At 43.0% G+C, this 104,837-nt stretch overlaps 1 protein-coding gene and 1 pseudogene across 1 annotated transcript; both read right to left on the bottom strand.

Annotated features, from left to right (window-relative positions):
- Window positions 1–14,332: 14,332 nt before the first annotated feature.
- On the bottom strand, window positions 14,333–90,464 carry LOC120059780 (annotated as a pseudogene).
- Window positions 90,465–94,686: 4,222 nt separating this feature from the next.
- On the bottom strand, window positions 94,687–99,462 carry LOC120060211 (cytochrome c oxidase subunit 7A2, mitochondrial-like). The gene is made up of 4 exons (XM_039009362.1): window positions 99,318–99,462; window positions 96,655–96,744; window positions 95,256–95,340; window positions 94,687–94,917 (listed from the first exon to the last, which is right to left on the bottom strand). Exons 1-4 carry the CDS (start codon window positions 99,333–99,335, stop codon window positions 94,862–94,864), a joined length of 249 nt encoding a protein of 82 aa, XP_038865290.1. The 5' UTR covers window positions 99,336–99,462; the 3' UTR covers window positions 94,687–94,861.
- Window positions 99,463–104,837: the final 5,375 nt, after the last annotated feature.

Genomic DNA, 104,837 nt, shown 5'->3' with positions numbered 1-104,837 from the left:
GCGGTCGGAGGCCGAGCAGTTGCCATACCAGGCAGTGATGCAACCAGTCAGGATGCTCTCGATGGTGCAGCTGTAAAACCTTTTGAGAATCTGAGGACCAATGCCTAATCTTTTCAGTCTCCTGAGGGGGAATAGGTTTTGTCATGCCCTCTTCACGACTGTCATGGTGTGCTTCAACCATGTTAGTTTGTTGGTGATGTGGACACCAAGGAACTTGAAGCTCTCAACCTGCTCCACTGCAGCCCCGTCGATGAGAATGGGGGTGTGCTCGGTCCTCTTTTTCCTGTGGTCCACAATCATCTCCTTTGTCTGGATCACCTTGAGGGAGAGGTTCTTGTCCTGGCACCACACGGCCAGGTCTCTGACCTCCTCCCTATAGGCTGTCTCGTTGTTGTCGGTGATCATGCTGTTATGTCATCGACAAATTCAATGATGGTGTTGGAGTCGTGCCTGGCCGTGCAGTCATGAGTGAACAGGGAGTACAGGAGGGGGCTGAGCATGCACCTCTGAGGGGCCCTGTGTTGAGGATCAGCGTGGCGGAAGTGTTGCTACCTACCCTTACCACCTGGGGGCGGCCCGTCAGGAACTCCAGGATCTAGTTGCAGAGGGAGGTATTTAGTATCAGGGTCCTTAGCTTATTGATGAGCTTTGAGGGCACTATGCTGTTGAACGCTGAGTTGTAGTCAATGAATAGCATTCTCACATAGGTGTTCCTTTTGTCCAGGTGGGAAAGGGCAGTGTGGAGTGCAATAGACTGCATCATCTGTGGATCTGTTGGGGCGGTATTCAAATTGGAGTTGGTCTAGGGTTTCTGGGATGATGGTGTTGATGTGAGCCATGACCAGCCTTTCAAAGCACTTCATGGCTACAGACGTGAGTGCTATGGGTCGGTAGTCATTTAGGTAGGTTACCTTAGTGTTCTTGGGCACAGACACTATGGTGGTGTGCTTAAAACCAGTTGGTATTACATACTCGGACAGGGAGAGGTTGAAAATGTCAGTGAAGACACTTGCTAGTTGGTCAGCGCATGCTCGCAGTACACGTCCTGGTAATCCGTCTGGCCCTGCGGCCTTGTGAATGTTGCCCTGTTTAAAGGTCTTACTCACATCGGCTGCGGAGAGCGTGATGCTCCCATGCAGCTGGTGCTCTCATGCATGTTTCAGTGTTATCGAAGCGAGCATAGAAGTAGTTTAGCTCGTCCGGTAGGCTCGTGTCACTGGGCAGCTCTCGGTTGTGCTTCCCTATGTAGTCTGTAATGGTTTGCAGGCCCTGCAACATCCGATGAGCGTCAGAGCCGGTGTAGTACGACTGGATCTTAGTCCTGTATTGATGCTTTGCCTGTTTGATGGTTCGTCGGAGGGGATAGCGGGATTTCTTATAAGCTCCGAGTTAGAGTCCCGCTCCTTGCAAGCGGCAGCTCTAGCCTTTAGCACAGTGCGGATATAGCCTGTAATCCATGGCTTCTGGTTGGGGTTTGTACGTACGGTCACTGTGGGGACGACGTCATCGATGCACTTATTGATGAAGCCAATGACAGATATGGTGTACTCCTCAATGCCATTGGAGGAATCCCGGAACATATTCCAGTCTGTGCTTGCAAAACAGTCCTGTAGCTTAGCATCTGCTTCATCTGACCACTTTTTTATTGATCTAGTCAATGGTGCTTTTAATTCTTGCTTGTAAGCAGGCATCAGGAGGATGGAATTATGGTCAGATTTCCCAAATGAAGGGCGAGGGAGAGCTTTGTATGCATCTCTGTGTGTGGAGTATATGTGATGCAGAGTTCTTTCCCTCTGGTTGCACATTTAACATGCTGATAGAAATTTGGTAAAACTGATTTAAGTTTCCTTGAATTAAAGTCCCCGGCTACTAGGAGTGCTACCTCTGGGTGAGGGTTTTCTTGTTTGCTTATGGGGGAATACAGCTCATTCAATGCTATGTTAGTGCCAGCCTCTGACTGTGGTGGTATGTAAACAGCTACAAAGAATATAGATGAAAACTCTCTCGGTAGGGAATGTGGTCTGCAGCTTATCATGAGATACTCTACCTCAGGCGAGCAATAGCTCGAGACTTCCTTAGATATAATGTACCAGCTGTTGTTTACAAAAATACATAGACCGCCGCCCCTTGTCTTACCAGACGCCGCTGTTCTATCCTGCCGGTACATCGTATAACCAGCCAGCTGTATGTTGACATTGTCGTCGTTCAGTCACGACTCCGTGAAGCATAAAATGTTACAGTTTTTAATATAATGGCTACTTCATGAACTAAATCCAACTCAGTTTTGGTAACGTCCTGGTACTGGTCACTATGTTTTGTTACCGTCTGTTGGTCTGTCAGAGTCCGCCATAACCCAGTGTGCATCTGTGATTACTTTGTGGCAAGTGTTTGAAGTGGGCTATGTTCCAGAGACTGTCTCCCTACTTCTAATTGTTCCCCTCATTGTCAAACAATGTACTAACTTCATGTGGCTGAGACCTGCAATTATGTCTCATTTTCTCTATCGACAACACAGCTTTCATTGATGATACTCTGTATACTGTATTTGGTCTGGGATGGTAATCTACAGTATGGAAACCAGTCATCTTGCGTACTTTCTAATGACATGGACTGTATTATGTTCAGAAAATAGAGCTTCTTGAAATTAAATCTCTTGTCCTAGTTGTATTTATCAATTTCATTCAACAAGCTTTATTGTCCAACAAAATGTACATATGATGGAACATTACATTTTTATTTGACTGATAACACACAAAATAAATTGACACTTGACTCACAAAGATCTTACTGGGTAGAGACATACAGCAGGACCGCTATCATTATCTTGCCATATGAGCACTGATAGGTACAGTATGTGGTTAGATTAACTTTCTATTGAATAAGTATTTTATTAAATTGTATTCAAAACAGTATACCACACTGCTTTGATGTACCCTCTTACAAGAATAATATCACTAAGATGCCTAGTACCTGAGCATGTTTCAAAAGGCTTTTCTCCCTGGTGTAATATGACGATACTGAATTCACATTGACCCCATGAGGACTGCTCCAAGTGGAGACAATGTCAGACACATTGGCAAGTCAAAACAGTGTCTGTCTGTATGGAGGTTCAGAGAGAGGGAAACCTAACCACAGGGATTCCCACAAGTTTCAAATTTATTATGGAACGACACAATTGAATAAACGTTCAAAGAAAGTTTGAAAAGTTGTCTTTGTGTCTTTGTAAACAATTTACATTTCATTGTAAGCTATTAATCAAATTGTCTGATTTATAGTGAGTCGTTGCATAAAGCACCACACATAATTTAATGCCAAAATGGGCAAAAATAATTGGACCATGCAAGGACATTAGACAGCCCTTGAGCAAAATGTACCCAGCATTGAAAAATGCATTTAAAGTGATTGAGAAGTAAACTTTTATTGGGCCTATGATTTTAAAGAGGGCTATGAAAACCCACTGGCCACAGATGTCATTTCAACGTCTAGTTTTGATTTACATTTGGTTGAGTTGTCAACTAACATGAATTAAAAGTTAAATCCTCTGGCAAAAATGTCACAATGTCATTGAATTTAGGTTAAAAGTTGGGTCTAAAAAAGACAACATTTCCTTACGTTGATTACATTTTGCAAATCCAATCAGTTTTCCAATCTTGATTCAATGTCATCACATTGAATTGTTTTGTTCAAAGGACGTGGAAACAACATTGATTTTCTTTTTTTAGTGGGAACAATAGTATGAGGAAATGACCAGATAAGGAAATTTCATGTAAAAACTAACATGAGAACATACATGTGGAAAATCTTTATATTTTCCTGAAACTGTGTTAATGGTCAGTGCTTTTTGAGGATGCAATATGTTAACGGTTTTGTGGGGTAAAGATGCACAAACGTGTGGTCATTTCAATAATTCAATAAATGTGAATAACCTCAACTGATTTGGAGTGGAGAACTGTGGATGAAACATGTGACTTTACTTTTGGGTGAGTTTTATGGTAAATTGAAAAATTATGAACACATTTTACTTTTGGTTCCTTGGGCCTAAACATTTCTGCTCTTGTCATATACACTGTGAGGTTCTAAATTAACCACATTAATATCAACATTACTAAACGATTATTTGACTATTTTAAGCAGTCTGTCTATTTGTAGCACCGATATTAAGTTATATTCCTCAGTCAACTCTGCTTTTCTGCTTTTGGTCTTGGTCCTTTTCTGTTTGCTTATTATGTTATCACACAGACAGCAGCTCCAAGTATTGGACAATCTATCTTTGTATTTCGCTATGGGAAAGACAGACAGTCTCCACATTGATGCTGGTTTTATATCAAGTCTTTGTATTGAATCATGCCGTTTAGAATTTAGAATTTCATTGTCCCATAACACTGTGAACTACAACTCTCATCTTAGTTTTCCTTAACAATTTAGATAGTAAATACATCAGTTTTAATACAAGAATTAGGCTTTTCATTTAGGAAACAAATATATTTATCTTTGGGGAGTTTTGAGACTGGAAATTTGAAAAAAGGAAATTGAAATCCCAATAATGTGTCAACATTGGATATTAAAAGGAGAAAGTATTTGTACTATTGTTTTATGTGGAGGTATTACAAAACAATATTTTTCCAGAGGAGGACAAAGAGGGGACTTATTAAATGCAAATGATACCTCTGGAACGGAGGCACCAGAATGGAGTTCTTGAACTGGAATTCCACATCCATTTATACTGAGGATACCGCTTTGTGTAAAATCGCCTTACAATTGCATTCTTTATGCGGGGCAGCAGGTATACTGGTTACGTGTCGCTAGGCAGATTATGAATTAAAGACTTTCTGTACCATTTTCAGTTGAGTCAAGCAATGTGTGGGTTTTTGGTGGTTCTGACCATTTTGTTTTACATCAGAACTGCCCAGAAACTCTATTTGTGTAGTGATGAACAGTAAACATGGAAAAGGTTATTACATCAGGAATGACTGATATGTAATGCCGCATTTTTAACTAGGCAAGCCAGTTAAGAACAAATTCTTATTTACAGTGACAGCCTACCAGGGAACAGTGGGTTAACTGCCTTGTTCAGGGGCAGAACAACATATTTTTACCTTGTCAGCTCAGGGATTCAATCCAGCAAACCTTTCGGTTGTGGCCCAATGCTCTAAGAAAGTAATAAAGCACTCCTTTAGATAAAGAAAGAGATTCTCCTCAAAGGTCAAGCATTCAGCGTTCAGACAGTAGGTTTCCACAGTTTCCAAAACCAGACCAGCAACTGATTATAAGGAGGAAGGATGCAGGCAAAGAGCTCTCTAACTGTGGAGCAGTCGAGTTCTCAATCATGAATTAAAGCCTGTCCTCGTCTCAAACCTGTCCCTCCCATGTCACACACATTTCCCAGACAATGGAAAAGAAAGACGTGTGAGAATAGTGTAGAGTTCATAAGGTAGTACAATATGCAGAGAACATCAGGTCAGAGCAATTCCATTACCATTCTCTACTTTTAGTTTCCCACGTGTATAGTTACTATAATCCAGTGATAAAATCTGAGTTTCAGAATATAGATAATCTGTGATGTCAAGTCTTGTTAGCTGTGCTGGGAGGCTAAGCAGCACAGCTGCCACTTACAGGAAGCCCCTGAACAGAAAACTGATTTTAATTGACCTCATAAAAGTGTCATCTGATCTAATCTCATTAGTCTAGTCTGTAATTTCTCTCAGTCTGAAGTCATTCAAGTGTTTTATGCTGTTGTTTACACTCTGTGTGCTCCTGCAGAGAGAGGAGGAGAGGAGGATAGGAGGAGAGGAGTCTCCCTGTGTCCTCCATCTTGGCTCAAACAGCTTGTCTCAGCTGGAGTCTGAGACACAGCTGTGCAGATGGCTGTTACTCAGGCCGCCGCTGTTTAGATTCCTCACTCCCAAAGAAGAACTGTTTATATTTGTGAAACAAACGTCTGATCTTGTCTAAGTGTGAGCTCTGATCACATGTTTTCCCTGAAGTGAAAATCTTCCCAGATGTTTCGCTATCTTGTCCAATGGTGTGTGTAGAGGGCTTGTGAGATGAATTGTCTTAGATATTTGACTGTTGCCATCAGCGGGTATTGTTAGTAGAGATCATTATTGTTCATAAATCAGATTTTTCACGAAATGGACATACACTTTAAGAACTGTAAATATGATTTAATTTCATATACTGTCACATATTTTAGCGTAAACGGTCAGGGCATGGCATTTTAAGTTATTTTCCAAAACCTGTAAAAGTCAAATCCCATCCATTTCAATAGTTCTCCTAGGACTTGTTATCCAAAATGTTAACAAGCTTACATGTTTATTATGCCTTTGTTGGAGTCTCCAAATACCATCAGGCAGTTGTGAGATATTTTATTACAAGTCATCTCCAATGTTTGGCATGGTCCATCAGCTTCCATTAAAACATGCTCATTTCATCCCAACCTCTTACTTCCCTAAACCCATTGGATTTCACAGCAATACCAGCCAAATGACGCAGGAATTTGCTGGAATTTATATTATGTGTTTTTGCCTTCCGAGAATGATAGAACTCCACATGCTGCATCATGAGTCCAAACTGTGATGACACTGGGAACACCAGACATCTACATCTCTGTAGAGACAATTTTGTGTCATTCGGTCTTGATTGAATATAAACTATTTTCAAAAATAGAGAAACACAACAGTGATTTGATTACATTGGTTGAAAAAATAGGAATATTTGTGTCTTGCGCCCTTTGCTTCAAAATAATATCAGAATTTGTGTGACATTTTAACCAGACCCGAATACTGAGGTCTGGTGTGGAAACTACAGGAGTCATGCAATCCCTTGAGTGAAATACGATATTGAGTGGAAGAATTAGCGGGTATGACACACTGGAACATGAATTGAGTTCTGAGGTCAGGGAAAACCACCATATGACTTATGACAGAAGTTGTGTCTCCAATGTAAGATGGCGCCGGAGCAGAAGGCAGACGTTTTATGTGCCCCCAACCCATTGTGTTTTTTTTGTTCATTTATCTGAGTTGTTTGTAACTTATTTTTTTACTATTTATTTACATAATGTTGCCGCTACCGTCTCTTATGACCAAAAAAAACTTCTAGACATAAAGACTGCGATTGCTCACCACGGACTAGCAGAATCCTTTTTCTTCTCTCTTGACTCTGACAAGCCCGAGGCGGATGATATACGGCTCCCTCGGGAACAGGCCCCGACCCCAGTGATCTGCATGAAGAGGAGGCGGAGAAAGAGAGGCCAGAGGGCGGCTGCCTTCTGAAAGAGTCGGAGGCGATCGAATAAGCCCCCACTCCCCTCAATTCTGCTAGCAAACATGCAATCTTTGGACAATAAAATGGACGAGTTTTTGGCAAGATTAAACTACCAACGGAACATTAACTCTTAGGGCACGGATCCCGCCAACGGGATCAAAATCGACAGCGTCCTGTGAAGCTGGAGCGCGCCAAAATCAAATGACAAAATCGTAATATTAAACATTCATGAAAATATAAGTGTCTTACATCGTTTAAAAGCTTAACTTCTTGTTAATCCAACCGCGTTGTCAGATTTCAAAAAGGCTTTACGGGGAAAGCATACCATGCGATTATCTGAGGACAGCGCCCCACACCAAAATACTTTTCCAAACCAGCACAGGCATCACAAAATCCCAAATAGCGATAAAATAAATCACTTACCTTTGAAGATCTTCCTCTGTTTGCAATCCCAAGGGTCCCAGCTACACAATTAATGGTCGTTTTGTTCAATAAAGTCCTTCTTTATATCCCAAAGATGTCCATTTAGTTGGTGCACTTGATTCAGTAATCCACTCTTTCAACATGCATACAAACGAATCCAAAAAGTTACAAGTAAAGTTTGTCCAAACAAGTCAAACGATGTTTCTAATTAATCCTCAGGTACTCTAATATCTAAATAAACTATACAATTTAAGACAGAGAATAGTTTGTTCAATAGGGAAGATAAATAACGAAGAGCGCGCACCTCGTTCATGCGCGCAACAAGACTACATTTCTAATGAGAGACACCTTGGAAAAACTACAACTACTCGGTCATTTTTCCAAAAACAAGCCTGAAACCCTTTCTAAAGATTGTTGACATCTAATGGAAGCCATAGGAACTGCAATCTGGCAGCTATTTATTTGTATATTCCATAGACAAGCATTGAAATGGACTGTGACCTAAAAAAAAACATTTTCCGGATGGATTTCCCTCTGGTTTTCGCCAGCCATATCAGTTCTGTTATACTCACAGACATTATTTTAACAGAGTGTTTAAAAGAGTGTTTTCTATCCAATGCCATCAATTATATGCATATCCTAGCTTCTGGGCCTGAGTAACAGGCAGTTTACTTTGGGCATGTCATTCATCCAAAATTCTAAACACTGCCCCCTAGCCCTCAGAGGTTTTAAGGCTACAAAAAGTCATAATTCAGACATGTTGAGGGGGTCAGGTTTTGATTAGCATGGAATGTGGTGTTTTTTGTTGATTTTTTACTTATTTCCTTCTTATACTTGCTTCATAATCAGACCAATAGCCCATATCGACTTCAAAGAACAGTTGGTTTTGACACAAATCTGTATGTTTATGCTGCGGTTAACATCTTAAAAATAGAGGATTGGTTTTAGTGCATTTAACAATATCTTATAAACAAAGGTTCTTCAGACTCACTACTCTGATGCTCATATTTCTTTTGATGGTTAAGGATCAAAACCCCTATAGCGTCAGGCTACATACAGTTGTGGGTACTGTATTTGGATTTCAAACCTCTGTGGGTTTTCTCTGCTTTTTAATGGCTAACACATATCATCTGGTCACAAAAACACTACCTGCAGGCAGTTGAGCATGCTTTTATAAGCGGGGCTTTAACAAATACAAAGCGTGTATCAAATTTATTTGATCATCCAAGAAGCAAATAAAATGTTTTTAATAAGCCGTTTTATAGCCGTTAATGTTTGCATCCGGGCGCAGTGTGAAAATACTTGGATCCTTTGACTGCTGAGAATCCAGTGCTTTCAACAGTTTCCCATGTCTGCCAGTGGTAGCAGTCTTGGCCTCCAAATGCCTCTTCTCCCACTCTTTCTCTAGGGGATTTCTTCTATAGAACTCCCCCTGTAAGGGGCTTTTCCATTCATAATGATGAATTGAAATAAACTCAGTTGTTCCTTAGTTCACAGTTCTGATCGTTTTCCTAAGTGCTTGTTTTCTCTTTGGATGGAGATCTGCAGAATTTTTTTGTTATTTGAGCCAAAAATGCATAAGAGTAACAACCTGAACACTATCACATAGTTATTATTAGGCTACATGTAAATACATTTCTGATCATTAAAAAGCTGATAAAATGAAATTAATCAGCCACTAAATGTATGTTAAATCAAGTGGTTCTGATAGAGCTTTGTTTTTTTAATGTAATCTTGCATTCTGAACTATTAGCCTCAACTCTTCAGATAGTCCTCTTTGTGGGACTCCCATTTTGTATTCCTCAAAGTGTTCTTCTTCAGATAGTGTGCCGTGTTTGAAGCTCTTAACCTGAACCTTGTGGTCATGCCGATATAATAAAGTATTTTAAACTTTCCACAGTTTGAAGAGTGACTGGGAAAGTAAGCTTGAATCCCTCCAAAGAGCACCTTAGACTTTTATGGGGTTAAAGACATACGCAAGCACGGCTTATAACTTACCTTTTTAATTGTATGTCTTTGATGAGTACTTCCCTGCTCCAAGGCTGCATATTAGCAGGGACTTCAAAAGGAGTTTCCCATGGATGACTCATCTGAGAGGAACCACAGTGTTTTGTCTAGCAAGGTCACACACTACATCCTTCTGACTGAAATACCAAAGGCTGAGTGAATACTTCAAAATCAAATCAAATTTGATTTGTCACATGTGCCCTGAATATAACAAATACAACAGGTGTAGTTACCATGAAATGCTTACTTACAACCCCTTAACCAACAATGCACAATAACGAGGCTATATACAGGGGGTAACGGTACCGAGTCAATGTGTGGGGCTACAGGTTAGTCGAGGTAATTTGTACATGTAGGTAGGGGTAAAGTGACTATGCAGAGAAAATATACAACGAGTAGAGCCGTGTAAAAACAAAGGGGGGGGGGGGGGGGGGGGGGCAATGTAAATAGTCTGTGTGGCCCTTTGATTAATTGTTCAGCAGTCTTATGGTTTCGGGGTAGAAGTCGTTAAGGAGCCTTTTGGACCTAGACTTGGTGCTCCGGTACCGCTTGCTGTTTGGTAGCAGAGAGAAAAGTCTATGACTTGGGTGACTGGAGCCTAACAATTGTTTGGGGCTTCCTCTGATGCTGCTTGGGAAATAGGTCCTGGATGGCAGGAAGCATGGCTCCAGTGATGTACTGGGCTGTACGCACTACCCTCTGTAGCGCCTTATGGTCAGATGCCGAGCAGTTGCCATACCAGGTTGGTGATGCAACTGGTCAGGATGCTCTCGATGGTGCAGCTGTAGAACTTTTTGAGGATCTGGGGACCCACGCCAAATCTTTTCAGTCTCTTGAGGGGGAAAAGGCGTTGTTGAGCCCTCTTCACAACTTTCTTGGTGTGTTTGGACCATGATAGTTTGTTGGTGATGTGGACACCAAGATACTTGAAACTCTCGACCTTCTCCATTACAGCCTTGTCGATGTGAATGGGGGTGTGTTCGGCCCTCCTTTTACTGTAGTCCACGATCATCTCCTTTGTCTTGATAATGTTGAGGGAGAGGTTGTTGTCCTGGCACAACACTGCCAGTTCTCTGACTTCCTCCCTATAGGCTGTCTCATCATTGTCGGTGATCAGGCCTACCACCATTGTGTCGTCAGCAAACTTAATGATCTGGTATGGAGTCATGCTTGGCCACAGTCACTGGAGTGGGTCTACTTCCTGCCTTAAGTTGTTGGTGACCAGTGAGAAATGTGGTTTCTGTCTGATGATGTCTCAATGAAAAGAGTTCAATAGGATGATTTTAAATTGTTTAGACCAAACTGAAATGTTAAAAATTAAGCCAGCAACCATTCTATACATTTTAGCCAAAAACCTGGTTGCCTCTGCTAGGAGGCTGTGGCGGCAAGTGGATCTTCCAGCATGACAATAACCCCAAATCTAATCAAAATCCACAAAGAAATGTTTAATTGACTATAAATCTACATTTTGCAATGGCCATCTCAGTCTCAATACTTTAACCACATTGAAAACCTGTGGTTTGAAATGAAGAGGGCGGTCCATAAGAGCAGACGGGATATCAAGGATAGCAGGCTATCAAGGATCCGGAAAAGTTCTGTTCAGAGGAATGGTCTAGGATCCCTCCCCCACATAAAACATTTAAGAATAAGGCTCAGTGTCATTATCCTCAGAAGGGGAGGATGCTAGAGTACTGACAACAGGTTGTCAATAATTTTTACCCCTATCTATTTTTTATTTATTTTATTGCTTCTTAAACAAAATCTCTTTCTCTGAGCATTTCCCAATTTTATTATTTATTTTATACAGCCTTTTTTGCTCATCTTTATCAAGGGTGCCCATAATTACAGACCTGACTGTATATTATATACCCATTGATTCTTGAATATTATAACGTATATTATTTAACTTATAATTCCTCACGAGTTTAGTTCAACTGTCGTACCCAATCAGAACCCAAAATATAAACATGTTTCAGTCCATTGTTTGCAAACAATGTAATTGTAAAAAAATCACTGTATAGCCTCAAAACATGGTTAAAACTATAATTTTGACGTCATGGATGGTCAGTCCTTGCATCCATAGCTCTGTCTATGAACTTGACAGTGGCTACATTTCTCCAGCCCCATCTCTCATCTTTATACCAAAATAGTGGCAGGGTGGCTGCTTGGTTATAGTTTGAACTGCAGATTGCCCCTTTGAAGCTGTACTCACTCTAGTAAAGACCGTTTTTTGGGATTGGCATCTGACATGTGATATACTATATCCAGTGTTTGCAGCTACAGTGCATTTATCAAATAACTGGGACATAGACTGAGACACCAGACATGAGACTGAAACAAAAGGTACAATTTTCAGTAGTTTTATTGAAAAATGCCTCTTCTGTTTCAGAAATAAATAAGAAAATAAGGCTGTGGAATTCACAATGTGCAGTTAAAACATGAAAAAGCAATTCTATGTCCATAGTCTTGCAAACAAATTCCAACTGCATTTGGTATTGATACAAAACAATAACTATATTCTGATTTGTTTTTGTTTTGTTGAAATCTTAAATATACAACACAGACATGCAACTCCACCTTTGGGAAAAATCAGCTGTGAGTTGGTATTATAAAAAAAGATACACATTTGGTCTAAAGTAACTCATTGAAAGCCTGATTTGATAATAGCTGGGAATCTTTGGGAACTTTTAATGGAGCTGGAACCAGTAACCCTCTTTCTGATGAAGAGGGTGGCAAACTACATGATTTCAAAAGAACAACAGACAGCTTGACATTGTGAAATTTGCAATGAACTGTGAGGTACAGGGCTAATGTGGAGGGGTACAGAGACATACATATACCTTCCCCAACGTATTTGATGACTTTCCAATGATTAGTGCATTAAACATTGGACTCTAACACTTAATGCAGTTATGTTACAAGCAGAAACACTTAAGGAAACAGTTAGCAAGCACACAGGTTTGTAATGAAATAATGTCGATATTCATTATATTTCCACTTAATCTTGCTGAACTTAATTTGTTGATGCGTAAAGATATGTTCAATAAAGCCAAGGGTATCAGACCCATATATTTTATTCTCTGAATTTCACTTAATACTCGCACATGTAATAATGGAGATAAATTCAATATAACAATCCTTTGTTTTGTTTTTGTTTATGGTGCTATCCTCTCGGTATCGTCTCTTGATAGTGACCTCTTTCCTCTCTGGTTTCGTGAGTAACCAGGCGACTGTATTGCCTCAGATTCATCTTCCGGTTCTTCCTCAGGTATAGGGACTAGGTAGGTTTCAGGGTCGGGCTCGTAGCCGGTGGCTAGAAACATTAGTTTGGCCAATCAAACAGGACTTTAGTCAACAGGCTGAGACTTAACATGCACAATGTACAACCTAAATGTTTGACTATGTCCTAAACATGAAAAATCAACCAAGGTATTGAATGTATGGACCAAAGAACTGTAATTTATCTTGTTTCTATGTTAGAGTGATTACATGCACTGCTGAACTTAATGTTATTGAGAAATATTAACCATATTGAACACATACCGCATATAAAGATAAATATCAATACAAGTAATAAAGCTGGGATTGAATTTGTAACAAAACACTAATACAACACTGCCACTTGTCTCTAGCTCTATCCTATCCTTTTGCTACTCCTAAAACCCATTGTGGTGTTATACAACAAATGTTCCTCAGCAAATTAACTAATATATATATATCTATACACTTGTTTTTGAAAGAAAAGCAAATTTTTTGTCCATTAAAATAACATCAAATTGATCAGAAATACAGTGTAGACATTATTCATGTTGTAAATGACTATTGTAGATGGAAACGTCTGATTTTTTATGGAATATCTACCTAGGTGTACAGAGACCCATTATCAGCAACCATCACTCCTGTGTTCCAATGGCACATTGTGATAGCTAATCCAAGTTTATAATTTTAAAAGGCTAATTGATCATTAGAAACCCTTTTGCAAGTATGTTAGCACAGCTGAAAACTGTTGTACTGATTAAAGAAGCAATAAAACTGGCCTTCTTTAGACTAGTTGAGTATCTGGAGCACCAGCATTTGTGGGTTCGATTACAGGCTCAAAATGGCCAGAAACAAAGACTTTCTTCTGAAACCAGTCAGTCTATTCTTGTTCTGAGAAATGAAGGCTATTCCATGCGAGAAATTGCCAAGAAACTGAAGATCTCGTACAATGCTGTGTACTACTCCCTTCACAGAACAGCGCAAACTGTCTCTAACCAGAATAGAAAGAGGAGTGGGAGGCCCCGGTGCACAACTGAGCAAGAGGACAAGTACATTAGAGTGTCTAGTTTGAGAAACAGACGCCTCACAAGTCCTCAACTGGCAGCTTCATTGAATAATACCCGCAAAACACCAGTCTCAACTTCAACAGTGAAGAGGCGACTCCAGGATGCTGGCCTTCTAGGCAGAGTTGTGAAGAAAAAGCCATATCTCAGACTGGCCAATAAAAAGAAAAGATTAAGATGGGCAAAAGAACACAGACACTGGACAGAGGAACTCTGCCTAGAAGGCCAGCATCCCGGAGTCGCTTTGTCATTATGGGGTATTGTGTGTAGATTGATGAGGGAAAAAAACAATTGAATCCATTTTAGAATAAGGCTGTAACATAGCAAAATGTGGAAAAAGTCAAGGTGTCTGAATACTAAATATATATAAACATAAGAAAATGGTAGGAAAAGAACGCTTAGCATAGATTAGGCAAACATACAAAGAACATCATGATTAAATGTACAAATGTCACATGCTTCGGTTTGGACCGGAGCACAAGCTGTGTAAATCACAGGCCTCATACTGTAATAAAACAGAGGTTATGCTGGCAGTAAGTCAGTAAGAAGCAGGTTATAAGGCACAAGCTCAATACAGATGTTAAATGATTTTAGTGGATTGTGTGGTTCAAACATCATTTACAAGGCACAATTAGTTTATTTACAGATATCACCTCTACGTCAACATGTTAACACTTGTTCTTTTGCTATGAGATCCACTTTGTTAGTAGTTTTTGTTTTTTTACATGCTCCTTCCCGCGTAGAGAAGCATTCTCTCTCTGTTTGCTGGGGTTTTGGTTCAAGATACAAACAGGCCAGTAGGGTTGCCATCTCTGCAGCTTGTCTGATAGTAGCTGTGAAGTGGTGTTAGTGCGAGTCCACTCCTTTCTGTCTCGTTTTTTGTTTTTTAACGTTGTTCATTAATTATGTCCCCGGTGGTTATCCTTAAGGGCTCATTAGCCAGTGAGCTAACATCTCAGAAACAGGACTGTAAGCAGCACAGGCAGCATAGAGAGTTTACTAGGACCGACCTGAAAACAGTTCAAACAGGGGGTTAGATCTCTCTGTTGCAGAAAGTTATTTGCCATTTCTATTTCTACTTGGCAGTGTTTAACATGCAATTATGAATATCCACTCTATTACAAACATATTGAGACCTTGGAAGTAAAGGGTTCATAATGTTGCCAAAAGGGGGTTGTCGAGACAAAAATACGTCCACTGTCCCATTTGAATAAAGTTTTGTTAACTTCTTGACGCTAGGGGTCAGATTTTTTATATTTTTTAAATAACGTTCCCAAGGTAAATGGACTATTTCTCAGGTCCAGATCGTAGAATATGCATATAATTTACAGATTAGGATAGAAAACACTCCAAAGTTTCCAAAACTGTCAAAATATTGTCTGTGAGTATAACAAAACTGATTCTGCAGGCGAAAACCTGAGAAAATATAACCCGGAAGTTATATATTTTTTTTAATCTGTGTTTCCTGGCCAGTCTTCCTTCCATTTAAAGGGATATCAACCAGATTCCTTTTCCAATGGCTTCCTCAGGCTGTGACCAGGCTTTAGACATAGTTTCAGGCTTTTATTTTGAAAAATGAATGAGATTTTTCAAAAGTAGTCAGGTGTCCTCTGAATAGTGCCTGCGCGCGAGAGGGGAGCTCTCCATTTTCCTTTTCTCTCTTATTGAATAGGTTACGGTCCAGTTGAAATATTATCGATTATGTTTGTTAAAAACAACCTGAGGATTGATTATAAAAAACATTTGACATGTTTCTACGACCATTACGGATACTTTTTGGAATTTTCGTCGAACGGAACGAGGCTGTAGTTTTCTCAACATAACGCGCAACCCAAATGGCGTTTTTTTGTTATAAAAGTAATATTTATCGAACAAAAATAACATTTATTGTGTAACTGGGAGTCTCGTGAGTGCAAACATCCGAAGATTATCAAAGGTAAGCGATTAATTTTATTGCTTTTCTGACTTTCGTGACCATGCTAATTTGGGGCTAGCTGTTGTAGCATTGATTGATACACTCACAAAAGCTTGGATTTCTTTCTCTGTAAAGCATATTTTCAAAATCTGACACGATAGGTGTGTTTTGGTATATTTCACTTGTGATTGCATGATTATAAATATTTTTTGTAATATTTTTGAATTTGGCGCCCTGCAATTCAGCGGTTGTTTAGGGAAATGATCCCGTAATCGGGATCTGTGCGCAGAAATGTTAACAACTGCATTTTGTTTAGAACCCTTGAAACCCATGGCCTCCGTGCATTGAACCAGAGCAGAGAGTTAGCTGTTGAGTATAAAGTTGTAAATAAATTAGTGTGCATACGTTACATTCACTATGTATTCAGCTACCCTGCCATGCAGATTGGGATTCAGTCAGTTGTGGACATACCTGGGTAACCTTGTCCATTGTAAGGAATGCCAACACACTGGGAGGAGTCGCAGTAGCCAGGGGGTCCAGGTGGTCCCCTCACTCCTGAGGTTCCCTGGCGACCAGGAGGGCCCCGAGGCCCAGCAGAGCCCGTAGTACCTGTGGCGCCAGTTCGAGCCTCGCCTGGTGGCCCTGGGAGTAGGGAGAGGGAGATGGGTTGTGGAAAATAATTAAAGAATAGTCTGAACGAAACCTCCCTGACATCACCCTTAAATCTCAACTGGAAGTGGAGGGGGGGACTATTGGTCTCTACCACTGTAATTTCAATATTTAGACGGCTCAATTAAAAGTCTGATTAAAAGTGAGCCAGTCAGGGCTCTGGTGAGTTACCCCCTGCCCCAGTCTGTCTAGACAGTACAAACAAAGGATGGAATTTCCTCCGCTCTCTCTTGCTCTTTGATCTCTTAAGTGAGCACATGTGTTGTCAATGAAGGAGCCACCAAAGCAACGCTCATTGTACAACAATCTGATTCTCCCACTCAACAATGAGTCATCATTGCTAGCTAACTAGCTTCCTCCTACAGGAGTTTAGTAGTGTCTTACTTCATTCACAGAAACAGACTTGGCAGTGTTCGACAGGAGGGGGAAGAAGACATCATATATAGGCTGATATTTCCACTAGCTCCCCTACTCCTTGTGATAGGAAAGCTTCTGGGGACTCAGGGCCTTCACATGCTGAATATCAATTAAAGGTGGATGTTATGTTGCCTCCATGAAGACAGCATAATATCAACAGTGAATAAGACGGCTATTAGAGACTAATCCTCAGCCATTTCTAGAATGGGTTTGGGATCACTGATGAATGAGAGGTCGGGGTAACATTGTTTTGATAAGAGAGATAGCAGCTATAATGCATAATGTTAAATCCTTCATCCAGCAATAGACCTTGGCTCTCAATTCCTTTGATGTATCGTATGTTGATCAAGACGTGTGAACACATCTGTGCGGACCAATCCGGTGAAGAAGAAGCATAAATTCTCTCTCGAAAAGAGAAGTGTTTTTCTGGGAATACGTTTGACCGTTCACTGAGAATTTATGAAACACAGCTGCCCAAACGAAGGTTCATGAGACACATCTAGGTAAATCTTGGCCTGCCCCTTGGGTCTGTCATTTATATTGCATTGGGAGGAGTTCTAAAAGTCACAAAGAGAGGTCCAGGGATAGGATTTAGAACAAAATGGCTACCATGGTGAAATAAGTTAAGAACTGTAGATCAGGAAGTAGTGAATAGGAACCTCCTGTCTCCAGTTGTTGAGCACAACCATTTCCAGTTAGTATGCGGGAAGATTCTTATGTTCCATACCTTGTTGTTAAGGTACAGTTGAAGTCGGAAGTTTACATACACCTTAGCCAAATACATTTAAACTCAGTTTTTCACAATTCCTGACATTTAAGCCTAGTAAAAATGCTCTGTCTTAGGTCAGTTAGGATCACCACTTTATTTGAAGATTGTGAAATGTCCGAAAGTAGTAGAGGAAATGATTTATTTCAGCTTTTATTTCTTTCATCACATTCCCAGTGGGTCAGACGTTTACATACACTCAATTAGTATTTGGTAGCATTGCCTTTAAATTGTTTAACTTGGGTCATACATTTCGGGTAGCCTTCCACAAGCTTCCCACAATAAGTTGGGTGAATTTTGGCCCATTCCTCCTGACAAAGCTGGTGTAACTGAGTCAGGTTTGTAGGCCTCCTTGCTCGCACACGCTTTTTCAGTTCTGCCCACAAATGTTCAATAGGATTGAGGTCAGGGCTTTGAGATGGCCACTCCAATACCTTGACTTTGTTGTCCTTAAGCCATTTTGCCACAACATGGGAAGTATGCTTGGGGTCATTGTCCATTTGGAAGACCCATTTGCGTCCAAGATTTAACTTCCTGACTGATGTCTTGAGATGTTGCTTCAATATATCCACATAATTTTTCGTCCTCATGATGCCATCTATTTTGTGAAGTGCACCAGTCCCTCCTGCAGCCAAGCACCCCCACAACATGATGATGCCACCCCCATGCTTCACGGTTGGGATGGTGTTCTTCGGCTTGCAAGCCTCCCCATTTTTCCTCCAAACATAACGATGGTCATTATGGCCAAACAGTTCTATTTTTGTTTCATCAGACCAGAGGACATTTCTCAAAAAAGTACGATCTTTGTCCCCATGTGCAGTTGCAAACCGTAGTCTGGCTTCTTTATGGCGGTTTTGAGCAGTGGCTTCTTCCTTGCTGAACGGCCTTTCAGGTTATGTCGATATAGGACTCGTTTTACTGTGGATACACATACTGTTGTACCTATTTCCTCCAGTATCTTCACAAGGTCCTTTGCACTTTTCGCACCAAAGTACGTTCATCTCTAGGAGACAGAACGCGTCTCCTTCCTGAGCCGTATGACGGCTGCATGGTCCCATGGTGTTTATACTTGCATACTATTGTTTGTACAGATGAACTTGGTACCTTCAGGCGTTTGGAAATTGCTCACAAGGATGAACCAGACTTGTGGAGGTCTACACATTTTTTTCTGAGGTCTTGGCTGATTTCTTTTGATTTTCCCAGGATGTCAAGCAAAGAGGCCCTGAGTTTGAAGGTAGGCCTTGAAATACATCCACAGGTACACCTCCAATTGACTCAAATGGTGTCAATTAGCCTATCATAAGCTTCTGAAGCCATGACATAATTTTCTGGAATTTTCCAAGCTGTTTAAAGGCACAGTCAAGTTAGTGTATGTAAACTTCTGACCCACTGGAATTGTGACACAGTGAATTATAAGTGAAATAATCTGTCCGTAAACAATTGTTGGAAAAAGTACTTGTGTCATGCACAAAGTAGATGTCCTAACCGACTTGCCAAACTACAGTTTGTTAACAAGAAATTTGTGGAGTGGTTGAAAAGCAAGTTTTAATGACTCCAACCTAAGAGTATGTGAACTTCCGACTTCAGCTGTATATGAGGCAAATTACGGAGTCAGGGGCTTCCGTTAATGGTCTGTTTTCTTGTGAGACGGGAGACCTTGGCAGAGGCATAGCTGTGAAATGGGTTATTGTACATGAGAAGTGAGTGATGGCCGAGGTCTTACCAGGGGGACCACTGAGTCCTCTCTGTCCTCTCTGTCCTGTTCCAGGGGATCCTCTCTCTCCCTTCTCTCCTGGCATCCCTGCAGCAACACAATCAGATACACACGCAACAGGTTATTAGCAATGACAAAAGGTCCTATTGCACAGCACCATGTATTTGTAAAAACCACAAATGAGCATGTCTGAGGATGGAGGAAATTGTAGCATGGATCAGATTTACTATAGGAAGTGAAGCATGATGGCAGATGACCATCAATTATTTACATGATGTCATGAACTCTATATTTTTAGAATAGATGTGTTTTGCACAATTGCTTGCAATCAAAACTTCCATTTGATCTTTGTGCTCCAGTCATTATTTAATTGTACCATTGTTGTAAAAGTTGCAATGTTACTCCAGGCTCAAAGAGCAGACCAACCGTTATCCTAGGATGTTACATAGGTTAAAGAAGAGGACCGTGTCCTGTCATAACTTAAAGTTTTGCATCTCTGATAGGTTGGAATTTACTTTCTAGCCATACAAAAACAGGAAGTAATAAAAACAGGCAAAAAATACATAAACAGCACATTATCACTCACCTCTCTCTCCTTGGTTTCCAGGTAAGCCGGGGTTTCCAGGGAAACCATTTCGGCCAGTCTGTCCAGGTTCTCCACGAGGACCCGTGTTGCCGGCGGTACCAGGGGGGCCTGCGGGGCCTGGGTTGTTGCTAGAGTAACCGGTGGGGATCTGGTTGATCATATTATTAATTCTGCTCATTTGACCTGAGAGGAATGAATGAAGATATGATTAAGGCAGATAGCAAAATCACATAGATAGTTTATTTGTATACATTGTATGTGTGTGTAGGTGTACCCAACCAATGCTGGTTTTTGAAGGTCTAAATAAGAACTCACTATTCACAAGCTGTTCGCAAACTTGTCTGGCAATGGAACGCATCAGATTCTGAGATGCAAAGTCCCCCTGGAAAACAAACACATTTTGGTGAGACAAGGTTATGCTACTCTGAGAATCAGGGGTTGACAACAGGCGTCTGGCGGGCAAATAAAAAAGCACCTCCCAAAGTTCTGAGGATTTTTGTTTTTGGTCAAAAAAGGACTAAATTCACCAGTGATTCAGATAAAAATTAGTTTCATTTAGGAAATCTGCTCACCAAGTATTCCCATGAATAAAGAAAAAGAGACGTGATCGTGTCTCCATGTAATTAAGGTATGAAATGGTTGTTCTTTTCCAATACAACCTCTTTTGTGCCTTACTTGTGGTCAATTTGCAGTGTACAAATGATTATAATTATGTTCCGGCACCATTGACCATCGGCTCCGACAAAAAATCAGCCCACGGCTGAATCTAGTTGTCTAGCCCTGGACTAAAGGATACAGTAGTTGCCTAGTCCTGGACTAAAGGATACAGTAGTTGCCTAGTCCTGGACTAAAGGATACAGTAGTTGCCTAGCCCTGGACTAAAGGATACAGTAGTTGCCTAGCCCTGGACTAAAGGATACAGTAGTTGCCTAGCCCTGGACTAAAGGATACAGTAGTTGCCTAGTCCTGGACTAAAGGATACCGTAGTTGCCTAGTCCTGGACTAAAGGATACCGTAGTTGCCTTGTCCTGGACTAAAGGATACAGTAGTTGCCTAGCCCTGGACTAAAGGATACAGTAGTTGCCTAGTCCTGGACTAAAGGATACAGTAGTTGCCTAGCCCTGGACTAAAGGATACAGTAGTTGCCTAGTCCTGGACTAAAGGATACAGTAGTTGCCTAGTCCTGGACTAAAGGATACAGTAGTTGCCTAGCCCTGGACTAAAGGATACAGCACATACCCTCTCTCCCTTTTCTCCTTTTACTCCAGACAGTCCCTGTGAAAAAGAGGAAACATGGATGTTCTCAATACAAGGAAAGCCATTCATTTGCATGAGATTTGCAACAAAACACCACAAATACGCTTTTTTTTCCAATTTAATCAAATGCAGTGGGATGATTCAAGACAGTCTTTGAAGAGGTAGGATTTCAGATGTTTTTGGAAGATGGCTAGGGACTCTGCTGTCCTCGATGAAACATACATCATCACCATATGACCACTTGTATTTCTACATACTGGGTTTCCTGTGTCTCCTGGTTTTCCTGGGCTTCCTGTGTTTCCTGGTGAACCCGGAGATCCTGGACTTCCCTGGATGATGAGAAGATGGACAGCGTTATTGCTACATCCACTTACCAAAGTTACCAAACGGTAAACATAAGGACAACAACCACTCCTGAAGGACTGAGTTTGTCTGTGTTTTGACCACGTCTTCTGGCTGCAGTACTCACCATCGGTCCCGTTGGACCTCTAGGTCCCGATGGTCCTTCCTTCCCTGGGGGTCCCTGGGAAGAGAAGATAGACACTCACAACAGGCAGCAATAAAAGTTGGCATTACGTTGTTGTTGTGTTGTCAATGTTAACTTTATTTCTGTATATATGTACTGTATGTTTTATGGTGCTGTTAAACTGGTGGTGCTTCCAAGAGATGGGACTATAAAAACTCAGTGAAATAAACCAGGACCTCGCTAATCTCCCTAGCGACCAATCTCTGTAGTGTGTTCTACTGCGCCAGTTTAATGGAGCCCAATGACGTCATCTGACATGCACCAGAATACTAGGAGCACACAACAGTTTAACTGCGCACGTTGAGTGATCACATGCACACGTTGAGTTAAGTAGGTGCTGGCTAGATTCATGGCCTTTCAACAGTGCCTGTACACTGAGCAGCTCTGTGTAGAGGTACAGAGATGCTGATCTTACCCGCACTCCTCCTGGTCCAACAGAACCCATAGGACCAGCAGCACCAGCAGGACCCTGCATGAACACAACACACTCAATCAAACTCTGATAACCAGTAATAACACACAATTCTGACAAAATGGCTCAAATGGCACAAAATTGCCTTTTCATTTGGCCAGAAATGATAACTACTAGCTGTACTGTGTAATAACTGCTCTCTAGTTTCCTTGTGAGAACTCTCTTGTTTTTTAGTGAGAACGTGATAGACTTTTCTGATGCAATTTAGGATACTTGATTTGGTTGTTGAAATGCATGTTGTTAGCAGAACCATTCGACAGCCAAGGCTGCTATAGTCATAAACATCTTAATGTGATTATTCTCAAGTATTACTAACATCACAGGGTAATTGTTAGGATTCAGGTGTGACTCATATTTCCAAAGTAAAGTCGTCCTTGATGGGGGTGAGTGATTCTCAACTAAATTATGCTCATTATTGGCGTCACAGGATAATGCCTCCAATCTTTGAAATCCAGGGGCCGATCATTCAGCACTGGAGTTGTCAGTGATACAGTCTGGTCAAGCTGTAGGTTATCAGTGATACAGTCTGGTCAAGCTGTAGGTTATCAGTGATACAGTCTGGTCAAGCTGTAGGTTATCAGTGATACAGTCTGGTCAAGCTGTAGGTTATCAGTGATACAGTCTGGTCAAGCTGTAGGTTGTCAGTGATACAGTCTGGTCAAGCTGTAGGTTGTCAGTGATACAGTCTGGACAAGCTGTAGGTTATCAGTGATACAGTCTGGTCAAGCTGTAGGTTGTCAGTGATACAGTCTGGACAAGCTGTAGGTTATCAGTGATACAGTCTGGTCAAGCTGTAGGTTATCAGTGATACAGTCTGGTCAAGCTGTAGGTTATCAGTGATACAGTCTGGTCAAGCTGTAGGTTGTCAGTGATACAGTCTGGTCAAGCTGTAGGTTGTCAGTGATACAGTCTGGACAAGCTGTAGGTTGTCAGTGATACAGTCTGGTCAAGCTGTAGGTTGTCAGTGATACAGTCTGGTCAAGCTGTAGGTTATCAGTGATACAGTCTGGTCAAGCTGTAGGTTATCAGTGATACAGTCTGGTCAAGCTGTAGGTTGTCAGTGATACAGTCTGGTCGAGCTGTAGGTTGTCAGTGATACAGTCTGGTCGAGCTGTAGGTTATCAGTGATACAGTCTGGTCAAGCTGTAGGTTGTCAGTGATACAGTCTGGTCAAGCTGTAGGTTATCAGTGATACAGTCTGGTCAAGCTGTAGGTTATCAGTGATACAGTCTGGTCAAGCTGTAGGTTATCAGTGATACAGTCTGGTCAAGCTGTAGGTTGTCAGTGATACAGTCTGGTCAAGCTGTAGGTTATCAGTGATACAGTCTGGTCAAGCTGTAGGTTATCAGTGATACAGTCTGGACAAGCTGTAGGTTGTCAGTGGTACAGTCTGGTCAAGCTGTAGGTTGTCAGTGATACAGTCTGGTCAAGCTGTAGGTTATCAGTGATACAGTCTGGTCAAGCTGTAGGTTGTCAGTGATACAGTCTGGTCAAGCTGTAGGTTGTCAGTGATACAGTCTGGTCAAGCTGTAGGTTATCAGTGATACAGTCTGGTCAAGCTGTAGGTTATCAGTGATACAGTCTGGTCAAGCTGTAGGTTTTCAGTGATACAGTCTGGTCAAGCTGTAGGTTGTCAGTGATACAGTCTGGTCAAGCTGTAGGTTGTCAGTGATACAGTCTGGTCAAGCTGTAGGTTATCAGTGATACAGTCTGGTCAAGCTGTAGGTTGTCAGTGATACAGTCTGGTCAAGCTGTAGGTTGTCAGTGATACAGTCTGGTCAAGCTGTAGGTTATCAGTGATACAGTCTGGTCAAGCTGTAGGTTATCAGTGATACAGTCTGGTCAAGCTGTAGGTTGTCAGTGATACAGTCTGGTCAAGCTGTAGGTTGTCAGTGATACAGTCTGGTCAAGCTGTAGGTTATCAGTGATACAGTTTGGTCATGGTGGAGGTTGCGTGGTTGACCAGTTCCAAAACCCTAAACAATTCTTTGTAACCCCCTTCAGGTTGTTTCCTCTTTACAAGAGGGGCAAGGAATCCATCTAACGTAAGAAGGATATCCTCCAAGAAATTACCAGGCCAGGGTACGTTTGACTTCTGATATGCAGTCCCATTGTCTCCTGCCATCGTTCTTTGGGCTTTTGATGCAATTTAGGATCCAAATATTCCCAGACACTTTGATGGTCATTGGCAACCTTGAGGGATGTAGTCTTATAATCCTGAGGTTGCTTATCTTCACATCCCTTATTTTCTCAGCTATTTAAATCCAATTAGTGGCACCTAAGTAAAATGAAGAATACACTCTTAGACAAAAAGGGTTCCAAAAGGGTACTTCGGCTGTCCCCATAGGTGAACCCTTTTTGGTTCCAAGTAGACCTCTTTTGGGTTTCATGTAGAACCCTCTGGGGAAAGGGTTCTACATGGAACCCAATAGTGTTGTACCTGAAACCAAAAAGGGTTCTTCAAATGGTTCTCCTATGGGACAGCCGAATAACCATTTGAGGTTCTACATAGCACATTTTTTCTAGGAGTGTAGTCTACAATTCACTCTTTTTGGCCATGACTATAGGGTTTACACTATAGGGTTTACAGTATCGGTTTTACAGTATAGGGTTTACAGTATAAGTTTTACACTATAGGGTTTACACTATAGTGTTTACAGTATAGGTTTTACAGTATAGGTTTTACAGTATAGGGTTTACACTATAGGGTTTACAGTATAGGGTTGACAGTATAGAATATGTACAGTTCATATTAATCCTCTATTCCCATTAGCAAGACTCTTCTGTGCTCCATGATAGCTTAACTGCACCACTGGCCTTCCACTGTAAATCAGCAGGTTGCTTGGAGTGTATACCCCACTCTGGGGACTGCATGGTCTACCTCCCACTTTGAATGTGGTTTCAGCTTTGCCATGTGGACAGATTCCAGACTCCAGTAGCGCTGTTTCTCTCTGTGGATCGTCTCTGGTTTCTTGTTGAAAACCACAGCTAATGAAAAAGAAAGCTGTACTCACTTGCAGCCCAGTCAGGCCTGAGTCTCCGGGATCTCCCTTTGGTCCGGGACGGCCCTGAGAAGACAAAGGGAAGGAGAGGTTTAGAGCTGGAGTACAAAGGGAACTCCAACCCTGAACAACTACAGATCTGCTCTTTCTCTTGACCACGTAGTCTGTCATTGAGAGTGAATTTACATCCCAGCTTCAGGAGGATGTCTAACAATAAATAAGGTCTTCTTAACACAGAGTGACTGTGTGTGTAAATCATACGTCAGGGAGGACATCCTACAGTCCCCCACACTGTAAATCCCTAAGAACACTGCAGATGACTTACAGGTTCTCCGGGCAGAGACAAGCCATTAGGGCCTTGTGGACCTGGAGGTCCGGATGGTCCTGGAAGTCCTTGTTCTCCACGGGGGCCCATTGAACCCTATAGTAGAAGCAGAATGACAAAACCAAACAGTCACACTAATATTAAACTATTTACACCATATCTCCCGGTAGACCTCCCCACTGCTTTTCCCAGCAGCGCTGAGAGAATGAGAAGGAACCAGAACAATCAGTGACCGTTGGTGAGAAATATGTTCTACTTCTCATCAGACCTCTCAACATAGACCTCCTTAAATCAAGCTGGGGGAAAATAAACAGGACATAACAAGCTGAAAATTATACAGTACATTCAATAAGTGGGTTCAGATGTGAGAAATCTGTTTTGGCTGATGGGGCATGCTAATGGTATGTGCTTTGAGATAACTACTGCATTAGGCTGAAGTCTGATTTACTGTAAATGCGTTAGGCCTTGGACTGTATCCCAGCTCAGTAGGATATGGCTTGATTTAAAGTCGGATTCAGGCTTGGACCACACATCCATAATATTCAATGAATCGCTCTGGATCCAAGTGTGTGTTAAATGGCTTGATACTAATACAAAATCATTACTTACAGTTGGTCCTGAGTCTCCTCTCTCTCCTCTGGGTCCTTTAGTACCTGGTCCACCCTGGGAAAGTCAAGCAAGGATGAGAGACAGAGTCAGAGACTGAGAGTCAGAGCCATCCCCACAACAAGAGCTGTTTCCAGACCTAAATCCCAAGCCAGCAGGAATCCCCCAGGGGCTTAGATGAGGTTGCAGAGTGAAGCAAACATATTCCAGATGTACTGTTTTCCCGATGGGCATTTACCTTTTGACACATCCCTAAGTCTGATAGTCCACACCTCATTGCACACCATTCATCTCATCCCCCTGTCTTTCGTTTTCCATGGGAAAAAACACAGATACTCACATGTTGACCCCACTCTAATATCCACATGCTTAATCTATAGAGCAGGGCAACAGTTATGAGGAGAAAAATATCCCTGTAACACTATTCCTATATGTTCACATCATCATAGTGGAGATTGAGAGTGGCATCACCATCATCATCATCGCATTAGTGAGTAGAGAGAGAGCCCTACCCTAAGACGAGGACAGACAGAAGCAGAGACAACCCTGCCTCAAGACGAGGACAGACAGAAGCTGAGAGATCCCTACACTAAGACGAGGACAGACAGAAGCAGAGAGATCCCTACCCTAAGACGAGGACAGACAGAAGCTGAGAGAGCCCTGCCCTAAGACGAGGACAGATGGTGGGATGGTTATTGTCTTTACCGAGGGGCCGGGTGGTCCCGGTGGGCCAACGCTGTCCTGTGCACATGTGCAGGCGTGGGGAAGAGCTGGGCACTTAAGCTCATCTCTCTGCAGGAGAGAAAGGAAGGAGATGACGAAAGAAAGAAAGACAATAAGAATGATATTTCATTTTTTACTGAAATACAACAGTAATAGTTTGTCCATCTCTTGACATCTGTGGGCCTTTCTGGTAACTCACGAAATACAACAAGTGCAAATAGGAGTATCTGTGATGAAAATGAGTGCCACTGCTCTGGCAACCCAAACCATAAAATGGCGCCTTGAAGTTTTCTGCTAGGAAACACATTAGAAAGGCTGCTAAAGCCATGATAAAACTGGGGTGCATACTAAAATATAACTGCTACCATAGCATGGCCTACACACAAATACTCTTTGACAACAAAAAATCCATCTGTTTTTTTGTGGAAGGGAATATGTGAAATCTTATACAACACAGCCTTCATTGACATGATACATTAATATCTCATGCAAATTACACTGAGAGAGAGAGATGGGTAATTGGCTATAGTCAAGTATATAACATGTATCCAGTAATAAAGATACCATAGATGGTACAATGATGTATCTGTCCACCCCATGATCAAAGGGACCAGTTGTTTTGGTGGGGTTGGGATTGTACTGTACTGAGATTAGTCCAATTAGCCAGGAATACAATGGTCTATTCAGGCCTGACAGTGCAATCATTTCATTTCAAATAACTTTTTGCCAGCTAGGCATCACTTCGTAATGGCTATACAGCATGTGCACTTTAAAATATTAGTAATGACATATAAACTCCAAAATGAACATGCAAAACTACAATGGCTCTCTTAACCTATAGTAAGTGCTCAATGGTGTATAGTGAAAGATGAGCAGAGTCAATGTATCAAGGCTTGATTGTACAGTACTGTACAGGTGAGGCCTTACTAGAGGGCTGTCTACAGTGAAGCTGCTCTTACCGTGGCCGGGAGATCACAGCATTTGTCTCTGCTGGTCCAGCTCAAGCTGCACACAATATCAAACATCTGGAGCTGGAACTGCACAACAGAACAGAAAGATGAGAGAAGAGAGACGAATACAGATGGGTGTTACACATGGCTTCCATTGAGCTCCAGCGTCCAAGACTTAGAAACAACATGGCTCCAGACGCAGGCCAGATCCCATAGAGAGCTGGAACACAGATAGCATGAGAGAACAAGACAGAGAGAGCAGCGTCTTACATCCCTCCAACAATGACCGTGAGTTGTCAGCTCTTAATTGAGCATCAACACATGAGGAGCACATCTGGGCACTTTGCACTTCACAGCTTGTGTGTGAGTGAGGGATGCATTTTATCAGGAGTTTTCCATTTCAAATAAGTGTTATCAATTTTTCACTCACTGTAGCCGACTCTCTCTTTGATCCTCCTGACTTCGCCATCTTGCCCAGCACTTCATAGCCATCTGTGGAGATGTTGTTGGCCTCCTTGATGGGTTTCTCTGCAACCTCCTGGCAGTCCACGTTCAGTTTGACCCTCTCGGGAGAGACACTGATGTGAAGCTTTAGGAGGAGGAGGAAGAGGAGGAGAAGAGGATTATTAGTTAAGACCACTCTAGTCTTCTCAATATGAACAACTACAGCAACAATATTTGGACATAATTGCTTGGTAAAGAGTACTGAAAGCGTTCAGTGTTTTTCACATGGTATTTCTGCAATAGCCTAGTGGTGGCAGGTACTAGGGTAGCCTAGTGGTTAGAGCGTTGGACCAGTAACCGAAAGGTTGCAAGATCGAATCCCCGAGCTGACAAGGTAAGCGGTCTAAGGCACCTGGTTCGATTCCAGGCTGTATCACAACCGGCCGTGATTGGGAGTCCCATAGAGCGGCGCACAGTTGGTCCAGCATCGTCCGGGTTAGGGGTAAGCCGTCATTGAAAATAAGAATTTGTTCTTAACTGACTTGCCTAGTTAAATAAAGGTAAAAAAAATAATAAAAGCACAATTCTTCAGGAGTCTCGTACCATAAACTAAGAACCCAGTTGAGCCAATGTGCAAACGAAACCCCTAAAGTCTTCTAACTGATGTTTATAAAGACGCTGATACTGTATTTTACTAAATCACTATTATTAATATGATTTTCTATCAAGAAGTTAATTAAAGATCATTGTATCACGTAAGAAGTAAGAACATTCTGGTTGTAGGTCCCTTGGAAAAAAGTTAATGTCACTTTCACTGATAAACAGAACATTGAATGATCAACATGAAACAACAAACTATAGGCTATGCATGAAATAACACAAAACTGCCAGGGTATGGGCCATTTCTCAACATTAACTCTCCAAAACTCCCATCACATCTCGAAATGATGTTGTTTATGGTACACCATCAAAAGTGCTACACTCTCCATACTTTCCTGCGCAGCTGCATTTTTCTGCCGAACATTCTGACAAGCTTTCACCCTGACAGAGACAGCAGGCTAACGTTACTGTGTTACTGTCCTACAGAGCGAAACCAACCGGACTTGACAACCACTCACAACATTATTATCTGGCCAACCACAGGAGAGGGGAGGGTCTGATACCCCAAGATCCTGGCATGGGCATACAGTATATACCATGATGCACTTGAGGGCTTACCAAAATAACGCTAAATTACATACTGCAAGCGCAAATAATGCGTACATATACATTATTTCACTAACCAACAAGAATATTACTGCAAAATGAGGATTCACAAAAATGTCAGTGTCCTTCACCGAGACTCATCATTTGAAAGCAACATGAAATTCCATCAACTGCAGTTGGCTGATGTTGGGGAACACGAAACATATTCTATTGGAACACAATCAATGAGTCACACAATGGCTCATTCTCTAATAAAGGCCTGAGAAATCTATCACACTGACACAGATGATGAAAATCTTCTGAATGGATCAAAAACCACAGGAGTCAAGAAAGACTAGACCTTGACTTCCACTATTACTGACCAAGTCACAATTACACTTAATTACTCCTCCCTCCCTCTGACTATAACTCCTGTAGACAATGACACATCCTGGACACATCTCTTTTTCAGCACTCCATTCACGCTTAGTATGGATTCTCCCTCTGGTATACTATAGACGTCATATGCTATATGCTATATATGCTATATATAGAACAAGTTGTCCAGTCCACAGACATAGCAACAGTATACTGTATATGGCTATATTTGGGTTCCAGTGTGTCTGACATACTTTCATGATTTCTATCAGACTCCATTTTATTGTTGTTGGCTGTGTCTTCACAACTCCTCCATGTTTTCACTCCATTTCACGATGGCGGGTGAAATCACAATTCACATGCAGCCTGATATGGGAATCCTACATTAGTTTGATTAAAAGTAAAAGTGGATCTTTCGTGATATTTTTGATGCACTGACAAATTGCAGATTTCACCAACTCTTTCCAGGAAGAGACAAAATCCTTCTTCATGTATACCACTGCCGCCATATCATTCCAGACATCTACGCTCCCATGTCCAGTCTTGGAGGACGATACAATATTCCCATCCTGGTTTCAGAAAAGGAGCTTGCTTAGCTTTGGTTGTAAAGTCACCATTTCATTTCTGAGTGGCTTCTTCTGTTGCAGGAATGGTTGCATGCGTCATTAAGTCTGCTTGGCTACCTCGCGGAATGGAGGGCTTTTAAAAGAAGGCTTCAGAGGAAACTCTTATAATGAGAGTACAAAGAGGGCAGTCAGGGCTATGGAAATGTATCAGTCAGATTGACCGAAGACCAACGTTTTAAACTGCTTTGGTTCTTTGGAGCATTCTCTTCTCCCACTCATTCTCAATTAGTGCTTGCAAATACTGACAAAACCCAACCGCTCATTCCACCCAATCCCTGAATGGAAAGTTTTAGAGAGTTTGGATCCTCTCAGAGAATAATAGCTGCATTTGTGAAGCTCTACGTATGGGGAACCTGTAGAGTGGATGGACTGAATACATCTAGCTATTACCAAAAGCACAATTATTTTTTTTAAATATTTCCACTTGATCGCAACCAAACGCAAAAAAGCTAATGGCACCAATGATACATATATGAGTTGGTGAAAAATATTCCCCCTTTCAAATCAAATCAAAATGTATTGGTCACATACACGTATTTAGCAGATGTTATTGCGGGTGTAGCAAAATGCTTGTGTTTCTTATTTAGTGGAACACTCTTTGCCTCAGAATAAAGCTTTCCCTGGTCAAACGCCCCTCTAAGGCCACCATCCCTGCAGTGTGAGGAGGGAATCCCCAGTTGGTTAGAGAGGGCTAGCGTCTGCTAAAGCTATCATTAGGAGATTTCCCACATGGTGGATCAGAGGAGAGCCAGACCTCTCTAACCTGGATAATTCTCTATTTAGCTACTGGCCCAAGGAGAAAGGAGAGGTAGATCAGTCTGCACTCTGTAACATACACATTGCTATTAAACTATATGAAGCACCTACACCCTACACATTTTACTACACTTAGTAAATATCAGGACTATAGTTCAAATGAGAGCATGGGTCAGACTAGGAATAGAGATAATGGTTGGTTTGGGTTAGTTGTTTCATACTTCCCTATGGACATGTCTGATCTTAGTAAGTAGAAACAATTCATTTTGTGAGAGAAATAATCGAGGGGAGGGGAATAATCTATTGTGTCTCATAACAATCTACTCTGAGTTCATATCAAAAGATATGAACTGCTCTGAGGTAGGGCACACACTATACATGTTAATAGTTTTTCGTTTTCTTTGAGTGGCAAATAGTTTCCCTGATCAGAGAAAAAGCAGGTAGGTAGACCACCGAAGACACCTGTTCGCTTGGAGCAGTAACTGCACAGTACCACAAACTAACCACCCAGCGCACACTCAGACTGCAGGCACCACCACAACCATAAGAAGAGATAAGAAGCACACACATCCAACTGGAGCTCTGATGATGTCGTTGTACTGATGCTAGTCATGTCATCGGCTGAAGCCCTGACCCGACATTCATAACATTAGTCTGTAATTAGCCTTGCTGCTTAGCAGTCTGACTGAAACTACTTCAACTTGATGTTCTATGGGCGAAACATTCTCCCTCATGACTTCGAAGTGTTTACAATGGATTCATTGACCCTAGGAAGTACATTTGATGTCGGATCAGAGTAGAGCACACTAGAGGGAGTGTCCTCATTATGTGTTTTTAGAAAAAGGAATAGCTGAAGTTTTTACATAATAGGAGGCATATTGTTTCCCTTCAGAAACATTGGATACACTTGAAACATTTTTCACGTCCATTGGAAACAGTCATTATTCATTTTAGTTGCATCTTACTGATGTTCATTGTTGAAATCCTTGTCACCCTACAGTCTGATATCTGAGCACAACAGAGGATGTTTAATATTCTGCTCTGCTTTGAGTTGGGGCTGGCGTTTGATGTCCAACATGGGCTCCTCTACTCCTGCTGAGACTGAGTTACGCAGAATGTGACAAAAACACTGTATATCATGGTTGTAAAACACTGAGAAAATCATTCTAGAGGACCAATGGCTTTTTATACAATAATGACAACCTACAGAGTTATTTCAACTGGGTTAGAAAGCCTTGAGTGACTGATGGATGTTTACAGTCATGTACAGTAATGACTCTATGCACTCACTGACCCCCACTGAGACTTAATATTGTAATCCCAACATAGAAGATTATTAGGGCCCCAATGGGAATCCACATTCGGAGGCAGTAAAGATGTATAGAAGATGCAATATACATGTCAAAATATCTCCATTCATGTTTACATATTGTTGTAGGTCTCTTTGAGCTTGTTGAATTTTTTTGGTCGATTTCATCAGTTTATTCAGATTTTCTCAGACTGTTAGAAACTGTCTGTTGAAGCAGGACATTTTTTTTATTGACAGATAATTTTATTCAAGCAGAAAATACTCCTGAAAATACCTCATTGGGCACATGCAGCTAGCTTTCTTTTATGCGGTCCAAAAGTACGAAGTGGCTTTTTTCCCAATGTATTGAGTTTCATTTATCATAAACGAGGTAAAACAAAACAAACGCTGATCCAATAACAGCCCACTTCCTCAGAATGTTCTTGAATTCCCACCTGACCGCCGCCAGGACAATGGCCAATCAGCACGTCGTAAGTCTCCATTGCTAGGCTAACTATAACTGGTTCCAAATAAAATAAAATATTCAGGTTGCACATTGTGCAAGATCACCATGGGTCACCAAAGTCTCCTCCAACCTGTGAAAATATATTTATAGTCCTTCCAAACCATTCATCAAAGTAACTTCCTTCAGCCTCAGAAAACAAAGCTAACAGCAGAGCATAAAAAGGCCTGAAGACTCAACTTTGGCACCGAACCCACATCGCAATACTATAAGATGGATCACATTTAATTTCATGAGAGGAAAGTAACCATATCCTAGCTAGATCTTAGTCTTGGCGTTTATTATCCACAAGATCATACCCTCAGGAGGTGTATTCAATGAGGCATAACACTAATCAACAGAAACATCAACTATGAACAGACATGACCGACCATAATGACAGAACACATCTATCATAGGTGGTGACCATATCAAGGCTACACATCCCAGACAGGACGTCTACTCTGCCTTGAAAATGTATCTAAACATTTTACCACAGAAATTCATTATTCATGTGAAAATGTATCTTTGGAACCTGGTGTTTTGGATGTTATTATCCCAAATTATTGCTGATTATTGCTGATCTGTATGTCCTTGGGAAATTCAACCACAAAAATAGGCCAAGATATGTTACTCCTCTGCCAAGCCTTAATGTCACCATATGGCCCACAAACTGTTTTCATTCAAGTGAAATGGTGTTTACCTTGTGGAAGCTCCCGTGGAAAATTCTCTTCACTTGATCCTCATTAAACATGGCTCTTTGGATCTCCCCTCTGGTGTCCTTGTTGTAAAACGTGATTGTTTTGCTGGAAGCTGAAAAGAGAGAACGATGGCTTCAGATGGACCCCTAAACATACATTACAGGGAGAAGTCATGCAACGCACACACACACACAGAGAGAGAGAGAGGGAGATAGAGAGAGAGTGAGATAGCGAGAGAGAGAGAGATAGAGAGAGATATAGAGAGAGAGAGATAGAGATAGAGATAGAGAGAGATAGAGAGAGATAGAGAGAGATAGAGAGAGATAGATAGAGATAGAGAGAGATAGATAGAGAGATAGAGAGAGAGAGATGAAGATAGAGAGAGAGAGAGAGATATACAGGGAAGATGGCCCTCACAAGTGAACACTTATGGACTTGTAGAAAAAGTGTGAAAAGTCAGTGCCAAACCAAAACTCTTCCCTAGAGGGGATCAGTGGACTGTAGCAGCCCACTAATCATTACACTGGTCTAAGTTTCTAAAGACTGTTATTTGATGCAGTAAGGAGGGGAATCAGACCATAGCTGTTAGGTAGCTTCAGCTAACCCAGAAGAGAAACAAAGCATGATGGGGGCTTACGGTTGACAGTGACCCCGACCTCAGGGTTGTTGTTACCATCTGCAATCTGCCAGATATCAAAGGCCTGGTTGGGGGTGTCAGGAAGGAGACGGAAGAGCAGGATAATGGTGTAGGATGGAGAAAGACCCTCTGGGTGGATCTCCCTGGCAGGAAGAAAAATACAGGATACAGGTGTCATGGCAGAGTTTTTTCATAAAGCTAAGGGATTCTCTTCTGTAAGATGGTCAACTTCATAGACTACAACACTGGGAAAATCTGATTACTAGCTGTATTCATTTGACATACAAAATGTTGACTTAAGTTAGTTAATCAGATAATCATTCATCTTTGATCAAAGTAAGAGGGTCCACTAAAACCTGTTGGAATTAAGATAGCCAATCGTAATCTATAGAGCCTTTGGCCAGGACGAAACACTAGATCCTTTGTAACTTCTGGAAAATCAAAGACGCAGAGAAACAAGGTTGGCATCTAAAAGCCACACCATAAACCAAAAAGACACACAATATCCACCCTGTCACGTAGACCACAGAATCTGAAAATGGTTGCCAGTTCTACCCGACTCAAAAAATTACGGACATATTGAAAGTATTTTCCGTCCCTACTTTACTGCTTGAAGTGTTTCCATTTGTGCACATGAAGTCAATGACTTACCCACGCACAACTACAGATGATTATGGACAAATGAACTAAGCATGCTCATGCCTAAAATGTTAGCGCAGAACTCTTGAGCAGCTCAGCATTTGCCTGAATACATTTTAATGGGCCCAGTAAAGAGCTGGGCTCTTGACCTTCGGCTGCTTTGGTTGATCCCTCTATGACATACACTACCGTTCAAAAGTTTGGGGTCACTTAGAAATGTTCTTGTTTTTAAAAGAAAAGCCATTTTTTTGTCCATTCAAATAACATCAAATTGATCAGAAATACAGTGTATACATTGTTAATGTTGTAAATTACTATTGTAGCTGGAAACGGCAGATTTTTAATGGAATATCTACTTAGGCGTACAGAGGCCCATTATCAACAAACATCACTCCTGTGTTCCAATGGCACGCTGTGTTAGCTAATCCAAGTTTATCATTTTAAAAGGCTAATTGATCACTAGAAAACCCGTTTGCAATTATGTTAGCACAGCTGAAAATTGTTGTGCTGATTAAAGAACCAATAAAACTGGCCTTCTTTAGACATCTGCAGCGTCAGCATTTGTGGGTTTGTTTACAGGCTCAAAATGGCCAGAAACAAAGACCTTTCTTCTGAAACAAAGACCTTTCTTCTGAAACTCGTCAGTCTATTCTTGTTCTGAGAAATTAAGGCTATTCCATGAGAGAAATTGCCAAGAAACTGAAGATCTCGTACAACGCTGTGTACTACTCCCTTCACAGAACAGAGCATAATGGCTCTAACCAGAATAGAAAGAGTGGGAGGCCCCGGTGCACAACTAAGCAAGAGGACAAGTACATTAGAGTGTTTAGTTTGAAAAACAGACGCCTCACAAGTCCTCAACTGGCAGCTTCATTAAATAGTACCTGCAATACACCAGTCTCAACTTCAACAGTGATGAGGCGACTCCTGGATGCTGGCCTTCTAGGCAGAGTTCCTCTGTCCAGTGTCTATGTTATCTTGCCCATCTTAGTCTTTTCTTTTTATTGGCCAGTCTGAGATATGGCTTTTTCTTTGCAACTCTGCCTAGAAGGCCAGCATCCCGGAGTCGCCTCTTCACTGTTGAAGTTGAGACTGGTGTTTTGCGGGTACTATTTAATAAAGCTGCCAGTTGAGGACTTGTGAGGCATCTGTTTCTCAAACTAGACACTCGAATGTACTTGTCCTCCCACTAAGTGACCCCAAACTGTTGAACGGTAGTGTATGTGGGAGAGGGGCTACCCTGGGAGCTTTACACTCTGAACCAAATCATTTTCTCTTCCTAACACCTCATATTCTACAAGCTGCAACAACAAACAGGGCTGGAAAAGGGCTCTTGGCACAGCGCTCTCCGAGCAGAGCCTTTGAAGATACAAAAAAATGATTATGCAGGCTGGCTAGCATTACAATACACAGGAGAAGAGCAGGCAACGCGCAACAGCCCGCAAACAGGCACACACTTACTTTGTGGGTGCAGAGAGGAATGCATCTTTGTGTAGCCTGTAGCCTATAAAGCTGTTGAAAGAGCCAGGTTCCATGGACACGCCATTCATGGCAGCGAAGGTCCTGTCTGTGATGTTGAAGCCCTCAAGCATTCTGAAGCCTGGTGAACACACGTCAGGTCAATACACAATCATGAGAAGATACAAGTCAATGCACAGGAACACAGTACTGACATTGTTGGTAGGAATGAATTAGGGCTCAGAGTTTTTCTACGTCAGTAAAGAGCTCCTGGCCATAGGTGTTATCAGCAGCTGTCATTTCAGAATATAGGTGTAGCATATACTTACCAGGTGAGGTGAACCCGTTGATGTAGATCAAAGGACAAGCTGAGGAGGGAGAAGTAAAACAAAACATGATGTGATGGAAAAGGCTGGAGGACAACATACAGCTAACGTCAATCTGCTTTCACTTGTGTCTTGAGGTACTGTGTAATGTAGATGTAAATCTTACTGGATGTGGCCGTTTCACAGATGAATGTGAGGAGGTTGTCCTGGATCTTGGCGAACGCGTCAAAGTCATCCACAACAAAGACGTGTCTTTCACTTGGCTTGCTGCCAATGTTCCTCAACTCTGCCACGTCCACATCGGCCACACCGACCACAAATACACTGTAACCTGGAGCAAGACGAGCACAAAGATAACCGTTATGATCCATACGCCCTAGCCCTGTTGGCTGTTCAGATCTTCCAATTTGACAGTGAAAACCCCAAAAGGAGTAAGTAATGCTTTATCTCAAAACATATCTAGTCATTTCTAAAGTTCTGTAGCTACACTTATGTTGACTAAATCTGGACTGAAAATATCCTTTTACAGACTTCTGTAAGGACAAATCCAAATGTTGAACACTTACCAGAGTGTATCAGGTTGGAGGCACTCTTCTGGACCTCGTCTTGGGAGCGACCATCGGTGACGACCACCAGAACCTTAGGCACGTACTTCCTCATGCCGTTGTCTGAGGTGAACACCTTCTCACCAACGTGCTTCAGAGCAGCACCTGTACACAGAGGGGTAAGACATCAATTTACACCTTTAACTATAGACCCATTCGACTCCACCAGCAAGATGAAGACCCTGTAATGACATTGGTGGTGAGTGAATGTTTGTAGAATCTTTAATTAACTCAACATTATGCAATTGGTGTTAACGATATCATCCAGTAAGATTGAGAGTAGCAGTCTGTGGGCGTACCTGTTTTGGTGTTTCCTCCCATGTAGCGGACAAGCTGCAGCGCAGCCAAGGTCCTTCCCTTGTCTTGGTAAGTGTTCAGTTTGAACTCTGTCTTGGCACTGTCACTGAACTGCACAAAAGACACCTGTTTCCAGAAGACAAAAGAGGGAGTGAGAGGGAGCGAGAGCGAGAGCGAGAGCGAGAGAATAATAAAGCATTGACATGAAGAATACACTCTGAAAGGGGAAAAGAGAAGAGAATATGCTGTAAACATCAAAGAGCTAACGCTCAGAGGATAGCCTGAATGGCTACGTACCTGCATGCCGCCAGGGTGGATGACGTCGAAGGCTCCGATCATGCTGAACACAAACTGGATCACTTTGCTGAAGCTCTCGTCTCCGATACTCCAGGAGCCGTCAATCAGGAACACCAGGTCAGCCTTGGCCCCTCTGCACACTGTGGTGCACATAGAGCAAGTCAATGTCAGGTAGGACATGTATAAAGAGTTTCTTCTCTGTGTTAGCTTCACTTCTCTTCACAGCATGCTGACTTCAAGCCTTTCCTTACCGTCCATAGCAGGGGGGATGGTGGGGGGTGGAGGTGGAGTGGGGGGCTCAGTTGGGGTCTCTGTGGGCTTAATCACTGTAACAAAGACCAGAACATAAACAGTCAAACCGTTTGGACTTCACTAGCATGCCCTGTTAGTCCCCTGCAAAAACCCTGAGGTGTTTTCTTATACCCGGAGTGTGGTGGGAGGTATACATGTGTGTAAACACAATGAAATGTTACATGTTACAGGTCTGATGGTTAGTGGAGTTTCTTACGGGTCCTCTCCTTGACGCTGACTCCAGGCCCCTCCAGGTTGGGGGTCTGTGTGTACACTGTGGCGTTGTAGAGGGCGTCAGGGGTCAGGCCGTCCCAACAGTAGTGGATCTCAGACCCAGTGATGGTGGTCTCCTGACCTCCCCTGTTAGAGGCTGTAGGAGGAAAGAGTAACACACATTGGTAGTGGATCAGGTGATTTATCCCCATACACTTTAAACATATACCCCATTTATCCCCAAGCACTTTGAGCAACTGGAAATCACACCTGGTAAAAGCGTTATATAAATCTAATTCATTATCATTATTATGATTATTTTCAAAGAGAGGGGAAGGAGAGGGGTTAAAGCCAGCCAGTGATAGTGCTTGGACTGAGGTAGCAGTGGGCTTATACAGTGTTTTGTCTTATTCAACATGCCCTTTCAAACAAACATGAATTAACTTAATGTGGCAAAGTGCAGTGCTTCCATCTATAATGGCTACCATACTGTAAACAGACTTAAATATTGCAACATTTTTTCCCATGTTTTTTTTTCTCTTACAGTCCTCCAGCGTCAGAGAATTAATAGGAGACAGATGGATCAGTGGGCATGAATAAAATACAATTATATAACATATTTAGACATTCGAACAAGGACACCTTTGTGATAGGGTGGCAACTTTGTCTACATATCTGATCGACAGTAAACATTCTCAAATCAATATAGAAACAGTTCTCCCCCACAGGTATCAAGGTTATATGGAATGGGCTCCCAGCCAGGTACAGCACTTACGGTCGAATGGATTGAGTTTGAGTCTGTAGGAAGTGGCAGCCCTGTGGGGGGTCCATCTCATGCAGAAGGTGTCATAACCAACGTTGTAGGTGGTCAGGTCAGTGATGTTCAGGTACACTGTGAAAGACAGGAACAGTCAACCAATCAATCAAACAATAATTTGATCAACCAAACAACTAATGAGTCAAGCAACCAATCAAACAACCAATAAATCACTTACATGTGGTTCCTTGTCCAATGAGAGGTCCGCTGAGGCCAGCGTCGTACTGGGCCAACACCTTGAGGTCGTAGGTGGTTCCAGGCTGCAGGTTGTGCAGCTGGTAGCTGGTCACATCTCCAACAAACGTCTCCATGGTCTGATCAGTACCTGCAGGCACAGACAGGGACACTCCAGGTCAATAACAGTAGGCACAGACAGGGACACTCCAGGTCAATAACAGCAGACACAGACAGGGACAATACAGATCAATAACAGCAGACACAGACAGGGACACTCCAGGTCAATAACAGCAGGCACAGACAGGGACACTCCAGGTCAATAACAGCAGGCACAGACAGGGACACTCCAGGTCAATAACAGCAGGCACAGACAGGGACACTCCAGGTCAATAACAGCAGGCACAGAAAGGGACACTCCAGGTCAATAACAGCAGGCACAGACAGGGACACTCCAGGTCAATAACAGCAGGCACAGAAAGGGACACTCCAGGTCAATAACAGCAGGCACAGACAGGGACACTCCAGGTCAATAACAGCAGGCACAGACAAGGACACTCCAGGTCAATAACAGCAGGCACAGACAAGGACACTCCAGGTCAATAACAGCAGGCACAGACAGGGACACTCCAGGTCAATAACAGCAGGCACAGACAGGGACACTCCAGGTCAATAACAGCAGGCACAGACAGGGACACTCCAGGTCAATAACAGCAGGCACAGACAAGGACACTCCAGGTCAATAACAGCAGGCACAGACAGGGACACTCCAGGTCAATAACAGCAGGCACAGAAAGGGACACTCCAGGTCAATAACAGCAGGCACAGACAGGGAAACTCCAGGTCAATAACAGTAGGCACAGACAGGGACAATACAGATCAATAACAGCAGGCACAGACAGGGAAACTCCAGGTCAATAACAGTAGGCACAGACAGGGACAATACAGATCAATAACAGCAGGCACAGACAGGGAAACTCCAGGTCAATAACAGTAGGCACAGACAGGGACAATACAGATCAATAACAGTAGGCACAGACAGGGACAATACAGATCAATAACAGTAGGCACAGACAGGGACAATACAGGTCAATAACAGTAGGCACAGACAGGGACACTCCAGGTCAATAACAGTAGGCACAGACAGGGACAATACAGATCAATAACAGCAGACACAGACAGGGACAATACAGATCAATAACAGGAGGCATAGACAGGGAAACTCCAGGTCAATAACAGCACACACAGACAGGGACACTCCAGGTCAATAACAGGAGGCATAGACAGGGACACTCCAGGTCAATAACAGGAGGCATAGACAGGGACACTCCAGGTCAATAACAGGAGGCACAGACAGGGACACTCCAGGTCAATAACAGGAGGCATAGACAGGGACACTCCAGATCAATAACAGCAGACACAGACAGGGACACTCCAGGTCAATAACAGGAGGCATAGACAGGGACACTCCAGGTCAATAACAGCAGACACAGACAGGGACACTCCAGGTCAATAACAGTAGGCACAGACAGGGAAACTCCAGGTCAATAACAATCACATCTGTGACTTTCTTCTATAGCTGGATATGTATATTAAGTAAGCCAAGTGAATCTTCTTTCACAGCTGAATATAATAGTATATTAGAAGAGTAAAATAGTAGCTATCTGACCTTCAGGTGAGTAGACCAGTTTGTAGCCCACCACTCTGGAGGGTGCTGCGTCCCAGGACACCCTGAAGCGAGTGTACCACTCATCTGACACTCTCAGATTCTGAGGTCCTAGCATGCCAACTGTGGGGAAGAAAATACAGACCGTCAAAACATATTAAAAACATATTACAACATTTTTAACATTAATATCACAGCCATGCAGTCCCAAGCTATGACTTTGCTTTGATGTGGTGTAATTTGTTAGAGGAAATGAGACTGGGTATTGGGCAGCTCTAGTGTGAGATCTAACATTGGAGGACAGCCAGTTCAAAAGTTTCTGGTATTCACAGGCAGACTGAACTGAAGCCATGTTTCTGACATCCAGGATAATAATCACTGGCTGAGTTTATAAAACTCCTGTACTGTGAATGTGTCTGTGTGTGACTGTAACTTACAGTATGTGTCTGCGAGCAACTGTGTTTGTGGAGAACTGTGTGCGTCTGTTTGTCTATCATGTTGAATAGTGGACCAAGCATAGAATGTGCTAGTGTACCTGTATGCCCGTCTCCATCCAGATCTCCCCCTGGTCCGTCAGGGTAGATGGCCTGCACGTTGATCTTATAGGGAGTGTCTGCATCCAGGTTGGGCAGGATGACGCTATTTCTGTTCCCAGGAACCATGGTCTACAGGACACACAGGCAAAACATTGTATTACTGTTCATTAATACTATTCAACAGGTACTTCAAACAGAGGAGAAATAAGGATCCTGACAACCTCCCCACACTGCGCCTTGGGCCACACTCTAATTCATGCTGTAGACTCATCAAGATGGTGTTTGATGAGGGTATCATCAGAAATAGCAGCAATATAGGTGCTTACGTGCTCCTCGATGGGGTCTCCAGTGGTGGGGGCGTAGGTAATCTTATACTGCTGCACAGGTCCCTCAGCATGTTCCCATGCCACGGTCAGAGAGCTGGTAGTGGCATCATAAACACGCATGTTCCTAGGGCCACTGCGGGGAACTGGGACGGGGATAATAAAGACGTTAGCACAATATCAAGCATATACTTGGATGTGGATAAACATGTAAAGGCAATAGGATCTTATATATGATAGATAGTATATACTGGATCTTACGTGTTGTGCCCTTGTCTTCAGCCGGTGGTCCTTCTCCGTTGGCATAGATGGCGACCACTCCCACGTTGTAAGGCGTGTCCGGGACCAGCTGCTCCAGCAGGGTGGTGGTGGAGGTCCCAGGAACCAGGATCTGACCAGAGGGGATAGAGACACAGAGGTCAGCACTGAAGGACCAATCACAGTCTCCAGCATGCATTACAGTGGGTTGGATTCAATCAAACTACAACTCTCGCACCCACACGTTTGATTCTCAAAACTAGAGAAATTATGATGAAGACAAGCATTAATAGTAATAACAAGGATAGCTGTAACTATCAACATTATTCTACATCAATTAGGCTAGCCTACACTGACACATCCAGATGGGGGAGAAGAGTCCTGTCTGAAAAGTGTATCAGCTGTAGGGGGAAAACAGCAATCATGCTGTAATGCTGTTTGACCCACGGTCCTGGCAGCTCTGACACTCACTATGACCCCCCAGTCTGACAACCTGACAGCGGTTTCAGTGTGACACCTCTATCAACTCGTTCTCACCTCACCTCACTCAACAACCACTTGTATTGATACTTCTCAGTGCTCAGTGAATGGGGGAACACAAGTATGAATTTTATGTCAATGATGTATGGCCCCTCCAGACAGTCAGGGCAATAACACACTGAGTAACTAACGTAATGTGTTGACAGTGGCTTACAGCAGCCTGGCTCCTCTGCTCTGTCCTCACTGGCTGGTGCTCATCTCTGTGTGTCTGTGTTCTCACATACCAGACCCCACTTCTCTGTCTCTTGATAACATTATCAAAGGTTATCAGCCTCTACCCTGATCTTCTCATCTACCTGCCTTGTCCTAGTATCACATACAATACAAAATATACAGGAGTCCACCCACCTGGTATTTGGTTTCCCTCTCTCCCTTTGACCCCAAACACAATTGTGTTGTGTTCAATGTGTGTATCTCTATCTCTGTGTCTCTGATGGGACTGTTTTTGACAAATGTCATCGAACCCTTACGTCGGTCATCGCTTTGGAGGGATTAATAGCAAAATGTTCTTCTCGAGGAGTAAACCCAATATGACATGGCTGCTTTCCTAATCTAGTAGTGCATACACCTAACCTCCCTGTGTTAAATGTGATGGTGCATCGTGACACTGGCCACATGGCTGCTGATGTGGAAAGCTGGCCCTGGCACTGGAAAAGCCCAGCCCAAGTCCATCATAATATTCCCCCAGAAACACAATGTTGTGGCTTTATAAGAACAAAGAGAGTACTTCTAGCTATCAATAAAATGGAACAGCATCACTCTTTAAAGACCTGTTAAGTCAAAACAGGGTCTCAGTGTCTCAATGTTTCTCACAGATGTGGCTGTTTGTGCAATGTCAAGTAGCAGTTTATTAGTTGTTTGTGACATCCTTTATAACTCCAGATGTGGGCACCGTCAAGCCAGATAAGGAGGGGAAAAAGCCCAGACAGCTTCCTGTTTTAATTAATGAACATGAAAATGTGGCCTTAAACCAGTAATAGACTGTTAAATAAGAACCCCCACCAGAAAGACAGTCGATGTGGAGCACAAACAGGTTGATGTTGTTCTGTTCCTTCACAAAGAGCTGTAGTGATGAAAATCTGTAAATGGACCGAAGCATTCCACTCGGCCACCCCTGCACACACCCCAAGTCACTGGACATTAACATTTGACCTCTGACCTGGGGCGGGGTTAATCAGAGACCCTATGGGTCTCCCTGGTGGTGACTCACCGACTCTGAGGGCTTGGTGCCGCTCAGGGGGGCGTAGACAACCCTGTACTGCACGACCTTGCCTGAGGCGGGATCCCAGCGCACATTCAGGGTGTTGGTGGTGGGGCCGAAGACCTGGATGTTCCTCACGGGGGTACGCTCCACTGTGGAGAGAGAGAAAGAGAGAGAGGGATGGAGGGAGGAGGAGAGAGAGAAAGAAAGGGAGAGATGGGGAAAGAAGAGAGTGGGGGTGAGTGGGAAGAGAACAGCAGCTGAAAAAATGTATTAGAGAGTCCAACTAAATTATTGATGGCTGAATCAGACACTAGGGAATGTTCACCTTGAAGCCATCCAAGCGTTCACTTGGTCTATGTACAATACATACTAGTTGACTAGTATGATGTTTCCAGTCTTTGTACCACTCAGCATTGTACACTCATAAAGACAGAGTGGGAAGTACATGGGGAGCTTCTTTTCTTAGAGACCAGAAGTATTGGCCAGAAATAAGTAACAAAAGTCCTGGGCTTCACCCTGAAAGCACAGCATCAATGGATAGTCCACATCAATATCAATATTTTTTATTTTTTTTATCACAAATTGATAGATTTGATTAGCATCATTTGTCAGACTGCCTGAAGAAATATAGATTCCATTGAAATTGAAGAAGCAAGATGTAGAGTCCTATAATTCTGACAGAGATCAAAAGCTTGAAAGCTATCATTGATCGGTGTCCCTTGGGGTACATTCTGATGGATTTAATACAGGACAGATGAACCTAACAACAGGATAGACAGAAGACCATTAGGCTATGGCTTTGGTACCAGTAACAGTAATGACATACAGTGACTTTTGATAAATATAGCCAGTCTAGAGAAGGCTGATGAATGGAAAGTGAAAAAATACTCTCAATTCATTCTCTTCCCTCCTCTAGTTTTTTCCATGGGAGGAGCAAATTACTCACGTCATGCTATCCCCCCAGCCGTGCTACCACAACCACTACCAGTCATTACACCCCATAAACGGACCCCATTACCTTAAGGCTGGAGACATCACTAGTGTTGCCAACACAGAGGAATTCCTTCCTGTGCAATCAGCCCACTAAAGACTGAGTCATACTGAGTGGAGAAATATAATTGTGGAAGAAACTGGAAGAGGGATGATCTGTTCAAAATGGATGGTAACCAGCTAATAAACTAAATATAGTGTCTACAGTGAATCATACTATCTAGCATGGCATTGGACATTTTAGCTGTAAACAGATGACAACCAAAAACATGTTAGATCTTTTTGGCATTGCCCCCAGAAATAAAAGGGGTTCGCTTAATTTAGTAGGAAAATTCCGCTACAATAAAACTGGGACATATTTTGGGCTCATTACAAGAGTTTACTGGCATAAGGAGTAAGCAAGCCAATACACTAGACCAGAGAGTGCATGCTCTACAGAAATGCCAGGTCTCAAAGAATGACCAAACAAAAACCCAACTCATTATCATATATTGTAGCCTTAGCACACTGCACAATCTTCTCCTCAGGAAATGCTGTACCAAGACTGGTAGAAATATAACTATTTTATATTGTACACAGGCTCCTTCATTAAATTGACCATGGTACGTCATGAGAAAAGGGTTGTTGAGGCAGGTCATCTATACTAGATAACGTGAACCATCCTAACAGTAAACCTGTACGTGGACTCACGTGTCTTGCCGTTCTCAGACATGCGTTTGCCCTCTCCAGGGGGGTAGAGAGGGACCACAGTGACGGTGTAGAGGGTGTCAGACATCAGGTTCTTCAGCACAGTGTTGGTGGTGCTACCAGACACCTGGGCCTGTAGATACAACCACACAACAGGACTGAGTCACAAAGCTACACAGAAGTGATCTGTCTATATGAAATTTGGAAAAACGTCATAAAACACGATTAAAAAGAGAGAGAAAAGGTCTGGTAAAGGAGTAGTATTTTGCAAGTATGTTTGACTGTCTGAGTGAATCTGTGAAGTATCAGTGTATTGGTGTTTGTATTCTTTCAGCATTAGATAATGGATGTGATAATGAAAGAGTATGCATGCCATAGTGGAGATTCGGTAGTGATTGGTTAGAGGTGGCCCAGCCTACCACTTCCTCAGCTCCTCCAGCGGTGGGCACATAGTAGATCTTGTACTGGCGCACATTGCCCTCGGCGGCCTCCCATTGGACGTTCAGGGTGCTGGTGGTAGGGTCAGTGACCTGGAGGCTCCGCACTCCACCCAGAGGCTCTGGAGAGAGAGAAGAAAGGAGGTTTTAGGATTCATACTATGTTAAATGACAACAATGAGCTACAGATGTTAAAATGTAAGTAGAGGTACAGAAGTGGCAAGTGGTAGGCGTAAAATCAATGTTTTACAAACACAGTATTTAGGGCATCTTTAACATCAGCATCTAGGTTACAAATGTAACCCCGGTTCCCTGGTGAAGCTGAGAGGACAAAAGGGAACATGATGTAATCATGAAGGCCTTAGCGAGGCCCCAGTTACAGTAGGTCACTCACTGGTTTTTCCGTTGCCAGAGATGTCCTTGCTCTCCCCGTTGCTGTAGATGGCTGACACGGTGATGGAGTAGGGAGTGTCGGGGGTCAGCTTGGGAAGCAGCACCGTGTTCTTCTTCCCTCCAATCTGCGTCTGTTGGGGAATGAAGACAGATTGAAATGACTGGGAGAGAAGACGGAAGGACCCTCACTTTGCTCACCTGGTCCATGATCACACTCAAGGCCTAAGGGTCGACTCATTTCGCAATTATTGGATCAACTCTAAATTCTTGTAATATTCCCTTCAGATTACAAATGCGTCAAATAGTCCATTCAATGTGGCCTCAGAAGAGATGACATAGGAAAAAGAGTTGTATTATCTTATTGGATGTGGATGTCTCTGATTCCAGCTTCTCTCCCTTGACAGTTTATGTCAGTGTCAGAGACTTGATGGAAAGAATGCAGGTTGAGAAATACCAGACTGTTAAAAAAAATTGTCAGAGGATTCATCGAGCATTTTTGCACTTTGCTATTGTAGTGAGCAAGATCTAAGGTAAAGCTGTACTCTAATGGCCCTAACAGTGGGATGGGTTGTTTAAAGAGGTATGATTGATGAATTTACTGCATTGTTTCTGATCAAGGAGCTGCTGTATTAAAAGGAACTATGTTGGGTTGCATCGCCTCACAGAGACGGCTGACTGAGTAAACCCTGTGTGTGTGTGCGTGTGCGTGCGTGCGTGTGTGAGTTTTCTAGTTTTTTTCTTGTCCTCCACAGAGTAAGTTAACCACTGACAGCATGCCTGGTGAAAACGTATCATCAGTGTCTCCCATTTCCTACGCAGACTTTTTGTCACAAATGAATCAAAGCGGAGCCTCTTGAGCTCTCCATACTTGTTGAAGATCTGTCAATGAACCAAAAACACTTGGCTAAGCTTGGCTCATTAGCTTCCAGCTTTCCAACAATGCCTCAATGTTTAGCGTGTGATATCATCACAGCAACCGAGGGACGGACGGCCACTGAACAGAACTGGGTTCTGTCCTCTAATTAAAAAAGGGAAAACATTTCATCCATTCTGCATGGGAATGGAAACTCTGAATGGACAAATAACTGACATAGCGCTAGCTACCCTTGACTCCAATATGGTAGGCCTATCACTTCACAGACAAGACTGATGAGAGAGTGAAATTCTCTAACTGCTTCCTTCCATTTACTGGATCTCTCTCTGTGTGCCTCCACATCATGCAAACTCTAAGCGCCTAAACATCTGGCCTGAGGAGAAAAGCCTTTCTGTCTAAACTACTATCCAGCTCTATAGAGTGGAGCAGCAGCGATGCCAGACAACTTGAAGGACCCTGTAAACACTGTCTGCAGTCAACGATCCCCTTGGTACCACACTCCCTGTCCTGTTACATTAACACACACACGCACATACACATACACCCTCAACCCTGCTGGGCCGACATTCCATCTCTGCCCCCCCTTCTCCTCCATCTCTCCACACTGATAACCCCACTCCCCTGGAGCTCTGGTCAAGGTTCCTGACCACCACGTGTTTCTAAAATGCATCAAAGCTGGGACCGAGAGACTGAAAAACATATTCTATATCAAGGCCATCAGACTGTTAAATAGCCATCACTAGTTGGCCTCCACTCAGTATCTTGCCCTGAATTTACAGTAGTCACTGTCACTAACCGGCTACCACCCGATTACTCAACCCTGCACCTTAGAGGCTGCTGTCCTATGTACATAGACATGGAACACTAGTCACATGAATAATGTTTACATACTGTTTTACTAATTTCATATGTATATACTGTATTCTAGTCAAGGTCATCCTTTTCAACTATTGCTGTACATATACTATTCTATCCTACGTATTCTTCAGATATACTACATATTCTATCCACATACTGTCCATAATGTCTATACATCCCATCACATATATATATACACACTCCGGACTCCGACATTGCTCGCCTTATATTTTTTACATTCTTGCATTGTAATTTCAGAAAATGTCCATACTATATCTGGTGCTAATAGTGGAATGATAGTGTTTCACAGTATTCCTTACCCGCCAGTGTTGTGATTGGCTGTGATATTCATCTATCTATTGTCAAACTGGGAAAGCTGTTCCGACTTTGTGGCTGTGTTATCTAGTGAAAATCGCGCTGTCATTTCCTGGTTGGTGAAATTCTACATTGTTCACTCAATTTCAGTTTATGTGAGAAAACAAGCACTGAATAGTGTAGGAAATCATTGTACCATCTAAATCACTGTGAAATATCTTTTCAATAACAAAAAATATAGTTTTTACAGCTGTTTGAAAATGGTTGACCAAAACGAAGGTCCACAAGCTTCAAACAGAGGTTTTGGTCCACCAGCTTCAAACAGCTGTAAAAATGTTTTTTTGTTATTGAAAATATATTTCACAGCAATTTAGATGGTACAATAATTCCCTACACTATTCATTCAGTGCTTGTTTACGCACATAAACTGAAATATCACAGCCAATCACAACACAGCGGTTAAGTAATACTGTAAAAAATGATCCTTCCACTATTAGCGGTAGATATATTATGGACATTTTCAGAAATTATAATGCAAAAATTGCTGTGTGTTATAGCTTTAAATTGTGTCATCTGAACATTCTGGTGGGAACTATTATCTTCCCATCACACAAACAAAGTGCCTCTGTGTCATGCTACAAGGTCTCCCTTCCTTATCCTTTCATCATCCAGAGGATGGTTAGGATTAAACGCTGATGTCAGCACTATGAACAGCTTGGAATTGTGATGCCCTAAGCTGACTCGTGTGGCTACTGGCTGGTCCTGGTTTTACCGACTGGGTCTTGCCCCCGGCGGTGGGGACGTATGTGATCTTGTAGTTCTGGACACGACCAGGGGCGTGGTCCCATTTGACGGTCAGAGTGATGGTCGTGGCATTGAACACCTGCAGGTTCTGAGGAGGCCCTGTGGGGGCTGGGCACGAACACAACATCATAAACAACAACATAAACTCTGACGTAAACACACATCCAATCAACACAGATCACCTAACTTCTGGATGGTGACACTTTGATAAAAATACATGTATTTGATTCAAATGAATTATCTCTATGAGTGCTGTATGGATTTATGTTTGATTACAACAAATAAACTTACCAGGGGTGAAAATAACCTTGGACACTGCAGAGGGAAACAGAAATATAAAGAGTTATTGTTAGTAAATCTGATCTGCATGGGCAGCTCCTAATATGTATTTATTGTAATGCATTAGATTAGATAATTAACTTATCTTACATGTTCTCTGGCTGCCCAGCAGGTCCTCACTCTCAGACTCGTCAGGGTAGATGGCGGTGATGGACACGTCGTACATAGTGTCTGGTTGCAGCTTTTCCAACACGTTACTGGTCTCATCACTGTTCAGGATGGACTGGGAGACACAACACAACAGGGCTTATAGACTGGGAGACACAACACAACAGGGCTTATAGACTGGGAGACACAACACAACAGAGCTTATAGACTGGGAGACACAACAGGGCTTATAGACTGGGAGACACAACACAACAGGGCTTATAGACTGGGAGACACAACACAACAGAGCTTATAGACTGGGAGACACAACAGGGCTTATAGACTGGGAGACACAACACAACAGGGCTTATAGACTGGGAGACACAACACAACAGGGCTTATAGACTGGGAGACACAACACAACGGGGCATATAGACTGGGAGACACAACAGGGCTTATAGACTGGGAGACACAACACAACAGGGCTTATAGACTGGGAGACACAACACAACGGGGCATATAGACTGGGAGACACAACAGGGCTTATAGACTGGGAGACACAACACAACAGAGCTTATAGACTGGGAGACACAACACAACAGGGCTTATAGACTGGGAGACACAACACAACAGAGCTTATAGACTGGGAGACACAACACAACAGGGCTTATAGACTGGGAGACACAACACAACGGGGCTTATAGACTGGGAGACACAACAGGGCTTATAGACTGGGAGACACAACACAACAGAGCTTATAGACTGGGAGACACAACACAACAGGGCTTATAGACTGGGAGACACAACAGGGCTTATAGACTGGGAGACACAACACAACAGGGCTTATAGACTGGGAGACACAACACAACAGGGCTTATAGACTGGGAGACACAACACAACAGGGCTTATAGACTGGGAGACACAACAGGGCTTATAGACTGGAAGACACAACACAACAGGGCTTATAGACTGGGAGACACAACACAACAGGGCTTATAGACTGGGAGACACAACACAACAGGGCTTATAGACTGGGAGACACAACACAACAGGGCTTATAGACTGGGAGACACAACACAACAGGGCTTATAGACTGGAAGACACAACACAACAGGGCGTATAGCCTGGGAGACACAACAGGGCTTATAGACTGGGAGACACAACACAACAGGGCTTATAGACTGGGAGACACAACACAACAGGGCATATAGACTGGGAGACACAACCGGGTTTATAGACTGGGAGACACAACAGGCCTTATAGACTGGGAGACACAACACAACAGGGCTTATAGACTGGGAGACACAACAGGGCTTAGAGACTGGGAGACACAACACAACAGGGCTTATAGACTGGGAGACACAACAGGTCTTATAGACTGGGAGACACAACACAACAGGGCTTATAGACTGGGAGACACAACAGGGCTTAGAGACTGGGAGACACAACACAACAGGGCTTATAGACTGGGAGACACAACAGGGCTTATAGACTGGGAGACACAACAGGGCTTATAGACCGGGAGACACAACACAACGGGGCTTATAGACTGGGAGACACAACAGGGCTTATAGATTGGGAGACACAACACAACAGGGCTTATAGACTGGGAGACACAACAGGGCTTATGGACTGGGAGACACAGCACAACAGGGCTTATAGACTGGGAGACACAACACAACAGGGCTTATAGACTGGGAGACACAACACAACAGGGCTTATAGACTGGGAGACACAACAGGTCCTATGGACTGGGAGAAACAACACAACAGGGCTTATAGACTGGGAGATACAGCACAACAGGGCTTATAGACTGGGAGACACAGCACAAAAGGGCTTATAAACTGGGAGACACAACACAACAGGGCTTATAGACTGGTAGACACAACATGTCTTATAGACTGGGAGAACCAACAGGGCTTATGGACTGGGAGACACAACACAACAGGGCTTATAGACTGGTAGACACAACATGTCTTATAGACTGGGAGAACCAACAGGGCTTATGGACTGGGAGACACAACACAACAGGGCTTATAGACTGGGAGACACGACACAACAGGGCTTATATACTGAGAGACCCAGCACAACAGGGCTTATAGACTGGTAGACACAAAACAACAGGGCTTATAGACTGGGAGACACGAAACAACAGGGCTTATAGACTGGGAGACACAACACAACAGGGCATATGGAATATATGTCGGCAATGCTTCCTAATCACAACTTTATTGAGAATACCAAGAATAATCAAACTCTGTACATTATACCAATATTCTGTACATAGTCAATCAAAATCTAATGTCACGATTTTGTATAAGTGCAAACCACCTGGATGGTTGTCTTACATATTGAAAGTTGGTTTCTCCTTTCTTAGTCCAGCCGATACGATAGAGGGCCACGTCATGGGCCCCATGGTCCCAGTCGGCTCTGAAGCTGGTCTGGGTCACCTCAGAGAAACGCAGGTTCTTAGGAGCAGGAACAACATCTACACAGAAGAAAGGAAAAATTAAATGGGAGAGATTGCCATGCCATTACCATACCCTATAACTGGGGCATCACTACACCCTATAACTATGGCCTCTCTGTACTCCTGAGTGGCGCAGCAGTGCTTGAGGCGTCACTACAGACCCGGGTTCGATCCCAGGCTGTTTCACAGCTGGCCGTGACCAGGAGACCCATGAAGCGGCGTACAATTGGCCCAGTGTTGTCCGGGTTAGGGGAGGGTTTGGCCGACCGGGATTTCCTTGTACCATCGCGCTCTAGAGACTCCTTGTGGTGGGCCGAGCGCCTGCAAGCTGATTTCAGCCGCCAGCTGGACGGTGTTTCCTCCGACACACAGTAGTGTGTCAAGAAGCAGTGCGGCTTAACAGGGTCGTGTTTCGGAGGACGCATGGCTCTTTACCTTTGCCTCTCCAGAGTCCATAGGGGAGTTGCAGCAATGGGACAAGACTGTAACTACCAATCAGATATTACGAAATTGGGGAGAAAAAGGGGTAATTAAAAAATATATATAATTTAAATACTATGACATCCCTATAACTATGACATTACTATACCCTATAACTATTTATTTATTTTATTTTTATTTCACCTTTATTTAACCAGGTAGGCCAGTTGAGAACAAGTTCTCATTTACAACTGAGATCTGGCCAAGATAAAGCATCTTGTGCGACAAAAACAACAACACAGAGTTACACATAAACAAACATACAGTCAATAACACAAAAGAAAAATAGATATGGGGATGAGGTAGTACAGTGTGTGCAAATGTAGAAGAGTAGGGAGGTAGGCAATAAATAGGCCATAGAGGTGAAAATAATTACAATTTAGCATTAATACCGAAGAGATATATGTGCAGATGATGATGTGCAAGTAGAGATATACTGGGGAGCAAAAGAGCAAGAGGGTAAGTAATAATATGGGGATGTGGTAGTCGGGTGTGCTATTTACAGATTGGCTGTGTACAGGTACAGTGATCGGTAAGCTGCTCTGACAGCTGATGCTTAAAGTTAGAGAGGGAGATATAAAACTCCAGATTTTTGCTCTTCGTTCCAGTCATTGGCAGCAGAGAACTGGAAGGAAAGGCGGCCAAAGGAAGTGTTGGCTTTGGGGATGACCAGTGCAATATACCTGCTGGAGCGCGTGCTACGGGTGGGTGTTGCTATGGTGAGATAAGGCGGGGCTTTACCTAGCAAAGACTTATAGATGACCTGGAGCCAGCAGGTTTGGCGATGGATATGAAGTGAGGGCCAGCCAACGAGAGCATAGAGGTCGCAGTGGTGGGTAGTATATGGGGTTTTGGATGGATGGCACTGTGATAGACTACATCCAGTTTGATAAGTAGAGTGTTGGGGGCTATTTTGTAAATGACATCGCCGAAGTCAAGGATCGGCAGGATAGTCCGTTTTACGAGGATATGTTTGGCGGCATGAGTGAAGGATGCTTTGTTGCGAAATAGGAAGCCGATTCTAGATTTCATTTTGGATTAGAGATGTTTAATATGAGTCTGGAAGGAGAGTTTACAGTCTAGCCAGACAACTAGGTATTTGTAGTTGTCCACATATTCTAGGTCAGAACCGTCCAGAGTAGTGATGCTAGTCGGGCGGGAGGGTGCGGGCAGCAATCGGTTGAAGAGCATGCACTTAGTTTTACTAGCATTTAAAAGCAGTTGAAGGCCACGGAAGGAGTGCTGTATGGCGTTGAAGCTCATTTGGAGGTTTGTTAGCACAGTGTCCAAAGAAGGGCCAGATGTATACAGAATGGTGTCGTCTGTGTAGATGTGGATCAGAGAATCACCAGCAGCAAGAGCGACATCATTGATATATACAGAGAAAAGAGTCGGCCCGAGAATTAAGCCCTGTGGCACCCCCATAGAGACTGCCAGAGGTCCGTACAACAGGCCCTCCGATTTGACACACTGAACTCTATCTGAGAAGTAGTTGGTGAACCAGGCGAGGCAGTCATTTGAGAAGCCAAGGCTATTGAGTCTGCCGATAAGAATGTGGTGATTGACAGAGTCGAAAGCCTTGGCCAGGTCGTTGAAGACGGCTGCACAGTACTGTCTTCATCGATGGCGGTTATGATATCGTTTAGGACCTTGAGCGTGGCTGAGGTACACCCATGACCAGCTTGGAAACCAGATTGCATAATGGAGAAGGTACGGTGGGATTCGAAATGGTCGATGATCTGTTTATTAACTTGGATTTAGAATATTTTAGAAAGGCAGGGCAGGATGGATATAGGTATATAACAGTTTGGGTCTAGAGTGTCTCCCCCTTTGAAGAGGGGGATGACCCCTATAACTATGACATCACTATACCCTATAACATCACTATACCCTATAACTAGGACATCACTATACCCTATAACTAGGACATCACTATACCCTATAACTAGGACATCACTATACCCTATAACTAGGACATCACTATACCCTATAACTAGGACATCACTATACCCTATAACTAGGACATCACTATACCCTATAACTAGGACATCACTATACCCTATAACTAGGACATCACTATACCCTATAACTAGGACATCACTATACCCTATAACTAGGACATCACTATACCCTATAACTAGGACATCACTATACCCTATAACTAGGACATCACTATACCCTATAACTAGGACATCACTATACCCTATAACTAGGACATCACTATACCCTATAACTAGGACATCACTATACCCTATAACTAGGACATTACTATACCCTATAAAAAAGACATCACTATACCCTATAACAAAAACATCACTATACCCTATAACAAAAACATCACTATACCCTATAACTAGGGCCCAAAAGTTTTTGGGGCCTATAGTACTGAGTAGGACTTCCATGGAGTGTAACCCCAGTGTGTTAACCCTCACATAGGCTGTGTGACTGTACCTGTGATGGCTGTGTTGAGCATGGGGTTTCCAGCTCCATCATTGTAGATGGGGGTTACAGCCAGGACATACTCAGTCTGAGAGATCAGGTTGTCCAGGGCCTTGGAGGTCACACCTCCCCCCACTTCAAGCTGCAGACCAAAACAACATCTCTGTTTACATCAAGCCCTACAGTCTGTCACATTATTCCAGTGTAAACCATGTTAAATCATTTACTTGTATTAACAACTGAATAACTATTGCATTATTTTGTAAATGGAGGGTTAGGGTTTGTCATGAGTAATTCTGTTTTCCTCATCATGGTCATGTTGAATGCCTTCCAAAATAATTTTCCGTTCTCATTGATGAGTTCCAAAGAATCTGTGAGAGAAACTGTGGGCGTCTTTGTATACATCTGACGAGACAGCATGTTATCTCCACTTCATGTGTAAATCCTTAGCACACGCAGAGGTGGAGACAAACAATCAAGTAAAAAAAATAATATAAATATATATATATATGACAGTCAAGCACAAACATACTGCACTGGAAAAGTACCCCAAACATATTTCTAAATGCACAATAAACTTCTCTGTTTCTTTTCAGTACTCAGGAATCGCACGATCATGGCATTTGGTACAGGAGGTCATTCCTTCTCTGTCAGTGGTGTGATCCTTCCACCAGACTCCCGGTCCAGTGGGGTGATCCTTCCACCAGGCTCTTGGTCCAATGGTGTGATCTTTCCACCAGGCTCCCGCTCCAATGGTGTGATCCTTGCACCAGGCTCCCGGTCCAGTGGTGTGATCCTTCCACCAGGCTCCCGGTCAAATAGCACAGCCCCAGAGGTCCACTGCATACCCTTGTCACCAGCTGCCCTTCCCATTACGCTGTCTAATGTCATATCTCAAATGATGTGTAAAAAATATCAATATCAATCTGCTAGCTGACATAAACAGAGAATGTGCTCAGCACAGGAGCTGGTGTCTGCTGTGACCAGTAGGAGAGGAAGCTAGGCATATGTTTCTGCCCCCAGAGGGAGTATGTAGAGTACAGAGTATTCCTTTCACTGCCGTCTGTATCCAACAGATGTATTGTGATTGTCGTATCTCACCTCTTTGGCCTCTCCCTCATCAGGCGTGTAGGTGATGATGTATTTGAGGACGGCACCTGGAGCAGCATCCCAGTTCATCTTCAGGGTGCTGTGGGTAACGTCTCTGACCCTCAGCTCTCCCGCAGGGGGCATGGGCACTACAGAGGGGACAGAGATACAGATCATGAGGCTCACCAAATTACATTATTACTTTAATCCCTTTCATTCCATAAACTAGGGAGTGAGGAGACTTGATTTACTCTATACGAGTTAGGATCTGTCGTGCCTTACCCTCCCTTAGGGCACTGAGCGCAAAACATTAATAACAACATTTGAAGGTAGAAGAGTACTGTTCTGTACGTACATGTGACTCCTTGCTTGGTCAGGGGGTCGCTGGCTGACTGTCCATGCAGGGCTAAGACAGACAGAGTGTAGGCCGTGTTGGGGATCAGCTGCACCAACTGGACATCAGTCGTGTCCCCTCCAACTCTCATCTGCAGGGGAGTACCATGACGGAACAAACATTAGTTTACAAGGCTCACTGTCGTTCAGACAGGCAGTTTGGATGAACATGTTTCCACAGATTAAGGGTCTTAGGCAGTGTCAAGTGTCATATAACTTATCTAAGTGTTTGCCAATACTACAGATGATCTAATCCTCTTGATTTGACACCTCAGGAACTAATATCATGCCAGAGTAAGATAAAAAATGTAATAAATAATTCTGTGTTTTGTTGTCTCTGCATCCATAAAAGGAAAGTTATTCATCACTGCTCCTTGACATCTGCATGCTGTCAGGAGACATTGGCAGGGGACCGGTATATCCGGTCATTGGCAGCATCCGTGTATGTGTGTCAGTGCAACAGTTGGTCTGGCGTCTCTCTCTTTCTCTCTCAGTTGCCGTCTCACCTCTTTCTCCACGGAGGGCTCTGTGGCGTTGATGGCTCTGTAGAGTAGCATGTAGTTCGTGGCACCCACTGCTTCCTCCCACTTCACCCTCATGGTGGTGGGACGCTCCTCATAGATGATCATCTTCCTCACTGCGCTGAGGGGCACTGGACATGGGAAGAGGGAGAGGGAAACACTTAGATTCTAAACACACACAATCCCATCCAAAAACAAAATGTTTGCAGTGAAATGTAGCCATGCAGATGTCATGTGCCTATTCAAGTAGTGAGAACTAAACAATGAGGTATTTTATAGGAGCTTTTATGGAGAAATAACTCATAAAGAAAATTGCTTCATAAAATCACGCTATTCTAGAGGACAAATAAAAGAATAGCGAAGAACAACATAAAAAAAAACTCATTCTTGATGCACATAGTGGGCGCAGAACAACAGCTTGGTTTTGAGTTTGAAACGGTGTTTCCCCCTTTGATTACAATAATATCAGCCTTATATGGTATCATAAATAAGACAGTGTTGTTCTTTCTTTAACGTTGAAAACAGGGACCGCACAAGCACCACAGGAACATCCATACAGTCACAGTGGTGTGCTGAATGTAATGGAAGAAGACTTGTTTTACAGTCTCAAAGACATCCATTGTTGATCCTATAGAGATTACGTGTGGGACATACAGGTATGTTAAAGGACAGTAATGGACAGGTACAGTATAGTGCATCAAAGAAGAACACAGAAAAACAGATTAGGACTCACAGGTGGTATCAGAGCCCTTCAGTGGGTCGCTGCTCTCCTCTCCGATGACAGAGTAGACGTTGACCAGATACTCAGTCAGTGGGTTCAGGTTAGGTAGGATGGCTGTGGTCACAGAGCCATCAACAAACATCTACAACCAGACAACAAGAGTAAACATGAACCAGGCGAATACAGTATGAGGTTGTAGAATGACTTGGGATGTCTATTTTAAGTAACCCCATTGACAAGCATGGAAAGGTTGGTTTCTGTTGGAGGACAAATAAGCCAAACAATACAACAAAGTACAGCTATCAGTGTTTCCTGTGTTGATGCTACTGTTTTTCATTGAACCAGAAATATGACCCGTTTCTGGAAGCTAAGCGTATGTTGCACGTCACTACTTTACAGGAGAGGCATTTGAAAGTTTTTTTGTTTTTCAGAAATGCTTGCTGGAACATGTGAACTTTCATGTGCCTTAATAACAAATGTGTATGCCTTTTGTAAATACGAATGCAATTGTTAAATAACGAGCCTAGTTGGTTTAGCCACGGAAAATACAGGAACCTTCCCACTAGCCATGCTTCTGTTTATAACATGAGCTGCTAAGTACTGTATGTGTGGATAATCCTGTCTACTGCAGCTTTTTTTGAAAGATATCATGAAGAACCAAATTTTTTTTGCAATTGTTCTCAACATTGCTGCCCTGAAGTTAATAGCGCTATTGCCAAAGCTCAGTGGGAAAACATTGTGTTGAAGTACTTTCGAGAGGTTAATCGTGCAATGCTGACTCTCTCTGACTCTGAAAATGAATCAGACAATGAGGAAATCACTGATTTAGGTCAAAACCTTTTCATTGAACCAGACATTGTAGAGTCTTCTGATGACAATGGTGGGGAAGAAACGGTGTCGTTGTCATGGAAGAAGTTGGCCTGAGTTTTGAAATCAGTGGAATGCCAAGTGGAAGCAGAGAGATGATTGCCAAATGCGGAGAGAGTCTGTTGTATAAAACACTTGTCTCCAGATAACATCTTCAAACTAAGGGCAACCGTGGCATGCATGACAAAGGGAGAAGCGTTCATCCATGTATACAGGTAAGAGTCTAGCGACATTTTTAGATATTATATGTTTCCAATTTTGTGGAAAGTCATTTTCATTGCAAGTTAAAGTATACTCATAACTAGCTAGCTAACTTTAGGTAACGTTACGTGTATGATCTGTGTAGGAGCTCTAGAAAGAGGCCCGAGTTCCAGAGTTGAATTCCGAGTTGGATGACCATTCGAATCGATTTTTCCCAGTCTGAGTTTTTTTGGGAGTTCCTAGTTGTTTTGAACGCGGCATTAGAGTTGGGATTATGGTTCATTGTTTAGCTAGCTACATGTATAAACAAAAGACTCCACTATCCAAGTAACCATTTCACTGTACCGTTTACACCTTCTGTATCCTGCGCATGTGACAAATACATTTAGATTTTATTTTATATAGTGTTTGTTTACCAGATACGGTAATGTGAAGAACAGTATGACCTGCACCAAAGTCAGATTAGGATATAGGCCAAGGACTAGATCAAGTTTATTTTTACTACTACTTTTTGCTTCTACTTTCACTACTTTTAGTCTTGAAATCTTTGGTTGTTTAACTACACTGTGAATCCTTAGAGAGATGGGTGTGGCTATGGCTTAAGAGGGTGTGAACGATGGTGAATGGGTGTAGACAAAGAAGAACTCTCCAGTAGCTGTACCAAAATATTCATGGTCCATTTTCTCAAAAGTGGGGTTACAAGTTCATTAACTTTCAAAGCAGAATTCCTTTCTCATTGTTCCTCAACTGTAGTGTATGATATACCATGTACTTTTATCCAATGTAAAAAAACACAATTTCAAATTTTGCTACATAGGACCGAATCCAGGTGGTGGGTCAGAAATTGGTTGTAGGAACTCTGAACAAACTCTACACTTTCCAACCCACTCTGTTTCTATTTAGAAGAGTAAAAAACAAACAAAACCTCGATCACACACTAGACCACTGCATCACAAAACCATGAGAGTTGGAATAAAATAAATACTTAGAAAAATGAAATTGGATTCCAAGAAGTTGGAAGTTAGCTACCCCATTCTAGTACACTGGAGCCAAGACCCAGCAGCTGTCAGATAAAGGGATGAAATAAACAAAACAAACCTTTTTTGCCACTAGTACTCTAAATTGAAAGCCTTGTATTTTGTGGTCTTACCCTCTGTCAAACCCATTTTACCAAACACCCTCATACTGAGCAGCCAACACAAGCTTGAGGAAGTGAGGTGGGAGAGTTTCTGGGGTTTCCCTCTAGTCTCTGGCAGATCAGAGGCTAGAACTAAACCCAGGACAATGAAAAAGTCTTCCCAAAAAACTGCCCATAATGTCCTCAAAGCTACATGTAGGGTAGGTGTGGGGTCAGGGTGAATACTTACAGTATGTCATCTCTTCTATCTTTATTTAGCCAAGTAAGTCAATGAGAACAAAACCTTTACAACTTGCTTCCATCCTCAGGCCCATGGTGGGAGTGACAGAGGGATTTGTGATAGAGGGGGAGTGACAGAGGGGTTTGGGTGTTGATAGAGGGGGAGTGACAGAGGGGTTTGGGGGTTGATAGAGGGGGAGTGACAGAGGGGTTTGGGGGGCTGATAGGGGAAGAGTAACAGAGGGGTTGGTCTTTGATAGGTTTGTGTTAGGGTGGAGGTTAAAGGTATGTACCTGCTGAGGGCGTCCAGACAAGGTCATGTACTCCACACGGTACTTCTCCACTGGACCTTCAGGGCCTGTCCAGCTGGCACGAAATGAATAATGGGTCACCTCTGAGGTCACAAGGTCCGTGGGTGCCCCGGGACCACCTCCTATAAGGGAAAAGGGGAGAGGGGGGGTCAAATCAACCCAAAGCATAGGATCTCATTGTTTATTATATGTCACTTTATTCCTAGTTAGAGTTGAAGTCGGAAGTTTACATACACCTTAGACAAATACATTTAAACTCAGTTTTTCACAATTCCTGACATGTAATCTTCGTAAAAATTCCCTGTCTTAGCTCAGTTAGGATCACCACATTATGGTGACCCATTTGTGACCAAGCTTTAACTTCCTGACTGATGTCTTGAGATGTTGCTTCAATATATCCACATAATTGTCCTTCCTCATGATGCCATCTATTTTGTGAAGTGCACCAGTCCCTCCTGCAGCCAAGCACCCCCACAACACCCCCACAACCTCCGTGCTTCACTGTTGGGATGGTGTTCTTCGGCTTGCAAGCATCCCCCTTTTTCAACCAAACATAACGATGGTCATTATGGCCAAACAGTTCTATTTTTGTTTCATCAGACCAGAGGACATTTCTCCAAAAAGTACGATCTTTGTTCCCATGTGCAGTTGCAAACCGTAGTCTGGCTTTTTTATGGCGGTTTTGAAGCAGTGGCTTCTTCCTTGCTGAGCGTCCTTTCAGGTTATGTCGATATAGGACTCGTTTTACTGTGAATATAGATACCTTTGTACCTGTTTCCTCCAGCATCTTCAGAAGGTCCTTTGCTGTTGTTCTGGGATTGATTTGCACTTTTCGTATCAAAGTATATTCATCTCTAGGAGACAGAATGCGTCTCCTTCCTGAGCGGTATGACGGCTCCGTGGTCCCATGGTGTTTATACTTGCACACTATTGTTTGTACAGATGAATGTGGTACCTTCAGGTGTTTGGAAATTGCTCACAAGGATGAACCAGACTTGTGGAGGTCTACAATTTTTTTCTGAGGTCTTGGCTGATTTCTTTTGATTTTCCCATGATGGCAAGCGAAGAGGCACTGAGTTTGAAGGTAGGCCTTGAAATACATCCACAGGTACACCACCAATTGACTCAAATGATGTCAATTAGCCTATCAGAGGCTTCTAAAGCCATGACATAATTTTCTGGAATTTTCCAAACTGTTTAAAGGCACAGTCAACTTAGTGTATGTAAACTTCTGACCCACTGGAATTGTGATACAATGAATTATAAGTGAAATAATCTGTATGTAAACAATTGTTGGAAAAATGACTTGTGTCATGCACAAAGTAGATGTCCTAACCGACTTGACAAAACTAAAGTTTGTTAACAAGAAATTTGTGGAGTGGTTGAAAAACAAGTTTTAATGACTCCAACCTAAGTGTATGTAAACTTCTGACTTCAACTGTATATGTACCTGTACATATCTAACTCAACTACTTCGTACTCCTGCACATCGACTCGGTACTGGTACCTGGTGTATGTAGCCAAGTTATCATAACTCATTGTGTATTTACTAAGCTTTTATTATTAGGTGTTTTACTTTTCTGTTATTTCTCTATTTTCTCTCTTTCAGCATTTTTGGGAAGGACCCGTATGTAAGCATTTCACTGTTAGACGACACCTGTTGTTTACAAGCATTTGATTTGTCTTTCACAGATTTGGACACAGCTCCCTAGTAGAAAATCCAGTTGACAGACAGACAAAGACTCTTTACTCCAGACGGCTGCACGCCACGTCTAAAGCCTTTTCAAAAAAAGAAAAAAGAAAAGGAACTTCTCCCACATAGTATCCAGTTCCAGCTCATTCATTTGATTAAGGAGCAGACTATTTCTAATTTCAGAGAGGATAAAATAGAGCATCAGGGGAAAGAGGACTAGATTCTATATTATTTCCAGTGGTAGGCTGGCATTCAGCTCCTTGTGTTGTCTCCCCTGGTGCTCCAGACTTGCAACTCTATTGAGGGTCTCTCTTAGTCATGACCTAAATCCTGTTTACATAACTACAGCCTCACACAGATCGAGATCATCGCCCGTATTCACAAAGAGTCTCAAAGATCTAGGATCAGGTCTCCCCTCTTATTCATTATGAAATCAAAGGCAAAACTGATCCTAGATCAACACTCCCGCTCTGGAACATTTTGTGAATATAAGCCTTAGCACTAAGCATTAGTATTAAGACTAAGGGGTGTAACCTGCATAGCCAATAAGACTGTCACTTTATTAACAGTCACGACAAGGAGTTTAATGGAAGGCTGAAGGTACCTGGTCCCTTGACGCTGTTACAGAGGTTGTCAGTCAGGTCGTCCACTATGTCCAGCAGAAAGGAGAAGTCGGCCACGTTGTACATGTGGATCTCCTCCGGGTCAGAGGCGATGGACCTCAGCTCATTCTCGTCAGCGTTCTTCACACCTAGGAGGAGTCAACAAGGGACAACAGTCAAGTCAGCTATCCCGTCTTAGAGCAAGGTGAGGCAAAAGTGTGTAAGGAATAATTCTAGGGCAACTCGAGCATTCACACGCTACTTCAAGACGACAAAGATAACTGTCATTATTCAAGTTGAGATGGATACAAGGAGTGTCAGATGTCCTATCAAGTCAAAATAGAACAACAGGAAAACTTCCCAGTGAAGATGGCAGAGACTCACCGATGGCATACAACTCAATGCCCTGGTCACGCAGGTTCTGGGAGTTGGCAATGATGTCATCCTGAGACTTGCCATCAGTGACCAGCACTCCGATCTTACGAGCGTTGGGTCTCATCCCAACATTCTCCTTGAAATTGTTCTGGAGGATGTAGTTCAGAGCCAAACCTGCAACGAAGACAGAAACATTTATTTATCACACTGATTATACGGTTTAATAATTTCTCGGAGGCCTTTCCAACAAGGCAGCTAAACAGAATGCAGATTATTATAAAATACATTGTGAGCCTATTAGGAACAACAAAGTTTTATTTGCATAATGGAGCATACAATTGAGTTCAGTTCCCTTCACCCTCTGGCTATCATACAAACAGCTCAGCTGCCAAGAACCAAAGCAGTGGCACAGTTTTCATTGTGAAGTTTACGAACTGGAACCTTTTTCAGTAGCAAATACAAGCACGAACATGATAGCGTTAACAGTATAAAACAGTAATGTCTGCATTGAGGTTATAGATGTAGATTAAGTACAGTACCAGTGAGGGTGTTGCCTCCTTTGTAGGGCAGGTTGGCTACAGCCTCCAACAGGGAAGCCCTGGTCCTGTGGGCGTTCAGGTGCCACTCAGTCTTAGGGTCACCACTGTACTGGGCCAGACCTGGGAGAAACACATAGAGAGCCTCTGTCAGATCAGATGCCATGTAAATCTACACAACATTATAACACCTACAGAATTACTGGAGAGTGGAGCTACAATAGTGTTATCTACAGCAGGGAGCAGGAATGCTCATATCCTGTGAGACCTTAGGCACACTGAGGTTCAACCTACCGATCTGGACCCTGTCAGGGCTGATGTCAAAGACTCCCACCATGCGAGAGATGAAGGAGCGAATGGTCTTGAAGTTCAGACGGCCGATACTCCAGGAGCCATCGATCAGCAGGACTATATCAGCCCGGGCTTTGGTCTTACACACCACATCTGAGAGGTCAGAGGTTACAGGTCAGAGACACAGAAGAGAACAGTGATGGGCTCTAGTTATTATAATGCAGTTTCCGTTATATTACAGGTGAAGTTATGAGGGCAGACATGTCATGGAGATGGCTCAGAGATGTTTAATAATGCATGGGTGTGAAGAGAGGTGAAGGAGTAGGAAAGAAAAGAGGTCATTGACATGACATTGTTGACATGGATTCACAGAACATCACACACACTTCCCAAAAAGAAAAAAAACACATCTTTCTCTTTACAAGCAAGCAGTAAAAACACTTTCTATTCCATTTTTAGGGTTACAAGTTATTTTCATCATACACATTTCATTTCCAGGTGCCGATATAATTATTGTCTTCTTTCCTTCCAACAAGTTGAGACTGTTCTGTCTCTCTCTCTCTCTCTCTCTGTGTGTCCGAGGAGTGTTCTTCACTGGCCACTGCTCAGCCTCTCCCGGGGAACAACAAAAAGAAGCTCTCCTGACATGATATACGAGGGTCTCCTTGGTGAGAGTTACTGTGCATTCCTCACTGGCACAGCTCTCACTGTTTTCCAGACACCTGTGGGATGAGAAGAAGGCCTCGTCCCCAGTCCGTTAAGACTGCAGAAGCGCGGCAGCAGCCGCACACAGATATTGTGCAATCTGCCACTGTCTGCAATTGAAAACAGGTTACATGATGTTTGATTTACAGACTAGTCTTTCCTTCCCCCCACAGATAAACAGATGTCCAGCGGAGTGTGAGGGTCCTAGAGTGGCTGAACCGTGTGTCGTTCGGATTACAGGCTGTTTTAGTTAGCTACACAGTCGTAATAAAGACAATTATCTAAGGCTATCGGGCGAGACTACATGGGGAAGTTTTATCGGCCACGGCAGATGTTGTCCTTTGACTGCAATATGCATTTCACCAAATAAATAAATTCACATCCAGTCTCTGTTTATGGCACTGTAAATTCAATGTTTGGTTTACTTGTGCGTTACAGCACAAATGTATCTGTGACTCAAAGAATGGTTATCTAATATTTACAGGAAAAAACACTTTGAATGTGGAAAAGGAGACAAGAATTTCCATTACTGTCTGGTGTAAAATATCTTCAGAGTTGAGGGAGGCTGATGAACGGATTACTTCAGACCTAATCCCTCTCTCCTCACTCCCTTCTTACTCTCATTCCTCCAGGATTGGGGATGGGGGGACTGAATTGAGGAGTACAGGGTAAGGAGAAAGGTGGAAATGGGTGTAGAAGGGGTGTTCTGCCCCCTTTATTAAATTATATTTTTGTGGGTGGGTGGCTGCCTGACTGACTGGCTGACTGGGTCTTGTCACTGTATCTGCTCCCTATTAGAGGAGGCCTTCCAGTCAGCTGAGGGTCAGACTGGCCTCTCTGGAGCCTTCCATCAAACACATAACATTTTCCTCCTTCTCTCTCTCGCTTTCCTCTCCTCTCCTCTCACTCACTGCCCTGCACCACGCCACGCCACGCGCTCACACCCGGTAGGTTGTAAAACACTTGTAATTGCAAACAGCTTATCCTTTTTTCAATTCTACTGCTCTTAGCTGCCGCAGGATCCAGAAAAAGGAACCCAAAGTGATGAAAAAAGCAAGCAGCCAACAGATGGAACAGTCGTTAAATCTGTTATTTGGTGAGACAATTAGCTTTGAGGAAAGGCATTTAGGGCAACTCATCTGTTTTTATGGGGAGAGGGATTAAAAATGTATACCCCCACTTTGGCTATGGACGCAGGAGACACAACATATATATATATATAAGGTCTTAAGTATCATGAGGGAGATTAATAAAACAATAAAAAAAATCTTATAGGTCATTAGGGTTGTTGGGTTCTTTGAGGAAAATGTGTTATTTCGCTTTTGCCTCTAAAATGGATCACAGCTTTTTTTATATATACGATTCCTGCATACAAATATTTACCTTACGCATGACCCTTTACTTTTTAACATGGCTGCCGTGCCCACGCCTGTTGATTGGCTGTGCATAAGATCAATTATTTCCAGTGTAGTCTCCTGTGTAGTGCTGTGTTGCTGTTGCTGGCTATGATTATTTATGTAGGGGTTTGAGAGTAGGCATTACCTCCATCATATGGTGGTGGTTCAGGGGCATCAGACAGAGTAGTCTTTTCCTCTCCATCCAACGGCTGGCTCTCTCCTCCCTCAAACATCCCAAACACACTCACTGTGTACTTGGTACCAGCCCTGTGAGACAAACTTAAATCAGTTACACTTCATTCATCTCAACAGGTTTGTCAGTTTGTCTGAGAGATATGACTGATAGACTGACACAACAAATTGCTGAACTAATGAAAATGCGGCATAGCTCAAACTACAGTACCTGTGCAAATGAATACATTACATGTGACAGTCCATCTGATATACTTTACATTCCAGTCCAAGGATAAGCCTACCTGAGCTCCTCCAGAACCACAGTGTTGTCATAGGGTCCGACCAGCAGCTCTCCCAGGTCTATATCATTCCCAATGGGGTGGAAGGTGACCTTGTAGCCCTTGACCTCCCCTGGAGCGGGGTCCCAGGTCACTCTGAAACTGGTCCTAGCAGGCTCGGAGGTCTGCAAGTTTCTAGGGGCTTTGTACGGTGACACTGGAACAGAGAAAATTAAGATTTGATATAAGCAGAAGAATATAAAGTGGAAGTAAAATGTGGCTAAACTATTACAATTACTAGTAAAATCCTAGTTCTTAGCTGCCTATTTGGAGACCCATTCTCTCCTGGGCTATCCTACTGCAAGCATCTGTTTCATGCAAGATTTAGTAGTTGATGATGATAAGTACTTGATATGAGTCTGCATAACCCTCCAGTGACTAACTACTGTACAAGACTCCCCTAAGCTAACGTAAGCAGCACAGAGCACAGTTCAGTTGTGGTTAATGATAAACCAACGTACGTGTGGTTCCTACTCCTTGCCTTGCTTTTCCTTCTCCCTGCTTGTACACAGGCAGCACTGTGATGTCGTAGGTGGTCATGGGTGTTAAGCGTCTCAAGATGGTGTTGGTGGTCCCAGCGGGCACCTTGGTGGCCAGCTGTCGCCCTCCCGACGCCGGCTTGTACGTCACCCGGTAGTTGACAACATTCCCGGGTGCAGGCTGCCATGTCACCTTCATGCTCTTCTCCGTCTCCTCGGAAACGACGACAACTTTTCCGGCTGCAGACACTGGGAACACAAATGAAAGAAAATTAATGCTTGATGGATTGATTTTGGTATCATGCTGCGAGTTTGAGCAGAAAGTAGAATTGGAATGCATGCCAAATTGCTGCCTACATTTCAAAATGGTACGAAGCCATGGCTTCTTCTGGGCAATCTAAACATTGACACGGTTGGATACCTCCAAGGTTTTCACAGCGGTATCTGTTCAGTTTCCATATGCTTGTGAACACAAATCCATCCAAACATAGTTTTATTTCCCAGTCAGACCATACACTGACCAGGCTCTGCTTTACTAGATTGTGTTGAGGTGGTGGGTTGTACCCACTGTGTGTTTTATCTTTCCATACTATGACCCCAGTGTGTTTTTGGTGCAGGAAGGACAAGTGTGAATTGCCAAAACCCCTAAACGAGCTCAGGAAAATTTTCAGACAGCTAGACTTCAGAGAGAGGAGTTTTATGGATGGAAAAATGCAGCCTGTCCAAGTTTTCACTGCGTGGTTTGATCCAAATGGACCTGTCCTGTTAGCGGAGACAGAGAGAGGGAGAGAGACAGAGACAGAGAGAGGGCTGGTGGTTCTGGTGGAGGAACCCGCAGGGCTAGTGACCATAGATATAAACCATACGAGCCTCTGGAGGTGCCTCAAGGTTGTTTTCGGTGTAAATTGCACCTGCCCCGCTTTCCAGAATCAATAACAAAACGATGGAGAGACACATTTTCCATTAGCACATTTTGTCTCGCTAACCAGCGGATGAATTCCCCAATCGGGGAGAGTTTCCGTCAATGTGCTTTTCTCATTTCAGTGGGTCGCTGTATTGCGAGGAGAGGGGAAGCACTGTCTACTCCTGTGTCTATCCGAATCCACAATCTCCCCTGATAACTGGGAGCAGGTGTGGCGCATTGCGTCATGGCCATATACGGACATAACATACACGTGCACATGCTTGCACAAGCATGCACCAACGCACGCAGTCACACGCGTCACCCTGATTACAAAAGCATCTCGTTGGCTGTTCAGATGGATCAGTTCAATGCCAGCAGCATTGACGTTATCTCCAAGCTCAAAGAATGAGCCGGAAATGTCACCGTATCTCACTTTTTCCACATCATGCGCCCAAGAACGGGGCTGAAGTTTCCTGCATAACTCTAAAGCCTGGGTCACTGCTTTCAACAGTCAGGGTGATAGACCTGAAGTTGTTTCATATTATTTTTTACCTTTTTTATCTACTCCTGGATTATAAAGACTATGAAAGCTTTACGCTCATGGTGTATTTACGAAAATAAGGTCTGTTCCCAAATCCAATCTCTTCAAGGGCTCAAACCATCTTGACACACTCTTTAATGTCATCAGACAAATATGACCCACTCTGGATCTCCTATTTGTTCCAGGTGCTTTATATAGGCTCGTTCCAGTTATATAGATAGATTTTCCGAGGTCGTGGGGTATTTTTATATCCTACATCTACAGTGGGGAGAACAAGTATTTGATACACTGCCGATTTTGCAGGTTGTCCTACTTACAAAGCATGTAGAGGTCTGTAATTTTTATCATAGGTACACTTCAACTGTGAGAGACGGAATCTAAAACAAAAATCCAGAAAATCACATTGTATGATTTTTAAGTAATTAATTTGCATTTTATTGCATGACATAAGTATTTGAAAACCTACCAACCAGTAAGAATTCCGGCTCTCACAGACCTGTTAGTTTTTCTTTAAGTAGCCCTCCTGTTCTCCACTCATTACCTGTATTAACTGCACCTGTTTGAACTTGTTACCTGTATAAAGGACACCTGTCCACACAATCAATCAAACAGACTCCAACCTCTCCACAATGGCCAAGACCAGAGAGCTGTGTAAGGACATCAGGGATAAAATTGTAGACCTGCACAAGGCTGGGATGGGCTACAGGACAATAGGCAAGCAGCTTGGTGAGAAAGTAACAACTGTTGGCGCAATTATTAGAAAATGGAAGAAGTTCAAGATGACGGTCAATCACCCTCGGTCTGGGGCTCCATGCAAGATCTCACCTCGTGGGGCATCAATGATCATGAGGAAGGTGAGGGATCAGCCCAGAACTACACGGCAGGACCTGGTCAATGACCTGAAGAGAGCTGGGACCACAGTCTCAAAGAAAACCATTAGTAACACACTACGCCGTCATGGATTAAAATCCTGCAGCGCATGCAAGGTCCCCCTGCTCAAGCCAGCGCATGTCCAGGCCCGTCTGAAGTTTGCCAATGACCATCTGGATGATCCAGAGGAGGAATGGGAGAAGGTCATGTGGTCTGATGAGACAAAAATAGAGCTTTTTGGTCTAAACTCCACTCGCCGTGTTTGGAGGAAGAAGAAGGATGAGTACAACCCCAAGAACACCATCCCAACCGTGAAGCATGGAGGTGGAAACATCATTCTTTGGGGTTGCTTTTTTGCAAAGGGGACAGGACGACTGCACCGTATTGAGGGGAGGATGGATGGGGCCATGTATCGCGAGATCTTGGCCAACAACCTCCTTCCCTCAGTAAGAGCATTGAAGATGGGTCGTGGCTGGGTCTTTCAGCATGACAACGACCCGAAACACACAGCCAGGGCAACTAAGGAGTAGTAAGAAGCATCTCAAGGTCCTGGAGTGGCCTAGCCAGTCTCCAGACCTGAACCCAATAGAAAATCTTTGGAGGGAGCTGAAAGTCCGTATTGCCCAGCGACAGCCCCGAAACCTGAAGGATCTGGAGAAGGTCTGTATGGAGGAGTGGGCCAAAATCCCTGCTGCAGTGTGTGCAAACCTGGTCAAGAACTACAGGAAACGTATGATCTCTGTAATTGCAAACAAAGGTTTCTGTACCAAATATTAAGTTCTGCTTTTCTGATGTATCAAATACTTATGTCATGCAATAAAATGCAAATGACTTACTTAAAAATCATACAATGTGATTTTCTGGATTTTTGTTTTTGATTCCATCTCTCACAGTTGAAGTGTACCTATGATAAAAAATTACAGACCTCTACATGCTTTGTAAGTAGGAAAACCTGCAAAATCAGCAGTGTATCAAATACTTGTTCTCCCCACTGTATATATTTTTTTCAGCTCTGAGGTAAACTGTGGACGAAAAACCCAGAAACCCATCTTCTCAGGCAGACAGAGAGGATGTGTGAAAGAGAAAGAGAGCGAGAGAGAGAGAGAAGGAGAGAAACAGACACAGAGAGACAGAGAGAGAGGGTCCCACAGTAAGTCTGTGTGTGGTGGAAACATTAGGGAGGTGAAGTGACTTACCATCTGTGGTCTCAGCACCCACGAGCGGCTCCCCCTCACCCCTGTCGTAGGTTGCGTAGACAGAGACCTGATAGCGCGTCTCTGGAGTGAGCCCGTCCAGCACTGTGGCCGTTATATCTCCGGGGACTGACTTCTCCCCTGTCTCCTCTGTGTACAACGACTTCCACTTCAACCAGTAGGAGCGCACATTACCAAGCGCTGCCGTCCAGGAGACAGCAAAGCTGGTTTCCGTGACATCTTTGGTAACCAGGTCTTTAGGGGAGCCAAGGACTGTGAGGGGAAAAAGAACAGAGGAAGCTGGGAAACATCTCACATACCAGTGTTAGTACAGAGAGTCTTTATCAAATGGACCAAAACAGTTTGTGTTAGGTCTGCTAGTTGATATGGCAGTTTGTCTCACTCTGGATGCAGATAGTTTGGACGAGTGTATTCTAGTGAGCAGGAGGAATTTGCTGGTATAGTGATGAACCACCAACGATTTATCTGTCTCCGTTTAACCCCTCAAGCTCTTTTTGAAACAAGTGATTTACTTTGTTCATAATCAGAGGGATCAGAAAAAGCTCTGCAAAACCAATCACCGGATTCCAGCGCTCAGCTCAGAGTGTCTCGCTCACAGCACTTTCATTTTCCATCGAAACAGAAGAAACTTGATCCGTTAAAGTGTGTTTGTTACAATTGCAGATGCAGAGAGAGAGAGAGAGAGCTGATCCAAATATGAGGAGTAATGAATTCAACAAGGAAATGAATGGAGAATTCCAGATTTTGGAGGGCCTGTCAAGGATAATATTCTGTGGCCCCTCTAGATGCCAAGTCCCCTCCATCCAGGGAGCAGGGAGCTGCTGCCAAGCGCTGAGGAGAGAGACCACTGACTTTCCCGGCTGTGCTGCTGCACAAGAGGGACCGGATCACATGTTAATGACTTCTGCAGACAATGACCCACTTTTCATCAGTACTCTGAGCACAGCAATACTCACAGGGGCCAAGCGCTGAAGCACATACATGCAACACGTGGAATACAGACGGACACAGCTAGCTGCCTCCATTTTGAAGTAAGCTCAGTTGGAATTAGCAAAACATGCATTTGAACCCAACAATGTAAGCAAAACTTAGATTTGTAAATGGACAATCTCTCCCAGCTTCTGTGCAATGACGAAAAGCATTGAAGAAGCATTGAGGAAGGAGCCATTAACAAAGGATAAGCTATTACACATTTTAATCATCACACTGGCAAATACGGTTGTCATCATAATCCCCTAAATCTCAAAAAGAAAAATAAGGAAACAGATCTGACAACCACAACGGGTCTAGATCACTGAGACACAGAGTCTAATCTGTATACTTCACTAAGTGATGTATAGGAGTAGATCAGCCAGGGGCTTCCTGTAACCAAGGCATGTTTGTTGATGTAGCTAACCTTCAAATCGTCGGCCAAAAGCCGTGTTGGTTTGGGCTCGAATTGGATATGTGGATATATATCAATATGTGTCAAGAGGATGAGTCAGGTGCTAGGAAAAGTACACTATGTGTGCTGCCTGCTATGAGGCTGAGCCTTCATAAAAAGCTCACCCTATCAGCTCACATATGGACACAAATATCGCTCTTATCAATGTAACTTAACAGCATGCATTTACTGCATTCATACAGTACATGAGTTATTGTATAACAAACAGCCTACAGGCAGTGCTTATTCTTGAGCCCACAGTTAAAGAAGAAACACCACTGGAAATGGAGACTTCAATTTACAGATAAACAGTTTAGCCAAGTCTCCTTTGAGAACCGCTCTTTGCAGATGGTAAGTGTTATCCGGAATCCTTGTGACATCCCTACCCTAAACCCTACCCTTAGCCTAACTTTAACCATGACCGTTACCTAACCTTAACCCTTACCTTAACCATTTTAAATGTCAACTTCCAATGGGGTAGGGACGTCCCAAGGATGCTCGATAGCAAGGGCACTCTCCAGATGGCAAAGAGAATCCATCAAACTCACTGCACTTCTATTTACACTTCCCTCATTTAACTGCCCTGGAGCCTGGTCCACCTAGGCTCTGTGTAGGGCCAGACCATGATGAAGACACATGGTTCACCTGCGTGCAAGGGGCTCTGCCCTGCTCTGCCCTTTCGCCTCAAAGGACCTTCAGTCTGGAGGAAAAACAGTGTCTCCTGCTAAGTCACTGAGCCTGGCAAAGCACTACCCAGCCAGGAGCCCAGTTTCCAAAGGGATCGTCATGAAAAGAAATCAAAGCAAACCGTTGTGAATTCACCTGGTTTCACGCCACACTCTGTGGCCATGAAATGCTTACTACTGAAAAGCTCAGCTCTTATGCCCACGAACAAACATTCACTCAACATTAACCTTGCAAACATTGCATATGAATGTCTACAGCCACTTGCACACGAGCTAGCTAGCTATACCTGTATGACAGCAGTTTGTGGTTTGTATAGTGTAATGATATGTACACCAAACTGCACTTTTAGAGTTTTATCGAAAACATATTTTTGTCCCATGACCCAAAATAGAAGTAGAAGTATGGCTTGGTGTCAGTGGCGTGGGTTATCTCTGGTCTTTCTCTCTCCATGCTATTTGGCCTCTTCCTGGACTGGGAGGAAGTGGACAGACAGCCAGTTCTCTGCTGGAGGAACCAGCCAGCACTCAACTGCTCACAGCTTTGAAGTAGCTGCTAAGTAACACCTAACACATGTTGGGAAAGACTTCCTGCTTTAATACATATAAAGCTCACATTTAAAATATGAATCCCAGACATTTAACTCAACCCCCCTTTCTCTGATTCAGTTAATGAAGCCAATCTTTAGTGGTCAGGAATCAGGATGTGGTTGGCTGAACATACAAGATTGATTGGCCACTGGCTGCCACAGGGCGCACTATTGTCTCCAATAGCAAGTGAGGTTACCTCACACAGTGGGTACCTGGAAGCCAGTGGCACCGTAAACAATGAGATCAGTGTTGGCCTGTTGTCCTGACGTCTAGCTGTGCTGCTGTAACCAGACAAAGGTTCTACTCCGGTGGGACGCCAGGTCTGATGAGTCAGCAAAACTGACCATGTCATGGAAACTGAGCATCTGACTTCTGACCATGTGACTAGGCAATCAGGATATATAATAAACCTGAGTAGCAGCAGCTTATGTGAAGTGTGAAAAAAATGTGTGTGTGTGTGTGTGTGTGTGTGTGTGTGTGTGTGTGTGTGTGTGTGTGTGTGTGTGTGTGTGTGTGTGTGTGTGTGTGTGTGTGTGTGTGTGTGTTGGAGTATCAGTGTAGTGTGTATGAGTGTGTGGGTAGAGTCTAGTGAGTGTGCATAGAGCCAGTGCCAGGGAGTCAATGTAATAAACAAATAATAAAGGGGGTCAATGTAAAAAGTCCGGCTAGCCATTTGATGAACTGTTCAACAGTCTTATGGCTTGGGGGTATTAGCTGTTCAGGTGCCTTTTGTTCTCAGACGTGGCGCTCCGGTACTGCTTGCTGTGCGGTAGCAGAAAGAACGGTCTATGACTTGGGTGGCTGGAGTCTTTGACAATTTTTAGGGACCTTTCTCTGACAATGCCTGGTATAGAGGTCCTGGATGGCAGGGAGTTTTGCCCCAGTGATGTACTGGGCCATACGCACTACCCTCTGTAGAGCCTTGCGCTTTGATGCCGAGCAGTTGCCATACCAAGCGATGATGCAGTCAGTCAAGACGCTCTCAATGGTGCAGCTGTTGAACTTTTTGAGGATCTGAGGGCCCATGCCAAATCTTTTCAGCCTCCTGAGGGGAAGAGGAGTTGTCGTGCCTTCTTCATGACTGTGTTGGTGTGTTTGGACCATGATAGGTCCTTAGTGATGTGGACACTGAGGAACTTGAAGCTCTCGACCCACTCCACTACAGCCCATCGATGTGAATGGGGGGTGTTCGGCCCTCCATCTCCTGATGTCCACAATTAGCTCCTTTGTCTTGCCCACGTTGAGGGAGAGGTTGTTATCCTGGCACCACACTGCCATGTCTCTGACCTCTTCCCTATAGGCTGTCTCATCCTAGTCTGTGATTAGGACTACCACCGTCGGCAAACTTAATGATGGTGTTGGAGTTGTGTGCGGCCACGCAGTCGTGGGTGAACAGGGAGTACAGGAGGAGACTGAGCACGCACCCCTGATGGGCTCCAGTGTTGAGGGTCAGGAAGTCCAAGATCCAGTTGCAGAGGGAGGTGTTCAGTCCCAGGATACTTAGCTTAGTGATGAGCTTGGAGGGCACTATGGTTTTGAACAATGAGCTGTAGTCAATGAACAGCATTCTTACTTAGGTGCTCCTTTTGTCCAGGTGGGAAAGGACAGTATGGAGTGCAATAGAGATTGCATCATCTGTGGATATGTTAGGGCGGTATGCGAATTGGAGTGCGACCAGGGTTTCTGGGATGATGATGTTGATGTGAGCCATGACCAGCCTTTCAAAGCATTTCATAGCTACAGATGTGAGTGCTACGGGGGCAGTAGTCATTTAGACAGGTTACCTTGGCGTTCTTAGGCACAGGTACTATGGTGGTTTGCTTGAAACATGTATGTATTACAGACTGGGTCAGCAAGAGGTTGAAGATGTCAGTGAAGACACTTACCAGCTGGTCATCGCATGCTCTGAGTACGCATCCTAGTAATTCGTCTAGCCCGCAAGCCTTGTTAATGTCAACCTGTTTAAAGGTCTTACTCACATCGGCTACGGAGAGCATGATCATAAAGTTGTCCGGAACAGCTGGTGCTCTCACGGATGGTTCAGCATTGCTTGCCTCGAAGCAAGCAAAGAAGGCATTTAGCTTGTCTGGTAGGCTCCCGTCACTGGGCAGCTCTCGGCAGGGTATCCCTTTGTAATTCGTGATAATTTGCAATCCCTGCCACATCTGACGAGAGTCAGAGCCGGTGTAGTAGGATTCGATCTTCGTCCTGTATTGACACTTTGCCTGTTTGATGGTTCGTCCGAGCACGTAGCGGGATTTCTTATATGCGTCCAGATTAGTGTCTTGCTCCCTGAAAGCGGCAGCTCTAGCCTTTAGCTCAGTGCGGATGTTGCCTGTAATCCATGGCTTCTGTTTGGGATATGTATGTATGGTCGCTGTGTGGACAACGTCGTCGATTGACTTATGAAGCCGGTGACTGATGTAGGAAACTCCTCAATGCCATCGGAGGAATCCCGGAACAAATTCCAGTCTGTGCTAGTGAAACAGTCCTGTAGCTTAGCTTCTGCTTCATTGGACCACTACCATATTGAGCGCGTCACTGGTACTTCCTGTTGAGTTTTTGCTTGTAAGCCGGAATCAGGAGGATAGCGTTATTGTCTGATTTGCCAAATGGCGGGCGGGGGAGAGCTTTGAATGCGTCTTTGCGTGTGGAGTAAAGCTTTTACAGGTGATATGCAGGTTTGTTTTACCTCATTTCTACCAGCATATCACCTGTAATAAAATGCAAATTAATTACTTAAAAATCATACAATGTGATTTTCTGGATTTTTTTAGATTCAGTCTCTCACAGTTGAAGTGTACCTATGATAAAAATTACAGACCTCTACATGCTTTGTAAGTTGGAAAACCTGCAAAATCGGCAGTGTATCAAATACTTGTTCTCCCCACAGTATGTCAAAAAATGTATGTAGCAACTGCAGATTGCCCCTTTCAAGGGAAAGGGCTGGAACAATATTCCTCTCTACATGCATACTGCTGACCCTCAAACCTAACTAAAGCAAAGCACATACAGCCTCCTGTCTGCCTGACCTCAGTCCTAGTTTGTCCTCCCCTCCCCAGACCCCAGTCCTCCTAGTTGGGCCTCTCCTCCCCAGACCCATCTTCCTAGTTGGGCCCCCCTCCCCAGACCCCGGTCCTCTTAGGTGGGCCCCCCTCCCCAGACCCCAGTCCTCCTAGTTGTGTCTCCACTCCCCAGACCCCAGTCCTCTTAGGTGGGCCCCCCTCCCCAGACCCCAGTCCTCCTAGTTGTGTCTCCACTCCCCAGACCCCCGTCCTCCTAGTTGTGTCTCCACTCCCCAGACCCCAGTCCTCCTAGTTGTGTCTCCACTCCCCAGACCCCCGTCCTCCTAGTTGTGTCTCCACTCCCCAGACCCCCGTCCTCCTAGTTGTGTCTCCACTCCCCAGACCCCAGTCCTCCTAGTTGTGTCTCCACTCCCCAGACCCATCTTCCTAGTTGAGCCCCCCTCCCCAGACCCCAGTCCTCTTAGGTGGGCCCCCCTCCCCAGACCCATCTTCCTAGTTGTGTCTCCACTCCCCAGACCCCCGTCCTCCTAGTTGTGTCTCCACTCCCCAGACCCCAGTCCTCCTAGTTGTGTCTCCACTACCCAGACCCATCTTCCTAGTTGAGCCCCCCTCCCCAGACCCCAGTCCTCTTAGGTGGGCCCCCCTCCCCAGACCCCAGTCCTCCTAGTTGTGTCTCCACTCCCCAGACCCCCGTCCTCCTAGTTGTGTCTCCACTCCCCAAACCCCAGTCCTCCTAGTTGTGTCTCCCCTTCCCAGACCCATCTTCCTAGTTGGGCCCCCCTCCCCAGACCCCAGTCCTCTTAGGTGGGCCTCCCCAGACCCCAGTCCTCCTAGTTGTGTCTCCACTCCCCAGAGCCCAGTCCTCCTAGTTGTGTCTCCACTCCCCAGACCCCCGTCCTCCTAGTTGTGTCTCCACTCCCCAGACCCCAGTCCTCCTAGTTGTGTCTCCACTCCCCAGACCCATCTTCCTAGTTGAGCCCCCCTCCCCAGACCCCAGTCCTCTTAGGTGGGCCCCCCTCCCCAGACCTCAGTCCTCTTAGTTGTGTCTCCACTCCCCAGACCCCAGTCCTCCTAGTTGTGTCTCCACTCCCCAGACCCCCGTCCTCCTAGTTGTGTCTCCACTCCCCAGACCCCCGTCCTCCTAGTTGTGTCTCCACTCCCCAGACCCCCGTCCTCCTAGTTGGTTCTCCCCTTCCCAGACCCCAGTCCCCCTAGTTGGTTCTCCCCTTCCCAGACCCCAGTCCCCCTAGTTGGTTCTCCCCTTCCCAGACCCCAGTCCCCCTAGTTGGTTCTCCCCTTCCCAGACCCCAGTCCTCTTAGTTGGCCATCCCCTCCCCTCTCATCCTTCTAGTTGGGCCTCCCATCCTCAGAGCTTTCTCTTCTAGACCACCCTGATCAAAGACGTTCCGGGACAGAACTCTACTAATGTCATAAAGCTGTCCAGAGACCTATGATTGGGCTGCCACGAGCAGAATGGATTGTGGGGGCGTGTCTGTTCTGGCGTGTGGGATAGAGTGGTCTTTGTTATTGTTGGGCTCCCTAGCAGCCAGACCAGCGTGACCCAGACCATAACCTCCTGCTGCCCTGGCCTGAATGGCTGCCTACTGAAACACCTATATCACTAACAGATGTCCCTCACACTAACTCACTGCATGTCAGTCCTGAACAACCTTCTAATACTATCCCTCAGTCTTAGGAAGAGGGGTGTAGTCTACAATGGATTTGGTACATTTTGGCTAACATTCTTGAAGACATAGGCTTATGTATGCATCAAGGTCTATGGTTGAGGAGCCCAGTTAGCAGAGTAAGCCGTCTCTGATCAGCAGCATTGCTATTCCAAATGGTTTACAAAATCATTGAATGAAAATGCCACAAAAATATATATTTTGGCAAAACAAAAACTTGATTACCGACATGAAAAACATTTTGGGACTGTATCGGACTAATGAAACGAATAACAAAAGATTTTGAGTGGTATTTTCCTTTAAAGTGATATTGAATGTGTCACATAAAATAATCTAAAATAACCCATATGTCCCCGGAGTGTGTAAAACTGCATGAGCTAGTCTAGCATGGCATGTGTTGGCTGTACTCAGGAGTGTTTTAGGTTTACGAGAGTACCCCCACCCATTTCCAGCTCTCCCTGCTTCATGGGCAATAAAGTAGAGCTAACCTACAGTCTGTCTGTGTCACAGGAATTACATAAAGTTCAATATTCCAGCATTTACAGAGTTTCCCTTAACACTCAGTCAGAGAAGAGGTATCCTGAGATATCTAGGAAGGATTTCTAGGGCAGTATGTTTTTCTAGACTGACATCCTACACCATGACACATTGAAAAAAATGCTGATGTTCGACTCCAAAAACAAAGACAATGAATATCGCCTTAAGTCATATTTCACAGTCTCTATCTGTCTCCCTCTCTCCCTCTATCTATCTGTCTCCCTCTCTCTCTCTCTCTGAAACACAACCCCTTCAAAGCAGCCAAAGAGCAGACAGTTATAACAAACATAAGAGTTGTACCTTCTACGGTGGTGCCTGTACCCAGGAGTTGGTCTCCCAGCCCAGAGGTGTAGCGGGCACTGACAAACAGCTCATATTCAGTAGCAGGCTGGAGGTTCTTTAGCAGAGCCACGGTGGTGTCTCCTTTCACGGCTATCTCCTTCCTCTCCCCGGTGCCGTCGGCTGGTTTGAAGGCCACGCGGTACTGGAGGACATTCCCGGGAGCGGCCCTCCATGACACCTTCATGCTGGACACGGTCTCGTTGAAGACACGGAGATCACGGGGAGAACCACGGACTGAGAGGGAAAGGACAAACATGTATGTACAGTATAAACTGCTTTAGCTATAGGTAAGGAATTGAAATGTTAGCAGCCACGCTGGTTAACTGACTGACCTTCCTTGGTGGTTCCGTCGACCTGCATCTTCTCTCCCAGGCCGGAGGTGTACTCTGCAGACACAGACACACGGTAGGTGGTGATGGGGAACAGCTCCTGGAGCACGATAGTGGTGTCAGGTCCGTTGGTCTGGGCCTCCAGCACCTCTCCTCCCCCTGTCACGGGGATGTAGGACAGCCGGTACCTCACCACGGGCCCTGGCGCCGCCAGCCACGACACCCGGAAACTGTCCGTGGTCTCCTCAGACACACTCAGGTCCTGCACCGTCCCTCGTTCTGGAAAGAAGAATGTTTAGGTTTTGTTTAGCAGTGGCTTGTCAATGTAATTTGTAAGGACAAAGACTCCACATCCAGCCTTCTGTATAAACTATTGAACTTGTGAGAAACATAAACTTGTGAGAAAAAGCAAAAGCACTATAACATATACACTCTTAGAAAAAAAGGGTTCCAAAAGGGTTCTTTGGCTGTCCCCATAGGATAACCCTTTTTGGTTCCAGGTAAAAACACTTCTGGATTCCATGTAGAATCCTCTAAGGGTTCTACATGGAACCCAAAATGGTTTTACTCTAAACCAAAAGGGTTCTAAACTTGAACCAACAAGAGTTTTTCAAAAGTTTCTCTTATGGATACAGCAGAAGAAATATTTTAGGTTCTAGATAGCACCTTTTTTTCTAAGAGTGTACTGTATCTCTTCACTTGATTATGCTGTGAAACCCCTGAATGTGTATGCTTTTAACCCCTTACCTTCCAAAGTGGTCTCCTCCCCTGACAGAGGGAAACTGTCTCCTTTGTCATACTGGGCGAACACGTTGACCTCGTAGGTGGTGAAGGGGGTGAGGTGTGGAAGGATGGCGCTGGTGGTGTCAGCTGGCACAGCCAGGGAGATGTAGTCCCCAGTGATGTCCTCTGCCTTACGGAAACGCACCAAGTAGGACATGACATTGGTGGAATCGGTTGTCCAGGTGACACGGAAGCTTCTGGACGTCACCTCAGAGAACTCCAGGTCCCTGGGTGCAATCAGACCTGACGAGAGGGATAAAACACAATTAAGTGACTGGTTTGTGTTTTGTACTCACAGGAAATGTCATCGCTTGGCTTTTGATAATGCCAAGCAGAGGTGTCTATCTTATTCATTCAGAAAAGCTGGAACGGAACCAATGAGTTGAACTCATTCAACATCATTCACAGATCCATATTTGACCATTTATCTTCCATGAGTGTCTTGGTCATAGGAAACACTCCTCGTACTGAATGCTAGCATTATGCATTAAGCCGACAAGATTGCAACACATTCATATTAATAACCCCAGGACATTGCCAATGGCTAATTGTTTTGTGTTCTTGGAAAAGGGGGATCATTACTGATAATAAGTGCAGCAGATAAACTGATGTCCTGCTACTGTGGTGTTGAAAACTATCTAAAGTCCTGTTGACTTTCAGAGACGGGTGGCCTTTGAATTGGAAGGACATTTAGGTCAGAATAACAGAGGGTCCCCAGTCAGTTGCTATAGTGTTTAAAAACAGTAAACGATAACAAATGGTTCAACGAGCTCCCCTGAGATGCAGGCATATGGTTTTGTGATATTTTGAAGGCAGCATGCTCAGTCAGGGAGAGATAAAACAATCAGGGTTCTCCCCAAATAATGCAAGAAGGGCACTGCGCTGACTGGCTGCACCACAATGTAAAAATAAAAATAAAAGTACTATATATTTCTTTAATTATTTATTTTCTTTATTTGTTATCATTTAAGGCCAGGCACCACACCCTATTTGAGTATTTATTTGCTCTAGATTGCAGGAAATGGCAGTTCCAGGTGTTCTCAGCAGCACCACCTTGTTAAAAAATCCTGGGGAGAACCCTGACAATGAATACCTCGCTTGTGTCTGCCTGACCAGAAGCCAGCTGGGGAGAAAGAAACAGACCAAGGCAAGGGTAATAATAGATTCAGATTATTACTCAGCCTTTTGTGTAGTGGAGATGTAGTTACATTATGATATCACTATTGCAGTAGCACAGTTCTGACCTGCTTTACCACAGCACAAATAACTGATTACAATGGACTATACAGAGTTCGAGGTCACTTAGCGGCTGCCACTAAAGTAACCCGCATGTATGGTTATGTAGCTATAGTTACAGGTACAGTACAGCCCAGAGTAAGCATGCTAAACTTCAAACAGGGGTATGTGTAATGAGTAGGGCTAGGAGTTTTTGTTGACCACATGACCAGAGCTGGAAAACCCCCAGCCCTTTGTTAAAAGGGTACGGGCATTTAATACTGAGACTCAGAAATTCCACTTTAAAATGCATGTCAAACAAAAACCAATGATTCTTAAACAAACCATACAACTCTATGCACAAGAACTACTATCAACAATGTCCACTGAAAATGTTACAAAAACACGTTTACATTAAGAACACTGCAGATGCTAAGTTTGGTAACATAATTACAGTTTGTGCTGTTTGTGCTGTCATTCTGCTACCAAACTTTGCATCTGCAGTGATCTTCAAGTAAATGTGTTTTTGTACAATTTTCAGTGGAAATTGTTAAAAATAGTCATTGTGCATAGAGTTGTATGGTTTGTTTAACTTTACAATCATTGCTTTTTGTTTAACATACATTTTAAAGGGAAAATTCTGAGTCTCAGCACTGTTCTATTACCATGGAATTGCCTGTATGTTAAATGGCTACTCACTCCTCTTCTTGATATTTAGGAGCTCTTGTTCGATCCTCAGGCAGATGGACTGGGTGAGCTCCTTGGAGATCCTCTGGAAAGCATCAAAGTCCTCCACAGTGTATACGTGGGTCGCTGCTGGGGCGTTAGCAATGGCTTCCAGCTCTGACCTCACAGCATCCTTCACCCCTACGGCAAAGATCTCCACATCTATATTCCTTAGGTTGGTGGCCGCGTCCTTGAAGGAGTCCGAGGACTTGCCGTCTGTGATGAGGACCATGACACGTGGGACGCTGGTTCGAGCACCTCGGGTGGAGATAAAGATCTTCTCCCTGACGTAGTTCATGGCCTTGCCCGTGTTGGTGGAGCCTCCGCGGTAAGGGAATGTCCGGACAGCCTTGACCACTGAAGCAATGTCATTATAGGTGTTCAGGGCGAACTCGGTGTGGGGGTCCCTGCTGTACTGGACTAAGCTGAGCCGGATCTTGTCAAGCCCAACGTTGAAGGAGTTGACCAGGACCTCTAGGAAAGCTCTGACTTTGGCAAAGTTTTGTAATCCGATACTGTAGGAACCATCGACCAGCAGGACCACGTCAGCTTGTACGTCCACTCCAAGAGAACATTCTGGGGTGGAAAATACATTAGATGTCATCTCTATATGGTCTACATTATGAAATAGGTTGTTCTTTTACATAGCAACTAAGTAAACTTTCAGTGAGTTAGTATGTGAGAGAGTGAGTGAGTGGATCACTGATATGCTGTTACAGAGCGTTATCTCACCCAATGACACCTTGACAGGCTGAGTCTTCTCCATGGCCAGGACAGCATCACTGGGTGTCAGACCCTTCAGGGCGAACAGGCTGATCTCGTACTCAGTCTCTGGGGACAGGTCCCGGACGTTGACGGAGGTCTGGGTGGGCCCCACGTATACCACCTGACGCTTCATCCCAGCCATCATGGGCATCAGAGTCAGCTTGTAGCCTGTGATCTCCCCCAGAGAGGCATCCCACGTCACCCTCATGGACTTAGAGGAGATCTCAAGTACTTGGAGGTTAGAGGCCGGTTCCACCACTAGAGACAGAACAAATGTAGTTTGGTTAGGCAACACTTTAACAATACATTTACAGTTACAAAGTTGTTGATTTGTTACATTGACCATACCTATTTCTGACAATGTACTTGAAATAGGTGAAGATTTAAATCAAACAATGGAAATGTGATGTAATACATCATCTATGTCTTACCGTCATCAATAATGTCTTACCATCATCTATAATGTCTTACCGTCATCTTTAATGTCTTACCATCATCTATAATGTCTTACCATCATCTATAATGTCTTACCATCATCTATAATGTCTTACCATCATCTATAATGTCTTACCATCATATATAATGTCTTACCATCATCTCCGCTCACTAGAGAGTTGAGCTGGTCTTCCACACTGGAGCACACCTGAGTGATGAGCTTTTTCTGCACTGCCTTGATCACATCAAAGTTAGGAACATTGTAGACATGTGTGTTGTGGGGAGTTGAGGCCATTTCCTTCAGTTCATCCTCATCTGCTCCTTTGATGCCTACATTGTGAAAAACATCTTAGAAATTAGCCTGAGAAATGGAGTACTCTGGACATCAGCCATTACAGAATCTCCAGGCACACACAAACTAAAAGCATTATAAGGATGTTCTCAAGAAAGAGCAGTACCTAAGGCAAATATTTCCACTCCAATGTTCCTGAGTCGTTTAGCATACTCCTCCACTGGGTCCTGGGATTTTCCGTCTGTGATGATCATGGCTATCTTCGGAAAGCCTTTCCTGGCGCCAGCCGCCTCCGTAAAGATGTTTTTCAGCAGGTAGTCCATGGCATCCCCTAGAGACAGAGTGTAACATAATTTACCTTTAAGAAAATAGTGTTACCTAAAATCTTTCAGCGTAAGATAACATTTATTGTCTGTGGGCAGAAGCCTACCTTGAGAACAAGCACGGAAACAGAACATAAAATGGAAGATTTGCACCAATGTTCTTGTTACACACACAGATCTCAAGTTAGGATTCGGTCCAACAAGAATTTACAAATGATCTACAGGATATCCATGCACTCACTGTAAGGGATCAAACATGTCCAAGTAGGCTGTTTAGTCACACCTATCACGTATACCTGTCATGGTGTTTCCTCCCTTGTAGGGCAGGGTGTTGATGGCTTTGAGAAGCTCTCCTCGTTTGGAGTGGCGGTTGAGGGGGAACTCAGTGCGGGTGTCTGTGCTGTACTGGACCACGGCCACCCTGGTCTTGTCCTCTCCGATGTCGAAGGCACCAGCCAAGGCACTGATGAAGCTGCGGATGTGCTTAAAATTTTCCCTGCCAACGCTCCAGGAGCCATCCACCAGGAAGACTAGGTCTGCTATGGCATTGACTGAACACTCTGGAGGGGTGGAGATGGGGATGGGGAGAGAGGAAACACAATTAATTGTCTGAACACAATCTGACAGATTGGTGCATGAAATTGGTGCATATAATGAAAATATCTGACAGATGACATTCCAACAGTCATGAAGACAAAAATGTGGTTTTATGGACCAAATAAACACTGAAACGTTCAACGGTATTGTTCGGTTTTATGTTTTCAAACCCTAGTGGGTTTTTAAATCACAGATCCATCAGATTCTCTGGAACATCCAAGATGCAATAATTGGCAGGACTTCTATGAATGTCTTGAATCTTAGATCCCCTAGGTCTATTTGACTCTTTATGCGTATGTGCTTCTCACATCTTGTTATTCTCACCTTTTGAAGATTTCTTGATAAAACATAAAATATTCTACGGATTTAGCAGGACAATTAGGTCAATTGTGAGAGCGCTAAGAGCGTTCTACCAGATTTTTTTCCGGGACTTCTGTTTCAATTTCCACCAAAATCGTACATAGTGGGGAAAAGTGAGCGTGTCTCCCTGTCAATCCACAGACTGGACTCATGGAGAGGCAAAGAACTCCAGTAAAAGGACTTCTGGTCAGAGCAGTAATCCTTTCCACTTCTTTCAACATTTAATTTAAAGGATGGACATGCACAGAGTTGGCATGACAGTGACGTCATCCCTCTCATTGGATTATGGGGGCACAAAAGGAACCCGTTTGCCTCAATGTGAAGACTGTTTTCAATTACGAATTACAGTGTACATTCTCAGCCACTGTCGGTCCACCTGTCTGCTCACACTGTGACAACTCAGCAGTACAGAAGGGGTATTTGAGGCTGAGGAAAATATTCCAGGGAAAAGTATTATGATTATGATGGAAGTTCATGGAAAAACTCAAAAAAGGTACTGGAAAAAATGGTACAGCTATGTGGACAGGCAATGGGCATAGAGGGGATTGGTTGACATTGAGATAAACATACTTACTGATTGCATCTGAAGTCTGAGGTCTCCTTGCTGTTCCACTTGTGTTACTGGATTGAACTGAAACACAAGAGAACTTGAACTGTTATCATGACATCCTGTGTGCCATATGCCATGTATAAATCTAAGACAATCAACACATAATCAAGCCTCTTCAATGGGATATCAACCACATATATAAACATATTTTTCCTTGTTCATTAGCTATAAATTATTAAAGTTTCAATAAACACATGTGATTTCCTTCTTCTGATGTGTCTAGAAGCTAACGCTATAAACTCTCAGTTGTTCCATTAAAAATCTTATGTTTTCATCTCACTTGGCAGCTACACCATAGACAGCTGGAGGCTTGAAACTATGTAATTGGCCCATTGTTCCTATGGCTGAGTGATCTGATCTGAGGTTAAACCCTTTTGATATCAGTCCACATCAGGCTTTTAGGAAAGCCATCTGACTTTTCACACAAGTTATTTTTAACCTTGTAACAGCATCAGAATACATCATGGGGCCCAAGCTTCCTGCCATCCAGGACCTCTATACCAGGCAGTGTCAGAGGAAAGCCCAAAAAATTGCCAAGGACTCCAGCCACCCTAGTCATAGACTGTTCTCTCTGCTACCACACGGCAAGCTGTACCGGAGCGCCAAGTCGAGGTCAAAAAGGCTTCTTAACAACTTCTACCCCCAAGCCATAAGACTCTTGAACAGTTAATAAAATGGCCACCAGGACTAATTGCATTGTCCCCACCCCACATTTTTACACTGCTTCTACTCCCTGATTATTATCTATGCATAGTCACTTTACCTCTACCTACATGTACATATTACCTCAATTACCTCGGCTAACTGGTGCCCTCTCACATTGACCCTGTACCGGAACCCTCTGTACCGGAACCCTCTGTACAGGAACCCCCTGTATATAGCCTCGCTACTGTTATTTTATTGTTGCTCCTTAATTATTTGCTACATTTCAACTTATTTTTAAGTAATTTAAGCATTTCACTTTAAGGTCTAGATCTGTTGTATTTGGCGCAGGTGACACATGACATTTGATTTGATTTGAATATTGAGCACTTACTAGTGAGCTGGCCAAAGATGGGTATACTCTCCTCTGTGCCATCATAGGAGATGATGGACACTGAGTAGTCCAGATCAGGAGTCAGGTCTGTGATAGATGTCTTTGTAGCAGTGGCAGGGAGGTTCAACTCTTTGGCTGGTTCATCTGGTATATAGAGAATGGGTTGCCATTAGCATTGGTGCAAATTATCATTCAGCTTGGCATGAAAAGCTATAACTAGTAAGGCAAACGTCAATTAACGGATGAGATCAATAAATACGAACCTGTATCCGATACAACTTGTATTCTGTAGCCTTGTATCCTGTGCGATGGTTTTCTCCATGACATTTGCACTGTGTTCTCATTTAGAATTTTAAATTTCAAGTCTGAGGGGGGCTCCACTGCAAACAAAAGAGGAACTGATGTTAACTTACACGTAAGCAAAACATGGGTATGAGTATATAAGTGTTGATCAAGTATTTTCAGCAAGGCATTTTATATCAAGCATTCACATTTAACCCAACGATAAACACTTCATGACTGAAGTTGAGACGTTCATTGTTGAGGGAGACAAAAACCCACATCCATGGTAAATGTGACAAAAAATAAACTTACAACAACATTTAAAAAGTGTGAGAAGCCATTTTGGAAAACAAAATGGCATTTGTTTGAGTTGCACAACCAGGTGACCCTAGTCAGCAACTCAAGCACCGGAAGTCTGGAGTAAACAACATTAATACAGAACAACTCCACACAAAACTCCCCTAAGGACAAACATTGAGTGAACCATCCAATACATGCTGAGTGCAGTCATTACCACGCATGCCCAACCAACCAGCACCAACAGGTTGCTCTCAAGTCATGGAGTTGATTGGAACAACACACAAGTACAACAACATTTTCATTCCAACGTTACTGATTATACAATGGAGTCAAGATTGCCAGGTAATGTTGATGGCATTTGCTGATTTTAACACATGTTATATATACAGAGTATATATACATATTTTGACAAAGTATTTGTATATTTAGAGACTCTAGCACAAGTCATTGGCATACATCCATTGCAAACCTTGCAAAAAGAATACACAATGTGTCACGGGAGACTGTTGTGTACGTTCTTTTCATTGGCAGAGGGAACAAGATGGCATGAGGTGCTGGGATACTGCTTGCCTTACACAGGCAAAATGAAGAGAGAGTTGAGATACAGAGGAAAATAATTTACAAATATATTGAAAATAAAAAGAATAAAACAACAACAGATGCAATCTGACAACAACACGCGTGTCCACATTGAGCTGGCTGCCACGGCACCATGCACATGTACATGAGAAAGTTGTTTAGAACAACTTGACAAATTGGATGAAAGTTTCCATGTACATGACGGACCACACACAGAGATAATAAACATATTTTAACATGATATTCTTCCTCAGTTGGGGTTCACATGCAACCTATTTAGATCAGCTGAGTGTTGAGTGACCTTTCACCTTTATGTGAGTACAGTTAAATGGGAAACAAAAGTGTTTGGACATATAAACATGTACTTGATGGTAAACAGAATAACAAGATAGCTAGAACTGTGAGAATGTAAGAGTATTAACATCTACGAAGTGAGGTGCTGTAGGAGTGCCTCTTCCTCCTCTAGCCTATGTCTGTATAGGCACTTCTTATATACTACATACTATAGTCCATGATGATGGTGAGTATGTGATGAAGACATACATGCTAAGGCTGGCCTTGCAGACCATGTCAGCAGGTGGGTGGCATGCAAGTTGTTGAGGAAGGGCAGTGGGATGGGATGCAAGAATATCATTGTAAAATACCCACTGAGAAAGCCACAGCTCAGGACACACTGAATGCACAGGCGGACAACAACTAGGACCTGAGCTAAGCTGCTATTGGTACACAGTAAAGGAGGATCACCAACCTGACATCAATTCAGGGGGCCCGGGAAAGCTCCCCTCATGTCTCCAAGAAAGTCTCTGAACAAGAATAAATAAACCCACTTGGGGGTAGGGAGGGGAGTTGAGTAAAGGGGAGATGGGGAGGGGAGATGGAGGGGGAAGTTGGGTAAGGAAAGTGGGTAGGGAGGTTGTTTTCACTCACAAGAGCAAAGAGCTGTGTCACTTTACTCAAGTTGTTTGAGCATCTTTGTAGAAAAAGTCGCAAATAGTTGGAAACACAGTTGTTACAGAGTTGTTACTGCGCACATTTTCTGTTCAATCTTCTCATCTTGCATTATAACGTACTTTACTAAAACAAGACATTGAAAAAAATCATTGAAGATATAAAACAATCACAATAAACATTGGTGGATATCTTTCAGTCAAGTTCCCTCAACAGGTGTGGATGCAAATCACAGCAACCTGCCTGACCAGAGGACACCTCTGCCTTCCCCATGAGCCAGACTCTGGCTACTGTCAGTAACCTTAGTCTACAGCCAGTCAGTCATTCAGAGGAAAGAGCTATGACTCTCCAAAAGAGGCAGAAGGGATGCCAAAGCAATTTCGCAACATGTACTGACAAAAATGACTACATATTAACTTTCCATATGGATTGCAACTCAACGTTTTCGAGAATGCCCCATTCTCTTTGTCTTTGCCCTGTCTGAGGATTAATTTGCGATTCTCATATTACATATTTCCATTCCGTTAGTGAAGATATATGGGAGTAGACATTGGACTCCCCAAAAAAGCTTTCAGGGGAAATAATCAGAACTTTCCATTTTGGGTTTTTGTCTTTGGTCGGAAAAGGTTTTTACACTTCAAAAAAACATTATAAGAATTGAATTCTCACGTTTTGAACATCAGGGATATTGAAACTATGATCTCACATTTCTACAAATGATCATGTCATGACCACTTATTTTGTTTGGCGATCGAAATATGAGAAATACTCAAATCTAGAAAAGCTAATGTAACTTAATTTTAGTTGACATAATTACAGAGGGGTATAACTAAACCATGAAATTATTTTCGTTTTACTTCTTTTTAGTGTACTTTTGTTTAAGAACACATAATTGAAAGAAGAAAAAAAAATCCTATCCAATTTTCAATGAAGGAATGACAATTGTGTCCTGGATTCTTTTACCGAACCATAACATCAATACGACTATGGTTACACATGATGGTTTCAGAGCCCTGTGAGGACTCTGACATCAACATAAAAGTCAGATCCAACTGTTGAGACAGTAATGTCACATACTGGGTATTACAGATGACTGTTGACGACATAATATCAGAGTCCCTGATTTCTCATTGGCATAGTTGGAGACATTTCCTGATTATGGTTTCATGACAGAGTTTGTATATGTCCTATCATAATTATAAAAACGAATTTAGAATATATTATATACATGTACCAAGATTGAGTTAATGCAATTGTAAGTATTCTGAAATAACTCATAATACATTACAGAACAAGAGAAGAGGTTCAGGACAAGTCAAAACAAGCACAATACACACATAACTGGGTATCATTTTATTAATCATACTGTACAATGCATCAGGGTTGTTTCCATGTGATAGTATGTCCACACACAATAAAACCCCTACATCCTAAACACTGTAATCAAACAACTAGAGAGAGAGAGAGAGAGAGAGAGAGAGAGAGAGAGAGAGAGAGAGAGAGAGAGAGAGAGAGAGAGAGAGAGAGAGAGAGAGAGAGAGAGAGAGAGAGAGAGAGAGAGAGAGAGAGAGAGAGAGAGAGAGAGAGAGAGAGAGAGAGAGAGAGAGAGAGAGAGAGTTGAGGGGTATATGAAAAGGTTTGGCAGGAGGGATAGGGGGAAGGGACATTTACCTTGAGCTTCAATTGTGGAGAATAACACTGCAACAAAGGCAGCCACCGCCAGCGACAGCCTTATCTTCATTTTTAGACGTTATGGGTCAGCAGCACATGAATCAATCTGAGAAGAGAGTTGCATAAACATTTTCAAACCCATTTAGTGTAGCGTTGGGAAGAGTGTGGACAGAAAGTCACGAGCCCTTGAAAGGGAATAGATTACATTTCCCTGACTGAAAGGGCATCTGCCAGTGGAGGAATTTACCTAAACCACTGTCTGGCAAAATTTGGTTCAATGAAAAGAGAGAAAAAAGTAGGCCTATTTAACGACCTAACTTCTGTCACCTTATGCATGGTTATCTCAAAAAATAGAATCACTTTTTTTCTGAACTATATTGTTATTAAGCACAAGTAGTCTAAAAAATGATTTTGTTCACTCACTGTTAATAAATAATGTAATCATAGTTCAACCTGTTGTATAGATTAGGCCCATATATTATAAAAGTATATATATTATGTAGAATAAAAAACTTTTGCCAAAACAATGTGCCCAATAGCAAATGTATCATTGCCTTAAAGTTAAGTTTTACCAATTATCAACTAATTTATTGATTACTTTGGCTAAACTATTCTCCTTCGATGCGCATACTCTCATACAGTATAATTCTTGATTCCACACTGGGTCCAGAAATAATCCAACATAGATGTGTTTCTTTATGGACAAACTATAACCTGAAGAATTAACTACCGCGAAAAAAATCACTAATCTTGCAGTTATTCCCAGAAATAAATTCATCTTTGCATTCCTGTATCCATACAGGTCTTTGAAAAAACGCATAAATAGCACATACAGATTAGCACAATGTCTTATTCATTGAAAGGCATTTATTTTGTATAAATTTTGAATTATTTCTAATCAACAGCAGGATAAAATAAAATATTTGTAGCTCACCTGGTCAATTCTGACAGAATAAAATAAAAAAATGTAAATGCAGTCTCGTTGAAGACTCCCCCTCTAGAAACTAATAGATAACTTTTAGGAGCTCTGGGTGTACCCTTCTCTCCTCTAGCTGGCTACTGGAAGCTCCAACAGCAGATGTCCAAGAAAGAAGTCTCTGTCCAAGTGGGTAGAATCTTTCCACAATCTGCTACTTAATAGGGGGCTGTTCCCAACTCTCATTTTACCGCGCAAACTCTTACGAAAGTCCACCGGTAAACCTTGCCATGGTTTGATATATGAAACATCCACCAGTGGGAACACACTTCTGGAAAGTGCATTCTTTTCTGCATTCCTTTGGCACATCACGATCTTCTGTTCTAAGTGCCTATAACGGGTTAATAGGGATAATGTGAGTCACAGTCTATATAGCCAGTCAACCCTGAGGAAATTCAAATGTAGGCTATATTAGATTTTTTTTAAACGGTCTACTTACTATCTATTTCAGTGAAAGTATTTGTTCAATCAATAAAAACCACTTGAATTTACTATCCAAACGACCCGTTCGTGGATTTTCTTGTGGATCTCTCGGAGAATATATGCAGTCGTCCGGGCAACCTAGACTACCTGCGGGTAACTTGTACACATATACAATTCCACCGATTTTAAAACGCAATGACACGGTCCTACATTTAATGAGAACTGCAAACAATAAAATATATAACTTATTTAGTACAATTTCACTTGATTAAGTAATTGTACAGGACAGGTAGTCCCAGTGGTGTATCGGAGGGTATACCCACTTATTTTCTTCTTATTATTCACTTCTTTATCCCAACTGTTACATATCAAAGTGGAATAGTGGACATGTATGTCGTATAAATTAATAGGACTGATGGAAAGGATAGGAATGTCTAGCTTAAAATATTGATAAACTATTATTTATTCACATTTTAGGGGCAGTAATGTACACACTGCAGTTGGCCTATGCATGGATATTCCAAAATGCAATTAGCGGGAAAACACCATTCTAAAATGCGCACCGCACATGCAAGTGGACAGATATGTAAATATCTGTTAGAAAGAGGGGGGACTTAAAGATGCAACAACTATCATGTTTGATAATATGATTAGGATAATGCCTTTATCTGCTATACAATGAAAAAACGTTGACATAAACCAATAGAACAGGGGAACGCATACGAGTAAGTCTATAAAAATAATTGCCTCCAAGTTTCTACGGTGGGGTTTTGGATATAGGCTACTTTGAAGCAAGGTAAGACAAGCTTCATAATATGAAGTAAAACGTCCAGGTTTAAAACAAGGAATAGGAAAAATATTGCGATGCTACTGATAGGTCTGTCTTCTGGTTAATTAGCCCATATCAACAGCCTTGAACAGCTTGGGTATCATTGAGGCAGTGTCACCTCTTAGGATGATTGTAAACATGGTGAATGGATCTTCATGGATCAGAAATTGTCATTCCAGTTTCCTCAAATCAAATCTACCTAGATAAAATGTCCCTCATATCATGATCAGTGAGGGCCTCTAGTGTTTAAAAGCAGGAAATACATTTTGGGCAGAGCATTGAAAGTCAACTACATAAGCAGAAGTAACCATTATCCTATAGGCCCAGGGGCTTTTGTCCCATATAATGGTTTATCTATTGGTTCATGTTCACAATCACAGCTAAAAACAGAATTGCTATAGACAAAGTATATACACTGCTCAAAAAAATTAAGGGAACACTAAAATAACACATCCTAGATCTGAATGAATGAAATATTCTTATTAAATACTTTTTTCTTTACATAGTTGAATGTGCTGACAACAAAATCACACAAAAACTTTCAATGGAAATCAAATTTCTCAACCAATGGAGGTCTGGATTTGGAGTCACACTCAAAATTAAAGTGGAAAACCACACTACAGGCTGATCCAACTTTGATGTAATGTCCTTAAAACAAGTCAAAATGAGGCTCAGTAGTGTGTGTGGCCTCCACGTGCCTGTATGACCTCCCTACAACGCCTGGGCATGCTCCTGATGAGGTGGTGGATGGTCTCCTGAGGGATCTCCTCCCAGACCTGGACTAAAGCATCCACCAACTCCTGGACAGTCTGTGGTGCAACGTGGCGTTGGTGGATGGAGCGAGACATGATGTCCCAGATGTGCTCAATTGGATTCAGGTCTGGGGAACGGGCGGGCCAGTCCATAGCATCAATGCCTTCCTCTTGCAGGAACTGCTGACACACTCCAGCCACATGAGGTCTAGCATTGTCTTGCATTAGGATGAACCCAGGGCCAACCACACCAGCATATGGTCTCACAAGGGGTCTGAGGATCTCATCTCGGTACCTAATGGCAGTCAGGCTACCTCTGGCGAGCACATGGAGGACTGTGCGGCCCCCCAAAGAAATGCCACCCCACACCATGACTGACCCACCGCCAAACCGGTCATGCTGGAGGATGTTGCAAGCAGCAGAACGTTCTCCACGGCGTCTCCAGACTCTGTCACGTCTGTCACATGTGCTCAGTGTGAACCTGCTTTCATCTGTGAAGAGCACAGGGCGCCAGTGGCGAATTTGCCAATCTTGGTGTTCTCTGGAAAATGCCAAACGTCCTGCATGGTGTTGGGCTGTAAGCACAACCCCACCTGTGGACACCGGGCCCTCATACCACCCTCATGGAGTCTGTTTCTGACCGTTTGAGCAGACACATGCACATTTGTGGCCTGCTGGAGGTCATTTTGCAGGGCTCTGGCAGTGCTCCTCCTGCTCCTCCTTGCACAAAGGCGGATGTAGCGGTCCTGCTGCTGGGTTGTTGCCCTCCTCCACGTCTCCTGATGTACTGGCCTGTCTCCTGGTAGCGCCTCCATGCTCTGGACACTACGCTGACAGACACAGCAAACCTTCTTGCCACAGCTCGCATTGATGTGCCATCCTTGATAAGCTGCACTACCTGAGCCACTTGTGTGGGTTGTAGACTCCGTCTCATGCTACCACTAGAGTGAAAGCACCACCAGCATTCAAAAGTGACCAAAACATCAGCCAGGAAAGCATAGGAACTGAGAAGTAGTCTGTGGTCACCACCTGCAGAACCACTCCTTTATTGGGGGTGTCTTGCTAATTGCCTATAATTTCCACCTGTTGTCTATTCCATTTGCACAACAGCATGTGAAATTTATTGTCAATCAGTGTTGCTTCCTAAGTGGACAGTTTGATTTCACAGAAGTGTGATTGACTTGGAGTTACATTGTGTTGTTTAAGTGTTCCCTTTATTTTTTTGAGCAGTGTATATATTTTTTTTAGGTACAGAATAACTGTTTATATCAGATGTATTGAGATTTTGAAATGACAACATTCACATGGATAATACTTTGTATTGTGGTTGTTTTATTCTCTATGGTACATTCATTGAACAATCAATAAATATTGATCCCATACATGAAACAAATTGGCATTATTGACAGGACCCCAAAAAAATCTCCCAGATCATACATCTGTACAACAGAGAAGATTGATTTAGGGATGGAAATGGACAAGGGCACTCATGCCTTCTTGGGCATTGCTGCATTGAGGAGTTCATAGACGACAAATCCACTTCCTGTGGAGGAGAAAGATGTTTTATATAACAGGCATAGGGGCGGCAGGTAACCTAGTGGTTAGAGCGTTGGACTAGAACCGAAAGGTTACAAGATCGAATCCCCGAGCTGACAAGGTAAATATCTAAATGCTACCTAAATAAAGGTAAAACAAAAAAAACTGCAGGAAATGTGAGAAACTGGTATTTGACTCCATTGTTTGTAGTTAGACTTGATCTATATTATTTGATCATATGCTGTAAAAATTCCATTAGCACTTACAATCAATGTTACATTCAAGGAGGGTCATATCAGGGCTGTACAACATTATATAGCCAATTTCAGTGTAATGCATACTTACCAAAGACTGTAAGGGCCATCGTTGCCCTGTACAGAATAGCATCCTTGGCTCCTCCCTTCAGATGGACTGGTATGCCGTTATCTGCCTGTGTAAACAGGAAGAAGAGTAAATTAGCCTATAAATGATATTCAGAGCTACGCAAAGAAGCCCTTCATAGCAACATATATGAATCACAAACTAAATGGTTCGGTCTGGGTGGTGGCCGTATTTTAAATGGTCTAAGCACTTTTGCACCACCTGAATATGTTGAATATTTCCTTAATCAACACACACTGCACTACAATAGCCCCAACTACTTTGTGAGATGTTTATAACTGCAATTAAAACAAGTAAAAGTGGAGAAAAAAATAAGATTTATACTTATTGGAAAGCAAAGTTCTGCTTGCGACATATTACAGCCTAACCTAATACAAACGGAAACACTTACCATGAACATTATGACCTTAAAAGGATCAGGAATTTCTTAGGCTAAGATGAAAATCAACAACAAATTGCAGAAAAACAGCCTCCCGGGTGGTGCAGTGGTCTAAGGCACTGCATCGCAGTGCTAGCTGTGCCACCAGAGATTCTGGGTGTTCCAAGCCCAGGCTCTGTCGCAGCCGGCCACGACCGGGAGGTCCATGGGGCGATGCACAATTGGCCCAGCATCGTCCCGGTCAGGGAGGGTTCGGCCGGGAGGGATATCCTTATCTCATCGCGCACTAGCGACTCCTGTGGCGCCAGGTGTTTCCTCCGACACCTTAGTGCGGCTGGCTTCCGGGTTGGATGTGCGTTGTGTCAAGAAGCAGTGCGGCTAGGTTGGGTTGTGTTTCAGAGGACGCATGGCTCTCGACCTTTGCCTCTTCCGAGTCCGTACGGGAGTTGCAGCGATGAGACAAGACCAATTGGATACCACGAAATTGGGGAGAAAAAAGGAGTAAAAAAAGAAAAAAAAATGCAGAAAAGCAATCATTGCTTTAGCAACAGGATTTTAAAGCAGGGCAGGTCAGCTATGGACATCCTCTGCGTGTTATGCAAGATTCAGCAAAGCACTGATCAAAAGTCGTATCAGCTGTTTGCATATCACGCTGCATGCAAAATTAGTCAGCCCAGCCCAAACTAAGAGTGAACCTATGAGCAAACATCATAAATACTTATCTTTCAGGCTACAATGGTGGGAAAATAAGATTATGTTTCCAGAACCTGAGAATAAAGTGCAAACTTTAACCTTAGCATTACTGCACCATTACTAGTCAAACAAGACTGAACACAAATGTTGACTGTCAAAATTAGGTAAACAAAACCAGAACAGAATTGTCAACTTCTACTTTTAAAAACAGTCTTTGAGCTTCGGTAGAGAGGTGTTCCATTCCACATTTCCACTCCATCGCCATCTGCCGGTCCTGGTCCCAGAGCTTACCTGGAACAGCTTCTGCTTCTCCTTGACCATGTTGTCAACTTGTCTGCGGGCACTACTGGAGATAGTCCGGCTGGACAGCTGCCGAAGACTCTAAACATATAGGTGATCAGGAAGAAATGCATAAAAATAAATGAACTGGAAATGATTACTGAAGTACTTACATGTGCACTAACTAATAACCTTGCTTTAGCTACAATACATGACCAAAAGTATGTGGACACCTGCTCGTCGAACATCTAATTCCAAAATCATGGGCATTAATATAGAGTTGGTCCCCCCTTTGCTGCTATGACAGCCTCCACTCTTCTGGGAAGGCTTTCCACAAGATGTTGGAACATTGCTGCGGGGACTTGCTAAGAGCATTAGTGAGGTCGGGCACTGATGTTGGGTGATTAGGCCTGGCTAGCAGTCGGCGTTCCAATTAATCCCAAAGGAGTTCGATGGGGTTGAGGTCAGGGCTCTGTGCAAGCCAGTCAAATTCTTCGACACTGATCTCGACAAACCATTTCTGTATGGACCTCGCTTTGTGCACAGGGGTAATTGTCATACTGAAACGGGAAAGGGCCTTCCCCAAACTGTTGCCACAAAGCAGGAAGCACAGAATCGTTTAGAATGTCAATAGCATCTGTAGCGTTAAGATTTCCCTTCACTGGAACTAAGAGGCCTAGCCAAACCATTATTCCTCTTCCACCAAACTTTACAGTTGGCACTATGCATTCGGGCAGGTAGCGTTCGCCTGGCATCCGCCAAACACAGATTTGTCCGTCGGACTGCCAGATGTTGGGACGTGATTCATCACTCCAGAGAACGCGTTGCCACTGCTCCAGAGTCCAATGGTGGCGAGCTATACACCACTCCAGCCGACGCTTGGCATTGTGTGCTGCTGCTCGGCCATGGAAACCCATTTCATGATGCTCCCGACAAACAGTTATTGTTCCGACGTCTGTAGTGAGCGTTGCAACTGAGGGCAGACGATTTTTAGGAACGACACACTTCAGCACTAGGCAGTCCTGTTTTGTGAGCTTATGTGGCCTACCACTTCACAGCTCAGTTGCTGTTGCTCCTAGACGTTTCCACTTCACATTAACAGCACTTACAGTTGACCGGGGCAGCTCTAGCAGGGCAGAAATTTGACAAACTGACTTGTTGGAAAGATGGCATCCTATGACAGCGCAACATTGAAAGTCACTGAGCTCTTTAGTAAGGCCATTCTACTGTCCATGTTTGTCTATGGAGACTGCCTGGCTGTGTGCTCGATTTTATAAACCTGTCAGCAACGGGTGTGGCTGAAATAGCCAAATCCACTAATTTGAAGGGGTGTCCACAACAGTACCAGTCAAAGGTTTGGACACACCTACTCATTACAGTGTATATATACTGTATAATGTACTTCTTCTGCTAGATACTGTAGATCTAGCCAACAGAATTGGTCCATTAGAAAGCCATGTAGCTAGCTGTGATTCTAGACAGTTGAGCATAAATTATGCCGTGTTCAAAACCACTGGTAACTCGGAAATCTCAGACTTCCAAACTTTCAAGACAACTGGGAAGTCGGGGGAAAAACAAGCTCCGACTGGGAAACATATTTTTGAACGTCAACTCGTAATTCCAAGTCGGAAACTCTGGCATCTTTCTAGAGCTCCGACTTTCCGAAGTGAAGATCATTGACGTCATGATTTGCATTAAAAGTTCCCAGTTGTCTTGAAATCACCATTATCCTCCACACACATAAATTAAAGCTACAATGTAACTTTTTGGGCTACCTGACCAAATTCACATTTAGTTATAGATCATTCATTCAAGTTGAAAGCAAGTCTAATAAGCGGTAGATCTGTTCTGTGTGTACTATGTCTATGCTTCCCGTGGTAAAGGTTCTACGTCTTTTATTTTCGGTTTTCTACACCAGCTTCAAACAGATGAATATACAATATTTTTAGTAATGGAAAATATATTTCATATCGGTTTAGATTGTACAATTATTATTCACACAATGACTGCTTGTTTTGTCACAAACTGAAATTAGGCGAACTATTAGAATTTTAGCAACCAGGAAATAGTGGAGCGATTTCTGCGTAGCGCATCTTTAAGTGTCAGATGACGTAAACCCTGTTCCAAAAAATTGCCATTCACATGACAAGTGTACGTGCAAACGCCACCTTTTACAACACTTGGATAGTTAGATAGAGTTAGTCAGAATTTTCCTAGCTAACCTATGCGACCTTTACACTTGTGGATGACAATTCAAGACTGTGGAAGAGAATACGTGGCAAGCTAGGTTTAGCTGATTGAATAACTACTATGTAGTTAGCTAGATAACTTACTACTCATTTAGTTAGCTTACCAAGTAGCTAGCATGTGTTATTCTAGCTAGGTTAACAATATACTGTATACAAACAGCTATGTGTTTAGATCAGAAGGCTAACTTGATTGTCAAGCAAGTGTAAAATATCAGGTGATAGCTTGCTAGTAAGCCAACTACCCTGATAAAAAAGGCTAGTTAGTCAACGTTTAACGTTACACGCTAGCTTAGCAACATAGCTCGGTAGCTTAGTTAGAGTTCACTTGAGGAGGCATGTCAAATAACGGCAGTGGCCAAAAAATATAACATCGAATAGCGTACACAAATACATAACAATTGGTCGAATATATAATTGAACGCTTACCATAAGTTGTCTGTACATTTTGGTAAACTTCTAGGTGAGTGCACAAGGACACTTTGAAAACCTAGCTACTGTGCTTCCGGTGATATCCCAAGATTCTTTATGGCGAATAAATTGCAGTTGTCAGTCACTAGAGAGGAAGACGGTGAGAGTGGCCCAACTCGGCAGAAAATCTGTCTCCCTCCAGCAGGTGTCGTTTTTTCCGTTGTTTCGCCCACCAAGCAATGAGTTTTTGTATGGAAATCAATGAGAGTTGAATTTGGTCCCCCCAAAATAATGGCTTATTTGCTAAGTGAGGTTCATTTGATATAATGGAAGTTCCGTAATGCTTAACATGTTACGAGTGTACTGATATAATAAGGACACGTGACATCCCGACAACTCTGAGAAAAAACACCTTATATGGGAGTTGTCTCGAGATGGCTATGCATATTCATGAATTGAGGCTAGTAGCATAGCATCTGTAAAAAAATTAATACAGGTCAACAATTTACATTCTTATATCATACAAAACTATTTAAACTATTCTAGTGCAATTGTAATCACTCTGAAAAAAATCTTATTGTAATGATTTAGAAAAATGTTATTCTTGTTATTGTTCACAAGGGTTAATGTTTTAATAAAATAGTTAAATTCAAGTAGTATTTGGCAGTATTTGGCAACAAGAATTTTTAAAAATCACAATAATTTCAGTTGTCTTGTTATCATTGCAATAGTAACATATTATATATTTCATGTCAAAAACATAGGTAGTGTTCATAATGGTAAATAAGTATTTTGCAAGGTTTTCCCAAAATTCTGACACAAATTTACATTCAAAGAATAAGTGAGACAGATTCTCACGTTCTTTCTCACAGAAAACGCAGATATCAATTGCCACAAATTTGGATATCATAGATATCATGGATATATCTTATGTAAAATTTTAAAGTGCACTTCCTTAACTTTGTTTGGTATACAATATTTGTAAGGCCTTAACCATGCATTTCTCCAGACAATGTCAGGAATAAGCATGTTCCAGAAAAACTTTCCTCTCGGTGTAAGTTGGTTTTGTGAATGAAGAATTTGTCTTATATATTTATTACAAAAAGATTTCTCAAGTAAGCCCACGCCTTCCAATCTGAGTTCTGGATAAACTTTGTGATCATTACCAAAGCTAAGATGAGTTTTCATTAGTGTAGTTAGACCACTGGGAACGGCTTTGATCACAGAAATAAACTCTCTGAAAGGTATTGGAAACTCTTTCAATGTTATAAATTGTTCATATGTGAGAATATTACCCTTGTTGTCAAAAACATCAAGAACAAAGTCAATATTCCTCTCATGCCAGCTGGGGTAGAACAATGACTTATTCCTTACAGTTATGTCTGAATTATTCCACAAAGGCTAGTAGCATAGCATCTCTCTCCATTGAATACAGGCGGTTGACGTCACCAACCCTCATCGAAATTAATAAAACGATTACAATAATGTGTGCACACCGCCCACAAAATGAGGTGGAAACTGAGCTACACTTCCTAACCTGCCAAATGTATGACAATTTAAAGACACATATTTCCCTCAGATTACACAGACCCTGTCCACTTTAATAAATGGAACACTAGTCACTAATAATGTCTACATATCTTGCATTACCCATCTCATATGTATATACTGTATCCTATACTATTCTACTGTATTTTATTCTATGACTCTCTGACATTGCTCGTCTATATATTTAAATAGGCTTAATTCCATTCCTTTACTTAGATGTGTGTGTATTGGGTATATGTTGTGTAATTGTCGGATATTACTTGGTAGATATTACTTTACTGTCGGAGCTAGAAGCACAAGTATTTTGCTACACCCGCAATAACATCTTTTAAACACGTGTATGTGACCAATAGCATTTGATTTGATTTGATTTGACCCAAAAAGAATTCGAAAACAAATCCAATTTTGATAAACTCCCATATCTAATGGGTGAAATAACACAGTGTGACATTACAGCAGCAAGATTTGTGACCTGTTGCCATAAGAAAAGGGCAACCAGTGAAGAACAAACACCATTGTAAATACAACCTATATTTCTATTTATTTATTGTCCCCTTTGTACTTTAACTATTTGCACATCGTTACAACACTGTATAAAGCTATAATACGACATTTGAAATGTCTCTATTCCTTTGGAACGTTTGTGAGTGTAATGTTTACTGTACATATTTTATTGTTTATTTCACTCTTGTTTATTATCTATTTCACTTGCTTTGGCAAGGTAGACTTATGTTACCCATGCCAATAAAACCCTTAAATTGTATCCACCAATTCAAAGAAAGGATAGGCGGGAGCTAGACATCCAGCGGTGCCGCTTTGCGGACAACGACTCCCATTGTTATGGCGGAGAGACATATCTTGTCAGAAAATCCATAATCTTTGTCATTTGTTAACACAGCCATAGTCTAGCGTTGCCATACCCCCCAGAATCACGCTGAGGCTACCACAGCCACAAAGCCCAAATCGTACACATTTATGAAAACAAAATAAAAATGTTGGTCTTAATTCAATGTTAGGGTAATGAATACGGTTAGTAGTGTGGTTAGTGTTAGGTTTCAAATCAGATTTTAAGAAGATAAATTGTAGAAAGAGGTGAGGTTTAGCCATAACTATGACTTTGTGGCTGTAGTAATTAGAGACGACCGGAAATTGCTGCAATATGTTCACACGCTGCTCATTGGTTGCTTTGTGTGAAGTCTGGACTCTTGTAGACTGGTGCTAGTGTAACGATCAAATATTTTGTATCATTTTACATTTGTATTTATTAGGGATCCCCATTAGTTGCTGCCAAGTCAGCAGCTACTCTTCCTGGAGTCCCAAACACATTAAAGTACTAACATTGAATATAAAGCAAAAGATAAAACAGTACATCATATAACAGTATTACACCACTACATATGTACAATACAAAATGTATAGTACCACCATACAACAATATTACAATGTATACGTATGCGTGTGTATGTACCTTTGTGTGTGTCTTCACAGTCCCCGCTGTTCCATACGGTGTACTCTTTCTTACCTTTTAAAAGAACATCTGATTATATTGCTTGCATCAGTTACCTGATGTGGAATAGAGTTCCATGTAGTCATGGCTCTATGTAGTACTGTGCGCCTCCCATAGTCTGTTCTGACCTTGGGGTGTTCGTAGTTTAAACAGACAGCTCGGTACATTCAGCTTGTCAACACTTCTTACAAAAACAAGTAGTGATGACGTCAATCTCTTCCACTTTGAGCCATGAGAGATTGACATGCATATCATTAATGTTAGCTCTCCGTTTACTTTTAAGGGTCAGCTGTGCTGCCCTGTTCTGAGCCAACTGCAATTTTCCTAAGTCCCTCTTTGTGGCACCTGACTACACTACTGAACAGTAGTCTAGGTGCAGCAAAACTAGGGCCTGTAGGATCTGCCTTGTTGATAGGGTTGTTAAGAAGGAAGAGCAGCACTTTATTATGGACAGACTTCTCCTAATCTTAGCTACTGTTGTATCAATATGTTTTGACCATGACAGTTTACAATCCAGGGTTACTCCAAGAAGTTTAGTCACCTCAATGTTGAAAGAGTGTGTACATAACGTCACAAAATGTCACTTAATATTGCCATTAGGATGACTGTGCAGATCACAGACTGACGGTCATCCTATGTGGTAGGTCAAAATGTTTTTAAAATCAGGACTCACCGAAAATAAGGAAAAAAATCAATTCTCACAAAGCAATATTCCAATTGGATAAAAAACAGAAACATCCATAACTATCACTTTTGCACCATTCTTCCCCTCTTTGTGTATGACTTCATTAAGGCTGCTTTTTGGTTCATGAAATTGAGGAGGTCAAAGTTTAATAATTGTCTGTCTAGGCCTTACTCTTAGCATGATAAACAACACAATAGAGCACAGTATAATGATGGTCTACTGAATATAAATCAAACAAAACATTAAAACTTCCAGAAACCCCTGACATATATATATACACCTACACTTTGTACATTTGAGAAGCTAAAGTGAAACAAACTACCTGCCTGTTAATATCTCTGTCCACTAAATAGTTCTGAATAAACTATGATATAACTCGCTTTTAGCGTGATTGGTCATAGAAAGGATTTCTGAGTTTAACAAAAACATTTTTGATTAAAAGCCAAATTAAAAAAGATCTCTTTCATGGGCATGTATGTCAAACCTAGTTCTTTTAAATAAAATAAACAATTTACCTATGTTACACATATTATGGCAAGAACAGCTTAAATAAACAAAGAGAAATGACAGTCCATCATTACTTTAAGACATGAAGGTCAGTCAATCGTGAAAATTTCAAGAACTTTGAAAGTTTCAAGTGCAGTGATGAAACTGGCTCTCATGAGGACCGCCACAGGAAAGGAAGACCCAGAGTTACCTCTGCTGTAGAGGACAAGTTCATTAGTTACCAGCCGCAGAAATTGCAGCCCCAAAAAATGCCTCACAGTGTTCAAGTAACAGACACATCTCAACATCAACTGTTCAGAGGAGACTGCGTGAATCAGGCCTTCATGGTCGAATTGCTGCAAAGCAACCACTACTAAAGTACACCAATAAGAAGAAGAGACTTGCTTGGGTCAAGAAACACGAGCAATGGACATTAGATTGGTGGAAGTCTGTCTTTTGGTCTGATGAGTCCAAATTTGAGGTTTTTGGTTCCAACCACCATGTCTTTGTGAGATGGATGATCTCCGCATGTGTAGTTCCCACCGTGAAGCATGGAGGAGGTGTGATGGTGTAGGGGTGCTCTACTAATGACACCGTCTTTGATTTATTTAGAATTCAAGGCACACTTAACCAGCATGGCTACCACAGCATTCTGCAACGATACACCATCCCTTCTGGTTTGTGCTTAGTGGGATTATAATTTGTTTTTCAAAAGGACAATGACCCAACATTCCTCCAGGCTGTGTAAAGGCTATTTGACCAAGAAGGACAGTGATGGAGTGCTGCATCAGATGACCTGGCCTCCACAATCACCCAACCTCAACCAAATTGAGTTGGTTTGGGATGAGTTGGACCGCAGAGTGAAGGAAAAGCAGCCAACAAATGCTCAGCATATGTGGTAACTCCTTCAAGAAGGTTGGAAAAGTATTCCAGGTGAAGCTGGTTGAATGCCAAGAATGTGCAAAGCTGTCATCAAGGCAAAGGTTGGCTACTTTGAAGAATAAAAAATTGATTTAGATTTGTTTAACACTTTTTTGGTTACTACATGCTCCATATGTGTTATTTCATAGTTTTGATGTCTTCACAATTTTTCTACAATGTAGAAAATAGTCAAAATAAAGAAAACCCCTTGAAAGAGTAGGTGTGTCCAAATTTTGACTGGTACTGTATATTCCTCAATAAGCTGACAGCTTCCACATTGGAAAATTGGTCGGACAATATTATCCCGGAATTGTGAAAAGTAGGTGCAGCTCCTACATGGGATGAAACGGTCACCGTAGTCTATGAAGGTGGTTGCTGCCAATCTGGAAAG

This window comes from Salvelinus namaycush, chromosome 15 (genome assembly GCF_016432855.1).
Source record: "Salvelinus namaycush isolate Seneca chromosome 15, SaNama_1.0, whole genome shotgun sequence".
NCBI classification, from domain to species: domain Eukaryota; kingdom Metazoa; phylum Chordata; class Actinopteri; order Salmoniformes; family Salmonidae; genus Salvelinus; species Salvelinus namaycush.
This window is presented reverse-complemented; position numbering and strand designations above follow the sequence as displayed.

Excerpts from the sequence above, each read along its gene's own strand:
- LOC120060211 (XM_039009362.1), bottom strand. Across the intron at positions 95,341-96,654 it reads AGAAGCAGAAGCTGTTCCAG|GCAGATAACGGCATACCAGT; the intron begins GTAAGCTCTGGG and ends CTGTTTACACAG. Across the intron at positions 94,918-95,255 it reads GATGGCCCTTACAGTCTTTG|GAAGTGGATTTGTCGTCTAT; the intron begins GTAAGTATGCAT and ends TCTCCTCCACAG.